At 31.0% G+C, this 144,179-nt stretch overlaps 2 protein-coding genes and 1 long non-coding RNA gene across 3 annotated transcripts; all 3 read left to right on the top strand.

The window, feature by feature from the left end:
• Positions 1 to 3,601: 3,601 nt before the first annotated feature.
• Positions 3,602 to 4,898, top strand: LOC142321088 (uncharacterized). Its single transcript, XR_012755575.1, has 2 exons — positions 3,602 to 3,737; positions 4,817 to 4,898. It is a non-coding gene; the product is annotated as an uncharacterized LOC142321088 (long non-coding RNA).
• Positions 4,899 to 48,043: 43,145 nt separating this feature from the next.
• Positions 48,044 to 72,397, top strand: LOC142322421 (uncharacterized). The gene is made up of 6 exons (XM_075361483.1): positions 48,044 to 48,114; positions 48,776 to 48,923; positions 63,944 to 64,093; positions 64,878 to 65,027; positions 68,632 to 68,781; positions 71,923 to 72,397. The coding sequence occupies exons 3-6, from the start codon at positions 64,013 to 64,015 to the stop codon at positions 72,268 to 72,270; spliced, it is 729 nt and encodes a 242-aa protein (XP_075217598.1). The 5' UTR covers positions 48,044 to 48,114; positions 48,776 to 48,923; positions 63,944 to 64,012; the 3' UTR covers positions 72,271 to 72,397.
• A 10,305-nt stretch (positions 72,398 to 82,702) lies between these two features.
• LOC142322420 (uncharacterized) lies at positions 82,703 to 106,705 on the top strand. Its single transcript, XM_075361482.1, has 5 exons — positions 82,703 to 82,846; positions 88,235 to 88,375; positions 93,365 to 93,514; positions 100,993 to 101,142; positions 105,293 to 106,705. The coding sequence occupies exons 1-5, from the start codon at positions 82,703 to 82,705 to the stop codon at positions 106,280 to 106,282; spliced, it is 1,575 nt and encodes a 524-aa protein (XP_075217597.1). The 3' UTR covers positions 106,283 to 106,705.
• Positions 106,706 to 144,179: the final 37,474 nt, after the last annotated feature.

Raw genomic sequence — 144,179 nt, 5'->3', positions numbered from 1 at the left:
CCAGCATGTCTTTTACATGAACGACTGTTCTGCGGTCCCCTCTTGTTCTTATATCCACCTGGAGATCCTCTGCTCTGTTCTTCAGCAGGGAGGAAAACTCCCCCGCCTTCTGCGCCTCACTAATTCGGACCTCTAGTTGTTGATCCCTTCCCTGTTTAATTGACAGTATTTCGCCGGCCTCCTCAACCTTAACCTTTTCTTTCATGGTTTTCAACAGATCGGCATAAGATTTACCGGGGGCCCTTACTACGACCATTTTACTTTCAACGACCAGGGGGGTTCCCCTTCTTGTTGATACCGACCTCAACCTTGCCCTCCCTTGTTCGCTCAGGCTGGGGAGTAACATCCTCGGCAAGGTCTTACCCTTCCTCATCATGTATATTACTATTTTTCTCACTATGATGACCGTTGGACCACTGGGAACCACAAAGACAGCTGACTCCGGCTTACCTACAGCTCTTCGTAAGGCCTTTATAATATGAGAGGCCATTATCTTATCTCCTTCTCTAGAGTCATAGATTACCGTGTACCTAGTTCCGGTATTTGTGATCTTTCCATCTTCGAGGATGGTGGAGTCTTGTAAGATCATTGCCCCAGGTGCCGTCCCAGCATACCGGCTGGATGGCTTTAATCCATTCAAATCGATGAAAAAACAGCTGCCATCTCCTGGTCTTAGATCTTTCTCCTGGGTCAGCCTGTTCATTACCCAGGTTGACCATCGTGTGGGTAATCTGTCTATCAGTTGTTCATCTGTCAGCTCTACATCTAGAATATCTGACATCTCGTTCCTGCCATGACTTTCGGTTTGCGTACTTTGGTCAACTGTGTCTGGAGTCTCATCATTTATTTGTTGTAAATCTTTATAAATTTCTGTCAGCTCCCTCTCATGAGCCTTGATTGCCGTTACACTAGCCTTGCCAGTTAGTTGCCTAAGCTGTAATAGTGCATTACCCAGCCTGTACGTAACCTCCTTCAAATTAAGGGGGGCCTCCTCTTCTTCTCATGAGCCTGCTCTCGGTCGCTTGGCGGTTCTCCCCTCTACTGTCTTCCACTTTGCTTTTCCTTGATTTAATCCTGTAATGTCCATGTCTTCTGAGACTTCAGAAACACTATCCCTCCTTCCGGCAGTTCCCCTCGAGGGCCCAGCCTCTGGAGAGGCCTTATCTTCTTTTGGAGGCGAACTTCGTCTTCTCATGACTCGGATTCGAAATCAGGGGTTGATTCCGAGTCCTATGATACCCCACACGGACGGGTGCCCCGCAAAAACTTTGGGGGGGGGGAAGTAAAATGTATGTGTCTAAATCGGGGGTCAAAAATTTTGGGGGGGTCAAAATATGAGGGGGGTCAGAAGGTCAGACATTTTTGGTTTCGGATAGATATTTGGGAATTTTGGGTCTATGGTAAAAACTACAGGAGATATGGAGGATAGGAGTTTGCCCGTGTAAAGTATCGCAAACACTTAGAAAAATTTCTGCTAGTACAGAGTAAAACATCTGAAAATTTTACAAGTCCTTGTTAACTTGTATTTCAATGATGTCACGAACAAGCCAGAGCTTGTCGCTTGACTTGCAAAATTTGTCTCTATATAAGTTAAATGTATATACTTAACCACTTGAAAAAAAAACCTTATTCAAAGTACGTTTTAACTCACTCTATCCGTGTAGTTGTATTTACTTACAATCCCACACCCCTTCGGTTCTTAACCGTTGTCCAAAAGGGCTGTAGCACTAAAAGTTCTCTACACTTTCCTCAAAATTTAGTATTTTCAAAAAACACCAAACCGAAACTCAAAAAACTTTGCACTTGTGTCCATTAACCATTTTTTTTTTTTTTTTTTTTGTCTTCAGTCATTTGACTGGTTTGATGCAGCTCTCCAAGATTCCCTATCTAGTGCTAGTCGTTTCATTTCAGTATACCCTCTACATCCTACATCCCTAACAATTTGTTTTACATATTCCAAACGTGGCCTGCCTACACAATTTTTCCCTTCTACCTGTCCTTCCAAAATTAAAGCGACTATTCCAGGATGCCTTAGTATGTGGCCTATAAGTCTGTCTCTTCTTTTAACTATATTTTTCCAAATGCTTCTTTCTTCATCTATTTGCCGCAATACCTCCTCATTTGTCACTTTATCCACCCATCTGATTTTTAACATTCTCCTATAGCACCACATTTCAAAAGCTTCTAACCTTTTCTTCTCAGATACTCCGATTGTCCAAGTTTCACTTCCATATAAAGCGACACTCCAAACATACACTTTCAAAAATCTTTTCCTGACATTTAAATTAATTTTTGATGTAAACAACTTATATTTCTTACTGAAGGCTCGTTTAGCTTGTGCTATGCGGCATTTTATATCGCTCCTGCTTCGTCCATCTTTAGTAATTCTACTTCCCAAATAACAAAATTCTTCTACCTCCATAATCTTTTCTCCTCCTATTTTCACATTCAGCGGTCCATCTTTGTTATTTCTACTACATTTCATTACTTTTGTTTTGTTCTTGTTTATTTTCATGCGATAGTTCTTGCGTAGGACTTCATCTATGCCGTTCATTGTTTCTTCTAAGTCCTTTTTATTCTCGGCTAGAATTACTATATCATCAGCAAATCGTAGCATCTTTATCTTTTCACCTTGTACTGTTACTCCGAATCTAAATTGTTCTTTAACATCATTAACTGCTAGTTCCATGTAAAGATTAAAAAGTAACGGAGATAGAGAACATCCTTGTCGGACTCCCTTTCTTATTATGGCTTCTTTCTTATGTTCTTCAATTGCTACTGTTGCTGTTTGGTTCCTGTACATGTTAGCAATTGTTCTTCTATCTCTGTATTTGAACCCTAATTTTTTCAAAATGCTGAACATTTTATTCCAGTCTACGTTATCGAATGCCTTTTCTAGGTCTATAAACGCCAAGTATGTTGGTTTGTTTTTCTTTAATCTTCCTTCTACTATTAATCTGAGGCCTAAAATTGCTTCCCTTGTCCCTATACTTTTCCTGAAACCAAATTGGTCTTCTCCTAACACTTCCTCCACTCTCCTCTCAATTCTTCTGTATAGAATTCTAGTTAAGATTTTTGATGCATGACTAGTTAAACTAATTGTTCTGTATTCTTCACATTTATCTGCCCCTGATTTCTTTGGTATCATTACTATAACACTTTTTTTGAAGTCTGACGGAAATTCCCCTTTTTCATAAATATTACACACCAGTTTGTATAATCTATCAATCGCCTCCTCCCCTGCATTGCGGAGTAATTCTACAGGTATTCCGTCTATTCCAGAAGTCAACAGTCATTGAATTTTTGTTTGCAGAAATTTCAGTCAGTCATATTTATGTCTTTTGAAGTTAGATTTGTTAGTCTAACTCTCCAAAAAAGCAATTTCTTTCATGAAGTATACTTATAATTTGTTATACTATTATACGTATAATACTTATAATTTCTTACAATAAACCGTTAATCACAACAAATCTTAGGAAAGAAATATAATTAAATTGTAAAATAAAAAATACAATTAAATTCTTTGAGAGAAAGAAATATTATATAATGAAAAAGTGATCTTAATCAAAGGTTAATGATAGTTTTGCCTTTTGGAATTTCAGTTGGTATTAATTACCATGTACTCGGCGGTGCGTTGTTTATGGTCGAGTAAGCTATTGTTTATTTTGATTAAAGTGTTTGAATTTTAATTTTTTTGTAGTGCAAGTCATTTTTAAAACAGTGAAAGGAAAAATTAGGTATGAAAAATGTTAAAATTATCTCTATCTCTGTTTCTTTTTTTGCGTACAATTCAAATCAAAGTTAGGTTATAAACCGTTTTTGAAATACTTCTGTTCGATACTATCTGGTTAAAAATGTTCATGCTGTTAAATAAATGACTAAATTATTTATCCACAGCAAATATATTTATGTGGTAATGATTAATGAATTTACTAGTGAAAAGGTTGCGTTAAGGTCACAGAGTGTTCACTAGGAACGTAAATAACTTGAAATATTATCTGAATAGGTACAGGTAGGATTGAGTTTTTACTGTCTGTTTAATTATTAGCAACATAATAATTCTACAGTAATATATGTGTTGTCAGTAGTACCGTTCACTTAAAAAACATTTTCTGTTTTGAATTGTATGGTCTCTATTGGTATGGGTTTTATATAGTAAATGTTAGAGTGCCTGTGACACTGTTGTAAATAGCTTCCTGAAAGATACATAAGGACAGTGTAAACGAAGTAATTTAAACATTGATTATGCATAATTGTGTACTTATTAAATGTTTAATTTTTTTAATACAAAATCATTCGGAGTTTAGAGTTTAAAAATTTATTTAATTTTGAAGTATTACCTTTGCAATTTTAGTAAGCTTAAGAAACCTATGCTATAAATTGTTTTACTTTTTATTTGTTGTTTAAATTATTTAATTCTAAAATCAGTAACTGCACATTATAATTCACTATTGTCCATAAAGGTTGTGGTAGTATTCATTTTTTGTGACTAACTTATCTTTTAAGTTTACAGCTTATCTTGTATGAGAATATGATATAGAGTTCTTTACAAATTGAAAGTTCTGAAACCCGACTGCTTTGTAATTATGATAAATTTATTTACTTGAATCAGATGTTTTTTTCTTAGTTTAATGATAATTATATAATTAAGAAATTTAAGGTGAAAGATTTTTTTAAACCTGAACTCTCCAGGCTACAAAATGATATTTTCATTAAATCATTTTGGGATAACTTTTTGTGATTTGTTTTTGTCATGTGTAATAAAAGCCTTCCTGCTGTTAGCAATTTGTCTTAAATAGTTTCAGTTCTGTTACAGATTTAAAAACATGAACCCTATAGAACAGGATTTGCTAGCATTCTGTCAGAATGTTTTTGAGCTAAAAATCACAGAAAGAAAAGGTGTGCACACCTATTTTTGTGATTGTAAGGGTTTACGGAAAAAATTGTTACTAAAAAAAAATTATAACTGAAAACCTATTAGTCCTGGAAGGATGTAATTTCACTTTTGGTAATTCTTTTCAAGAGCCAGGGATGACATACACAGTTTGAATTATTTTTTTATATGTAGGTATCTGTTAGTAGTTTTACCATAAATAATATTAATAGTGATGTACTTACATCACCCCTAAAGTTTTATGAATTTTTGAAAACTAATTTTTTTTTTAAATTCAAATTTTGGCTTCAAATAGCTCTGATGGGGGCTGGCGATAAAAGTCTTAAATTTGCACAACTTACAATGTTTTTGTACATGTTTATGGCAAATAAAAAAGTTTCTTGTGTATTCTACTTATAAAAAAGTTATAACCTCTCAAAAATCATGAAAACCTGTTAACCTGATACCATTTTGACTTACTAAATAAGTGCTCCAAGGGGGTTTCTTGTCTTCCTGGCACTTTAATATTTTTATACTTATTGCTATAGTTGAAATAGACTTGTTTGAACCATTGAACTGCAGTATTCATTTTATAACAGGCGCTTGAAGTCATTTCCAGTCGTCAGGAAAATTCACACTCATTTATGCTTTTGCATCATTTAGCTTTGCAGTTACAGACTGGTCAGTCTGATATTAATCAGTAACCTGTTCACATCTTTACAGAGTGTCTCAAATTTCATCCTATTTGGAAGTGTTTATTAAATAAATAAGTTTTACTAATAATATTATAATAATTTTAAAATCAGTTAAATTTTTACAAAATTTTCAAGTAATTTCACATAAAACAATGGAAGATCAATGTTCCACAGGAATTTATGTGAATGAAGAGTGCCAAAAAACAGTGTATAGTACAGTGCCAAAAGAACTCATTAAAATTTGTGAATTTAGTGATGAAAAACCAACTTATTTTTTAACGATTATTAATCATTATCAATTTTAATGATTTTTGTGTTTTTTTTATGTTCAGTTTCATAATATAGTATTTGCTGGACAGTTAGTAACAGGGCATATACATTTTAAAAGTATAATGAAGACTATTGTAGCTGTCTTCCATCTTTAGTCTTTACCTTTAGTATGGGGGAAGAAAAAATTGAAGGAAGTACAAAATGTTTATCTTTGAGCACTCTTAAATAAAGAATCTTAATACTCCAACTGATGTATTTGGTTTGACAGATCACTACTCATTCATTAATCCTATAATAATTTTTATTAAAGAAAGTATGTTCTATAATGAGGAAATTACTTTCAATATTAGATTGTGGTAAATTCTTTTTTAGGAAAGTCTAGTCTCAGAAATATTTTACTCAAGTTGAGATGGAATTTAGATGGATAAAGTGAAGTAACAGATCATCAAGGTCAATGTAGCCCAGTAGTTTTTATATACGAGATCTATCTGAAAAGTATCTGATCTTATGCTGTAGTTGGTGTAAGAGTTAAGTATGGTCAATAGTGATTTTGAATATGTTTGATCAACGTACTCTCTCAAAATATCTCTCTTTTTCTTCAAAGTACTCCCCTTTGGAAGCCACAACCTATTGCAGTGATGTTCCCACTTTTGAAAGCACTCCTTGTATTCTTTCTGAATAGCTAACAGTTACTTCATTGAACTCTTGTTAAATTCCTCTAGGTCATCAAATCTTGTTTCTTTTAGAGAATCTTTCTCTAAGTTTGTTGTAATCACAAGGAGATAAAGACTGTATTGGAGCTGATGATGTTGCAAAAATTCTGTGTTTCATTAGAAATTGCTGAATAAGTTGCAATAAATATGCAGATGCATTGTTGTGATGAAGCAACTTTTGTGATTTGTGCCACTTTTCCACAAATCAGGCTCTTTCTTTCTCACTGTGTCAAGGAATCACTTCAGAAATTGAAAGTGTTACTTTTTGTTCAGAAGCTGACCTTTTCTCCCTTCCTTGTCAAAATAAAAAGTAATTGTTGCTTTTTGTGCATTTTTGGCTTATGGCTCTTCTTTTACAAAGATTGGATTTTCGACTCAAGATCAAACTGTAAACCTATGACTCATGCCCAGTAATGACCTTTTTGAACATTTCTGGCTTGTTTCTACTGCTTCCAAATTGTCTTGAGTGACTTCGTTTGATAATTCTTCTGAACTTCTGTCAGTAACAATGGAACAAATTTTACAGCCACGTGGTTTGTCCTTATTTCATGGTTCACAATTTCTGAGATTAGTTTTTGGAATTCAGTCTCTCTTAAACACTACTGAACAATTATTTTCATTAATTAAAATTTCAACTCTTCCACATTTTCAGGATTTTTTGTTTGTTTTTGCAGGCTTCCAAAACATGGGTTAATTTTATTTAACTAAAGTTCAATAACTTTTAAACCTCCTAAATTGCTCTTTAATTTGTGTATTACTCATAAATCCATTGGCATAAATTTTATGTATATTAGCCATGGTTTCTGAACAAAAATCTCCAATTTTTATGGAAAAATTTAATAAAGACTGTACTTCATGCATTCTGATATTATGAAATACAGTGAACACAATTGCTAGTAGCGGTAACACTACAGGATACTACTGCTGACTGAATAATTCAATTGGATACACTGTTTGGTTAGATATTTGTGAGGGTGCAGAAAACATTGAGCATTAGTGTACACATATGGCACTATGATAAAATTACAGCACAAAGTTGGATATTTTCCAAATAGGTCTTGTATGCCTTATATTCATGGTTTAAAGCTCAGAGTAAGAGATGAGTGCATATAATAGAAGATAAGATTTATATTCTGATTTCTGAAAGTTCGTGATTGATTATTATACATGTAAGTTATGAAGTGGGCTTTATTTTGAGCATGCTGATAATGTTGAAGTGTAATGATTAAGTTAAGGTTATTATAATGAAATGACTTTTAATAATTACTTGTGGTTTCTTGAAAAATGTAAAAACCTCTTTTTAAATCTGCATTGTTGGCGTGAAAGGTTATTGTAGACAATTTTTGATTGTGCACCCTACCACAATGTTCAAATTTTAAAATTCCCCAATTTTAATATATCCATTTAAGCAGAAAAATATTCCATTTAGTAAGTTGACATTAAAAAATTGAGTTTTATTATTTAAATTAGTCAGTAAAGAGCAATATAAAATGTTATAGTAGATAAAATTTTAAGTGAATATGCTCATTCCATTTTGATGGTTCCTCCACACCATCCTAGGCTTGTTCATTTAGAAGTTATATGGGCTGAAGTAAAAACCTGGTTTACGAGAAATATTACACTTGTAATTTTTCGACATGAAATAATTATTTAATTAAACACTATATAGAAAGCTGGAAGAAAACGTGCAAAGAGATGTATGTAGGAAAGCTTTAATGTCCTGTTCGATTGAAGTTAATCAGAATAAATCCAATAGCAAAGCTCTTATAAAAAAAAAATGAATTGGAATTTTTAGTTAAATTACTGAAGATATCATCAAATTAGATGAATAAACAGCAAATAAAATATCTATTCTAAATTGAATTGTTTTTATAGTTAATTTATTTTAACAAAATTTGCATGAAGATAATTTTTAACAGATTTCAAAAATGGTCCCATATAAACTTTAATGAAATCCAATGATAATATTAGGAAAAATACCAAAACCCCTGATTTTTTTTAGTGTATGTTATGCATTATCTGTCTGCGATGTTAGTAAACCAGTTTTGAAAGTTTTTTTTTTTTTAATTGAAAGAATATACTTTCAGAATGGTCCCATATAAATTTTAACCAAATCCGATGATAATCTTAGGAAATACTAAAAAACTGAACCTCTTGACACCCTTAGCTGCTGACTGCTTGCAGCAGCAGCTAAGGTGTTTCTCTGTTTCCTGTATGACCAGGATATTAATAACTATCCATATTGTCACTGTTTAGTCTCTTATTTATTTATAAAAAATAAAACTAAAAACCAACTTCAACAAATAATAGTACTATAAAATACAATTCAATTATATTTTTCTTTATTATTAAATAAAGTATTTACAACAAATAAATATTTTTGAAGTCTGTGCCAGCGAACACCAGTTAAACAAAATAAAAACCTATGATCTATATAATACAAATCCTACTTCAAACAATGCAAAATTGGTAGTAGAAGTTTTACTACAATAAAATGAGATGTACAAAAATATACAACGATAAAATGTGACATACAAAAATATAAGAAAACTTTATAAATGCATAGGTACATATATTATTACAAAGTATATATGCCTTAGTGAAATGTCAGGTGTGATCATGAGATGCTCTTTCTTTTATGCTCTTGAGATCCCAATTTACATGTGGAATCCTGTTTAGTTGCCTAGTGGTTGGTTGAGATACTAACTTCACATAACTTAGCCAATACACAAATTAAATATATAGTTTGTGTGTTGGCTGGCGCCAGCTTCAAAAATAGTTATTTGTTGTAAATCATTTTAATTTAGTTAATAAATAAAAGATATAATAATTATTTATATTTTTTTAATACTATTATTTGTTGAGGTCGGTTTTTATTTTTATTTTTTATAAACTATTTTATAATAATATAATACTACGATGATTTATTATTACACAGAATTATTGCTATAGTACAGCTGTATAATTTAATGCAGCAATAAAGTACAAACATTCTTTTGGAAAATATTTTGATGCGTTTATATAATATTGACATTGTTATGGTTAGATATGCATTGTATTTATTTTGTAATAATTAAAGTGAAAATAGTAAAATGATATGTCATGCTTTATGCAGTTACAAAATACAAAACCTTTTCTAAAAACTAAACCAAAGTTGTATTTAAAAGTAGTTCTCTAGTTACATCACTATAAAACTTTACTAGTTTATAGCCTGCCTAGTAGACTAATTCACTATTCACTAACTAGGGTGAACATTCATACAATCATAAAATATACAAGCAAGTATGCTAATACTAAATATAATATGCTCCTATACTATTTAGATTAAATAATGAATTTTAATTGTACACTTTTATACTTTTTTCTAATGCCTTATCACCATCATGAATAGAGAGTTTTCCATATCATTTAGTGTTAATTAAACACATTTTCCACATGTGAAATTGTCACCCACCAATAAATTATATTTATGCAATTAAATGTTAAGGAAGAAATATCAGATGGCAGAGGATATTTTAACATGCATCTGAAACCTGAACCAAAACTTCTTTTATGATAGATTGGATTACCATATATATTTTTCTACTTGATGCTTTTTTATTCACAAGAAATATTTGTTTACTTTATTCTATTAATTTAACCATAGGATTGCCTAAAACATGTTTGTAACTATCGAATATCAATAACAATCAGTTGTTGAAAATGCATTTTTTCTAGTTAACTTCAGTTTTCTTGATCTTGCACATAATTACTTCAAAACAGGTAATATATAGAAAATAGTATTGATGTCTCCATTATTGCACAATTCTTTGCAAGCAAGTCCAAAATCAGAATGTACACTCACCTCTTAAAACGTCCAATAATGAGGCTTTTTATTCTAGAATAATAAACAAACATTCAATAATGGTATTTTTTTGGGCTGGACTAATAGTCCCTGGAACATGGTGAAGTATTAATAACACACTTCATTGTTAAATTGCCTTCTCATTTTTCCATGCAAAGAAGTAAGATGTATCTAATAAAAATAGATGCTAAATAAATCCATGTGAAATCACAAACAGATCAAAGTACAAGGTTTGATAAAAAAAATATGTGGAATTTTAGTTTTTCTCAAAAAATCTTTTGTTCATCAATTTTGATTTTATCACCATCAAAATACTCCTTTTAAGGTATAATACATTTTTGCTAGTGCTTTTTGCAATTTTTGAGCATCTTTGCAATGGAATTTCTGGTATGGGGTTTAGTTCCTTCAGATGATTCTTTCTTTATCTATTCAGTGTTGTCAAAACATCATCTCATGGTTCTTTTCAGCTTGGAAAATAGAAAGAAGTCACAGGGGGCCATGTCTGGCAAATACAGAGGCTGAGGCATCATAACAGTGTTATTTTGTTCAATTCAAAAACAAGCAATGAAGTGTGAGCAGGTGCATTATCATGACACTTGGCAAAGCACCCTGTTGTCTCATCGCCCTCTCCTCTGCCATGAGACTCTGGGGCAGTATCCTGGTGATGACAAACACAGCCTCGCTGGAAACCGTCCTATAGGCATGTGCGATCTGCAAAGCCAGCATCCGCTGCAAGCCGTCCAGGAGCTCCCTGGCCTGCCTAGTACTAAGACCCCCTAGCCCAAACCAGTATCCCGTACAGACAGACCAAGCATGCCACTGAAGCAAGAAGTCTCCTTCTTCTGGTGGATGGACCACCCCAATTCTGCATCAGCTTGGCTAGGGCATTAGCTTCTCCTAGCCTTGTTTACTGCTTCTCGGACATGCTCCTGGAACAACCTTCGATGGTCAAGCCACACTCCAAGGTATTTTACCTTACATGAGGTCAGGATTTCGGTTGCACCGGCACGTAATGTGATGGGGTCAAGTTTACATTTCCCACCCATGACCACTGCCTCAGTCTTCTGCTCTGCAAGCTTCAGTCCCCTCATAGCGAGCTGGTTGTTCACCATACAGATCGCTGTAGTGCCCTGCTCTGTGACTTCCAACCAGTTCTTTCTACAGAACAGTTCTTTCAACCAGTGACTTTCAACAGTTCTGTTTTGCCGACAACAACCAGTGCCAGATCACCTTCCAGGTACTTGATCTTCAGCACACTTTATTCACATTAGCTCATTAGCTTCTCCTAGCCTTGTTTACTGCTTCTCGGACATGCTCCTGGAACAACCTTCGATGGTCAAGCCACACTCCAAGGTATTTTACCTTACATGAGGTCAGGATTTCGGTTGCACCGGCACGTAATGTGATGGGGTCAAGTTTACATTTCCCACCCATGACCACTGCCTCAGTCTTCTGCTCTGCAAGCTTCAGTCCCCTCATAGCGAGCTGGTTGTTCACCATACAGATCGCTGTAGTGCCCTGCTCTGTGACTTCCAACCAGTTCTTTCTACAGAACAGTTCTTTCAACCAGTGACTTTCAACAGTTCTGTTTTGCCGACAACAACCAGTGCCAGATCACCTTCCAGGTACTTGATCTTCAGCACACTATCATAAGCAATATTCCAGAGCAAAGGACCGAGTACCGACCCCTGTGTGACATCACATACCACCTCATATGTAACTGACAGCCCCTCCATGCTGGCAACCACAAACTTGTTACTCAAGTAGTGGCCAACCAATCCCCTGAGGTACGCATTCACGCCACGCATCTCAAGCTCATCCATAACAACATGCCAGGGCAGGCTATTAAAGGCATTTTCAACGTCTAGGAGGATAACAACTGGTATGCTCCTAGTCTGCCAACTGCCTGCAGCAGCCTCATTGACCAGCTACATCACTCAGTCGATAGCATCCACCATGGACCTGCCTATTTGGAACCCGAACTGGTTCGCACTTAATCCTACCCAAGCTTCCAACTCAGTTGTCAATCTACCTACAAGGAGGGGCTTGAAAAGTTTGTTGAGCATGCTTAACAAACACAGTGATATCCAGTAGCATTACCAGACTTGCCCCTTCTCAATCAGAGCCAGCCAAGCAACCTTTCATGCTCCTGGCACAAACCTGTTTATCAAGCAGTAATTAAATACATCAATAAGCTTCTCTGGAGCCACCTGAGCCAAAACCTGCACTGCTTCGCTGCTGATGCCAACAAGACCTCTTACGTCTGTTGTCATGCTTAGCTGCTGCAACCACTTCATCCTGCTTGAACAGTAGGCAGAGATAAAGTAAATTACATGTCACTAATTTCTGCGATAGTCAGTAAAGCAAATGCAGGTTTGTTTTTATAGTTTGTCTTTTAAACAGTTGAATATTTCATTTTATGGGAATGATTTACCTACTTAATAGCCAGATTTGTTATATGAGAGTCGTCCAAAATCTAATCAGCACAATGTTGAAAAGGCAGGAATATTGTGAAAAAATACAGGATGTTTCTTATACTATTCACTTATTTATTTCCCAAAGCCTTCATTTCTGTGTTTACATTCTTCACATTATTTAGGATATTTGAAAAGCTCTTTATAATAGAAATTCATGCTAGTTTCATGAAGAATCTTATAGAGAGCTATTTGGATTACTATTACATTCTCATGGTATTTTATTTTCATTTAGTCTCACAAAACGGTAAAGATGGTTAATCATGGGTCATTACAGTATAATATATATAAGGAGTAAAACAAAGAGAATGAAATGCAATTAAAAATAGGATTTTGAGGCATTAAATGTTAAGATTGGGGAACATAATATGTATCTGAAGTGGAAGCATTTTGTTATTTAGGTTATAAAAAATAACAAGATTCAGTGTGTCATTTTGTAAATGACTACATGCAATTCAACAGTGAGCTTCTGATTCCCTATCACACAGGAATTTCAGGCAATGAGAGCAAAAGAGCCATGTTTTCAGCCTCCTTTTACCAGTTGCATTGCTTCTAATGATCTTGATTGTTTCCTGATAAGGGTAGTTCATGAGGAGTGGTAAAGTGAGTGGGATGCTACCATGAACAATAAACTTCGCCACTTAAGAACAGTGTTTCATCGTGGAGCTCCTCATGCAGAAATAACTGTTGGGAGGAGGTTATTATCTGCCATTTGCGAATGAGGTACACTAGGCTCACCCATGGATATCTGATGACACAAACAGATGCACCAGTTTGTGCTCGCTGTGACTACACCCTAACAGTGCACCACATCCTTGTGAATTGTGTCTGTTATGAGGCATTGCATTAGATTCAAACTAGGGGCTAAAATGTGAACTCTTTAGGGATAATGAAACGAAGTTATGTTATGGTTTATGATTCCTTAGGGCCGTATGTTTATATTCAAATATTTGAATTACTGTGTTTCAGCTCTTTATGTCCTTTGCTGTAAAGCAGATGGTAATTTTATTATCCTAGTCTGATATATAGCGTGATAAATTGTGTTTTTTTATTTTGATCTTAGCATACGCTACAGGTTTTTTTGGTTTGTCTTCAATTGAGAAAATTCTAAGCAAACATCTACCAATTTTAGCTATACAATAGCAGTAGATGCTATGATATTGAAAAGATTAAGCTGTTCTAGAGTGTTCAGTTTTCAGTTATATCTCCTTACTTAATTAAAGGATTTGCTGAATTGATTTCTGAATAATTACTTTCCTTATAAATGTTTTCTTTATATGGGGATTCTTCTGGGTTTATTAAGATGTAGTATTGTGAATCTGTTTTATAAAAAAAGGGTTACCGCAGATGATTACAGTAAATATAATGGTCAGTTTTTGAGACTACAAAAGAAGTGACTGTATTATGCAATATTTTTCATGCTAGATCAGAATATGTATTCCAAAATACAATTCCCATGTCATATTTTCAAGTTTTCACTGCCTAAAGTTATGTGTTTTATATGTATTATTATAATCTTTATATACAAATTTGTTAGTCTTGTATTAGTAAATACATGCTATGATTGGAAAGTTTTAAAACAATGCCCCCACTGCTCAATTCGATGGGCTAGGTTTGTTTACCCTGGCTGTGGAAGTGGAAGCTTGTTTTGTGCTTGAAACTCCATAAAAATATCACAGCAATATTTCTGTTCAGTAGAGAGTGGCATCCTGATTAGTGAAGATGTGTTTTCGATTCTCAGTGAATTATTGATTTCACAAAATGGATGAAGAGTTTGTGTCACATTTTGTTTGAAACTGCAAAATCAGCTTCAGAGACTTATGAACTCTTAAAATCATGGATAAATGTCAGTCGATCAAATGTTTTTATCGGGTTCACAACATTCAAAGATGGTTGCGAATCAGTTGAAGATGACCCTGGATCCAGCTGGCTTCCACTTAAAAAACCAACAAAAACATTTTGATATGTGATTTAGTGTAATCTGACGACTGTAGACTTATAATTAGGGAGATGGCTAATTAAATGAATTTAAGTTTAACGCGGTTCAGACAATTTTAACTGAAGATCTGAACATGCGTCAAGTGTCCAGTAATTAATTTTGAAATTTTTGTTAGACCAGCAAAAACAAAACGGACTTGAAGTGTCTCAAAAACTGATTAATTGAGCTGAAACTTACCCAGATTTACAAGTGACAAATCATGGGTTTACTGGTATGACCCAGAAACAAAGGTAAAATCATCACAATGGAAGAGTCCAAGTCGGCCACAAAAAAAAGGGCAACAAAATCGTTCAAATGTGAAGGCAATATTGATGGTTTTCTTTGAATCTATGGATATTGTGAGTAAGGAATTTGCTCCTAGGAAGGGCAGACAGTCAACTGGGAATACTATAAAAGTGTCCTTCAGCATTTGGATGAAAATTTGCAGAAGAAAAGGCCTGCACTCTGGTGAGACCAAAATTGGCTCCTCTCTCACAACAATGCAACAGCTCATCGTATGTCTCGCTCGCGGAATTTTTGGCCAAATTCCAAATTCCTGTGCTTTTGCAACTGATTTAGCCCCTGCCAATTTTTACCTGTTGACTAAATTGAAATTTTTGCTGAAAAGAAACCAATTTAATTCATTTGAAGACATCCAGGAAAAATACGGAGAGAGTTTTTGACATTCTTAAAGATGTCAAAAGACATTCCTGAAGTAAACTTCAGGTATGCTTCCAAAAGTCGAAACTTCATTGGGGTTATACACTCTAACCCCAATGAAGGGAACTACTTTGAAAGAGATTCATCATAATAGCCTGTAAGTAATGCCGTTTTGAAATTACAAGTCCGGTCTTAAAACTTTCCAACCTCGTATATTTATTTATTTTTTATTCCTACATGACTAATGTTGTAGACCTAACTATATAAAATGTAAAAATTTAATCTTACATGCCGTAAAAATATAATTGCAATGCCATAGACAAAACAATGAGTCATTTCACTTTATGAAGTCTTCTTCATTGCTACTTCAGCTTTTAACTGCATAACTTGTAATAGTTTTTTTGTGGTAGGTTTTTTACTGAATACTTTAGTCAAAGAATTATAAATGTTTGTAATTGACTTAATAAATTTTAGTGAACCGAAACTTTTTCATACTGAAAATATTTTTGGGATTGTACATTGATATTTTATCAACTATTCACAGGTGACTTACTACGAATGAGTTTATTTTAGTTCATTAAAAATTTATTTTGGGAATTATAATATGAGTAGAAATCACGCTTGTAAAAATTCTCCAAATATTTTTTTATGTTTTCGATAATTTATTATTAAAGGTCAAGGCAAATAGATTTCAGCCTGTTGCAGATTGCTTATAAACTTTATTTTGATTGTTGTTTGGGAGACCAAGATATAGCTCCTGGCTGAGATATAGCATGCATTAATTAAACTAACCCAATAGTTACAAAGAAAAATGAGATTCTGCCCTTTGGAGTACCAGTGATTTAGTCTATTTAAGACAAATGCTGCTTTTGATTAACAGATATCACTGGATTTATATAAAAAAATAAAAACAATATTGTGTGCCAAATGTTCCATCGGCTATGAGATCAATACTTTATGGTAAAGACCAATTCCAACATTCCAATAGCTTCTTGGCAAGAAGTTTCTGACTCGGATGAAGGTTTTCCTGACCTTCAATGCAGAAGTATCAACTTCAAGGAATAAAACATTCATGTCAGAAGAATCAAATACTTAACCACCCTCATCAAAAATGCAGAAGTCAGTGATTTATTCAGTGTCTTGAATTTGCCTTATAAGTGGAATTCCTAGGTTTGCGTTTGAGGTAGTAGAATTTGCTGTTACTGATAACATTTCTGTTATTTAAAAAAAAAAATTATCTGCATCATAGATTCTTGGAAGAAAAAACAACTTTTAAATCTCTTTTTAAATTGTTAAGTGTAGTGACATTTACTTTTATGAAACTGCACCCTTTGTTGGAAAAATGAATTTAAATGATATCTGTTTTGTCATTTTTTAACTACAGTACCTAATGAACAGAATTTTTTTTATTATATCTGTATGCTGAACCTCATTGCTCCGGTTATGGATATTGATGTAAAGTAATTTAATAATTGTTGTTATAGAACTTAATATATAAAAAAGCTTTTGTTTAAAAGTTAGTTAACACTGTGTCAGCCACAATCCAGCTAACTAATAATATGTTTATACTCTTCATAGGAGTTGTCATAAGATTCTTGCTTAGTGATGTGTGAACACAAGATCCTACTGCCACATAACTCAAAATTCAACTAGTTGCAGATCGTTTTTTTTCCTTGTAAAAGCATTTATAACTGTTTGGGATAGACGCCCGTTTTCAACAAATACCCTTTTAAGAGAGTTAATAAGAGAAGCCACAAATTTTCAGATATTCGTATTACGAGGGCTATTCAGAAAGTAAGGAACGTTTTGGAATTTTAAAAAACCAAGTACAAGAAAAACTTTTTATTATATACATGTGAAAGAGGGACTGAAATACTACTTTTCAACATAATCACCATACAAATTCAGGCACTTATAGCAGTGGACAAGCTTTGAAATTCCTGTGTCATAGAATTCTGCCGCCTGTGATCTTAAGCACTCAGTGACGCACCCATCTTGCAGAAAATTTGTGGTAGCCTAGCTTCTGTGAAACAATTTCTAACAATAAAGTCCGTGAAACTTGTGGGAAACAGAGAAAGCTCAGTTATTGTGAAACGGCAGTTTTCAGTAATCTTTTCGTCAACTTTGGAGACCAGATCGTCAGTCACAATGCTTGGACGTCCACCCTTTTCTTTATCGTGAACGTTTGTTCGGCCATTTTTAAACTGAATGCACCACTTCCTGACAGAACTCTCACTCATTACGTTGTTCCCGTACACTTCACACAGTTCCCGATGAATTTCTATTGGTTTTAAGTTTTTTCCAAAAAAAATGAATCACAGACCACACCTCACAACTGGCGGGATTTTCAATTTCACAAATTTCAAATTTGTATATAAAAAAACAGGCATTGTGGAGATGTTCCCGTTGTCACGGCTGGAAGCTGACCAAGGTGCTGGGCACGAGCACACCAATATATATGCAATTGGTGTGCGCCTGGTGGCGTTAGGTGGAAACGTTCCTTACTTTCTGAATAGCTCTCGTACTTTCAAAAATGAATTTTAACTTTAATTATTAGTTGATCACAAAATGTATAAAAACTATGTAATCGATTCTTATTACAGTTTTACGTATTAGGAGTGGTTTAATGAGGAAATCTTAAATGTGATAGATATTATGGAATGATGAAGTTATCATACGTGCTTTGTTTCAAGCTTCTATAACAACAGCATAGAAGATTTGGAATTAAATAACAAGCTCTTGTTTTACTCCTGCTGTGTTACTGTTTTTCTTCTGTTTAACTCTATTAGAACTGGTTTTAAGGGGAATTCTTTAATGCAGAGTAAACATTAATCTGAATTGTTATTGAAATAAATATCCTGAAAGCAAAATATATGTTTTTCAAAAGTGGTTTAGGAGTAAGTGAAAAAAAGAAATCCCTTCATAACAATAACATACTATCAAAGGGAAACATCCATGCTATCATTTCCAACTATTGGAAATGGAATAGTTGGCAATCAATCATTGCCAACCATTCCATTTTCACATTTTTTATATTTACATTTAAAACAGTACATACATTTCACCATATTTATGATAGCATAATTATAATGATTTTTTTAAAAGTAATTAAAGTTGCACTCGGGAACCATACATGTTTACTAGCTTGTGTTTTAGAATATCTAATAGCACACCAAAAAAAACTACATAATACAAACCAAAGATTATTTCAGTGGTTGCAGTTAAAATTATTTTTATAAAAATTTTTATTTCAGCAAACCTGTTAACCTTTTTTTTAAAATATTTTTTGAAGTAAAACCAATCCTTTTTTTCTTTATTTGAATTATAATAACAAGTTAAACAAAAAAGGCCAACCATATTTCTTTTACAATCATTAACCTCTCTCTTGTGAATAAATTAGAAAACACTTTTTACCACTAAAACATTACATGAAATTCAGTTTGGATTTCTAGACAGGTTAAGTGTTGAAAATAATTTGCCATGTTGTCAGATTATTTTGATAAGCTACACTCATCCCAGTCATTGTTGTAATTGTGATTCAAATTCTAAGGTTTGCGGTTGAAATCCTAGTATAGTTAATTAAATTACTTTTATGTGTATTTGAATACTAGATTGTGGATACTGGTGTTCTTTGGTGGTTGGGTTTCTATTAACCACACATCTCAGTAATGGTCAACCTGATTCATTTACATTTGTACATATCATCCTCATTCATCCTCTGAAGTAATACCTGGTGGTTCTAGAGGCTAAACAGAAAAAGAGAGCGTTTTTATTATAACTGTGATGTACAAATAGCATTTGAGGTATAAGCAGCATTAGTCAGGGTTATTTTCTCTGAGACTAATAATGTTTATTATACAGCCAAAGTGAACAGAAATATTATACTCTGAAGTGAACAGAAAGAGCATGTTAAGAATAGGGTTGATATCCCTCCATTTTGATGTTGATAAGCTGCAGTATAAACGGGTTGGTGAAGAAACAAGGTATCATTAACTTGACTTCCCACTTTCCTGTAAGCTTGAAATGTGATTCTTGATTTTCAAAATAATTGAAGGATTTTCAGGTCCATCCTCTTCCTAAAATACCAATTCAAGAGGCCTTTAATAATGGGTAGATTGGATTTTATTGTTTCTGTTGTATTTCTCTTGACTCAAAAAATCCATTTTTTTATATGTGGTCAGAAGATCAGGCTAGAAGAAGTTCTCTTTACTTTGGGTCAGCTTTAATTCATCATCTACGTTCTTTGAATATAAAGAAAAATATCAGTAAAACCATTTTGTTCTGCGACAGATGTGCAGAACAAAATAAAAATTTGTATATTGTCCATATATAATGCCACTGGCTTAAGACAGAATCTTCAAACATCACTTCTATTTAGTTGACCTTTCCTATTCGCGGCCACAGTTTTTTTCTGGCAGATTGAACATTTGGTAGGGCAGAAAAAATTCTAAAAAAACACGTTCAAATTAATCTTCTTGTTAAAACACAAGAAGAGTATGCAACATATTACAGAGAAGTAGGGACAGTAAAAGAGGCGAAGACTGGGTTGTGTACAATATAAAAACACTGGAAATTGTTAACACAAAAATTAAAGGTATTTGTGATGTCACACGTCTTGTAACGAAACATTAATCAAGAAATTGCGATATTTTCACCAAAGTACAATACTTCACCTACAAAAATTTTCTTTGTCAGTTGAATTAGCAAATGCTAGGAGTATCAAAAAAAAAAAAAAAACAGAAGGTTCTGTATTATTAAAAGAGCAGCTACTCATTATCATTATCAATTAGCTAGCTACTCATTACATAATATCAAGAGCAGACACTCATTATCATTGGAGAAAAAAGTGAAATGAAACTGCTGGAGAAATATTTTGGGAGTCAATGGGAAAGTATTCTGCAGTTCGCATATTACAAAAATATTTTTGGTAAATGTTGGGCAAGATGCAAGAAAACGATCCTGGGACAAGTGATATTTGCAATTGTCTTGTGGAAGACTGTGCTTGTATTTAATTAGCGGCTTTTTTATTGTTCTGAACTATATAATATGATTATCAATCTTAATACTTTGAAGAAACTTTTTATGAAAAAAATGTGTGACAATCTTACAATCTTTAATAATTTAATAGTATCCACAAAAACTGTCAGTGTTGATTTTATTATACAAGAATATTATGAAGTTATGCTAATTCTTTATTCTTTTAACTAATAAAATAAATAGCATATACAAAATTAATACTCTTTTGTTTGTCTTTTTTTTTGTTTTGAAAAGTGAACGTATCCAACTTTTCTCATCAAAGCTGAACAAATCCATATGTTTTTTATAAAAATATTTGAAACTAATTAATACTTTTTAAAATGAAATCAGGGTCTAAAACAGTTGCCAAAAACTTATGTCTTAAGATAAATATAAATTAAAAATACCCAAACAGCTCTGAGGTGCAAGTTTTTTGCATTTCCTGAAAAATTATGTTCAGTGGATATGTTCACTTTTGAAAGCAAGCTCACATGCATGTATTGCATGCATGCTCACATGTATTGGGTAGGTTAAGAAAAGGATTAAAAACATTCAATTCAGTAATATATTTTGGAACAAGTGTTAGTATTTTTGGACTGAATTGAATTAAACTCTTAAATCAACCTATTCTCAATTTTGGGTTACCAGATAAATGTGTTAAATAGTAAAATCACTAATTACTGACAGAAATGTACTAATTTTAAAGATTAACCCCATTAATTTGACAGTGAGTGCAAACAATAATTTTCAATAAAAATGTATGGTTTGTAATCCAAATAATTTGGCCAAATTTTTGTCTAAAATATTTTGATGTTGTTTGTCATAGAACAAAATTCACAGTTTAATCTAGTTTTATTGGTGAAGTAAATCTTTGAGAGCACTTTTTAACACTAATGGGTAGATAACCTACTGTGTACTTTAGATTAAAACTCCAAGAATCCCGTTTGCTTGGAAAAAGATTATTACACATCATCAGCATATCAAAAAAGTATTTATTTTTATTATAAAAACATACAAATTCCAAAATTTTAAGTAATGTTAAAATACAAAAGCTCAATTGCAAATAAGAATATTATTATTATTTGAAATGTACCACTTAATCAAATTAAAAAATAATATTCACATGAATAATATTTTATTCTCATTCCTTTAGTGGTATACTCTTTGGCTTCGGTCCATTTACCCAATCAACAAGTCTCATATCAAACCATACAAACTTTCCTTTTATATCTGTATGATGTGGCAATAATGCTAGCTTTATTGGAGCGTCTGCACCTGTAAAAAACAATCATAATTTATTTAATCACTAACAGAAAAAAAATCACTTAAGTTTAAAGCACAGCAATAAAAAAAAAAAATCAAATAACAGCTCAAGTAACTGATATTTCTCAAGTAACTACTGATAGAGTGGTGAATTGCCTCACACAAAATATTAATTTATGAGTACATTGTAAGCTTCTGTCTTAAATCCTTTACAAGTCATATTTTCAAAAATAAAAACAAAAATAAAACTATTTTGCCTATGTCTTGTTAAAGATGTATGCATTAGGACTTCACACATGCATGTGCATGCACGTACACAAGATTAGTTTCAAACCGGAAGTGGAAGATTCCACTTCCTCTAAACACACGTTTTGCCAGTTCCCTTTTCTTTTGTGTACTTATCATGTAAGTTCTCTTTTTTCTTTAATCCTGTTCATTAATTCTTCATTCCTTATTTTATCTGTATATTTTACTTTCTCCAACCTTTTCCATATCCACATCTCAAAAGCCTTAATAAAATCCTTCTCCCTCTTCTTCATTATCCATACTTCACTTCCTTAAAAGGTACTCCGTATGCAGCATTTGGCTAACCACTCCTTAAATTTTAGTCTAGAATTATATTTATTTCCTCTTCTCAATAAAGGCTTCCTTTGCCATCGCTATCCTTCCTTTTATTTCTGTTGCATTCTTTCAGTCCTCTGTCATCATGGCCCCCAAATATCTACAATTTTTTTTAGATTTCCTGTTCTTCCTTCACTTGTCCTTACCGTTAAATCTTCTTTGTTGTTTACGTATATTACTTTAGTTTTCCCATTCTACATTTTTTCATTCCTTCCTTCAGGGCTCTTAACTAGGTCTGTCATCAATACACTCCATAAATTTTCAATTGAGTTTAAATCTAGAGAACTACCAGACCAATCAAGGTTATTTATAAAATTTCCTTTATACATTTTTTTATTACTTTTGAAAAAAGACATGATTAGAAAGGTATTGCAGCTGTCAGCAAATATGTGCATGAAAAATACAATTTTCTTTTTCAATTTTCTTAACTCTTGGACTAAAAAGTGTGATTCATCACTGAATATTACTTTTATTCAGTCATCACAACTCCAAGATTTATAATTTCAGCAAAGCCAAACATTTTTTCTTCATTTCATGTGTTAGTAACAGTTTTTCTGTCTTTTTGTACTGTTTCAGTATACTTACATCATATTATTGATGAATCAATACTGATACTAGTAGCCGACAAATCTCAAAAAGGATCCTTTACTTGACTAATAAGGATGAATTTTACTAATCTGCATATCCATCCTAGGAGTTATTTTACATTTTAATCCACACTTTCTTTTTCATTCGAGAAAAATAAATGTCTTTTTTTTTTGACAAAAAAATTATTCTGGAGACAGATTTTTCAGTACTAACTGCAGCGATGCCTCTCACAGTTATGGACATATGCTCACTAAGAGCAACAATTTTTGACTTTTAATAGAAAGTAATATCCATTAGTTTAAACACAAACATTAACTAAATGATTAATGAACACATACACCTTGTACAAAATTTACCAATTGAACTGAAACAAAGCAGTTGTAGTTGAAGTAATTGAACTAGTTACTAAGTCAAGGTCAATCTTCCATACAGCCTGAGGTATTTAAAATTAGTTTAAAACAACCCATAAAATAAACATTTAATACCCAATAAATAAAAATTTAATAAAAAAATTTATGTCCCAATTAATTGGGACATATATACACTACTGTATATATAACTTTGTGAAAATTCAAATAATTCATCAACATATGGACCACTGTACCAATTAACCTCAAATAATAACAAAATAACCACCAAACGCAGTAACAGAAAACCTAAAAAACAGTAAAATATTTGTACCAACTGATGATGCAGGATCCTGTAAATGTTGACTTTGGTATTAGTTTTTCAGGTTTTCTATTACTGTATTTGGTAGTTATTTTGTTGTTATTGTATATATATATATATATATATATATATATATGATTTTTATTTATTTTTTGTCATATATCGTAGTATATGACAATATCAATGTGTATGCTATAAAAAAAAATAACAGAAGGAAGAAACAAAATTAAGAAACTGCAGAAAAAAATATCTATTCTTATAAATTAACCAACATGCCTTTTTGCAGAACAAAAATCAGGTAATATAACAATAAAAAATACAGATTATATGAATAAATGTAAAAAAAAATTATAATACTTTAACAAATAAAAAACAGATAAAATACATATAAACACACACACACACACACACACACACACACACACACACACACACACACATGAACAAGATATATTGTTTGTAAATTAATATTATTAACAAACAAACCATCAAAATAATATTTATATAAAGAAGTTAGTAACTTAAGCATTTTTTAACAGAGAAGTACTTATTGAAGATAGTGTATGCTCAAGAAGGCTGTGTATATATTATTAAGAAATTATTGGGTATAATGATACCCACTGATTTTTCTAATTTAACTGCATAAATCATAGCTTTTGACTGTATTGTTTGTTGCATGCATTTACTTAATAAAACAATAATTTCTTAATAAAAACAATCTCAACTTATAAAGATAACAATTATTAAATATTGTGAAATTAGAATTATATACTTTAATTGATATAAGGTAATATAATAATTTTGTATTTTTTTATTTTTATTAAAAAATATTGTGAAAATATATCCAGTGGAATTAATCTTTTTCAAATTGTATTTATCTGAAAAGAATAAGACTCATGATAGAAACATCTTATGTCTTTAATAAGACATAAGAACTTCAAGATTTTTCTACCATAAGTCTTATTCTGCTTTTTTTCATTTTCATCTCTACATTTATACACAATTATTGTACAAAGTTGTATAACAACTTTGCCAAGATAATCATTTCATCTTGATAAATTGATATCTTTTGAAAATAATTAAATTTTTTCGTCTAGTTAGAAAAATAGGAAACTAGATAATTTAATTAATCTGTAATAAATAATACTATAAAAGAATGGAAAAATAAGGTTATGGTTGGCACATGTCCTTACAAAAGGAGAAATATCAAACATGAAAGAAATTGGACTACACCATCAAATAAAATTAGGGTCTGATATTGAAATTAACTACATATCCTTTGGTGAAAATACTACAGTTTTCTCGGAGAATCTCAAAACCGTAGCAGAATAAGAAAGAAATTCCAGAAAAAATAGAATTTAAAATTTCCTTCAAAAAGACGAAGTTCATATCAACATCAAGAATTCCTCCCACAAGTCCCTAAATACTCATACAAAATATGGCAAAATTATCAGAATCAATAAATCTTAACATCTGGGAGAAATAATCTAAATTAATGGTTTAGATTAAGAAGCCAATCAAACAAGAAATATGCAATTGGCTTACTGACTAACAAAAAATATCCCAATTAAGACCAAAATCAGACATTACAATTTGGTAATTAAACCAGAAGGCCTGCACGCATCAGAATCATCTTCAATTTGAAATCAGGTGAAATAAATTTAATAGAAAAGAGAAAGGAAAACCTTGAGAAAAATCCTAGAACCAATAAAATAGCTGAAAACAAATACAAATTCAAAAGTAATAAAGATCTTCTTTATTATGCAATAAAACTGAGAAAACGTCACATTCTATCAGAAAAAGAATAGCTAAATTCTTCTACTACCTGATAAGAATGACTGATAACAGTCACAAAACAAATATTCAACCACATTTACAACAAAAAGAACAGAAATCACTGGATCTCAGGAGTTCGAAAATAAATAAAAGAAATGAAAATATTTGAAGAAATAGTACAAGAAGATTTAAGGGTTTCCAAGAAAAGAAGAAAAAATAAACTCTTGGTCAGACCAAGAGAAGTCAAAAAAGAGCAAAAGTATGAAGAACCATTACCAAAAAATCAGAAAATAAGACGCCCAGAAGGAAGAGAAATGAATGCAAAATGTTGCTATGTAGTCCTCAGTTAGCCAAACTATAAAATAAGCTAAGTATTTAGAAAATAGATTAGAAGATTGCACCCTTTCTTTTTCTGTTTAGCCTCCAGAACCACTGTAAGGTATTACTTCAGAGGATGAATGAGTATGAATGTAAATGAAGTGAGTCTTGTACAGCTTCAGGTCGACTATCCCTGAGATGTGTGGTTAATTGAAACCCAACCAACAAAGAACACCAGTATCCACAATCTAGTATTCAAATCTACATAACTGCCTTTACTAGGATTTGAACCTTAGAACTCTTGACTTCGAAAACAGCTGATTTGCGATATGAGTTCACCAACCAGGTGGGTTAGCAAATTGCACCCTATTAGCAAAACATTTATAAAGTTAATTATTTCCACTTCATACTTTTATTTTTGGTCTTATTTAATACTTCCACAAAAAAAGTATTGTTCTTTGAATTTTTTAACTAAAACATTATAATTTTAGAGATTTAAATTATGATTTTATTTAAATTTTATAAAAATATGTTCTGATTGAATGGAGATCTCTACAAATGCATAAAAATGGTTCAAGTATTTATTAGAAATAATTAAATTTTATAAATAATTTAGTAGTAGATTTGAATTGAATTGGTAATTTAATTAGATTAACCAAATCAGTGATGATATGATGGATTCATTACAAAAGACCTGGAGTGCATCGGTAGGCTTATCATATTTTTTGGATCCAACCCAGGACATATTTTTGAAATTACTTAAAAATCTTAACAGTTTACTGAAATATTAAACTTTATTTATTCAATTTTATTTTTCACTAAACATGATCTTTTTTTCATAAATGGTTTGTTTGTTTGTTTTAATTACATAATAAAATTTATAACAAGAAAGTTGTGAATTAATTATCATTTAGCAGATGTTTAACAGTATACACTAAAAATCTAGTCCTTCCTGCAGACCAAATGTTCCCCATAACTGAAAGAACTCTCTCAACTAGAGCAGATGTCCCAGACAAAAACATTACAAACTCAACCATTTTAGAAATATTGCAACATGAAATACCAGTCTTTTGAAACACCTTAAAAATTGCTTTTCACTTCTCTTCAATAGTATCTGGTACTTTTTCAGATACTATAACCTACTCTTTGGTTTTGAATTACCTGGTTCAACAATGAACGTTCATCAAATAGGTCATCAATATTTATGGAATCTTTTATAATTTCATTAACAACTTGTGCACTATCTTCTAAATCAGACCAGGCAATTTCACTTCTTAAATTTATCCATTGAAACTTACTAACTTTATCAAAACTGGTTCTCCCAACTATTGGATACTAGAATTATAAAAATTGTCTATGCTTGTTCCTGGACATCATTTTCTTTTAGAGTGCACAAATTCTTTGGCAGAAGATTTGTAAATTTGTGGGTTTTTCTTGTGCTGCTATGAGATAATACATTTTTTAATCTGTTTCCACAGATTTCTTTCATTACTCTTACTGTTTTGTTACTCTTACTGTACATATGAGAAAATATTTATAAATTTTTATAACAGTAACTTCTATGTCCAGGTGTAGAAAATTACATGCTGTTTGTACTGAATTGTGTACAATGTGGGCTAAACAACCAATTCCTAAAATAGGTCTATCTAAATCACTTTGAACTTTTCTGAACACATTTTCATTCCCCTTTGTTTTCACACCATCAAAATTACTGTTAGTGTTATAACTTTATAATAAACCAACTTTTCTTCAAGTTTGTATTTTTTCACACATTGCAAAATGTACTGAGTCAAAATTTGGGCAGTTACAACAGTTCACCTGTGGTAAAGATACAGAGTCAAAATTTGAGCACTCACATGACGCTTCATTGAAATTTTAAAGTTTAACTTGAATTCCCTCCTTCAGATTGAAATATTTTACAATGGGAACAAGTTTTATTTCACTTCTGTTTGAGCTAGCCATCGTTACTATTATATAATTAATGTTTTCCAAAGAACGCAACAAATTATCAAATATAAATGGCGAAATAATGTTAACAATAACTGCCTCGGTTTTGGTTCTAGCAGATGAAAATGTTGGGTCATATAACTTTTAACCAGTTTAGATGTGCAGTCTGATGTTTTGAAACTGAATTCGTGTCTAGCAATGTGGTATGAAAATGTAGCTTCTTTAGCAGCACACTCCAGATCACTGTTATTGTTATTCCCATCTCTGGCTTTAAAAAAGTCTCTTATGTTTGCTGAAGCAGTAGCATTAATAGTACTCCTATGTTTAGCTGTTTTCACTTGGTCTTCAATATCACCCTTTCCTTTATGTACAACAGAAAATTCTCCAATACATAGTGTGCAATAAACACTTTCATTGTTACTGTCATAATACAATTTCAAAAATTTGTATTCCTGTTACAGGTTAACATTAAACACATTTTCTTTTGCCCATTGCTAAACGATGCCACGCTTCTGTCAAAATCGATGTCAGCACTTGCTCCAAGGTCGGCTGAGAGATGCACAGCTGTAAGATAATGTTATAAAAACACGATATCGAACATATAGGTCTAAAATTAAAAAAAATCCTCCCCAGTCATAAAATTCATATTTGCAACCCCAGACATTATCCTAGACAGCACTAAAAAGCCAGAACTGTCCAGGCTAATCCTGAACGTATGGTATGCATTGGTAGCTCAAAGAGATAGCTGAGAAGTAAGTGATTAATACATGAGGTGAAGAACTGTCTACATATCTTTTAGCAATGAAAAAATAATAATAAGCAGAAACAAAACTGTTTTTTATTCCAGTTTTTGTGATAGATATTATAGATTTAATTCAGTAGCATCACTTAACATTCACATTTGATGGGTTTATAATACAAACATCTAAAAATATACTGGATAGGTAACCAATCAGAAAGTATAAAAAAAGAAATGGAAAATTATTTAACCCCCTCACTTTCTTTTATATGCTTGTGATGGATTACTTGTTTTTTTCTTCTGAGAATAGCTATGTTGTTTTTCAGATTGGCTTATAATTCGTTTCAGATAACCATTACGCTGATGGTGCTAAAAAAATTAGTAAAGTATAAGAAGAAATATATTACAACTTAATTTAATTTTAGTTTTTATATATTAGGCTAGTTTTTTGTTGTTGTGGTTGTGTATTTATGATTACTAGAACTTCTTTCAAGGACAGAGTTATTGAAAATAAAATATTTTTATTAATCATAAACCACAAAGTTGCACAGTGTTATAAAATTTTAAACATTAATAATATCCTTTTACATTACTTTTTTTTTATTTTATCAGCGTCAGACAAATTGTGGTAATAACACTTCCCTCTCATTATCATGATTTTCAGTTATCAAAGGTTATTATATAAGTTTTAAATTTAGGTTTCATTTCTCTGCTTGGTAATTACATTATTGTCATTAGTAGTTAACATTGTAGTTACACATCCTTCCGTAAAATATAAAACCTGCTCAAGTTAAATTATCACTTCTTGTATTATCATAAATTGCAGTTTAGGCATAATTACTTCCTTCCTTATGCACTTAAGTCTTCTACTTACACTGACAAAAAAAAAAAACAATATCATGATTACTCATTTTCATTACACTTTTAAAACATTATTAGTTATATATCCATTGTTGCTCGGGATCATAATTTCTTCATAGGTCCATCGTTCCTTTTTTAACAAAAATTCCCACTAGCTTTTCACAACAAACATAGATCTCCTTTGCATTTCTTCATGTTGAATTTAACCTTTCAAATCCAGCCTGTTTATTATCCTACAATAGTATGGTTTGATTGAAAAAGAGAATGAAGAAAGAACATGTATTTTAAACTTTCAACTATATGCAATACAATAGCTAATGCAGCTAAACAAATATGTACAATTTATTTATTTATTTTTTTTTTAATTAATTAATCAGTTAATCCTCCATTATAATCAAATCTAGCCTGTCATGAAGATATAGAAGTATGGAAACATTTTAGAAAGTATGTATAAAAATAACCAAGCAAAGATATTTTCAAAATATAAATATGTTAAATATATATTTATATATATTTAACATATATATTAAATATATATATGTTAAATATATTTATATATTTAACATATAAATATAAATATGTTTTATTTTAAGATTCTCACTCATCATTCCTCTCACAGCAGTTGAAGTAGGAATGTCTAACATCCACAGAATTTTTGGACAGTTAGTAATAATTATCTCAAGTTTGATTGAAATCAGTTCTGTGGTTTAGGAGAATATGTGAAACATATATGCACATATCACACACATACTGAAAAGTATTACAATATTTCCTTTTAGAAAAGAAATCTTACTCTGTTTTGTGAATAATTTGATAAATCTCAATTATCTGCATACTCATTTAATTTTTGTTAAACAGGAATTAAAATTCTCATTAATTAATTTTGAAATTGTTTATTTTATATTGAGCTAAATTTATTTACTATCTGTAAAAAGTTATAAAACTATTATTATTTCATATACTTTTTAATCATACATTAATTCATATTGCAAAATTTTTTCTCTTTTTTAATTTATTAATTCTGTACTTTGTAATGCTGTTCTGATCAAGGTTTTTTCATATTTTCCCTTGGTCCTTCCAGGAAAATGCTGAAATAGTTCCTTTTTATCATCTATTAAATAACACACTCACCATTCCTGCCAGCCGTAATAGTTGTAGGTGACCTACTGTTAAAAAATGACATAACCATTTTCAAGAATATTAAGCATCCTATACCATATCTACAAGAGAAAATTAAGAATGAAATTGTTCTTTATTGCTTTTTTCACCAAGCCAAATATATGATAGCAAATCAGCATGATAAGCCACCAAAATGCAAGTGATACTAAGCATTAAGTAATATGTTTAGTCATATGTCCGCTTAAATTCTATCTTTACAAGCTGGTACAGCTTGACAGCCATTTCTAATGGTACAATTACTAAACGCTCCTATCCATGAGATCCTGCTCATGAAATTCTCAACTTTATTTCTCTACATTAATCTTGTTCTTGTTGTGATATCTTCTTGTTCTATTCAATGGAAAGAATCAAATTTCACAAATTTAACTGGAAGTCTCTCCTCACTTAAATATCTCATATGTCCAGACTGCTTAAATTTTCTGCTTTCTACCAAACCAATAACATGCTTGGTGATATCTATCTTTTTCATGACAATCCCCATTCTGAATTTTTTCCATTCTTATCACCTCGCATTCTTTTTTCCACTTTTAATTAATCTTTTTTAAGTATAAAATTAGGACCATTAAAGTGAGTCATATATCACTAAAAAAATTACGTAATTTAAAGAATAATAAGCATCCAATACTAGGTTATAAAGAAAATGAAGGACTGAAATAGTTCTCTAATTCACTTTCTTTATTAAGTTAAATATATGCAAAACAAATATATGTATAAGCATAGCAAAACACAGACGATATTTTACTTACTATAAAGACAAAATAAATTACTATAAAGTAGAGTCATTAATTTATTTTGGTAGCCATTATAAAATAAATCTTAATAGTGTATTTAATTAACAAACCAATTGAAGAAACTGATAAATTAATTTTTAATTAGCTTTTTCTAATTTTATATTTTATTTTTCTAAAATATTTAATCCTTTAATTTTTTAATATTGAAAATTTTGTTTTGTTTAACAACTAATTAAAATCTGCCACATTTTGTTTGATCTGTTTTGTTTTTATTAAATTTTGAAATTCTTACAGTTGTATTTAGTCTAAGTGGACTTTATTCATATAATTTTTCTCAGAATCAAATTCTTTACGAGTTTTGTTTAAAATTGAATAAATTAACTTAAATTAATTTTTTTTTGTCTTCAGTCATTTGACTGGTTTGATGCAGCTGTCCCTATGGTGCCAGCCGTTTCAGTTCAGTGTACCCCCTACATCCTACATCCCTAAAAATTTGTTTTACATATTCCAAACGTTACTTGCCTGCACAATTTTTTCCTTCTGTTCCTCCAATATTAAAACGACTATTCCAGGATGCCTTAATATGTGGCCTATAAAGTCTGTCTCTTCTTTTAACTATATTTTTCCAAATGCTTCTTTCTTCATCAATTTGCCCTTTCAACTCTTCATTTGTCACTTTATCTACCCATCTGATTTTTAACATTCTTCTATAGCAATATATTTCAGAAGCTTTTAATCTTCTCCTCAGGTGCTTCGATCATCCAAGTTTCACTTCCATATAAAGCTACTCCAAACATATATTTTCAAAAATGTTTTCCTGATCTTCTAACATTCCATGCTCTGACTCATAGAATGCTATTTTTTAATTTTCTGGTGACCCCTTCCTTAGTAGTCCCCATCCAGAGATCCAAACAGGGGACTAGTTTATCTCCTGAATATTTTATCAAGGAAGGTGCCTGCATCTTTGTTACATGAAAATGCAGAGAGCTACATTTTCTTACTTATTTTAAGTAATATTATTTATAGTATTAATATTAATATAATATTATTTTATATTAATATCATTAAATAGGATATAATAAAACAGGATTCATTAGAGTCCTACCACTTTATTCAAAATACATGTTATATGTTATATAGAATTCAACAAACACATGATACGCAACCACCAAAGAACGCCAGTATCCACGATCTAGTATTCAAATCCGTGTAAAAATAACTGATTTTTTACTAGTAATTGAACGCTGGAACTCTCGACTTCCAAATCAGCTGGGAAGACGCATTCACCACTAGACCAACCCGGTGGGTTGCAATGTAATTTACTGAAACAATTAATCACAGTGCTAGTCGTTTCATTTCAGTATACCCTCTACATCCTACATCCCTAACAATTTGTTTTTTGTTTTTTTTTTGGGGCTTTTGATAAAATTATTAATTTAATTAAATAATTATTTAACATTAAATAAAATTAAGTGTGATTTTATACTTTACTATTTAGGATCATTGATATTTAATTTAGGTCTATTCTGCTATACCCCCAGTCCTGCCAAATCAGTCAGTGACTGTCATGCACTATTAATGGCTTATCTTACTTAATTTCTACACGTTTATAAGTCATTGTACAAGTAGCATCTTTTTATCAATTACTTACAACTTTTGCTACTGAGGTTGCAATGTCATTTAATATTGTGACAAATGAATTCACTCCTTTCATTCGCGTTTTACACCACATCAACTTGCATAAATCATTGTCAACAGTGGTAAACTTTGATGATAGGTGGTTCCTGAAATATTGTTTAACAGTTGACCACAGACCTTACATTTGCCAGGTGAGAACACAAGTCCAAGGAACAATGAAATTTTACAGTTCGGTCACAGTCTCATGCATATAGTTTCTAATCTCATTGTTTGCATGCCATTACTCTGTTACAGGGAGGAATTTCCTTATTTAATGATTAGGTTATAGCTGTTGACATAATTTTTTTTTTTCATTTTTGGTCCTTTACGTTTTTTTATTAATTTAGCAGGTAATGACTTACACATCGACTGTAATTCTATAATAAGTACAGTATTAAGCATGTTTATTAATTATTGGCATTAAAATTTCAAACAATCATTTTTTCCACTGCCATAAAAAATTTCCTTTGTCTCCCTATATACACACCAAACACCCACTCACTGTCACGTGGTAGATGTCCAACCATATAATTTTGAAAAGTAAATTGGGACTTTCGATTTCCACCATCAGATGAGACTACGAATGACAACACTACTTCAATAATATAAACACACACACCACTCTCTAGTAATTATGATAGTTCACTGTAATTTTGTGATCAATTCCCAGATTTTGTTAAAAAAGATAAAAAATAAACAGTGGACATTAATTCCACCAACCGGCAGTAAATGAATAGCATTCTAGAAGACTAATGAAGGTTTTTGTCATGCACACTGCCACTTTACACATCTCAGCTAAGTTTACAATCTGAGAATATTAGTATATTATGGCCACTGTGGAGAGACTCTCATGTGATGTAATGGCAATCATTTGAAATAGCAGCAAATCATATTTTCATTTTTAGAGAATTCATATATACATCAATGAAGTTGTTACAAGTTCTGCCTTGCTCAGTTAAAATGCATTAAACTTTCAAGAAAAACAAATAACAACAAATAAATAAAACCACGCCCATTCCATATGCATAATGAAATAGAAATAACCAATCATATATAAAAATATCTTTTAATACTAAATGACTCTTGGCATAAGTGAAATGAAGTGTTATCATCTTTAAGTGTGTACTGAAAAGAAACATATAGAAAGCTAAGCAGTTTTAAATATGCAACAAATACGTAGTATTTATTATTAAATACAAGCCAATAAAACAACAAAAACATTAATTTGAGAATGTTGGGATGTAATGAAATAAAACCTTTAACTTTTATATATATATATATATATATATATATATATATATATATATATTTATTTACATCTATTTTTATAAATATATTTTTAATAAAAAAATAACAAATTTCTTTGATATTTTGTTCAAAATATTAACACTTATGATATTTGTTTGCATATGTTGCTTATTCATGTCAAAAGCTTGTACCCTAAAATTTAGGACTAACTTGAAGTTTTTTTTTAAAGTCGCAAACAATTTTTGTTAATTCAGTTTTTTGTTTACCATAAAAATTGAATTATTTTGAAATAATATGTTTATAGTAAATCCAATATGAAGAAAATTATGGTGTTATTCTGCTATTTAGTGTATTACATCTAATAAGACTGTAAAAAAAGGATTGTAATAAAATGAAGGGAGTTCTCAGTTTCAGCTCTGTGTTCTTTGTTCTTTTTTTTTGTTCAAACCTAGTAATTCACATAACTTATTTCAATTTTACTTTTCTGTTTTGTGAAATTTTTTTTGGTAGGCCCTTGTAAATTTACAGTAAGATCTTCTACCTGAAAAGTTTATTGTCTATATTGACAATTTGAAGATTATATTATCTTATTATTGTATTTTATTATTATAATATTTATCATATTATAATTGATTTTACCAAAGCTTTTGACAAGATACCCCATCATTTGTTGTTAACAAAGACCAAGGGCTTCGGCTTCAGCGATCGTTTTAATGATTGGCTATCCTCTTATCTTCGAGACAGGCGTTTTTCGGTTCGTTTTGGTGGACAGATGTCTGAGGAATCCTTCTTGGCTAAGTCTGGAGTGCCGCAAGGCTCTGTTTTGGGTCCCCTTCTTTTTATTATTTTTATAAATGATATCGGGCATCTTTTGACGTGCAATTTTCAGATGTTTGCGGATGACATCAAAATATATTGTCCGATCAGAAATAGTATGGATCGCCTGTTGCTACAATTGAATATTAACAAGGTTGTTGAGTGGGCTGACCGCAATTGTATGCCCTTGAATTTTCGGAAGACCAAACATTTGACTTTGTCTCGTAAGACGTCGAGCTCTGTTTTCAGCTATAGGATTGGTACACACGTTATTGTCGCTGAGACATTGGTCGAGGACCTCGGGGTTTTATTTGACGCAAAGTTGTATTTTCACGAATATGTTGCTCGGATTGTCAGTAAAGCACGCCGGGACCTTGGTCTTGTCCTTTGGATTTGTGGACGGTTTAGCAATATTTCCACTTGTAACCTGCTGTACAAGTCTTTGGTGAGGAGTCGCTTGGAGTACTCGACCGTGGTATGGAATAGTACACAACGTTTTGCCTCTGATCTGGTTGAGGGTGTTCAGGATAGGTTCTTGAACTGGATGCGTTTTAAGTTTGAAGATTGTTTTGTTGGTGCTAATAGAGAGGATATGTTGAGGCAATTAGGCCTTTCCAGGTTATCTGATAGAAGAACGTACTTTGACTTGGTTTTCTTTTATAAAGCTCTGCACAACAGACTTCCGACGCGTTATCATGTTGTCTTGCGGAACCAGGCCAGGTCAGTGAGGTCTTTTAGGCAATTTGTGACGCCGGTTGGTTCCACCGTGTCTCCGATTGAGCGGTGTACCAGTGTTGCAGTGGAGTTCCAGGATAAGCTAAGCTTTTGGGAAGATGAGGCAACCTTCGTTAAAAATTTGAGAGGGTTACGTGGCGATGGATCATTGTTCTTGGTGTGATGCTCACTTTCATGATTTTAAAATCATGTTTTTTTAAGGATTATTGCTTATAACTTGTTTTATTTGGAATGTATTAGTAATGTTGTCTTTTTGTTTTTGGATGTTTTCATCTATGTGTTTTTATTATCACTCCGTAGCTACCGTTTTTAAAGTTCTAATTATTTTTTGTATTTGACTGCATAATTGTTATTATTATTATTATTATTGTGTTTTGAATATTGTATTTTTAATTTATTCTTTTGTGACTTTATGTGATATTGTGTGGCATACAAAGGTTTTGTAACTGTTCTGTTGCACAATTATAAAATAAAAATAAAATAAAAAAATAAAAAATATTTATGAGTATGAGAGAAAGAGAGGGAAAGATGAATTCACATGTTTAAATATTTTCATTTGTAAAATGAAAAAAATTAGTTAAGAAAATGTGTAAAAAAAATTATAGATGTACTTGTGTTCCAAAGTCAGGCTAGCAGCAGTCTTTTTACGTCATTGCTGTGAATTCCTATTCTTATTTTTATCAAGATACAGCTGCCTGCCTCCCCATTTCTAGTGAGAGGCTTATTTTTAGCAGGCAACAGATTTAAAGAACTATCTAAATTTAGAATAAAATAAAATTTTAAAAAACATAAAACTAAGATAAACTTTCCAAAATCATAAAACTGGCTTTTTAAAATAACTGCTTTATAATTAAAATATTTTTTACATTTTTATAGTTCTACTATTTGAAATGAGCTCCAAATTAACAGTATTATATAATTGGTGGTAATTTTTTTTAGATTTGGTGATGACTTCTAAAATATGACACAATTTAAAGAATTGGAGTATTAAAGTTTACTTTATAATTGCTTATGTTGGGAATTATTTCAAGCAGTTTGTATTTTGTCCCATGTAAACCACACAGTTAAGGGAGAAAAATTTTTATAGCTGCATTATTAGCTTATAACAATAAGTACTTTTATCTGTATTTGAACATTTGATTATTTTGGCATCTTGTCTTGTCCTGTGTTAAAAGGTTCTCTATTGAAGTACCTGTATGCTTCAATCACTATTATTTTATTTGAGAAAATTTGCTGCTTTACCTCAATACGGCAAGGGTGTGTATAAATGAACAAGAAATTCAATTTTGAGAGAAATCCAGTTTGATGAGAAATGCAATTGAATACCCATCGTTGGGTTAAATGCGATCAGAGGATTTTTGTTTGAAAATAAGCCCTTAATTTCAGCTATTGTACTGATTTGTCTACTTATTTTTTTCCTCTTCATTTTCTTGAAATAGAATATTTGCATATTAAGATCACATGAAAAAGATTCATGAGCCAATATGTAAATGAATTAAACTAGTGTGGTAAAATATATAGTTGAATTTATTACCAAATTTCTGACATGCATTCCTCCTTTTAACTGATACAAATGTTTGTAACACTTCAAAATGTCATCAGTGTAATTGAATGTCATTAAGCAATTATTACAACAAAAACATTCAGGAAAAAAACGTTTGTGCTTTCTGTAAAACTGGACAGCACCTTCCTTGTTTTGTGGCAAATCCCAGATTTTCATCTTCCACAATTCAATCCTGATCTATGTATAATTTAGCATCTATTTTATAAACCATCTTTTAACTAGCAAATTACATTCCATTTCATTTGCTGTTACTTTTGTTTTTTTTTTTTTTTGTTTTTCATTGTTTGCATTCTAGTAAACCTACTTGCTCATATGTATCAGTTTCATCATTTAAGTGTTCTCATCTTAATTCATTGAATTTTTCTTTTTTTATGCAGTAAAACCCATTCAGGCATTTCTTGGGAGACCTTTCTTACTAACCAAGTGTATATTAAAACACAATAATAATTCTCAGTGACATAATTAAGTTACTGGTTATGTGTTTCCCCTTTCACTTCCGATTCTAATTATTTTTTTTATCACTTCCGATTCTAATTATTTTTTTAAAATTACTTTAACTCAAAACTTTTGTTAGGTAATAAAAGTAACTTTTTAAGTCTATCGCTACCACAGGTTTTTTTTTTTTTTAGAGAGAATCAAGAATAGTGATTTGCACCATTTAGTTTATGAAGTTGGACAAGAGATTTTAAATAAATCGTATTCATTATGAGAAAATTTTTTTCATACATATTTTGAGAAACTCTAGACCAGTAGATTATTGAAACATGATCAGTTTTGATAAATAGATATGCTTGAGTGGGTCAGTGGTGGTTCTTGATTTAAAAAAGAGTAACTTTTATTAAAAATTTTTAACAATCTTTTTTACAATCTCTGTTTTGATTACACCACTGAACTGATTCAACTACATAAATTTATATTCAGGATATCAAACTGAACTTTTCCTTTTTTTTATGGATGAAAATATTATGGTTGAAAACATTCAACTATGTGTCAGAGATAAATTGAATTGAAAACATAGATATTTAAAAAAGACTTGTACCTGAATCATAAAATGGCATGAAAATACAGGAGACTTGAAATGATTTGTTTGACTTAGAAAGAGAAGTAATGAAAGAAAGCTGCTGCACATCGCTGACCTTGTTGAAGGTGTAATAGAGAAAAGAAATCACTCTAGGAGGAAAGAGACTAAACTTATAAAATGACATAGTTTTTCTTTTAAAAATGGAACCACAGGATATTAAAAATTAAAAGAAATGGTGGGATATTAAATTAAAATGAATGTTACGAAAACTAAAGTAAAGTGAACAGGAAACAATTAATTAGGCTATGAATACCTATATAAAAGAAGTGAGAATTGACTAGTAAAACAACAGATTCCTAGGTATGACTTTAAACAGAAGATTGGAAAGTGAAAATGAAATAATAACTACGGCAAAGGAGTTATAAAACAAAGAATTATTCAAAAGATGCAGTTAAAGAAGCATCTTGAAAATTTGTTACATTGGAATGTACTTCCATATGGGTATGAAACATCCATGTATTAAGAAACGGAAGGCATGGGGGGTTTAGAAGGTATCAAATAAGATTAAAAGAACTAAGTGAAAAGAGGTAGAGAATAGAAGCTTGGTCAGAAGAATTCAGAGCAGGAAAATTAACTGGCTCATATCATGAGAGGAGGAAAAGAGTAAAAAATATAGATAATCTAAAAGGAATTGGCAGCTATCATATCTTAAAAAGTTAGGCTGGGAATAGAAAAAATGGAGATGGTCATGTGCAAGGAATAGCTTCAGCAAATAAACTATATGTTGACATTTAACTAGATCTCAGTAGTAGTATTACACAAGAAGAATCTTATATAATGACTGATGTTCAAATCAATCATAGATGTTTGCTGGTTTCTTTTTATACCTGTATGAATGCAAATTAGCTCAACAAAGGTAGCATAAAATTTGTTTATTTGCTATATGGCTTTTACAGTTTAATGTTAGTTTTTTTTACATTATTGTATACACTACTCAAAAGTTATTGATTTAAAAATAAGATCATTTATATATGTATATGTAAATGGTATTACTAAACGATGTTAGTAGTAGACAAGAGAGAAGAGGCTTCCTGCATCAGTGCCAGAGGGAGTAATTTATTTAATACTGGTACAATATTGAATACAGTAATCTATTCCTCATTTTAATGTTAACCGTTGTAAGTTTCTACCTCAATTAATAAAATAGTAATAATTTATATCATTACCTGTATTTTAATCGGATTCAGTTTTGGATGAAAGGTGTATGGTAATCTTAAAACTGAGTGATTTTTAAACTTAAAACTTTGGCTAATTTAGAGTCTGTTTTTGTTTCTTAACAATAGTCTTGTGCTGCTATCTCTGACAATTAAGACATGTTAAAAAATACAATCTCATAAAAATACCAATTGTTACAATATTAAAAGTGTGAGGTAAATACACATTTTTTAAGGTAGACATAAATTTACCTTACTGTAAACACATTTATGTTTACTGGTAAATGCTGTATTAGCAATGATACATAGTGAATTAAAAATGTTTTATGAGAAAAGTAGAAATGATTTTCTGTTGTAAAATGAAAATTTTTTTCTTTCAATTACCATTTGTATGTTTAATTGCAACCACATATTCATAACCCTTTCCACCCTGAAAAGATTTTTAGTAATTTCATCACATCTTTTTAATGTTCTTTACCTGTTGTCTACCTCTGAATAACAGAAAAATAATAGAAAAATATTTTCTATCTATTTCCCATGAAAAGCAACCAGCACAATCATGCTGGTTAGGGTTTATTTATAAAATAAGGAAAAATTCTAACCAGCATGACCGTGCTGGTTAGGATTATACTGAGTAAAATGAGCATGTGTTAAAAAATAAATAAAAATAAATTATACCTTACTTTAATTTATAAAACAGTCACATGCTGAAATAAAAAATACTTAATCGTTCAAAAATAATTATAGTAGTAATGCATTACTGGATATATAATAATATATTACTTATAAAAATTAATATTGATAAAAAATAGTCTAACAAAAATTACCTTTCAGATCAAAACATAATTCAAAAATTAAAATTCATTTCACACAGAATACAAATTTATAAAAAAATTATTAAAAGGTCAACTATGTATTAAAAAGCCAATTAATAATAATGAAAATTAACATAATTCCCATTTATTAACAAAAAAAAAGTTATTTAAAAAAAAAAAATTGTAAATGATAGCCTAGTAAAGTAGATTATATAACACAAATAAAACACATTTTCACTTTTGATAGAAAGGCTTTAAAACAGTTTTGGTTTTTAAGAAGACAGAAATATACATTGTACTTCTCACAAAAATCAGAGGTTAATAATTATTAATAAATCAATACATTTAAATTTTTAAAAAAAGTTGGAAATGAAGTTGGATTTTAATCAATGTGCCTTCTAAGATCCAAATATTTAATTAATTAAAATTTTATTTGGCAACTCTGGAACCAATTAAAATAAGTACCACTTTTCATAAATCGTTGAGAAGCTCTCAATGAGGGCTTATTACTGCAATTAAGAAAAAGTCCAAAATCCACTTTTTTGGGATTTTGAGCTTTTTTGGACACTTTTTGTTGTTGATTGCAATTCAAGGGTTTGGTGCACAACTAGATATTACAACAGTCCTAAATCCAAAATTTCAGCATCCTATGGCTAATCGTTTTTGAGTTATGCGAGATACACACATATGTCACACTGAAAATAATCAAAATGGATTCAGGGTTGGTCCAAATGGATATTTCTGTTGAAATCTGAAAACCGAAATTTTTCACAAAATATTTCCTTTACTTTACTTTACTTTGTACAAGAAAGTAAAAAGAAACCTCTGCAATTTAAAGATGTGCTTCCAAAGGAATGGCTTCAAAGTACCCAAGTATCCAACACACCATAAGCAAAAATGTATAGTCTTAAAGTCTAAATGGCAGTTTAAACAAAAATTATTAAAAAAATCATATACGAATGTTAGTAACAAGGCTGATGTCTTTATATTCAAGAATATTTGTGGAAGGACCGCCGTGTCTGAGCATCTCAGAGACATCTGCACAGAGGATCCTACCTCATAGGGTGTAAGGCTTTACGATGTCCTTGATGAACCACCATGATTGACACAAGATGAGAAATCTTGTAATACCAAAGGTGTTCTGCCCCTTTTTTTGGGGGTAGCCCGAGCATGACACCAGAAGAATACAGTAGTCAGAAGGTGAAATTCTTACATCCTTTCTATTTGAGGTGGTGTATGAGATTACCATGCCAGGAGCCGCATTATAGCGGTTAGGTAATGCATGGATGTGACACCAAATGAAACCATTAGAAGACTCCAACAGTCAGAACATAAGGTTTTTAAATCCTTTACATGTTAGATGGTGTACAGAAATACCATCGAGTATCTCTAAAGAAGGGATTACAATGAATCCTTCAATGACTAGCGGCCCATTTTCAATTATATGTCACTAAAAACGGTTTCTATGTTGAAATACTTTGGAATGAGATGTTCTTTTACTGCAAGGCATTACAAAATTGTCTATTTGATATAATAATTTCAATACTTACCACTGAAAAATTTTTCAGGAGTCTAATTAAAATTTAATCATTATCTGTTCTAGATTTATTATGAAACCAACAAAGAAATTGTTTTAACAGATTAGAAGAAGGCGCCAGAGTGATACATGTGATTGTTATTAATAATGTTTGATGTGTATTATTTTGAAAATTTTTATATAGATCCACTTAGTAAAATATTGAATTAAAAAATAAATTTTAAAATTTTTTTCTAATTTTACACTAATACTTCAAACATGGTTTCATTTAGTATCATCTATAATTTATTCGTTCCAAGTGCGGTTTTGCCATTGAATTACAAGGTAAATTCAATGAATGGGCTATTACTGACAAAATAGGAGCATGGGCTATTACTGACAAAATAGGAGCGGTTGTTAGTGACAATGCAGCAAATTTAAAAGCTGCTATTCACAATTGTCAGCTACGCCATATTCCTTAGCGCATACAATAAATTTAATTCTCCAAGCAATGTCTGAAGTAAAAACATTTGTGGTAAAATCGAAAGCAATTGTCGAATTCTTTAAACGAAGTTCTCATGCTGCCTCCAAACTGCAAAACATGCAGCGACAAATGAATTTTAAAGAATTAAAATTAAAACAGGAAGTGCCTACCGGATGGAACTCACTCCTGCACATGTTTAATAGGTTATTAGAAACAAAAGAACCACTAATTTCGACTATTGCTTTGGTGAATCCTATTCTAAATAATATTTCATTAGATGAGTAGACAGTCATAGCTGAAATGTGCAAATTATTGAAAATTTTTGAAGAGATAACTGTTAAAATAAGTTCTCAAAAAATTGCCACTATTTCAAATATCTTTTTATTGGCGCGAGCAATGACAAGACATGTACTTAAGATTAAATCTACTCAAACTTCTGAAATCGTTAAAGTATGTAACAAGGTGTTAGACCAACTGCAACATAGATTTAAGGATGCTGAAAATAATATTTTGCTTGAAAGCGTGCTATTGGATCCTCGCTTTAAAAAACAAGGCTTTAAAGATGAGGCATCTTACCAAAATGCTTACACAAAACTTTTACAGAAAGTTCTTAGTATTCAGAACGAACAAGGCGATAGGTTTAAAACCGAACAAGAAATTATTGAACCGTCCATTTCAACTGCATGGGAAGATTTTGATAAAAAAGTAACGCCAATTTTAACTAATTCAAACCCAACAGTAGCAGAAATTTTAGAGCTAGATAAATATACAACCTCCTCTACGAATCTCTCATACCTCCTCTATGAATCATGAGACCTTGCCGTTGGTGAGGGGGCTTGAGTGCTCAGGGATACAGAGTAGCTGGACCGAAGGTGCAACCATATCGGAGAGGTATCTGTTTGAGAGCCAGACTAAGGAATGATTCCTGAAAGAGGGCAGCAGCTCTTTCAGTAGTTGTTAGGGGCGTGAGTCACAATGACTTAAACGGCTGTATCAACATCACTCAGTCCTCTGAGTACTGCGCAGCTGAAAGCAATGGAAAACTACAGCTGCTTTTTTTGCAAGAAAATGTGGCTCTCTGCATTTTCACATAGCAATAATGGAGGCACCTTACTTGGTAAAATATTCTGGAGGTAAAATAGTCCCCCGTTCGGATCTCCGGGTGGGGACTACTAAGGAAGGGGTCACCAGAAAATTAAAAAATAACATTCTACCAGTCGGAGCGTGGAATGTTAGAAGCTTAAAAAAGGTTGGTAGGCTAGAAAATTTTAAAAGGGAAATGGGTAGGACAAATGTGGATATAGTAGGAATTAGTGAGGTTCGGTGGGAAGAGGAAGGCGACTCTTGGTCAGGTGATTTTAGAGTAATTAACTCAGCGTCAAATAATGGGCAGGCAGGAGTAGGTTTCGTGAGGAACAAGAAGATAGGGAGGAGAGTCGAGTATTTCAAAACGCATAGCGATAGAATCATTGTAATAAGGATAAAATCAAAACCTAAACCGACAACGATTTTTAACGTCTATATGCCTACAAGCGCCCATGATGATGATGAGGTAGAGTGTGTATACGAAGAGATTGATGAAGCAATTAAACACGTAAAAGGAGATGAAAATTTAATAATAGTTGGAGATTGGAATGCAAGCATTGGAAAAGGCAAGGAAGGAAATATAGTGGGTGAATACGGGCTGGGCAAAAGGAATGAAAGAGGGGACCGACTTAGAATTTTGCACAGTATAATTTAGTAATTGCCATGACCCAATTTAAAAATCATAATAGAAGAATATACACTTGGAAAAAGCCAGGCGATACTGCAAGGTATCAGATAGATTATATCATGGTTAAGCAAAGATTTAGAAATCAACTCGTTGACTGCAAAACTTACCCTGGAGCAGACATTGATAGCGACCATAATTTGGTGATTATGAAATGTAGATTGGGGGTTTAAAAACCTGAAGAAAAGTTGTCAGATGAATCGGTGGAATTTAGAGAAGCTTGAGGAAGAGGAGGTAAAGAAGATTTTTGAGGAGGACATCGCAAGGGGTCTGAGTAAAAAAGATAAGGTAGAAAATGTAGAAGAAGAATGGGAGAATGTTAAAAAGGAAATTCTTAAATCAGCAGAAGCAAACTTAGGCGGAATAAAGAGAACTGGTAGAAAACCTTGGGTTTCAGACGATATATTGCAGCTGATGAACGTAGAAAATATAAGAATGCTAGTGATGAGGAAAGTAAAAGGAACTATCGGCAATTAAGAAATGCTATAAACAGGAAGTGCAAACTGGCGAAAGAAGAGTGGTTTAAAGAAAAGTGTTCAGAAGTGGAAAGAGAAATGAACATCGGTAAAATAGACGGAGCATACAGGAAAGTTAAGGAAAATTTTGGGGTACATAAATTAAAATCTAATAATGTGTACACCAATATATAATACGAAAGGTAAAGTAGATAGATGGGTGAAATATATTGAAGAGTTATACGGAGGAAATTAATTAGAAAATGGTGTTATAGAGGAAGAAGAGGAAGTTGAGGAGGATGAAATGGGAGAAACAATACTGAGATCTGAATTTAAGAGAGCATTAAAAGATTTAAATGGCAGAAAGGCTCCTAGAATAGATGGAATACCTGCAGAATTACTGCGCAGTGCAGGTGAGGAAGCAATTGATAGATTATACAAACTGGTGTGTAATATTTATGAAAAAGGGGAATTTTCGTCAGACTTCAAAAAAAGTGTTATAGTTATGATACCAAAGAAAGCAGGGGCAGATAAATGTGAAGAATATAGAACAATTAGTTTAACTAGTCATGCATCAAAAATCTTAACTAGAATTTTGTACAGAAGAATTGAGAGGAGAGTGGAAGAAGTGTTAGGAGAAGACCAATTTGGTTTCAGGAAAAGTATAGGGACAAGGGAAGCAATTTTAGGCCTCAGATTAATAGTAGAAGGAAGATTAAAGAAAAACAAACCAACATACTTGGCGTTTATAGCCCTAGAAAAGGCTTTCGATAACGTAGACTGGAATAAAATGTTCAGCATTTAAAAAAAATTAGGGTTCAAATACAGAGATAGAAGAACAATTGCTAACATGTACAGGAACCAAACAGCAACAATAACAATTGAAGAACATAAGAAAAAAGCCCTAATAAGAAAGGGAGTCCGACAAGGATGTTCCCTATCTCCGTTACTTTTTAATCTTTACATGGAACTAGCAGTTAATGATGTTAAAGAACAATTTAGATTCAGAGTAACAGTACAAGGTGAAAAGATAAAGATGCTACGATTTGCTGATGATATAGTAATTCTAGCCGAGAGTAAAAAGGATTTAGAAGAAACAATGAACGGCATAGATGAAGTCCTACGCAAGAACTATCGCATGAATGGTTATTTGTTCTTGTTTATTTAAACAAGAACAAAACAAAAGTAATGAAATGTAGTAGAAATAACAAAGATGGACCACTGAATGTGAAAATAGGAGGAGAAAAGATTATGGAGGTAGAAGAATTTTGTTATTTGGGAAGTAAAATTACTAAAGATGGACGAAGCAGGAGCGATATAAAATGCCGAATAGCACAAGCTAAACGAGCCTTCAGTAAGAAATATAATTTGTTTACATCAAAAATTAATTTAAATGTCAGGAAAAGATTTTTGAAAGTGTATGTTTGGAGTGTCGCTTTATATGGAATTGAAACTTGGACGATCGGAGTATCTGAGAAGAAAAGATTAGAAGCTTTTGACATGTGGTGCTATAGGAGAATGTTAAAAATCAGATGGGTGGATAAAGTGACAAATGAAGAGGTATTGCGGCAAATAGATGAAGAAAGAAGCATTTGGAAAAATATAGTTAAAAGAAGAGACAGACTTATAGGCCACATACTAAGGTATCCTGGAATAGTCGCTTTAATATTGGAAGGACAGGTAGAAGGGAAAAATTGTGTAGGCAGGTCACGTTTGGAGTATGTAAAACAAATTGTTGGGGATGTAGGATGTAGAGAGTATACTGAAATTAAACGACTAGCACTAGATAGGGAATCTTGGAGAACTGCATCAAACCAGTCAAATGACTGAAGACAAAAAAAATCATATGGTTTGGCAGCAGGTACAAGCAAATATTATGCTTGCTCTTTTTCATGCTTCATTTCTTTTTTAATACTGGAAGATAATGGATCTTCTTCCAAAAATGAATTAATAGTTTGTGCATCCACACTCTGAAATAAAATATAAAGTAATAATAATATTCTATTGTAATAGTGGGACTTAAAATAACCTAAGTTACTGAAATATTACTGTAAAATAACAACTGATGAATTCTAGAGCTTGCAGCTAACTATAATGTCAAAGATAACACTGCGGAACAATGATTGTGTTTCCTAAGAAACTACAAGTGAAATAATTAAAACATAACTGCTAAACACCAAAAATCCATAAATTTTATTTCAATCACCCTTAGTTTATAACTGAAGACTCAAGTAACTCAATAACTCAAGTTTATACTGAAGACAAAAAAAAATATATATATATATATATATATATATATATATATATATATATATATAAATGAACCGCTCATCTCAAGAACACAAAATCCTCTTGGTGGAAAGGTAAGCGGTTAATTTATCCAATATTATTTAAAGTAATGCAAACTAGACTTTTCGTTCCTGCAACCTCTGTTCCCTATGAACGATTTTTTTCAAAAGCGGGACAGTTAACAGAAAGGCGAAATAGAAATCAAAGTATTTCGAAAAAAAAATATTTCTATAAGTAAAATACTATGAAGTTTGTGTGCCTGTGTAAGTAACTGTGCGCGTATTAGTAATAACACCAAAGTAAATATAAAATAACATCGATATGATAAAAAAAAATCCAAGACGGAATCAATGGCTCGCTCAAAAATAAGGTACGGTACAAGTTATATTATTTTGTCATTTATAGCTTTCGAGAAATTAGTTTAAGATAAATTTTGTACTTATTTATACTTTTATCCCCCCACCCCCTGGGTTGATCTAGTGGTGAACGCGTTTACGCAAATCAGCTGATTTCGAAGTCGAGAATTCTAAGGTTCAATTCCTAGTAAAGGCTTTGAATAGTAAAGATTAGGCTTTCCTAGTAAAGACTTTTACACAGAATTGAATACTAGATCGTGGATACCGGTGATCTTTGGTGGTCGGGTTTCAATTAACCACACATTTCAGAGCTGGTCGACGTGAGACTGTAATGACTACACTTCATTTACACTCATACATATCACCTTCTGAAGTAATTCCTGAAGGTGCTTCCGAAGATTAACAGAAAAAAAGATAAATACTTTTAATGAGTTGAAAAAAAAAAATTATTTGGCTCTCATTTCGCTGTAGTTGATAAACAAATTATGTTTTATGGGGCTTTCAGATGAAATTTAATTGCTTAAAATTGACTCAGTTAAATAGCTCACACAGTTAAAGAAAATATTTTATAATCGGAAGTAATAAATTTGTCGAATGTTCAATAAACATTAGTGACGGTGATTTAATAAGTGTGGAAAACAATAAATAAATAAAATAAACGCAAGCTAGAATTTGGTATGGTAGGAGGATCCCCCACTACAACCTGTGCATAAGAAAGATTGCTATGAATCTAATCGTAATTGAGAAAGATTTGGTTTCCCGTCGCCAATTAATTTCACTGTTAAGAATCGGTTTCTCCTGCAAACCGATACTCGATTCTTTCGTTCAGTATAAAGGAACGACTCGTTCACGGACCTTCCCGTAACTGCTTCTCATAGCTATTAAGAATGTTTACAGTATTCAAAGCGTGTGAAAGAAGTGTGTAATATTTACGTATCGTAAGTATATTAATATACCTAAAAATAATAATATAGTTATTTCTATAATAACCCATTCCAAAAGTATTCATATTTGAATAGTTACGACGTAAGAAAACCTTATGAATTTTTTGTGAAATAAAGGAACCTCATGTGGTTTCAAGTTAGACTCGCCTTGTTAACAAACTGGAAAATTGTCATGAACAACTGAGATATTCAGTATCTTTCTGAAGGCGAATTACTGTGATGGATTGTTTTTCAAGTATGATAAAAACATTAAACATATTCCTATATATCCAGTAAAAAAAATTTTTGTCAAAAATTGTATCATTTAGGTAAAAAAACAATGACCTCTGTTTTTATTGCCTACTCTTGTATGTTTTTTCGATATTTAGAAATTCAGTGATCATTCAGTTATTCCATAAAACACTGTTTTTCATGTGGTGTTTGTTATAAACTTAGATTATTTTTATAGTCAGTTATTTCTATATATAACTGACACAGGTTGGTGTTTTGGAATGCATTCTCATCCATAATATGCCTTAAATTATCTTTAATATTTAGTTAGTTCCAAGCTCTTGACTTCATCTGATGTTACATTTCAGTAATATTTCATTAACCACCCTTATTTTAAATTGCAGTATTGTAATAAGATATTATTATTACTTTATATTTTTTACAGAGTATGAATGCACGAAGTGGTAATTCATTTTTGGAAGAAGATCCTTTATCCTTGCCTATTAAAAAAGAAAACATGCATGAAACAGAGCAAACAGAATATTTGTTTGTAACTCTTCTTAAAACATGATGAACAGACAATATTTAAAAAAGTAAGCTGTTTTCTATTTTATCTTGGTTTAAGTTAAAAATATAAAACCTAGTTATTGTAAGAATTCTCAGTTTTTCTTTTCATCAATATATTTTTATTTGCTGTTTATCGCCCACATATCGTTTAGCCTTAAGGTCTGAGGTGATATATTTTTATTTATAGTGTAAAAAAAACAGTTATTAATGGAGTATAAGGAGGTAAATAGATTTGATGAACAGTTGCCCTAACATTTTATGATATATAAACATTTGTTACAATGATACATAACAAAGAAAATACAGTGAGCTGATGCCTCATGCTATAAACAAAGCTGCCTAAACATTATTCATTGTTTACAGTAGTAGTAAACAGTTCAAAGCTATTCTTGCCTTTATGAAGCAAGTTCAGTTATGAGAAGCTTTATTATAGTTTTTGATATTTCCCATTCTAGATCACTGCATTTTTGTTTTCAAACAAGATTTTTATGTTTCTACCAGTGACCTGTGTCTTTTACAAACCGATTAGATTGTGCTTATGTGCATACATTCTTCTATTGATAGATTAATTAATCCAATGCCTACAATATGTTTGTATTTTTTCGCTATCAAGCCTGATTATATACTGAAAGATGCCACTTTCATATTATTATGGAAACACTCACACAGTTGAGTTATTTCTGTGAAAATCAATTTATTTTATAATCGTAAGAAAAATTCATGTTATTTGAGCCTTTAGTATCTGTATATAATTGCAATAAATGAATGGAGGCCCTCTTTAACTTAAGAGGCTTTTTCCCTCCTTTCAGTCTGAAAATTTTATGAAATTTGTTCTCTTGAATACTGATATAAACGTTAATAGGTGATTAGTATGTAAACGTAGAACAATAGTAGAAAAAAATTCTTATATACAGTTTAGTGTTAAGTGTAGATAGACCAGATGAATACAGTTCAGTGCTATTCATTTCTTAATTGACATGAAAATTGTTGAACTAATTTTTTACATGCAATAAAGGATGTGTTATATTTATTTTCTGTATGTTTTATATGAATTTTCAAATGAATTATTAGTAACTTAACTTAAAACCTTTATAAAAGTATTCACTTGTGTTTTTACATTGTTCAAATAGAATGTACAGAAAATTTCATGCAATATTTTGGATTTGTCTTTTTTAAAGTATTCTCTAACCAGTATAATAAAATAACTAACACAGCTGCCACAAGGAACTTAGTGGTTCCTTACACAACTGTTCAGTGCAGGCCGTGAGGATCCATTGTGGTTGCTAACTCACAGCCTTATTTCAATGTTTTTATTTATATTGTGGACTGTGATGTATGATTGCAAGGACCCCAATAGCACAGTAGGAATACTATGGAATGGAATGCAAAATTGGCGGGAGTTTATAGATTCTCCCTACGGATCGCAGAACCTGGACAGAGTCCCTTGCTGCTGGATGATTCAATCGGGCGTGTTTTTAAAAGGTTTATTTTAAGTGACGGGTCTAATTTTTCAAGTTTTGTCTTATTTAATATTTAGTTTTTTTTTTGGATGGATTTAATTGCATTCCAATCCGTTGTTAAACCAGCGTTATCAAACCCATTTTATGGGCCGACCGCGGAAGGCTAGGCTTATGAAACCTGTTCTCCCGACGTAATTCCCCTTCAGACTGTCCACTGAAGTCCTTTCGGTGCTAACGCTTCATAGGCTAGCAGGAATACGTCACAATGGGGCACTAACTATATGGAGGGAGCAATGCGCCCCCTTCTCCGGAGGAGTCACAATTGCTGATTTAAGTTAATTTATATGTAAGTTTTAAAGGAAGGGTTTAGGAATACTAATTCACATTACCTTCATGTGCTGTCATCTGTCGATAGTGTTTGTTAGTGATTAAGATTATTTTTACCGTTTTTACAGAGAGAAAGAAGTGTGTATTATTTATGTGTTGTAAATATATTAATATATGTAAAAATATATTAATTTCTATAATAACCCATTTAATAATTAATTATATTTGAGTAGCCAAGAGCTAAGTAAACCTTATGTATTTTTTGTGAAATAATGGAACCATATCTGGTACCAAGTCATTCATGCTGTTAGCAAACAGGAAATTAGTCATGAACAACAGCAGACAGATATTCAGAATGATTCTGAAGGCGAAATAGTTCGAAGTATTCTGAAATAAGTGTAATTAAAACATTAAAAATATTTATGGAAATAGGCAGGTTTCCATGTGCATGTGTTTTTCTATTGAAATTATATCCTTTGTATAAATTTATTTATTTTATCAGTTAATATACATCAGTTAATACACATTAGTACACCTGCAGAGTTAATAGTGATTACCTGTTCGCTAATGCACATTAATATACCTGTAGAGTTAATAGTGATTATGTGTTTGCAGGACTGGAACTTACATACTAAAACAAAATGAACTTAATAATTAAAACACCAGAGATATACATCTTATAAATATTTCCAACAATAATAACCATACATCATCCAGTTAAGCATAGAATTCAAAAAATTCTACTAGGGCACCTTAACAAGTAAACAAAACATAAAACTTATATACTCATTTCCTTCCATTCCTTATTAGTTTTCTGTTTGTGATACATTTATTTCCTACTAATCTTTTGAGATCATTTGGCACTAGATTAAATATTTTTATAGCTTTGATATAACTGCTTTTGAAACTAATAGTCTTATTTATTCTCAGTATTGAAATGTATTTATTTCTTGTTGTACTATTGGAGTTGATGAATTTATTTTGTAATTCAATGTAGTTTTAATTTAATGATTGATAAGAAAACATCTGTTTAATATTCATGGGTATTTCCTTACTAACAGTAGTTTTACTTATTCTCAGTATTCTTTTCTAGAGGGACTGAATTAAGTTTGTGCCCATTTTGTATGCACCACTCCATGCAATAATTCTGTAATTAATTAAGCTGTGGAAAAAGTTGTAATAAATCATTCTTAACATTTTTATGTTCATGATTCTTGATTGCTTATAAAATATAATTAGACTCAATATAAATATAAAAAGACTAAATACCTAGTTTGTCTTTTTGTTTATGTTATCAATGTGTTTATCCCGTTTCAAGTTAAAATCAGTAATCACATTCCTTAAGATTTACTATATTCAGACTTCAATGTCCACCGTATTTCCTAGGGCTCAACTTTCTGCGCCTCTCAAGAAAATATGATAAACAGTGTGAGGCAAGACTTAGACCTTTGTCTACTGAATGATGGATCACACAATGTGCAATTTGTGGGTCACCAAAACAATCTATTTTTGAGTTTAATCATGAAGGAGAGCTCCTTTCATCACCTTCTGCACTGGCAACGACCTTAGCAAATACTATTCACTCTGTATCTCTCATTTCAACACGTAGTAATAAATTTCAGAGGTACAAGATACAGATGGAAGTATAATCGTTGAAGATTGGTGATTCTGTCGGTGGATTAAATGCTCCATTCGCATTTAATGAGTTGTCACATGCACTTAAAACCTCAGGTGACACATCCTGTGGACCTGACAACATTCGTCTTTGTATGCAGTCATACCTTCCTCATTCGGCATTACAACATCTATTGAACGTTTATAATGATTATTCTCTGCACAAATCTTCCCATTTGTCTGTTCAGAAGCTGTTGTCATGCCAAATACCAGTATGATTTCTGACAAGGCGAACCTTCATTGACCATTTAGTGTCATTTGAAGCGGCTATTCAAAATTCTTTCCTGTAACACCAGTGCCTCATCACTATCTGCTTTGATATGAGAAAGGTGTTCAACATGGCCTGGCGATGTGGTATTCTAAACACCCTCAAAGAATGGGGAGTCAAGGACGATATGCCTGCTTTTATTAGGGGTTTCTTAAATGACCAAACTCCCCTTGTTCATGTTGGAGATTCTCTCTGGGGTAGCATCATCATGGAAAATGGAGTATCTCAACAAAGTGTATTAAGTGCTGCCACCTTATTTTCTATAGCCATCAGCAATATTACTGAATGTGTGCAGATGCCTGTTTCATGTTCTTTACATGTTGATGATTATCCTTTATATATTGTGTTCTGTTCAACAGCCACAGCAGAGAGACTACAACAGAATACTGCATCTTGAAGGTTGTTCCTTCACATTTTCATCTGAGAAAGCAAAATGTGAGACTTTTCTTGCCTGCAGTACCCCTTTATTCTGCAATTCTTTCTCAGTAGAGAGGTAATTGCTATCTCTACTGATGTCAGATTTTTAGGTTTATTTTTTTATAGCCGCCTTACGTGGGTGAAACACATCAAAGAATTAAAAATGAGATTCTTCAAATTTTTAGATATGTTATGAGTCCTTTGCAATACCAATTGGGGTGCCCGCTGGAGATGTTTGTTGTGTTTTTACTATTTCTTAGTTTGTTCCTGTTTGGATTATGGTTATGTCGCCTACTCTTCAGCTCATAATACCGTGCTTAAAATGCTGGATTCTGTACATGATTCTTTCTTTCGACTACCTACAGTTGTTTTTAGGTCAACCCTGGTCATAAGCAGCCTTGTTTACTGCAGTGAGCTGTCACTTTGGGATAGATAGAACTGGGTTTGCATCGTATTTTACCCATCTACAGGGACACCCAAATCACGTGGCTTTTGACGCAGTTCTTGGAAATCCTTGTTTTCAAAGATATGAAAACCGTCCACCATTATACTGCACCTATAGGTATTTGTATCCAGTGTTTACTGCACTTACAAATGTTGACACATCTATTTTTCCAATATATCTGTGTTTTATCCTCCATGGAGAATCAACCTTATAAATTTTGTGATTGACCTCACGATATACAGTAAAGAATCAACACCACCTATTTTCTTTCAGCAAATGTTTCACCATATTCTCCAAGACAAACCCAGATGCAGTAGTATACATGGATGGATTGAAACAGAATGATACCATTGGATGCACATTTATTGTTAATGACCAAACCTATATGTTTAGTCTACCTTGTGTTACGAGTGTTTTTATTGCTGAATTATGTGCTATAAATAAGGCTTTGAAAATCATTAACCCTTAGTACCATCATATCCTTATTTGTAGCAATAAGTGTAGTGCTCTCCAAGCCTTAGAAAACATTTATTCCAGATCCTATTGTCACCAAAATCTACAATGCAATCGCCGAGTTGGACCGTGCAACATACAAGTGAGTTTCTGATCGATCCCTTGCCATGTGGGGATACCGGGTAATGAACCTGGAGATTCCACTGCTAAAGACACATGTAGTCAACCATCCTTCACCACCTGTGTTACTGCATTCTACTTTATTAACTATGGAAAACTTAACTCTTCGCGCAAAGTGGCAAGATGATTGGGTGGCTGCAGTAGATAACAAACTCCGGCACATTGAAAGTTCTGTGTTGCCGGTAGGACACATGATAGCTACTCATGGGTATCTGATAACAGCAGTATATGCACCAGTATGCATATGATTCGACTACCCCGTGACTGTGCACCACATCCTTGTGGATTGCATGCATTATGCGGCCTTGTGTTGCAGCTTCAAATAGCCCAGGAACATTTGTCGAATCGTGGGCAATAACAAAGAACTTTTGTGTTAGGTGTTTTTATTTCTTTGAAGTGTTAGTATTTTAGATACTTTTTAGTAGTGTTGTTTAATTTCTTATTTTTGTTTTATATATATATGTAAATAAAGTTGTTAATTGTGACAGTAGATAACCTTTAATCTGTGATATTGGTTATAATTAAATTTTGATTATGTTAGCTATGATAGTAGTTGTATGTTTTGTGTTTAAGGTTTTAATTTAAGTTTATTATTTTGCTTTTGTAATTTATATTTTGATTTAATTTTTAATTTTGTTTTTAAATTTCTAGTTTATGTTTTTTTCTTTTAATTTTTGTTGTTTTATTAGATTTTATATTGTATATTTTTGTTTTCCAGGCAACATCGTAAAAACGTTTTACTTCCCCCCCCCCAAAAAAAACTGTAGGTTTCAAACATAAATACTGTTTTGTCTACATTCACAGATAACTTATTCAGGGCTAGCGAATTTGAAATATTGTTTAGTATTCATTCATTTTACTTTCAATTTCAATCCAATTTTTGCTAGTCGCAATTGTAGCTGTATCATCTGCATATGACAAAACTGCACTTTCAGACATATCCACAAGAACATTATTGTTTTACAGTACAAGTAATAAGGCTCCTATGATTGCACCTTGCAGAACTCCTATTGATATCTTCCTATAATCACACTTGTCAACTCCAACTCTAACATTCTGTTGCCTGTTATTTAAATAAGTTTCTATATGTTTCAAAGTTTTTCCCTTGATACCATATCTATAAAGCTTATCCAACAAAATTTGTTGGAGTCAAATGCTTTAGCTCGGTCCAAAAATGTAACTGTAATTGGATTATTTTTATCTAATTTATTATATAGTTTATTAGTTATATAGCGGAGGGCATAAATATTGTTTTTTTCACTCAGGTGGTAGTTTTATATTCATATTCAACAGTTGTAAATTTTTTTGCTTAAAATATCTCCTATTCCACAGAAATATATATTCATAATATTCGCTTTTTCTTCAGGCTTTTCAGTTTTGTTCTTGCTATGATTATAAATGTAATTTATACCATTAATTTTATTTACCTTATTTCCATTTTTTGAGTTAATAAATTTCCATAAATTCTTAATATTATCACAATTTTTTTTGACTAATTTACTATGAAAATTAATTTTAGCCATTTCTATAACTTTCCTTAAGTTTTTATCATAGTTTTTTATTCGGTTTTCAATTTTTCATTCTTGGACTCTTATTTCCATTTCTTATATAGTAACTCTTTTCTAATACAGGAGTGTTGTATTCCTGTGGTAATCCACTCCTTTGTAGGTATTATATTTCTGTTTTTTTTTAACTTGCGTAATATATTGGGTATCATCAATACATTTCCTTATTGCCATTATGAGACAATCGGTTGCTTCATTTGGATCCTACATCAAGTTTATGCTATTCCGTTTAACTCTTTCAGCATAATTTTTGATTTAGCCATAATTTAAATTGTATTTTATACCAGTTGTTTTTATTGTTTGCAATTTATTCTAAGTTCCAAATAACAGGTAATGGTCGGTCATCAAGCTTTCAAGTTTAATGTCGTCAAGATTAATTATCTGGTTTTTACGAACATATTATCAATGCAGGATCCATTGTTTTCATTATTGGATGGGGTTGTTACCCCGTGAAAATTTAGTATATATCTATTCCCAAGAAAATTGTTTAAAAGTTCCTGATTTATATCCCCATATTCTAGCAAATCAATATTACAGTCTCCAATGATTTTTGAGATTTTTCTTCTGAATTAATAATTTCTTTATATTATTGATAAATTCAAGTTTAGGCATATCATGGGATATATATATATATGTCCGATACCTCAAAGATGCTCAACTCATCAATTTTCACTCTTGTATTTAGAACTTTAAGTCTGTCTATTTCTATTGTTTCAGTATTATCCATTAAATTTCCTTTCACATATATAACAACACCATCTGATTTATTAATCCTACTATTATTGTAATATATTCTATATCCTGCCAAACAAAAATATCCAAGATTTTCAAGATTACAAGTTTAAGTACAAACAATAATATAAGGATATTTTTCTTAAACTCTCAATAAAAAACAAGGTTTTCATAATTGGCATTTAAATTTATGTTTAGGTATGTATAGTATTAATCTATCATGATGCATATTTCTGTTGAGAGTTTCAAGATCACAATATGTTTTTTCTCTCACAAGATTGTCGTGTTGTATACCTTCAATAACATCTATCCTATTCTCCATTGTCACGTAAATCAGTTGTATCCTCTTTTCCGCTGACCACTGCATATTTATGCAGATGGACAATAATGTTGCTTGTATAAAGTCACAAAGTAGACTATTTGTGGATATAGTAGTAGGTATCATCTGTTCAGGTACCTTTGGTCAATGTGCCTGTATATTTATTGTTCCATAATGGTAATTCAGGTGTCGCAGAATAACCAGTCATCTCAATTAACCTTTTTACTGTGTTCTTATAAATTTGACATGAGTTCAAGTACATGACAGAATGATTAATATTGTAGTTAGATTTGTATTTATTATTGTTATAGATACGGTTTGGACACCTTACTTATTGACACGAGTACATATTAGTTTCATTTTTATGAGAACACTTAAGCCATATAACTTCGTTTCTCCATTTCTTTTCAGTATGTCCAAATCTACCACACTTAGAGCAAGCATGGCCTAACATTTATCATATCATAAATTCTCCAATTTTGATATCTTTCAAAAATTTGATTGTTGCTTTCTCTTAGATGTATATAAATTTCAGGTGAAACTTCCGTAATAACTGTATCTATTCCAGTGTTTTTATTATTGCACATGTGTAAAACTTTGTCTTTGGGGATAAAATTGCTTAAATTCCTATCATTTATATCTTGTTCAATTTTTTATTGTTTGTTTTTTCATCATTATCTATTCCAACTATTTTTATTTGTGTTTTAGTAATTGTTTCACTTGATGTTTAAAAGCACTAAATAATTTATTTTGTAGAATTTTTTTGGTTTTAAATCTACTGTTTTTATTCATACAACTTATAACCATTTCATTATCATTCCTCATGTAAATTTAATTAGTTTGAATAGATTCATCTTTTATCATGTATTGTGTTGCTTTACCTTTTATGTCAGTATGATCATCCTTGTTTATTCTCTTTATTATTATTCTCGGTACTCTTCCTGTCTGAGGTTTAATGTTGTTAGTTATTTGTACAAAAATTGATTTACTTATTTGTTCGTTTTTTTGTATCTTATAAGTGTGAATTTTTATAGATTAATCCCTTGTTTAGTTGTTTTAGTAATAGTTCTTCTTTTTTCATGATTTCATATTCTGCATCTTCATTTATTATTGTAGTATTAGGTGTGTCTCGAGATTCTTTTTGTAGTTCTTTAGCTTTTGTGCCTTGATATCAACTTGCTTTTGACTTTTAATGTCGGCTATTACTGTTCTTGCAATCACTTAGTGACTCATCATCATACTCTGAGGTTATATTATGCTCCGAACAAATTACTCATGTATAACATATATATTTGGTTCCTCTTATTTTCAAAATATCACTTTGATGTAATATTCGTCCACATAAAAAATACACTATTACTGCAACTTTTTGTTCAGGATGTAATTAAAAAAATTGATCACACTGCTTGTCAGGAGGTTGAATCCCCCCGATGCCATCTCAAATTTTCAAATGTAAATACAATAAAAAATTAATGGCCAGATTAAAACAAACATTACATCTATGCATTCCACTTATTTAGTACTAAAAGTTAAACAAAATATTTCACAAAAATGCACTTTATACCACTTAAATTGGCCAATATCACAGAGCATTAAACAAACGTGGCTGACATACCTTACCTTAATTTTCTTCTAAAATTAACGTTTTTGATTAAAATTTGTTGTACTGGTTCTGGTTGTTCAGGTCTCTATAAGATAGTTTTGGAAGGTTCTTGTAAACTTTCTATAAGAAAAGATAATCTGATATATTTCTGTTAAATTTTTAACCTTTTCACAATGGCTTCTGTGTACCACGCAAAATGTTTGGACTCTGGCATTACCGGAAACAGTGTAATAAATTTTCATGTTTGATTAATTGCTTGCTTCTCTTGAAATTTTCATCCAAAAAATCTGTAACGTGTTTATTAATGGCTGATAATGGCATATGAAAGGGTTGCAGTTTTACAAGTTTTTACATCATATGTTACTATAGCAGATTAATGAGTAGAGAAAGAAGCTTGTCGGTAAAATGAGGCATACTGAGTAGTTTTCTTGTGTTAAAAACACAGTATAACATTGAAATGTCATTCACGTTATACTGCTTGAAAAACACTGTATTTATCAGTTTCAAGATGGTTGTTTTTTCAGGAAGTTGTAACTAGGGTCATGTTAGACCCCCTTTTGACTTGCATACTTCTAATAGATCATGGAAGACTCCTTTATTTTATGTTGCTAGAATGTTACACTTGATGAACAGACAATATTTAAACAAGTAAGCTATTTTCTATTTTAACTTGGTTGAAGTTAAAAATGTTAAACTTACTTATCGTAAGAATTCTCAATTTTTCTCTTCATCAAGATACTTTTATTTCCTGTAAAAATCCTGTAGAAAACATTGATGGTGGAACAGCAAATGTGACGAAACAGTGGAGAAAAGACATCAAGCACGGCTATTTCATCAATCCCAAAAATCAGAAACATCGTTCCAGAATCTAGTAAAAGAAAAAAAAGAAACCAGCTGAACCCTAAGGAAAAAAAAATCCCATAAAGACTTATTGAAATCAGTAGGAGAAAAATTCAATAAAACACAGTCAAGAGACTACTTCAAAAATACGATTCCCCAACCCTAGTAATAAATAATGAAAACTGTAATCTGGCCCATAACAATAAAGGCAGCGTAGAAATCCTAGTAAATATTTCAACATTTCAGTACTAAATTGTGAAGAAACGACAGAACTCCTAAACTTCAATACCAACATCATTAGAAAACATCAACCCTTGCATAGTGAAAGAACTCTACCAAGCATTGGGTGAGATGAAGAATTAGAAAACAGCCAGAGAAGATCAGACTTTTGTAGAGATCCCTACGCTCATTAGCCAAGATATCTATTGGTTTGACTTCGGCTATAACACAGACTGCCTCCCACGAGACTGTTCTATAACAGCCAGCAAGAAGAGTCTGGGCCGGCAACAAAATATCCGTGTAATACCTAAAAGTCTTGTGGCAAGCCCAGACAGGCGCAGCATACAACATAATATCTTCACTGACACCTTTCTAAAGGATACACATGGTACGGTAATTCAACCCCCAATTGGGATGAATGACTGTACAGATTCCATAAAAAGCATCAGCGACCTTTTTGCCACATACTGTAGATGTTCCTTGAACTGAAAATTTACATCAAGGATAGCACCCAGGTATTTTTGAACAGTAATGTGTTGTATGGGGAGACCAGCCATCAAAACCTGGATTCATTGGGAAGCAGCTAATCAGCCCTTTAGCAAGATCACCCTTCACCTCAGATTGGCATCACACTTTCGTTGGCAGCCCTTCTGAGTCGATTTACAGACTGCTTCATTGCTGTCAGGAGACCACCAACCAGATATACGTTCTGGGCCAGTGCCTCTAAGAATGGCAGCTTCAGCCACTTCCGCCACCGCAGAAGTGAAATTTTCTGCCAGGACATCTAATGGCAGGCCGTCAAGGTCTCAAGAAAAAATCTCCAGTCTGAACTCCAGCAAAGAGTAGAATTTTGGCCAATCCGCCTTCCTATGCAGGAAGTGTCCCTGGTAAACAGGAAAGGGTCCCTCATGGCCATCACGCACCTCATCTGCTATTTCAGAAATTATCAACCAATGATCGCTACAACAGTCGTGGCCACAGGCCAGTCAAAGATCCTGCCAGGATGACCCTACCGATGATGATGTCAATATTTGTACCTGAAAAGGCCCTTCGTCCGTTAACCATACCAATGTAAATGGCCAGCTGGTGTGCAACATTAAAGACCTCAAATTTATGCTGCACAATGTGGAACTATCAATCCTAGACGCAACATACAAATTTCTTTCAGGAATCATCCTGAACAGGATCAGTTCACAACTCGACAAAGAACTAGGAGAATACTGGAGAGGTTTAAGATGCTGGTGGTTTATCCAGACCAGTTGAGTCTCAAGCTAATAATGGATTACTACAAAAAAAAGCAACAGACATTGTGATAACATTTGTAGATTTCAAGAAAGCTTATGATTGCATCCACAGAGAATTCCTATTAAAATTGTAAGATACCATTGATAAAACATTACAAAACTGACCCTCTCAAACATTCAAAGGTAAAATTCAGAGGTGAGCTCTCGGAACCATTTGAGATCAAAACATGACTGTGCCAAGTTGATGGTCTCTCACCACTATTATTCAGTTGAGCTATAGAAATGCTAATAAGAGAATGGCTATAAAAATGCCCCCAAAAGTAAAAATAGGCCAAAAAATCAAAACCAGACAATATTTAAACAAGTAAGCTATTTTCTATTTTAACTTGATTAAAGTTAAAAATGTTAAACCTACTTATTGTAAGAAGTCTCAATTTTTCTCTTATCAAGATAATTTATTTACTGTTATGGCCCATATAATTTTAGCATTCATATTTAACTTGAGATATCCTGATATATAGCATAAAACAAAAGTAATTGTTTGAGTATGGGGAGCTAATTTTACAATACTGTTTTACAGTATATAAACATCTTCTACTGCAATATGGAACAAAGAAAATACAATGAGCTGGTGCATCATCCTATACACAAAGCTCACAAAACATTATTTGATTTATACTAAGAATCAACGTTGTTTACAAAGGTTAAATAAAGGATATGTTAAATTTATTTTCTCTATATCATTGAATTTATACATATTGTGGACTGTGATGAATAATTACAAACATTGCAGCAGCACGGTAGGAATACTAATACATATCCCTTTCACATGCTGTCATCTGTCGACACTCTGTAACCTGTATATGAACTCTATTCAGGTAGATAGTGTTTGCTAGTGATTAAGATTTTTTTTTACACTTTGTAGGGAGTGAAAGTGATTTTTATTTATATGTCGTGGTATATTTATGAGGGATATCTGTAAAGGAAAGACCACTAGGAAATTTCTTTCCTTAAGGTTGGTGAACCTGTCATTCATTGTCACACTAGTAATGCACAAATTGCATTGTTGTCTTTAAGTTGTCACGTTGCAGTATCTTTGATTACATGTGAGTTATTACGTTATAAAATGAATAAGAAAATCGATGTTGTTACCGACTGAAATACGTGGAGTCATATATTTTTTAAACCATCAAAACGTTAAGCCGGCTGAAATTCATAAGCCGTTTGTTGCTTTGTACAGTGATAATGTAATGAATGAAAAAAACGTCTGAAATTGGTGTGAAAGTTTTAGAGGCAACAGAATTAGTTTGCATGATAAAGAATGTTCATGGAGGCCCTTGTTCAATTGTCTATAAGATAGTTGTACAAGGTTCTTTCTTGTAAACTGGAATTATTAATTCTACATGCCTCACTGAATTTTTTTGCGTATGTCTTCCTCGTGTGTGTGTGTATACAGAATCTCTTTTTCAGCTGCCAACAGTATTCTGCAAGTATTGTTGATGTTGATTTTCCTTAGTAAAGGCGTTCCATGTTTGAGATTTCCAGATGAAATCTCCCAACATGTTCATCGCAAACATCTACAAGGTTTCTTGGAAACGTCTACATGGCTGTGTTGAAATACAAATATGGGATGTAATATGTCTTTTAGAAATATTACATTCCATATTTGTATATGCATCATTCATACTGTCAATTATAGCCTTGTAATTACGTCCTTTGTGTTTTCTTAGAAAGCAACATATTAAGATGTACATTTTCCATTAGATCTCTTATCTGGGGCCCAATGAAGAAGATACCTTCCTTGATTTTTGCATCACTAATTTTAGGAAAATTCTCCTGTAGGTAATTGGAGTCCTCATTTATTTTACAAATTAGTTATTAATTCAAAGTTTTTAACTTTAGTTGAAATCCGTAAGTTAGTCATGAATTAGACTAATCAAATGAATATTAGAAAAACAATTCAATATTTAACTGGACAGTGGGAAAGCTTAATAAAAAATATTGATACCTTACAACACAAGTGACGTATGGTCACATTAGTGAACAACCACGCTTATTCCACTCACGCTTTTAGGTTAGCTCTAGGAGCTAGTTATGACACTGGTCGCTAAACTGTTTTGTGGCTCAGTAGCCATTTGTCACACAGACATTCGGTCTTATGCGTTACGGCGACCGGTGGTGGCAGGAATGCCAATCAAACTGTTGTCATTTTAAAGTATTTTGTCTTTTCCGTATTAATTTCCAGACCCACTGTGTTTTTTCTCATCCTATAATATTTTAGATATTTCTATTATGGTGTGAACATTTCTTGAGATGAGAACCGCATCAACATAAACACACGCCTGTTTCATTTTATGGAAAACATTTCCATTTGCTTGCAGAGGTTTTAAAACTTTATCAATGGCCAAATTGAAAATTACTGCAGCCACCAAAATCCTGAATCCAGGGTTTTCTTTTTATCCAGGGTCATCACTCACCCTCTCCATAGTTTTCTTTATTTTCTATCTTTACACAAGGTCAGTTTGTTAGATAGCACAACAGCCCAGTGTCAAACGCCGGCAGAGGCTTGAAAATCATGTAAACCACTTTGCAATTAATTTTTCGATAACAGCAGGGACGTCCGACAGTTGAGACGTGCCGATGTACTCGACTTAGGGTCTGTGTAACAGTTTGGAATCTAACACCATCAAGTTTACTGGTGTCGTATGTAATTTCTTAGTAACTTCTCTCTCTTTTTATTCTTGTTTTTTTTTTCTTTTTATTCTTTGTTATTGTTTGTTCTTGTGGACTATATGTTGTTGAACTTAATGTTTTGTGATTTATGACTGAACTAGAAATTTCATGTTAAACTTTAAGTTTACTTGCAACTACTTATTATGTGTTACTTATTTTGGAGGTTTCTTAAGGACTCCCTTATTATGTGCTTTTGACAGGGACTTACTTATGGCTTTACAGAGGCGTAGATTGTAATTGTACGTGTTATTAAGAGAAAAAAAAATTAAAACATTTTGTAAAGCGTAATCTTGCATCTCAGATATGATTTAAAAACAGTTTAAAATACATTTCTTGTAAACTAAGGGTGATTGAAATAATTTAAGGATTTTTGACATTTAACAGTTGTTTTAATTATTTCACTTGTAGTTTCTCAGGAAACACAATCATTGTTCCACAGTGTTATCTTTGACAGTATATTTAGCTCCAAGCTCTAGACTTCTTCAGTCATTATTTTTCATTAACTTAGGTTATCTTAAGACCTACTATTATAATAAAATATTATTATTACTTTATATTTTGTTTCAGAGTGTGGATGCACAAACTATTAATTCATTTTTGGAAGAAGATCCATTATCTTCCAGTATTAAAAAAGAAATGAAGCATGAAAAAGAGCAAACAGAATATTTGTTTGTACCTGCTGACAAACCATATGATAAACAGACAATATTTAAACAAGTAAGCTTTTTTTCTATTTTAACTTTGTTGAAGTTAAAAATGTTAAACCTACTTATTGTAAGAATTTCTCAATTTTTCTATTCAGCAAGATATTTTTATTTACTGTTTATAGCCCTCATATTGTTTAGCATTCATGTGTTAACATGATATATTTTGATTAATAGTGCAAGAAAAAAAAATTTGTTAATAGTGCAAGTAGTTACCTTTGATAAAACAGATTGTCATACCATTTTAGAAAAGAAAAACATTTTTTACAATACATAACAAAGAAAATACAGTGAGCTGATGTCTCATCCTATATACAAAGCTGGATAAACCTTATTCATTCTATATCCAGATTCAACGTTGTTTACAAATGTAGTATAATAAAACAATACAATTCTGTCCTTGCTTTTTGAAGTATATTCAGTTATGAGAACCATTATTATAGTTTTCGATAATCCTAATTCTAGATCACTGCATTTTTGTTTTCAAACAGGATTGATGTGTTTCTTTATGTTTCCACCGATTAACTGTGTCTTTTACCAAACGATTTAGATGGTGTTTAGATGCAGAAAATTTTCTATTAATCTATGAATTTAATGCCAATGTCTTCAATATTTCTATGTTTTGGCGTTGTAAAGTATGATTATATACAGAAAGAGGCATCTTTCTGTATATTACGGAAGCACTCACACAGGTGAGTTATTGCTGTGAAAATCAATTTATTTTACGATCGTAAGAAGAATAAATATTTTTTACCTCTATAAAGCTAATTAATTATTATTAGTTTATTTTGTTGCAGAGTATGAATGCACAAACTGGTAGTTCATTTTTGAATGAAGATACATTATCGTCCAGTATTAAAGAAGAAATCAAGCATGAAATAGAGCAAACAGGATGTTTGTTTGCACCTGTTGCCATGAAAGATGATAAACTGGCAACATCTAGACAAGTAAGAGATATTCATCAATCTTGCATCTCAGTATGTGTAATCTTGCAACTCAGATATGAATTTAAATAAAACCACTTTAAAATGTATTCCATATAAACTAAGGGTGATTGAAATAAAATTTATGGATTTTTGGTGTTTAGCAGTTATGTTTTAATTATTTCACTTGTAGTTTCTTAGGAAACACAATCATTGTTCCGCAGTGTTATCTTTGACATTATAGTTAGCTGCAAGCTCTAGAATTCATCAGTTGTTATTTTACAGTAATATTTCAGTAACTTAGGTTATTTTAAGTTCCACTATTACAATAGAATATTATTATTACTTTATATTTTGTTTCAGAGTGTGGATGCACAAACTATTAATTCATTTTTGGAAGAAGATCCATTATCTTCCAGTATTAAAAAAGAAATGAAGCATGAAAAAGAGCAAGCATAATATTTGCTTGTACCTGCTGCCAAACCATATGATTTTTTTTTTTTCTCAGTCATTTGACTGGTTTGATGCAGCTCTCCAAGATTCCCTATCTAGTGCTAGTCGTTTCATTTCAGTATACCCTCTACATCCTACATCCCTAACAATTTGTTTTACATATTCCAAACGTGGCCTGCCTAACAATTTTTTCCTTCTACCTGTCCTTCCAATATTAAAGCGACTATTCCAGGATGCCTTAGTATGTGGCCTATAAGTCTGTCTCTTCTTTTAACTATATTTTTCCAAACGCTTCTTTCTTCATCTATTTGCCGCAATACCTCTTCATTTGTCACTTTATCCACCCATCTGATTTTTAACATTCTCCTATAGCACCGCATTTCAAAAGCTTCTAATCTTTTATTTTCAGATACTCCGATCGTCCAAGTTTCACTTCCATATAAAGCGACACTCCAAACATACACTTTCAAAAATCTTTTCCTGACATTTAAATTAATTTTTGATGTAAACAAATTATATTTCTGACTGAAGGCTCGTTTCGCTTGTGCTATTCAGGATTTTATATCGCTCCTGCTTCGTCCATCTTTAGTAATTCTACTTCCCAAATTACAAAATTCTTCTACCTCCATAATCTTTTCTCCTCGTATTTTCACATTCAGTGGTCCATCTTTGTTATTTCTAATACATTTCATTATTTTTGTTTTGTTCCTGTTTATTTTCATGCAATAGTTCTTGCGTAGGACTTCACCTATGCCATTCATTGTTTCTTCTAAATCCTTTTTACTCTCGGCTAGAATTACTATATCATCAGCAAATCGTAGCATCTTTATTTTTTCACCTTGTACTGTTACTCCGAACCTAAATTGTTCTTTAATATCATTAACTGCTTGTTCTATGTAAAGATTAAAAAGTAACGGGGATAGGGAACATCCTTGTCGGACTCCCTTTCTTATTATGGCTTCTTTCTTATGTTCTTCAATTATTACCATTGCTGTTTGGTTCCTGTAAATGTTAGCAATTGTTCTTCTATCTCTGTATTTGAACCCTATTTTTTTTAAAATGCTGAACATTTTATTGCTGTCTACGTTGTCGAATGCCTTTTCTAGATCTATAAATGCTAAGTATGTTGGTTTGTTTTTCTTTAATCTTCCTTCTACTATTAATCTGAGGCCTAAATTTGCTTCCCTTGTCCCTATACTTTAACTGAAATCAAATTAGTCTTCTCCTAACACTTCTTCCACTGTCCTCTCAATTATTCTGTATAGAATTCCAGTTAAGATTTTTGATGCATGCCTAGTTAAACTAATTGTTCTGTATTCTTCACATTTATCTGCCCCTGCTTTCTTTGGTATCATGACTATAACACTTTTTTTTAAGTCTGACGGAACATCCCCTTTTTCATAAATATTACACACCAGTTTGTATAATCTATCAATCGCTTCCTCACCTGCACTGCGCAGTAATTCTACAGGTATTCTGTCTATTCCAGGAGCTTTTCTGCCATTTAAATCATTTAATGCTCTCTTAAATTCAGATCTCAGTATTGTTTCTCCCATTTCATTCTCCTCAACTTCCTCTTCTTCCTCTATAACACCATTTTCTAATTAATTTCCTCCGTATAATTCTTCAACATATTCCACCCATCTATCAACTTTACCTTTCGTATTATATATTGGTGTACCATCGTTGTTTAACACATTATTAGATTTTAATTTTGTGCCCCAAAAATTTCCTTAACTTTCCTGTATGCTCCGTCTATTTTATCAATGTTCATTTCTCTTTCCACTTCTGAACACTTTTCTTTAATCCACTCTTCTTTCGCTAGTTTGCACTTCCTGTTTATAGCATTTCTTAATTGTCGATAGTTCCTTTTACTTTCTTCATCACTAGCATTCTTATATATTCTACGTTCATCCATCAGCTGCAATATATTGTCTGAAACCCAAGGTTTTCTACCAGTTCTCTTTATTCCGCCTAAGTTTGCTTTTGCTGATTTAAGAATTTCCTTTTTAACATTCTCCCATTCTTCTTCTACATTTTCTACCTTATCTTTTTTACTCAGACCTCTTGCGATGTTCTCCTCAAATATCTTCTTTACCTCCTTTTCCTCAAGCTTCTCTAAATTCCACCGATTCATCTGGCACCTTTTCTTCAGGTTTTTAAACCCCAATCTACATTTCATTATCACCAAATTATGGTCGCTATCAATGTCTGCTCCAGGGTAAGTTTTGCAGTCAACGAGTTGATTTCTAAATCTTTGTTTAACCATGATATAATCTATCTGATACCTTGCAGTATCGCCTGGCTTTTTCCAAGTGTATATTCTTCTATTATGATTTTTAAATTGGGTGTTGGCAATTACTAAATTATACTTCGTGCAAAACTCTATAAGTCGGTCCCTTCTTTCTCTTGTTGAAGTTAAAAATGTTAAACTTACTTATTGTAAGAATTCTCAATTTTTCTATTCAGCAAGATATTTTTATTTACTGTTTATATCTCGCATATTGTTTAGCATTCTTATGTTAACATGATAAATTTTGATTAATAGTTTAAAAAAATTTGTTAATAGTGGAAGTAGTTATCTTTGATAAAACAGATTGTCATACCATTTTAGAGAAGATAAACATTTTTTACAATACATAACAAAGAAAATACAGTGAGCTGATGGCTCATCCTATACATAAAGCTGGATGAACATTATTCATTCTTTATCCAGATTCAACGTTGTTTACAAAGGTAGTAATAAAACAATACAATTCTGTCCTTGCTTTTTTGAAGTATATTCGGTTATGAGAACCTTTATTATAGTTTTTGATAATCCCCATTCTAGATCACTTGTTTTTTGTTTTCAAACAGCATTGATGTGTTTCTTTATGTTTCCATTAACTTTGTCTTTTACCAAACAATTTAGATGGTGATTAGGTGCAGACATTTTTCTATTAATCTATGAATTTAATGCCAATGTCTTTAATTTAATGTCAATGTCTAATATTTCTATGTCTGGCATTGTAAAGTGTGATTATATACTGAAAGATGCCAGTTTCACACTATTGCAGAAGCACTCACACAGGTGAGTTATTGCTGTGAAAATCAATTTATTTTACGATCGTAAGAAGAATAAATATTTTTCACTTCTATAAAGATAATTAATTATTATTAGTTTATTTTGTTGCAGAGAATGAATGCACAAACTGGTAGTTCATTTTTGAATGAAGATCCATTACCCTCCAGTATTGAAGTAGAAATCAAGCGTGAAACGGAGCAAACAGCAAATTTGTTTGCTCCTGTTGCCATGATAGATGATAAACTGGCAACATCTAGACAAGTAAGATATTTTCATTTACTGTTTAATGGCTTACTTTATATTTAGCATTCTTGTTTAATACTAGACACATTGATTAAAAACGTAAAAGAAATGATGAAAAAGAACAGTATGTGGTGGGGGATTGTAGCTGACCAGACACGAGTCGCAAGTCGCTCCTGAAAAGTCATGGCTTTTGAAAAAGGTTAATCATTTCATGTCAGGTTTTATAAAATTTTTCTGGTTTCTTTTCATAGTGTCAAAAATCCTGTGCTCATCACACAACATACCTACTGAAATGCATTGGTAGATTCTTGCAAGTAAATTTATAATCTATTCACAGAAACCAGCTTTGTAATGAACAGTGTTTCCGTCAGAAAACTACTTTGACGGCTCTCTTATAGTGCTGTACATGTGCCACAGCCATAACAAATTGTTTATCTCCTGACAGGCAACGTGTTATACTATTGCTGTTGAAACATAAATAAAACACAGATATGAATAAATGTAAGAAATATTATACTTCTTAAAACCATTCCTAAATGTCTATGAGGCTACCTTTTTAAGGATCTGTACTGCATGTGTAGTTTTTAGAGTGATATTTGAGGTTTATGAGGATTCCTATGATTTTTAGTGTAGGATTAAGCCATTTCTCTAGGGTTTTTCAGTACTCATTGATAGAACCTTTTTTTTCTTGTATATTGAATTATAATCGGTAATTATATTATAATAAAATGATTATACAATAGTAATATGAGTATTGCATAATATAAATCTGAAATTTAGTGGAATACATTAAAATGTTACTATCTTTTTAGCAAAACAAAACTTGTCTTTTTGTAACCATGGAGCGCATCAGCTTTCTCAAAACAAGGGAAACTTCTTCGAGTTTCCTTTCACATAGAATTTAATTTGTATTAAATAACAGCTTAAATTAAATTTGAGCTTTAATTGTTGGCAGTCCATAAACATCCACTAGAAACTGTTAAAACTATTGACTGCATGTAATTCACTTTCCACAGTTTCTGGCCAGTAACTTTTGAATCGCTTTATATGGGATGAGACTGAGCTTCTTAAAAATTACCTTATTGCAGTTGTTTTTTCTGCCTAGCTAACTTTTGTACAGATTTGCTGAGGCTACATCACATAGCAGTAGGTACGTCTTAGCTTTTTCTTCAAGTACTGATGGTCTATCACTGTATTCATATTTCTTTACTGAGTCAATCTGCCCAAAGTCTTCAGTTTGTGCTCTTATACTATATCGATTAGGAACCAGTGTACCTGGAAATCTAATAAAATAATAGTCTTTCACTGATTGTATATACTCTCCATGCTTATAAAGATGTATTAAATGACAAATATTCACTGTTCTGTGAGCACATGGAAAGACAGCCTGAGTCGTTCAAAGACAATGAACAAAGAGTGAAAATAAAGAATCACATCTTCTTTGTTCAGACATCCTGATTGACTCATGCAAGCTAACTGCACACAAGAGGATTACCAACCTTTGTAGGAAACATTATTCATAATGCACGGAATAAAATCCTTCAACCTGTAATCATTTTTATATAGGTGTCTTTTAAATGCACTGGATTATGAACATCATGTTAGAGTTGGTGCTTTAGAATGATAAATTTTCATGTTAGTAGCAATGATTTTACATTGACAGAATGTGATATTGCTGAATATTTTGTCTACAAAGATGCTAATCATGTTACTCAAAATATTATGTCACCAAAATAGCTGTGAAAGAAATGTCTGTGGCTTTGTGTGAGCTATGAAGGGTGAGAAAAATTCTCCCTCCTTCTTTAATAAATTACCATAAAACACAATCATCAGTTCAGCGATTGGTTTGTCCTATTAACCAATTTTAGTGATCTTAACAATGAGATTTAAAAAATCTATGTATAAAGAGATGGTTTCATCATTACTGCAAATCTGGTCAATATCCACTAATGAAAAAATAAGTAACTTCATAATCGACTAATTTTTTCTTAAGGTATCTTTTATCTAAGTTGGATATCAGGTATTAATTACATGCTAACATGCTATTGTACAGTTTTATCACATTGTTTGGCCAAAATTGTGCAGGAGTTTTTTTACCAAGTCTTGACACAATGAACTGTGGTGGCATTGATGCTTCAACAAATCTACAATAGACCCAAAATAATGTTCACTAAGTAACACCAAATGTGTATTGTTAATGCTGCAGGTTAATTAATTTTGTTGTGTCTGAAAAGATGTAAATTTTTTTACTTTTATTATTTGTACTAAACAGTCTGGAATTATCAGAATTCTTTTCTATTCTCTCACAAAATTGAGTTACATCCTAAGACCAAAATTTGTCAAAAAATAAATAGTTATGTATAACTTATTCCTCAGCAGGTTATAAATTACGTTACAAACTTCTGGTGTGAATCTGAATATACGTGATTTAGAAATTGAACATTTCTCAAGAAATATGTAGCTCATTCCTGCAGATAAAATAGTTTACAATATTTCAAGTTTTATTGCAGCAGACATTGCTTTTCTCATGGCACTCTGATTTTTGTGTATCAGAATGGATTAAATTTTTTTTTCATTTTAATGGTAAATTATATTTTTCTGGATCTTCAGTAAATAATTTTTCACTGTTAACTTGAATCACACATCCAATACTTAACCTGTTTTCCTATTTTTCATTTCATTCAGTTCTTCCAGTGGATTAAAATCTAATAATAAATTTAAACTGATCGTATTACTCTTCTCTCTGTTTGATTTAATTAGAAGAATTGTAATGACAAATATCTTAATCTAGGGATGAGTTTCGAAAATATGTACACTTATTGCCAGATTTCTATTTTAAGTTATGTTAAGAGAACAAACTTCAGTAATTTTTATTTTTTTATTTGCCATTATAAAATTTTCTGTTGTCAGACTAGTTTTAGTTTGTATACAATGTAGCAGATAGTTTGGGGATTGTTACATTTTGTTCCTTATATTTTAACTGCTTATACTAATGAAATTTTTACTTTTGCTACTTACAAACAAACATATTGTAGTTGCTTAAATATGAAGATGAGATATTTAATATTAAAGTATAGTTGTCAATTTATAGTTGGCATTATTAAAATTAATAAAGTTTTGTGATAGATTTTTAACTTTTCAGTTTTATTATTTTTTTAGAATCTTAGTGAAGAAGCTATCGATGATGTGGATGAAAGAAGTACTGAAAGTAGTTTACAGACATCAAAATGTGTGGTTTGCAATAAATTAAAAAATAACTGTATATGTGATAATGACATCGGTAAAGAATATCATGGTTTAAACAGTTTTTCTTTTAAAGAAAACTGCATGCAAATTACAGAAAAAAAAGTTAAAGAAGGGAACATCATATCTTCTATTCTTCCTATTAACACATCTGTTTTTTGTGAGGAGTCTTTCGCTCAGAAATCTACTTTAGAGTCACAATTATCTACTCATGTTGTAAAAAAAAAAATTTACATGTCATTTTTGTCAAAAATCTTTTACTAAACCATCTGCTTTAAAAACTCATCTCGCTGTTCATATTGGTGAGAAGAATTTCACTTGTAATTTTTGTAAGAAAACATTTAATCAAAAATGTAATTTAAATGCACATCTCTCTGTTCATACAGGTGAGAAGAAATTCATTTGTAATTTTTGTAAGAAAGCATTTAGTCAAAAGAGTAGTTTAAATACACATCTCTCTATTCATACAGGTGAGAAGAAATTCACTTGTAATTTTTGTAAGAAAGCATTTAGTCAAAAGAGTAGTTTAAATACACATCTCTCTATTCATACAGGTGAGAAGAAATTCACTTGTAATTTTTGTAAGAAAGCATTTAGTCAAAAGAGTAGTTTAAATACACATCTCTCTATTCATACAGGCGAGAAGAAATTCACTTGTAATTTTTGTAAGAAAGCATTTAGTCAAAAATGTAATTTAAATGCACATCTCTCTGTTCATACAGGTGAGAAGAAATTCACTTGTAATTTTTGTAAGAAAGCATTTAGTCAAAAGAGTAGTTTAAATACACATCTCTCTATTCATACAGGTGAGAAGAAATTCACTTGTAATTTTTGTAAGAAAGCATTTAGTCAAAAGAGTAGTTTAAATACACATCTCTCTATTCATACAGGTGAGAAGAAATTCACTTGTAATTTTTGTAAGAAAGCATTTAGTCAAAAGAGTAGTTTAAATACACATCTCTCTATTCATACAGGCGAGAAGAAATTCACTTGTAATTTTTGTAAGAAATCATTTAGTCAAAGTTGTCATTTCAATACGCATCTGTATATTCATAGTGAGAAGAAATTCAGTTGTAATTTTTGTAAAAAAACGTTTAATCGGAGAGGTAGTTTAAAAACACATCTTTTTATTCATACTGTTGAGAAGAAATTCACTTGTAATTTTTGTAAGAAAACTTTTAATTATAACTGTGTTTTTAAAAAGCATTTCTCTGTTCATATTGGCTGAAAAAATTGGCTTCTGAAACATTTAGTGAAAGAGGTTATTTTAAGACACAGCTCTATTGATTCTGGTGTGAAGAAATTCATATGTAATTTTTGTAAAAAAAATTTAGTCAAAACTGTCATTTAAAAACTTATTGCTCTATTCCTGCTGCTTTTTTTACATTATTGAATACACTATTCAAAACTAATTAGCTTATAAATAAGATCATTTGGAATCATTTATATAATGTATGTCCAATTCTATTAATAAAACTTTTTAATAACTTACAAAACTACATCATTCATATTTCCTTTATATCAGTTTGTCTAAAAGTTTATGATCCTTTGGAGGCAAAAATTAAGAATATGTATATTGTTATTGAAAAATAACATTTTGAGACCATGTGCTGGGTCCCAACTATATGGTGGATGCATTTTAAACCTCCCGGTCAAGTTCTCTAGAACACAAGAACAAAAAACATATATATTTCAATTTTAAGAGTTAGGGGTTGATTTGTTGAAAAATATTTATTTATACAAGGTGTCCCATATAAAACGCAATCCAACCTTATATTGGTAGGTATTGAAATAATATAATGCATGTGTAAATGTAAATGTTATTTTTATTATTACCATCCATTACCTTACATTTAGAGTAAATGTTGGAAGTGGCCGCCATCTTCTTGAATACAAGCTTCAATACTTTTTACAGCGTTTCTTGCAACTTTTTTCAGTTTGTGGCTGGATATTTAATACAGCTTGTCCAATATTCACTTTCAAGTGTTCAGGGTTTGTTCCTGTAGGCTTTTTCTTTGAGGAAATTTCTGTTCCAAAAAATCTTTGTGTTTATTAAAGCTTGATAAAGAGGTTTGAGAGGCTGTAGTTTTAGAAGTTTTCACACGACACGTTACTTTTTCAGATTTAAATAAAATATCCTGATATCGTTCTGCATTAATGGTGTACTCGAAAAAAATAGAACCGATTATTTTCTTCCGCGACATCGCGCACCACATGCCCAACTTCTGCGGGTGTAAGTGTTTTTTGTGATAAACGTGGGGATTTTCAGCACTCCAAATTCTACTGTTTTAGCTGTTTACGTAGCCATCCAAATGAAACCGTGCTTCATCTGAGAAAAATAACGAATCTATAACATTAATTCCCTCACGTAGAAATCGACGGAACCATTGACAATATTGTAGCCGTTTTTCTTTGACGGGCTCAAGAAGTTGATGAACCGTTTGAATGCGATAAGGTCGTAATTGTAATTGTTTTTGTTATTGTAAATGTGTTTTCAAATTGTAATTGTTATGGTGAAACAAATCATGCACTGCAACCACTGATTTCGTACTGAAGTACGACTCGACAATGAAAACACGTTCATCTAGCGAAAACACTATCTTGTGTCTAGCAATACACTGAACGTTATGATTGCATTGTTGTTACTATCGGCAGTGTTCTACTGCGTCGCCGTGATGTTCAGATTTGGATGAGTCCATTTCAGTAACGAGATATTAAATTAGCGTTAATAAAATTGTCTCTAAAATGCCATTGAAGAAAATTGAAATTGTTTTTCTGTGAGATCCCCCATTTCCTGAACAAATTTACATGTATAGAAATACTTGAACCAAATTTGAAGAAAATCGGTTCAGTCAGTTCTGAGATATAAGGAGAAAAGCAGTGCGACATTTATACATACATCATGTTTTTTGGTCTAAATGAACTAGTCAGACCTTAAACGTAAAGATTTAAAAAAAAACCCAATAACCTATCTTTCACATGAACTTTCCCTTTTAATATAGATATTCTAGGCATATTCGCAAGAAAAGTATTAGTTATTTAGAAAATAATGATAAGTTAGAAGCATATAATAATAATAATAATATCATTGTGAAAACTTGGTAACTACATTTCTTCACATAATTTAATTCAACTTTGATAACTAAAATACTTTTTAATGTGGTGTTTGATCTTGATCAAACCTCTGTAAAGAGATGGGGGATAAACTTTTATTTTTTGTTCTTTCTGGGTTCAAATTCTCAACCTTGAATTTATTACATTAATATATTAATTTTATTATATGCACATATTCTAAAATACTGGCAGGGCAGTTGGTACCATATGTTTTATCAAAACAAATTTATGTTTGGATGTAGTTCATAATACACAAACTATTATTTATTTCTATCTATAATTTTAACTATTAAAATACATAGAAATTTTTTTTTTAATTTTTGTGTTAAATGAATTTTTAAAAAGTTTATATTACATCCAAAAAAAAAAATTATTTATATATAAAAGTCAATGTGATATCTGATATTGCATTTTATTGGCCAAATCCCTCATGATTAGTTCAGTATGATGATATTCCGTTTGTAAACAATTAACAGGATGCTCATCAGCAAGTCGAGGTCTACATTTTGATATAATAATATCAGTACAAAAGTTCTCATCTGATACGCACGATTTTAGCATAATATCGTTATGAAGATTCATACTTTCTAGTCCCAATTCTTACTTGAACAAGCCCTACAATGTATGCACTCACTTCTGTTATATTCTACGAGTAAAAGAATTGATTAAACAAAACAGTCTTTTAAAATATTTTTTCAAACTGTTCAAGTATTTGAAGAACTTTATGACCAATTAAATTCACTGTCGCCTACCAATTTCTTTATATTTGGGAAACACATAAAATATCCCATCCTCGATTGTGATATTCATAAAACCCAGTTTTACTTTTAATGTTTTTACAGAGCCTATCGATTTAGCGATATGGTTTTGAATGCAAACCCTTGTTTTATGCAGTGAAATTTTGTACTTTCACAAGAACTGAATCGTCGCTGAGTATTACCTTATCGACAAGATGATTTAATCTAAATTAAATTAAATCTTTAACGTTACTAATTATATTTTTAATGATATTTGTCATTTTTTTTATTAGTAATATGGGTACTATTATTTCATATCACTAATTGTTAGGTTTAATTGGTATGGTACACTGCACTTTTTCAGTTAAATGTAAATGATGAGCTGCGAGATAGAAAATGTCAATGCAGTGTAATTATTGACTTAATTTAGTAGTGTCTTGTTAGCAGACTACTATTTATTATTAATAAACTGAAAGTCCTACTGTCACAATCAACTGGTAACAAATAGGGTGCTCCTTGGGTGCTGTTTTGAAAGGTGCAATGGTGGTGTTATAATATCTGCACAATCGTCCGATTTTCAAAATTCAAAGGGGGTATTTGTTAGTAGGTTGAAGGCTAATGTTTGCATGCATCAGGTACACACTCAATCTACCAGGTCACAGTTATTTGAAAATATATATTTATGTATATATAAACGTTTGTCTGTCTGTTTGTTTGTTATTGCATATTTGAGATTCAACCAATCAATTATTACCAAATTTTCAGGATATACTCATGTAATCCCAGGGAAAGTTTTAAGCCATTGATTGAGGCCCTACTTCCCTTAAGGATTAAGATATTATAAATATTCATTATTTCTTTGCCCACAAGTAGGGTAAGGTTGTGAATTAAAGATAACCATAAAGGAAAAAACAGATTAATTCTTTTACTTCATTATATTTCTGCCACCAAGGCAAAGAAATATGTTATGAATTTTTTGTCATCAAAGGTGTATCTTTTACAAAACCATTTAGATTGTGCTTAGGTGCAATCATTTTTCTATTGATCGATTTAATTAATGCCATTCCAAAAATATATCTGTGTTCTGGCGCTATCAAGTCTGATTATGGACGGAAAGATTCCAGTTGCATACTGTTATGGAAGCACTCGCATAGATGAGTGATTTCTGTGAAAATCAATTTATTTCATGGCGGTAAAAAAATTGATGTTTTTTTGAGCTTTTGGATTCTGTATAGCATTGCAAAAAATGAATGGAGACCCTCTTAAACTTAAGCAGCTTTTTCCCAACTTTCAGTCTGAAACATTATGGAATTTCTTCCCTTGAATAGTGATATAAAAGTTAATAGGTTGATTGGTATGTAAACATAGAACAAAAGTCAATGTAAATTGTATTGTGCAGTTACCTGTTAAGTGCAGATAGATGACATGGGATTACAATCAGCATCTGTTCTAATGGTTTTGGTTTTTTAGTTGCACCCCACATTGTATTAGGACTACTTGCAATAATGAACATGTCGAGCATTACGTTTTGAATCAGACTTTGTAACTTTTTTTCTAAAATAATTACTTTATTAAAAGTCGATTGAGCCTCCTTGAGGTGGCCATGAATATCCAAAACAAATAGGAGAAATTTGTAAATAAACGTTACAACTTCACTTGCAGAGTTGTAACTCAGAACCTAGCTTCACCATAAGTGACCCCCTGCACAGTCAATCGTGAAAGGTCATTTAAGGAATTCTCCATCTGAACCAAGCAACACTAGAGTTCAGAGAAGACGTCATTCGGATACAGTGGGCTGCCACTTAGATGATAACATGCAATTGGAGGCATGGAATACCCCGACAGTACATACACGAACAAGAGAAATACAAAATCCTAAATCTAACCAAAGGAAATAACCTACATTTCCACACACAATGTAAATTCACTCATGCAGACTGGTAAACCAAAAATAACTGGCACAAATTTTCATCACGAGTCTACAGGAAATAAGAAACACAGATCAGGACACCATGGATACTGAAGGATATAGTCGCTGTACAAAGGTATCCCTGGGAAGAGAGTGATGATGAAAAATATCCCACATTTTTAGTCAATGTCCAAATACACCTCCATATAAACACTCCCTACAATTTCTGGGATCTAGTCAACCTGACTATAAATAACATCCTCAGTAACCATGTTAAACAATTAATCAGAGACTTCAACACTCAATTATGCAGAGAAAGAAGATACGGCAACATCATCGGAAAATGGCCTGCCCAAAAGAAAACAAACAAAAATTGACGGAGACTTGTTGATCTCTGCAGAAACAACAATCTAAAGTCGAAATCATATTTCAACAGGAACTTCAAAACCTGGAAACACCTCGACTACAACTAAAAGAGAATGGAAACTAGATACATGGACAAACACCACCACAAGGAGATCCTTGTGGTGGTCCTCCACCCAGATCCCACTTAGAGAAGTTCTCCAAGCCTAGACCTCTAGGCTTGGAGAATCCAAGCCTAGACCTCTAGGCTTGGAGAATATACAAGCCTAGACCTCTAGGCTTGGAGAATATACAAGCCTAGACCACTATATAGTCAAAATTAAAATTAAATTTACTCCCCAAAGAATGCAATAAATCAAAGCCCCAAAACTAAAAGAAAAATGGAACCTACCCAACGGATCAGGAATGAAAATTTTCATAAAGCAACCGAAAAAATAATAATCACTGATTAACTCAAAGATCTAGTAAGCAACCTTAAACAAATCGCAGGAGAATTAGCACCAATAAAATCCTGTAGAAATCATCAATGGTGGAACAGCAAATGTGACGAAAATGGAGAAAAAACATCAAGTATGGTTATTTCATTCATCCCAAAAATCTGGAACATCCTTCCAAAATATAATAATAGAAAAAAAGAAACCATATGGAGAATGCCATAATGCCATACCGAAATCAAAAGGAAAAAAATTCAATAAAACATAGGCAAGAAACTACTTAAAAAAATCAGGTCCAAAAATACAATTCCCCAATCCTATTAATAAAGAATGAAAACTGTAATCTGGCCGATAACAATAAAGGCAACATAGAAATCCTTGCTAAATATTTCAACAAACTTCAAAATTGTGAAGAATCGACAAAACTCCTAAACTTCAATACCATCAGAAAACATTAACCCTCCCATAGTGAAAGAAGTCTACCAAGCACTGGGCAAGATGAAGAACTAGAAAACAGCCAGATAAGATCAGACTTTTTAGAGATCTGGAAACATCCAGAACATTTGCAAAAATTACCCTTCATACACAGCTTGTCAACACCTGGATCACAGAACACTGGCTGACAGCCCTCATCCATCCACTACACAATAAAAGGGGATAAAACACATCCTAATAATTACAGGAGAATCTCACTCCTAGATACAACATATAAAATTCTGTCAAGAATCATCCTCAACAGGATCGGTTCATAACTCAAGAAAGAACTAGGTGAATACTGGAGAGGTTTCAGACCCTGGTGGTTTGTCCAGGCCAGTTTATGAGTGTCGAGCTAATTATGGATTACAACAAAAAAAGAAACAAACATGGTGATAACATTTGTAGATTTCAAGAAACATTATGACTGCATCCACAGAGAATTCCTATTAAAAATTGTAAGACACCTTGGATAAAAAATGACAAAACTGACCCTCTCAAATCCTTAAAAATTCAGAGGCATGCTCTCAGAACCATTTGAGATCAAAACATGGCTGTGCCAAGGTGATAGGCTCTCACCACTATTATTCAACTGGGCTATAGAAATGAGGGAATGGCTATAAAAATGCCCCCAAAAGTAAAAATAGGCCAAAATATCAAAACAATTCAACTTGGTTTCGCCGATGACTTTGCAGTGCAAGCAAATGAAATCTAAAAAGCTATATCACAGATATTAGAACTTCAAAACATTGGAGATAAAATTGACCTCAAAATATCATTCGTGAAGAGAGAAATTATGTCCCAAAGACCAACAACTTAAAAGAAGTAAACATAAACAACGGTAATAAAGTGAAAATAGTAACCCAATTTAAATACATCTGAGAAATAATAAAGATAACCTAAATAAAACAAACTTGACCCAAATAATATGAAACGAACCAGCTGAAGATCAAAAATTAACTTGGTACAATAAAAAGTACCTGTCAATTAATGTAATAAAACACTACAACATAGTTATAAAGCCAGAAGCCACTTTTGCAGCAGAAACACTCTTCCACGTGAATAAACGATCAGACATACACTCCAGAAAATTGAAAGAACCTGCATCAATAAAACGTACCAGAAAGACGGTTAGTGGTGGATTTTTCTCAACAAAGTCGTGTACAAAGAATTAGAACCAATCATTGATACTTTCTAGAGATATATTAATTTAATCCCAATACCTTCAATATTTCTGTTCTGGCGCTGTAAAGTGTGATTATATATTGAAAGATGCCAGTTGAGTACTATTATAGAAGCATTCACACTCATAATGGTCTCTTAAGATCAGAGAACAGTTAAAACTTTTTTTAAATAATACATTCAACCGTAATGTACATTCAACTCATAATGGTCTCTTAAGATCAGAGAACAGTTAAAACTTTTTTTAAATAATACATTCAACCGTTAACATTTTTTTTTTTTTTTTAATTATTTTTACTAAACAGTGTAATTATGAGAAGTATACTTTTCTATTCCTTCACAAAATTCAGTTATATCCTAAGACCAAAATTTGTCAAAAAAGAAACAGTTATGTATAACTTATTCCTAAACAGATTATAAATTGCATTACAAACTTCTGGTATTAATCTGAATATATGTGATTTAGAAACTCAAGATATTTCTCAAGAAATGTGTAGCTGACTCCTGCAGATAAAATAATTTACAATTATTTCATGTTTTATTGCAGTAGACATAGCTTTTCTAATGGCGCTCATTTTTGTGTATTAAAATGAATTGAAAAGAAATTAAGAGCCCTTTGTTTGACATTTTCATGGTAAATTATATATTTTTGGATCTTCAGTATATAATTCTTTCATTATTAACTTGAATCATACATCCAATACTTAACCTGTTTTCTTATTTTCATTCATTCAATTCTTCCAGTGGATTAAAATCTAATAAAAAATTTAAAGTGACCGTATTACTTTTCTCTGTGTTTGATTTAATAAGAAGAAATTTAATGACCAATATCTTAATATAGGGATTAGTTTTAGAGAATATCTATACTTATTGCCAGATTTCTATTTTCAGTTAATATTAACAGAACTAAACTTCCGTAAATTCTTTTTTATAACGAGTAATTTTCAAAATCAGTCTATTAATATTTATATTAAGTTAGTCGATTCATTTTAACAATCGACTAATTTTCGTCGAACTCTTCCCGTAATTGTTTGTCAGTGATTTAGGGTAAGTAGTAGGATAAATGATTCTTCTTCAGAAACCGATGTGATTCTAAGAAAGAATCATTTCTCGTTCAACAATTCTTTTCCTTTCCAAAAAAGAAAGTAGTCCTCGAAACCAAGAGTACTGTAAATACGCATGCTCTTTTCTCTTTTTCACCGATGTTTAGCGGTTCATCACTGTTCACACTTCTGTTCGACTTCTAAGATAGACGAATCGAATGGTATTGGAGAAAGATTTGATTTCATCATATAACCAATCCAATTCATTATTGAGATTCGAAAACAGAAGAGGTTTCTCCCGCAAACCGATTCTCGATATTTTTGTGCAGTACAAAGAGTCGAATCGAAGGAACGACTAGTACACAAGTCTTTCCGTTACTGCTAAGAATATGTTTCCAGTTTTCACAGAGTGAAAGAAGTGTGTATGATTTACGTGTTGTAAGTATATTAATGTGCCTAAAAATAATAATATAGTAATTTCTATTATAACCCATTCGATAAGTAATCATGTTTGAGTAGCTACGAGGTATTTAAACCATATGTATATTTTGTGAAATAAAGGAACCTCATCTGGTTAGCTAACTGGAAATTTGTCATTAACAACAGAGATATTCAATGTGATCCTGAAGGCGAAATATTTGAAGTATTGTCATACAAGTATAATAAAAACATTAAACATATTTATAGAAATAGGCTTCAAATCATATCATATATGAAATCATACCCTACAGATAAAATACCCTATAGATTAAAATTTAGTGTACTGATTCTGATTGTTCAATTCTCTATACGATAGTTGTAGAAGGTTCATGTAAACTTTCTGTAAGAACACAATCTCATTTTTCTGTTAAATTTAAAAAAAATGGCTTCTGTGTATCACGCAAATTGTATCCTGCCTGCCATTACTAGAAAAAGTATAATAAATTTTGATGTTTAGTTAATTGCTTGTTTCTCCTGAAATTTTCATCCGAAAAATATGTGATGTATTTATTTACGCTGGCATTTATCAATCCAAAGTTGTGTAAGGAAGTTATAACTAGAGTCAGGTTAGGACACCTCTGCATTCGGGCCCTTCTAATACATTCATTGAAGATTCTTGCCTATATGTAAATTTTTTGAATATGTAAAAATTAAGTTTTTTCTTTTTACAACTAAATTGCTTTCCATTACTTACAAATCGTATAATAATACTATTTTATTTAAGCATGAAAGCTGATATACCAAGTGAAAATTTTCTTTTGCTAAAAATCATATCATTTTAGTTAATAAAAAATAATGACCTCTATTGTTATTGCTAACTCATGTATATTTTTTGAGATTTAGAAATATAGTGATAATTCAGTAATGCCACTAAATACTGTTTTTCATGTGGTGTTTGTTATAAACATAGATTATTTTTATTATAAGCAATTTCTGTACATAACCGACTTTTTGCAGAGTATGGATGCACAAAGTGGTAATTCATTTTTGGAAGATCCTTTATCCTTGCCTATTAAAAAAGAAAACCTGCAAGAAATAGAGCAAACAGAATATTTGTTTGTGCCTCTTGCCAAGGCAGATGATGAACAGACAGTACTTAAACAAGTAAGCTATTTTCTATTTTATCTTTTTTTAAGTTAAAAATGTAATACCTGGTTATTATAAGAATTCTCAGTTTTTCTATTTATCAGTATATTTTTATTTGCTGTTTATGGCCCACATATCATTTAGCATTGATGTCTGACATGAGATGTTTCGATGTATAGTGTAAAAAATAGTTATTAATGGAGTATAGGTAGGTGAGTAGCTTTGATGAACAGATTACCCCTAACACTTTACTGTAGATAAACATTTGTTACAATACATAACAAAGATAATACAGTGAGCTGATGCCACATGCTATGAATAAGCTGCCTTAAACATTCATTTTGTACCCAGATTCAACAAAGATAGTAGTAAAACAGTACAAAGCTATTCTTACTTTTATGAAGCAAGTTCAGTTATGAAAAGCTTTATTATAGATTTTGATATTCTGATAATCTTATAGATTATGATATTTCCCATTCTAGGTCACTGCATTTTTGTTTTCAAGCGAGACTGATGTGTTTTTTATGTTTTCACCAGAAACCTGTGTATTTACCAAACCATTTAGATTGTGCTTAGATGCAGATATTCTTCTATTGTTCAATTAATTAATTCCAATGCCTACATTATTTATCTTCTTATCCTATCAAGTCTGATTATGTACTGAAAGATGACAGTTGCATATTATTAGGGAAGCACTCAAATATTATTATGGAAGTACCCATTGGATGTGTTATTTATGTGAAAATCAATTTATTTTATGACTGTAAGAAAACTATGTTATTTGAGCTTCTGGATTCTGTATAGCATTGCAGTAAATGAATGGAGGCCCTCTTAGACTTAAAAGGCTTTTTCCTTCCTTTCAGTCTGAAAAATTCATGGAATTTCTTCTCTTGAGTACTGAAATAAAAGTTGATAGGTTGATTGGTATGTAAATGTAGAACAAGAATAGCAGAAAATTCAGTAGAAAGAAATTCTTATCTACATTTTAGTGTTAAGTGAAAACAGTGACTAAATGACCAGATAGTAAATACAATTCAGTGGTATTCGTTTCTTAATTGACATCTACATTGTTCAACTCTTTTTTACATGCAATAAAGGATGTGTTATTTCTATTTTCTGTATGATTTATATGGATTTTCAATTTAATTATTAGTAACTTATTAACTTAAAATCTGCACAAAAGTATTCACTTGCATTGGTTCCTCAGACAACTGTTCAGTACAGGTCATTAGGATCCATGGTAGTTGCTAACTCACAGCCTTATTTAAATGTTTTTATATATATTGTGGACTGTGTTGTATGATTACAAAGACTCCAATAGCCCAGTAGGAATACTAATACACATTACCTTCATGTGCTGTCATCTGTTGATACCCTTGGTAACCTATATATGAAATCTGTTCTATCAGATAATCTTTGTTGCTGATTAAGATTATCTTTACAATTTTTACAGAGTAAAGGAAGTGTGTATTATATTAATGTACTTAAAAATATAGTAATTTCTATCATTTATCATAGAATAATTAATCATATTTGTGTAGCCAGAAGATAAGAAAACCTTAAATATTTTTTGTGAAATAATGGAACCTCATCAGATACTGAGTCAAACTCGCCTATTTAGCAAACGAGAAATTAGTCATGATCAACAACAGATTATTTATAATGATTCTGAAGGTGAAATACTTTGAAGTATTCTCAAACAAGTGTAATAAAAACATTAAACATATTTATGGAAATAGGCATGTTTCCTTGTGCTGTGCTTTTTCGGTTGAAATCATATCCTATGTATAAATTTATTTATTTATTTTATCAGTTAATACACATCAGTACACCTGCAGAGGTAATAGTGATTACCTGTTCGCAGGACTGGAACTTACATACTAAAACAAAATGAACTTAATAATTAAAAAACCAGAGATATACATCTTATAAATATTTCCAACAGTAATTACCATACATCATCCTTTTAAGCATAGAATTCAAAAAATCCAACTAGGGCACCTAACAAGTTAAATCGTTAAAATTTAAGCAAAACATAAAACTTGAATACTCATTATAATCCATTTCTTAAGGTTTCTGTTATGGTACTTTTATTTCCTACCAATCTTTTGAGATCATTTGGCAGTAGATTAAATATTTTTATAGCTTTGATATAACTGCTTCTGAAGGTCATATTTATTCTCGGCATTGGAATACATTTATTTCTTGTTGTACTATTGAAATCGATGAATTAATTTTGTAATTTAATGATAAGAAAATATCTGTTCAATGTTCATCGGTAATTTCTCACTAAAATTATTTTTAGTTATTCTCAATATTCTTTTCTGGAGGGAGTGTATTAAGTATGTGCATGTTTTGTATGCGCCACTCTATGCAATAATTCTGTAATTTATTAAGCTGTGGAAAAAGTTGTAATGTATTATACTTAACGTTTTTTTGTTCATGATTCTCGATAGTTTATAAAATATAAATATTAGGTACTTTTTGATTATATACTCAATGTGTTTATCCCATTTCAAGTTTAAATCAATAATCATTCCTAAATATTTACTATATTCAACCTTTTTCACCTTAACATGGAATCTCGTTTCACCGGAATCAGGTGTCAGGTACAAGGATACCACTAGCTACGGTTACACCTGCTGTTGCTGTGAACGTCTCTGTCCCCTTCAAATTGCATATCTGCAATTAGTATCTCTCACCAAACTCTGAGTTTAGTAGTCTAAAAATGTCAAATATCCTCATGCAAATCCCATCACCATCATTAATAGTAGGAGGCTTCAATATCTACCATATTTCCTGGGGCTCATATTTCTTCTCCTATCAACAATATATGATAAACAGTGTGAGACTTGGACCTTTGTGTACTGAATGATGGATTATCATCTGTTACATCGACCACTCATATGCTTGCCGAGTTTACTCCCTTATCTTAATTGGTCTGTTTATGATGACTTGCGTGGTAGTGATCACAGACCAGTTAATATTGCATATTACATTTTATTTACCGCATTTATAAATGTTGACGCACCTTCTGTTTTTCCAATATATCTGTGTTAATATCCTGCATGGAGAATCGACCATATAAATTTTATTTTTGACCTCATGATATACAATAACAAATCAACACCACCTATTTTCTTTTAGGAATGTTTCGCTATATTCTCTCCAAGACAAACCCTGATGCAGTAGTACACACGGAAGGATCGAAACAGAATGATACCATTGGATGCATATTTATTGTTAATGATCAAACCTATATGTTTAGTCTACCTGGTATTACGAGTGTCTTTATTGCTGAATTATATGCTATAAATAAGGCTTTCAAATTATTAACCCTAAGTACCGTCATATCCTTTTTTGTAGCGACTCGTGTAGTGCTCTCCAAGCCTTAGAGAAGTTTTATTCCAGACATCCTATCGTCATGGAAATGTACAATACAATCGCTGAGTTGAATCATCGCAACATACAGGTGAGTTTCTGATCGGTCCCTTGCCACATGGGGATACTGGGTAATGAACATGCAGATTTCATTGCTAAAGGCACAGCCTTCACTACCCATGTTATTGCATCCACCTTTATTAGCTACGTAAAACTTACTCTTCACGCAAAGTGGCAAGATGACTGAACAGCTGCAGTAGATAACAAACTCTGGCACATTAAAAGTTCTGTGTTGCCGTAGCATTTCTCATAAGAATAATTCGCCATGAGGAAGTGGTCCCCTGCTGATTGCAGGTAGGACATGCAAGAGCTACTCACAGGTATCTGATGTCAGCAGTAAATGCACCAGTATGCATATGATGCGACTGTCCCTTGACTGTGCGTCACATCCTTGTAAATAGCATGCATTATGCGGCCTTGCGTTGCAAATTTAAATTGCCCGGGAACATTTGTCGAATCCTGGGCAATAACAAAGAAGTTTTGGGTCGGGTGTTTTTATTTCTTTGAAGTGTTAGTATTTTAAATACTTTTTAGTAGTGTTGTTTAATTTCTTATTTTTGTTTTATATATATATATGTATATGTATATGTAAATAAAGTTGTTAATTGTGACAGTAGATAAGTTTTAATCTGTGATATTGGTTATAATTAAATTTTTACTATGTCAGCTGTGATAGTAGTTATATGTGTTGTGTTTATTGTTTTAATTTAAGTTTATATTTTTGCTTTTGTATTTAAATTTTTTAAATTTCAAGTTTATGTTTTATTTTTTTTAATTTTTATGGTTGTCTTATTAGATTTCATATTTTATATTCTTGTTTTCCATGCAATAACGTAAAAACGTTTTTCACCCCCTCCCCAAAAAAAAAACTGATTTTTACGTTCATTTCCATGGGTACACTATTACTGTAGGTTCCGAACATAAATACTGTTTTGTCTACATTCAGTGATAACTTATTCAGGGCCAGCAAATTTGAAATATTGTGTAATTATTCATTCATTTTACTTTTAACTTCAATATAATTTTTGCTTGTCACAATTATAGCTGCATCATCTGCGTATGACAAAACCACACTTTCAGGCATATCCATAAGAACATCATTGTTATACTAGTAATAGGGGTTCTGTGATTGTACCTAGCGGAACTGTTATTGATATTTTCCGATGTTCACTTATGGCTACTCCAACTTTAACATTCTGTTGCCTGTTATTTAAATAAGTTTGCATATGTTTCAAAATTTTTCTTTTCCTACAAAATTTGTTGGTCTACAGAGTCAAATGTTTTAGCTAGGTACAAAAATGTAATGAGCATTGGATTATTTTATCTAATCCATTATGTAATTTATTATATAGCGCAGAACCTAAATATAGTTTTTTCATTTGTAGGTGATAGTGTTACACTCATATTCAACAGTTGTAAAATTTTTTTGCTTAAAATATCTCCTATTCCACAGAAATATATATCCATAATATTCGCTTTTTCTTTAGGGTTTTCAGTTTTGTTCTTGCTATGATTATAAATGTAATTTATACCATTAATTTTATTTACCTTATTTCCATTTTTTGAGTTAATAAATTTCCATAAATTCTTACTATTATCACAATTTTTTTTGACTAATTTACTATGAAAATTAATTTTAACCATTTCTATAACTCTCCTTAAGTTTTTATCATAGTTTTTTATTCAGTTTTCAATTTTTCATTGTTGGACTCTTATTTCCATTTCTTATATAGTAACTCTTTTCTCATACAGGAGTGTTTTATTCCTGTAGTAATCCACTCCTTTCTAGGTATTTTATTTCTGCTTTTTTAACTTGGCTAATATATTTGATATCATCAATACATTTCCTTATTGCTATTATGAGACATTATCAGATGTTATATTTCAGTAATATTTCATTAACCACCTTTCTTTTAAGGCCCAATATTATAATAAAATATTATTATTAATTTTTATTTTTTACAGACTATGGACCCACAAAGTGGTAATTCATTTTTGGAAGAAGATCCTTTATCCTTGCCTATTAAAAAAGAAAACATGCATGAAATAGAATATTTGTTTGTACCTCTTGCTAAGACTGATGATGAACAGACAGTATTTAAACAAGTAAGCTATTTTCTATTTTATCTTTGATTAAATTAAAAATATAAAACCGGCTTATTGTATGAATTCTGAGTTTTTCTATTTATCAATATATTTTTATTTGCTGTTTATGTCTCACTTGTCATTTAGCATTGATGTCTAACATGAGATAATTTGATTTATATTGTAAAAAACAGTTATTAATGCAGTATAGGTAAGTATATATCTTTGATGAGCAGATTGCCCCTAACATGTTACAGTAGATAAATATTTGTTACCATATGTAACAAAGAAAATACAGTGAGATAATGCCGCATGCTATAAAAAAAAGCTGCCTAAACATTACTCATTTTATACTCAAATTCAACATTGTTTACAATAATAGTATTAAAACAGTACAAATTTATCCTTTCTTTTATGAAGCATGCTCAGTTACAAGAAGCGTTATAGTTTTTGATAATCCCCATTCTAGGTCACTGCATTTTTATTTTCAAACAAGATTGATATGTTTTTAGATGTCTCCACCACAAGTGTATCTTTTACCAAACATTTAGAGTGCTTAGATGAAACATTTTTCTATTGATTGATTTAGTTAATACCATTCCTACAATAAATCTGTGTTCTGGCGCTATGAAATCTGATTATATACTGAAAGATGCAAGTTGCATACTGTTATGGAAGTACCCATTGGATGAGTTATTTCTGTGAATATCAATTTATTTTATGACTGTAAGAAAAATTGATGTTTTTTGAGCTTTTGGATTCTGTGTAGCATTGCAATAAATGTATGGAGGCCCTCTTAAACTTAAAAGGCTTTTTCCTTTCTTTCAGTGTAAAAACTTTATGGAAGTTCTTCCCTTGAATACTGATATAAAAGTTAATAGGTTGATTAGTATGTTAACGTAGAACAAAAGTAAAAGAAAATTTAGTAAATGTAAATTGTATTTTGCAGTTAGTTGTTAAGTGTAGATAGTCTACATGGGATTACAATCAGCATCTGTTCTAATAGTTTTGGTTTTTTAGTTTCTCCCCACATTGTGGGACTATTTGCAATAAAGAAGGTGTTGAGCATAATGTTTTGGATTAGAATTTTTAAATTTTTTCTAAAGTAACAACTTGAAGGTCAAATTGACCCTCCACGAAGTGCGCCTAAATATATCCGGAACAAATGGGAGAATTTTGTAAATAAACTCTACAGCTTTATTTGTAATCAAATTGTACCTCACTAGATCACATGTAGAGTTGTAACTCAAAACCTAGTCCCACCATAAGTGACCCCCACCGCAGTCAGCCATGAAAGGTCTTTTAAGGAATTCTTCTCCATCTGGACCAAGCAACACCAGAGTTCAGAAAAGGCAGCATTCGCATATTGCGGGCTGCCACTTAGATGATAACATGCAATTGGAGGCATTGGAATGCCCCAACACTACACACACGAACAAGAAAAATATAGTCCTAAATATAACCAAAGCAAATAACCTACATTTCCAGACACAATGTAAATTTGCTCATGCAGACTGGTAAACTAAAAATAATAACTATCATATAACTGGCACAAAATCCTCATCATGGGTCTGCAGGAAATAAGAAATACAGACCAGGACACCATGGATTCCTAAGGATGTAGTCTCTCTACAAAGGTGTTAGGAAGAGAGTGATGATGAAAAATGTCCCACAGTTTGGAACATTCTTTTTAGCCAAAATTAACTCCATGCAAGAATTAAAGTCAGAATCCCCAACAATATAAACACTCCCTAAAAGCATTTGCTGAAATTTATACTATAATAAATGCCAATGCACCTATTAATGATAAAAATAACTTTCCAAAAGACCATAAAGAAACAGAAGATTTCTGGGATCTAGTTGACCTGACGATAAATAACATCCCCAAAAACCATGTTAAACAATTAATCAGAGACTTCAACACAACTAGGCAGAGAAAGAAGATATGGCGACATCATCATAAAATGACCTGCCCAAATAAATCAAAAATGAACAGAGACTCATTGATCTCTGCAGAAACCACAATCTGTTGTATCTCTCAGATACAACATACAAAATTCTTTCAAGAATCATCCTAAACAGGATCAGTTCACAACTTGAGAAAGAACTAGGAGAATACTAGAGAGGTTTCAGACTATGGTGGTTTGTCCAGACCAGTTCATGAGTGTTGAGCTCATAATGGATTACAACAAAAAAGAAACTCCAGACATGATGAATTTGTAGATTTCAAGAAATTATGACTGCAAACACAGAGAATTCATATTAAAAGTTCTATGTCGCCTTGGATAAAACATGACAAAACTGACCCTCTCAAACACTCGAAGGTAAAATTCAGAGGCGAGCTCTCAGAATAGTTTGATAACATAACACGACTGTGCCAAGGTGATGGGCTCTCACCACTATTATTCAACTGGGTTATAGAAATGGTAATGAGGGAGTAGCTGTAAAAATTGGCCAAAAAATCAGAACAATTCAAATTGTTTTCGACAATGACTTGGCAGTGCTAGAAAATGATATCGACAAAGCTAAATCACAGATATTAGAATTTCAAAACATTCCAAATAAAATTGACCTCAAAATATCAGTCGTAAAGACAAAAATATGTCCCAAAAACCAACAACTTAAAAGAAATAACATAAACGGTAATAAAACCAAATAGTTACCCGATTTAAATACTGATGAGAAATAATAAAGATAACCTAAATTAAAAAAACTTGACCCAAATAATATGAAACAAACCAGCTGAAGCTAAAAAATTAACCCGATACAATAAAAAGTACCTGTCAATTAACTACAACTACACTACAACATAGTTATAAAGCCAGAAGCCACTTTTGCAGCAGAAACACTCTTCCACGTGAATAAATGATCAAAGACACAGACTCCAGAAAATTGAAAGAAGAATTGGAAGAACCTGATCAATAAAAAGTACTAGAAAGACGGGCAGTGGTGGATTGTTCTCAACAAAGTCATGCACAAAGAATTAGAACCAGTCATTGATACTTTGCGTAAGAAGAGACAAGGTTTCTTTGGAATATCATGAGGATGTAAGATTCAAGACTGAAATAGCTAATACAGTACAATCTTCACTTGAAAATCACCAAGACAGGATGCAGGTGGATGAGAGAAATAAGAGAGGATCTGAAGGAAATTGGCCTTACACCACAGATAAAATAAAATTAAACAAGAAAATCAAGAACAAAAACACTCGTTTCACACTCACATGAAAAAACTCACAACACAAACATTTTTAATACCAGAAAGGGCACAAAGATGGGAACATATGAAAAAGTACTGGTAGGGCCACAAGGCCCAACTAGTTCCAATGATGAGACTTGAATAATGGAGTAACTAAAGCGATCCTTTGCGGTCATAAATGGTAATGATAATAAAGGATGTTATATCTAATTTCTCTTTAAATGTTTTGATGTTACAAGTCAGTTATTACCAACTAGTATACATAAATAAAATCCTAAGTATTCTCTTGCATTTGTAAATTGTTCAAATGTAATTTAGAGAAAATGTTATGCAATATTTGTCTTTCAAAATGTTATGTCATCTGTCTTTTTTGACGTATTTTCAAACCAGTATAATAAATAACTTAACACTTTGGCTGCTACAAGGAACTCACACGACAGTTCAGTATAGGCCTTGAGGATCCATGGGGGTTTCAAAATCACAATCTTTTTTCTTTGTTTTTGCATATATTGTGGCCTACAATGTACGATTACAAACACTACAATGGCACAGCAGGAATACTAATGCAAGTTCCTTTCTTGACAGATATTCAGAATGATGTTGAAAGTGAAATACTCTGAAGTATTCTCAAACAAGTGTAATAAAAACATTAAATATATTTATGGAAATTAGGCAGGTTTCCATCTGCTTGTGTTTTTGCAATTGAAATCATATCCTACATATAAATTTCACTTCTAATTAAAAGTTGGTGTTCTGGTTCTGATTGGTCAATTCTCTGTAAGATGGTTGTAGAAGGTTCTTGTAAACTTTCTATAAGAAAAGGTAAACGCATATTTTTCTACTAAATTTTTAACCTTTTCACAATGGCTTCTGTGTACCACACAAGATATATGCAGTTTGGCATTACCAGAAACTTTAATAAATTTAGATTTTTAGTTAATTGCTTGCTTCCCTGAAATTTTCTTCCAAAAAATCTTTGTGTTTATTAAAGCTTGATAAAGGGGTTTGAGAGGCTGTTGTTTTGAGAAGTTTTCACACGACACGTTACTTTTTCAGATTTAATGAACATGGAAAGAGGGAAAGTAGCTGGTCAATGAAACAAGGCAGGCTGAGTTTATGCATGTGTTAGAAACATGGTATAACATTGAAATATTCTGTCATATTATGCTAAGCGATAAATAAATACCTTGGCATTTGACAATCCAGGATGGTTGTGCGAGGAAGTTTTAATACTTCAGGTCAGGTTATATGACACCTCAGTTGACTCACAAACTTCTAATAGTTCATGGAATACTACTTGATATTATGTTTCTGGCAACTCTTTTGGTATTGTTTCTCCAAATTTTTTTATTCTGTAAGAACTAACTTTTCTTCTATTTTATAAATATTAATTGCCTAGGCGTGATACTTACATAATGTTTAATTGTGTTTGTTTATTTAAAACATCTGCATTTATGCAAAATATTTTTAGATAATAAATTAAATTGACCTTTTATTCTTGTTACCTGTATTTAATTTCTTAATTTAGAAATTCTATGGTCTTTCAGTTATTCCATAAAACTGGTTTTCTTGTGGTATTTATTAAAACATACATTATTTTTTTAATAAATCGTTTGCTTATATAACCGACATAGGTTGGTGCTTTGGAACACCTGTTGATCCGTAACATATCTTAAAATATCTTTGATAATACAGGTAGCTCCAAGGTCTAGACTTTATCAGATGTTATGTTTCAGTAATATTTCATTAATCATGCTTATTTTAAGTTCCACTATTATAATAAAATATTATTATTACATTATATTTTTGCAGAGTATGGATGCACAAACTGATAATTCATTTTTGGAAGAAGATCCATTATCCTTGCCTATTAAAAAAGAAAGCATGCATGTAGTAGAGCAAACAGAATTCTTGTTTGTACCTCTTGCCAAGACAGATGATGAACAGATAATATTTAAACAAGTAAGCTATTTTTAATTTAACTTGGTTGAAGTTAAAAATATAAAACCTATGTATTGTAAGAATTCTCAGTTTTTCTATGCATCAACATTCTTTTATTTACTGTTATGGCCCATGTAAGTTTAGCATTCGTGTTTAACATGAGATATTCTGATTTGTAGCGTAAAAAAAAAAGTTATTAATAGAGTGTGTGGTGGTTTGCCAATTTTACAATATACAAATGTTTTCTACTGCAATATGGTACAAATAAAATGTAGTGAGTTGAGTTGAAAATGTAGTGAGATTAAACAAAGGATGTTTATTTTCTCTATAATTTATTTGACGCTTTCAAATTAATTATTACTACTAATTAAATATAAATCACTAAATAAGAGTGTTCACTTTAATTTGTACATTGTTCAAATAGAATGTATAGAAAATTTCAAGCAATATTTAGGATCTGACAATTTTAAAGTATTCCCAAACAAGAATAATAAAATAATTAACACATTGGTTGTCACAAGGTACTCATTTGTTCCTCACACCACTTTAAAGTACAAGCTATGAGGATCTGTGGTGGTTCCTAAGTCACAACCTTATTTCATTGTTTTTATACATATTGTGGCCTGTAATGAATGTTTATGAATACTGCAGCAGCATAGTAGGAATACTAATACACATTCCTTTCATGTGCTGTCATCTGTTGACACTCAGTAACCTATACATGAAATATATTTAGGCAGATGTGTTTGTTAGTGATTAAGACTATGTTTACACAGTTTTTAGGGAGTGAAAGAGTGTGTTTTATTTACATGTCTTAAGTATATTTATGAGGGATATCTCTAAAGTAATAACCGCTGGAAAATTTCTCTCCTTAAGGTTGGTAAACATTTTTCATTCATGACGACACTAGTAATGTACACACTGCATTGTTGTCGTTGTTGGGTAAAGTTAACAAAAAACACACACCTCGTATTTGCCAAAAGAAATTGGACTTTAATTATGTAAAACAACTGAACTTATGTTAAAGCATAACCTTAAATTAAATGAAATTATGAAATAAACATAACTTAATTTCACATAAGAAATATCAACTGAAATCAGCATATCAGTAATAATAATATTAAAATGAGATTTACAATTATATAATTAGAAAAACAAAAACATCAATAAACATAGTCTGACTGGAAAACTATTACATTACTGACATATGCTGTAATATTGAAAAATTAGCAATGAACAGATGTCATTAACTTAGAAAAATAAATTACAGTAAATCTTAATTATTGGCACTGGTCTTTCCTGATTTATGAACAACAAACTTATCATTAAATAACTAAAACATGTAATTCTAGTTTAGTGTAGAAAAAAGGCCACAATGATATTCTAGTACAAAAAGAATTAATTACAATAATCAAATTGAAATAAGTAAACATATAAATAGAGTTCACTTTGGTAAATAAGCATTCTTGAAAATATAAAATTACAAAGAAGTCCTAAAACATAACTGCACATTAGGATTAATTTGCTTTAGGTTAATTTAAGAGAAGTATTATGAATACAGTTCATGAATAGAAAAGAATTAATCTCAGCGATTAACAAGTTACAAGAATAAATGATAGAGTTAATTACAATAACAACAAATTGAAATTAATTAAGCGCTGAACGATGACACAGCCTTATATAAATCACCTGTCGTGACTGTACTTAAGTGAATAAATGGTTTTTAAACTAAACTTGAAATTGAAAATGCATAAGGTATGATGAATTGAATGTTCCACAAATTTTTAATGATAAAATAACTGTTTAACGTAATAAATAATGAAAATTTAACTTGCCTGTAGCACACAAATATTAGTAAGAGACGAACTCGTGAATGAATGCATACAGTAATCCTGGACGTAGTCCGCAGTGGTGTATCAGGAATACGGGGGGTGAGAACGTGGTTTAGAGGTTGAGCAGGACGTGGCGTCTCAAAAATGTAGCAACGAGTTTAGAGAGATTGTGCATCGATGAGAATGTAATCAGCAGCTAGAGAAGATTCGGCGTCGAGAGCAGTTTGTAGTAATTGAAGCACTTTCGGCATAGAAGTAATGTACAGAATGTGAAGATTACACTTGACAAAGAAACGAGGCAAAAACAAAACATAAAGATCGGTGAAATAACGAACCACTGACGGGTATAACTAGAGATAATTTTGACAGAGAAATACCGCAACTTGTATGCGAGTATGAATGCGATGAAAATATTAGCACAAAGTTGGAGAGCGAAAAGTCATAGGCGTCTTTACATGGTGAAGTCTGGTCTACTCTGACGAAAAGATAGCATGAGTGAAAGGAGGGGGAAACCACAGCTAGGCAGTGGACAGGAGAGAGTGTGTGTAAAAAACAAGAGAAGTGTCTTAGTGTTAGTATGAGAACGATTAGAGAAAACGTGTTTGAATTCGAGAACGAAGACATAACAAAAATAATTTACAAGCAAGCACTAAATAATTACGTAAGACAGATAAGAAATAATTCTGAATACGCAAGTTGAAGAAATGACATCAGGGCCGACAAAGAGAAATAGACTTCTAGGAACTATGACAATATTGAAATTAGTTGAGAATAAAAAACACTAAGCCAAATATATACATTAAGATTAAACAGCATGGAAATAATGCGTGATAGAACACCATAACCTTGAATTCATTGGAATAAAACAACTTTACGCAAACGGCGTAAACAGTCGTGTTATAGTATCTTTGATTATGTGTGAGTTATTATGTTATAAAATGAATAGGAAATTTGATGTTGCCGTTGACTGTGAAGTATGTGGAGTCATACGTTTTTTAAATTATCAAAACATTAAGCCAGCTGAAATTCATAGGCAGTGGGTTGCTGTGTACGGTGATAATGTAATGAATGAAAGAAACGTCTGAAAATGGTGTGAAAGTTTTAGAAATAACAGAATTAGTTTTTATGATGAACGTTCAGGAAGACCCTCTATAATCACCGAAGGTATATTGAAACACATCAGTGGTGAAATCAGAAAAGATCGTCGCTCAGTGATTTCCAACACAACCCTTCTTTTTCCTGATACTTCAAGAGCTGTTATTGATCGCATTGTTCATGACCATTTAGGCTTTAGACAGGACTGTGCACATTGAGTGCTGCACATCTTGACGGAACATAAAAAAGTCTGAAGGGGATCTGCTTTGGATTTTTGGCGTACTACACAGTAAAAATTAAGTTCCTTAATTCAGTTGTTACTGATGATGAAACATGATTTTGTATAACACACCAGAGAGAAAACGGCAGTCAAATGAATGCCATCATCCTCAATCACCAATCAAAACAACAAAGGTCAAGCCACAGTCTTTTGTATGCTAACTGATGGCCACAGTGTTTTGGGATTGGTTTGGCATACTGCTGATCAATTTCATGCCATGAGGAATGACTATAAATGCAGAAGCTACTACAAAACTATGTAAGTTACGGCACATCATTCAAAATCAATGACTTGGGCTACTTACTGACGACTTCATCCTAGCACACAACAATGCACGTCCACATGTTGCGGGTCCGACACATGACTTACTGAGAACATTTGGATAGAAAATTTACCATTACCCATCATACAGTCTGGACTTAGTTCCTTCTGATTACCATTTGTTTGGAAAATTGAAAGAATTTTTGAGTGGTAAGCAATTTGCGGCTGACAATGAACTTAAAAATGTTGTTACTCACAGGCTAAATGGACTGCCGGCAGAAGAATATGATGAGGGTATATTGAAGCTGGTGGATCGCCACAATAAATATCTTAATTCATGTGGCCATTATTTAGAGAAATAGTATAAGGTATGTAGTTTAAGAGAAATATAATATATTCAGTTCAAATATTCAAAGTTTTCAGAATAAATTTTTTTACAATGAAACAGCCTTTACTTAAGAGATAATCTCTCTTATATAACTAAATATAATAGTAATTACTGTAATAATGTATTAAATAATAATCACATATGAGTAACAAGAGGTAAGTAAACCTTACTTATTTTTTTTTAAATAAAGAAGCCTCGTCTGGGACCAAATCAAATTCACCCTGTTACCAAAGGGGAAATTGTTCATTAACGAGACAGATATTCAGAATGATTCTGAAGGCGACTTTTGAAGTATTCTCAAACAAGTATAATAAAAAAAAAACTAAACATATTTATGTAAATAGGCTGTTTTCCTTTCATCTGCTTATAAAGACGGTAAAGACATTTTATGTTTCACTCTGAAGATCATCTTTTGTTGGCCTTTTCAGAATAGGCAATTAAGGTTTCATCATGCGTTACACATCTCTAAGCTGATAGTATATCGGGGTATGTGATCAAATGTTTTTTTTTGGATGTATGACTCTCAACCACTGTGAGACAAAAGTAACAATCTGAATTGTGATCATGGGGTTCCCTTCAGATGACAGGCACAGCAGAAGGCATTGAACATCTTTTTAGCTATGCTCGAAGGTCAGTTGCACAAGTTGAACAACACATATGTGGGGTGCATGGTTTGTTCTGGTCTCCGACCAGGGAACCAAAATTAGCTTTCTTAACTAATGAAAGATTGTCCTCCTATTGGATTTCATCATAAATTGTCCAGAATATAACATAAAATATTGTTGTTATTCCCAAACTTTCAAGAAGACATGTTAAAATTTAGTAATAATAATCACAGCTGATGAAGTTGTTATTTTTATCTATCGCTGCAAAAGATTCTTATTCTCTAAAACTGACAATACAAAGAATAATATTACCAATATTGCTTTTTATTATTTATTTATAACATTTGTGGGTTTTTAAAAATTTTTAATTTTATAACTTGTCCATATTTATCTTTAAATCTGGTTTTCCAGCTGTATGCTAAAATCCTGGAAACATGTAGTGGCGAACTGGACAAGAATGATGTTAAATTCATGCTGTTTTGAAATTACTGTTATTGAATACTTGTGTACAACTAATTACTAATCAATGACCATATTGCATGCTCTATCTAAACTCTATACTATAATTGATTAATGGCAAAAATAGAACATTCAAATAGTGTAAGTTGGATATTATCAACTTAAAAAATAAAATCTCCTTATGCTGTGATTTATTTCATTCTTTAATAAGAATGAACTAAATCTTATAAATATTCTTATCTTTAATAAGAATGAATTAACATGGAGAAAATATTTCTATGTTAATTGACAGTCTAATATTATTTAAAGATAATCTACATTACCAGCTATTTTAACTTTCTGACAGGCAGAGTTAGCTTTCTTCAGGCAAACAGTGGTGGTATTTTTAATTGTTCTACTCATTGATTTCAACAGAATTAATTTTTGATACATTTAACAAAATTCTATTTTCAGCAAGCAATCGCCTTATTTGAATAAAGTTGGATTCAATCTGCTACCACCTCATAACTTTTTCCGATGTAATAATGTGATGTGTCAATGGAAAATTAAAAACTAAATTCCTCAGAGGTTTCTGTTAAGCAGGTAATCCATTTGTATAATAAAAATAAAATTAGGGTTAATGTTGATCCCTGCAGGAGTCCATGTTTAACTGATCCTACAGCACTTCAAACTTTATCATTAATTCTTATACTCAAATTCTAAATTCAAAGTCTGATTTACACCAGTCACATAAGATTCCTCTTATCCCCATTATTTCCACTTTAAATAATAATTTATAATGTTCTATCATGTTGAATGCCTTTTGCAGATCTAGATACAGATTTGCAACTTTGGCATTTTTATGACGAAAGTAAACTTATCAGAGCTAACACAGATTTTACTTGCAATTGAACATTACTTTATACACTTAATTTTTACCACAGGGATAAAAATATACAATTCATATAGTATGGTATGTGAAAGTTATTAAAAATCGTTACCGTAACCAAGTCCATATAAATATTACATACAAGTAATAACGCATTATTTTTCCATTGTAACTAGAAAGTATCAAATACTTTTAGCAGTATCTACTTCAGCCTCATGTATTTTAAGTTACTATGATTCTATTTATTTTGTTCATACTAACATAAGAACAAATGAGGGACTTAACTAGTTTCCACTGACAATGACAATTTTTTTATTTGTATAAAAAAATTATACTTGTTTCACCATTTAACCTATTTTTATACCTTTGGTAATAACTCCTTTATTTCTCATTATAAAGCTTTCTACATAGCATTTTATTTAATTTTTTTATTCATGTATTTTACCTATTTGTTATTAATTCAAAGTTTTAACTTGAATTAAAATCTTTAAGTTAGTCATGAATTAGACTAATCAAATTAATATTAAAAAAGTAGTTCAATATTTAACTGGCAGTGGGAAAGCTTAATAAAAAAATATCAAGGCCTTACAACACAAATCACATATGGTCGCAATAGTGGACAAACCACCACACCTGAAATGTAATTTCAGTCAATTTTGAGAAAATCTGCAAGTCACACTACCTGTAAGGAAAAAACAAAACTTACTTTTCTTTCACCGGCACTACAGTACAATGTGAACCTTGGCCTGTTGGAACCATGTCTTTTGCTTTTATCCACCACTACCTGATGCCCAGGACTCTTAAATCACTCTTTACATCCTCTATCCACCTTCTTCTAGGCCTTCATGTGTTCTTGTTCTAAACATTTCCCCTCTGACCGCGTTAGGCATTCTACGATTCTCCCCATCCTTGTCACATATGCCAACCATCTTATCCTGCATGGCTTGATGTCTCGCACTCTCATCACGATATAGCCTGTTATCGCTTCATGCCACCCATCCTCAGTTCTTACAGATCCCACAATTCTTCTCATAATCTTTCTTTTAAAAACCCATAGCAATGTCTCATCATGACCAGGCCCCTGACCTGTAAGTTTCTACAGGCTTTAATTTTGTAATGTATGTGTTACTAACTTGACCTCAGGCTGAGAAAATATGCTTTATTTCCAGCTGCTATCCAGCTTATTTTTTTTTTAATATTTAAACTCCTTTACTGCTTCAAGTGTCACATCATTAAATGACAGTTCTCAAACCAGTCTTCCACCTTCCTCCTGTTGCCATTTTAAAGTATTTTATCTTTTCCATATTAATTTCCAGACCCACTGCCTTAATTATTTAAAACTTAATTATGGCTCCACAGGAGAATCGATTGTAATTATAATTGTTAGTAAGAAAACAAATTTATAAAGTTTTGTGAATCTTGCATCAGACAGAATTAAAAAAAAAAGCTATAGATGTATTTCTTGAAAACTAAGTGTGACTGGAATAAAATTTAAGGATTTTTGGTATTTAGCAGTTATGTTTTAATCATTTCACTTGTAGTTTCTCAGGAAACTAAATCATTGTTCCACAGTGTTATCTTTGACATTTTAGTTAGCTCCAAGCTCTAGACTTAATCAGTTGTTATGTTTCAATGTTATTTCATTAACCTAGGTTATTTTAAGTCCCACTATTATAATAAAATATTATTATTACTTTATATTTTGTTTCAGAGTATGGATGCACAAACTATTAATTCATTTTTGGAAGAAGATCCATTATCTTTCAGTATCAAAAACGAAATGAAGCATGAAAAAGAGCAAACAGAATATTTGTTTGTACCTGTTCCCAAAACATATGATAAACAGACAATATTTAAACAAGTAAGTTTTTTTCTATTTTAACTTTGTTGAAGTTAAAAATGTTAAACCTACTTATTGTAAGAATTCTCAACTTTTCTATTCAGCAAGATATTTTTATTTACTGTGTATTACCCATATATTGTTCAGCATTCATGTGTTAACATGATATATTTTGACTAATAGTGTAAAAAAAAATTTGTTAATAGTGCAAGTAATTACCTTTGATGAAACAGATTGCCATACCATTTTAGAGTAGATAAATATTTTTTTACAATACATAACAAAGAAAGTACAGTGAGCTGATGTCTCATCCTGTACACAAAGCTGCCTATAGATCATTCATTCTATACCCAGATTCAACGCTGTTTACAAAGGTAATAGTAAAACAATACAATTCTATCCTTGCTTTTTTGAAGTATATTCAGTTACGAGAACCTTTATTATAGTTTTTGATAATCCCCATTCTAGATCACTCCTTTTTTTGTTTTCAAACAGGATTGATGTGTTTCTTTATGTTTCCACTAATTAGCTGTGTCTTACCAAACCATTTAGGTGGTGCTTAGGCGCACACATTTTTCTATTAATCTATTAGTTTAATGCCATTGCCTTCAATATTTATATGCTCTGGCGCTGTAAAGTGTGATTATATACTGAAAGATGACAGTTGAATACTATTATAGAACCACTCACACAGATGAGTTACTGCTGTGAAAATCAGTTTATTTTAGGATTGTAAGAAGAATAAATGTTTTTCAGCTCCATAAAGCTAATAAATTATTATTATTTTATATTTTGTTGCACAGTTTGAATGCACAAACTGATAATTTATTTTTGGATGAAAATGCATTATCCTTCAATATTAAAAAAGAAATCAAGTATGAAATTGAGCAAACAGAATGTTTGTTTGCACCTGTTGCTGAGATAGATGATAAACTGACAACATCTAGACAAGTAAGATATTTTCATTTACTGTTTAATGACCTACTTAATATTTAGCATCCTTGTTTAACACTAGATACATTGATTAAAAGCGTAAAAGAAATGATGAAAACAGTATGTGGAGGATTGTAGCTGAGCTGACATGAGTCACAAGTCACTCCTGAAAAGTCATTGCTTTTGAAAAAGAATAAACATGTCATGCCAGGTTTTATAAAAGGTTTCTGGTTTCTTTTCATGGTGTCAAAATATACTGTTGCTCATCACACAACATACCTACTGAAGTGCAGTTGATAGATTTTTGCAAGTAAATTTATAATCTATTCATAGAAACCAGCTTTGTAATGAACATTGTTGTCCTCAGAAAACTACTTCGATGGATCTCTTACGGTGCTGTACATGTTTCACAGCCATAAATTCTGTAACATAACAAATTGTTTATCTCCCGACAGACAACGTATGTTGTATTATTGCTGTTGAAACATACATCAAACACATATATGAATAAACATAGGAAATATTATACTTCCTAAATCCATTCCTATTGGTCTTTGAGGTTACTTTTCAAGATCTATATTTCATATAAAGGTTTTGGTGTGGTATTTGAGGGTTCCTAGGGATTTTTAATGTGGTTTTATGTCATTTTTCTAGGGTTTTTCAGTGCTCATTGATAGAATCATTTTTTTCATGTATATTAAATTATAATCAATAATTATATTATAATAAAATGATTATACAATAGTAATATGAGTATTGCATAATATAAATCTGAAAATTAGTGGAATGGATTGAAATGTTAGTATCTTTTTAACAAAACAAAACTTGCCTTTTTGAAGCCATAGAACACATCAGCTTTCTCAAAACAAGGAAAACTTCTTAAAGTTTCCTTTCACAGAGAATTTAATTTGTATTAGATGGCAGCTTAAAGTAAATTTGTGCTTAAATTGTAGGCAGTTCATAAACATAAACTAGAAACTGTTGAAAACATTCCCAGTATTGAGTTCACTTTTAACAGTTTCTGGCCAATAACTTTTGAATCGCTATATTTGGGACGAGACTGACCATTTAACAAATTGCCTTTTTACAGTTGTTTTTTCTGCTGAACTAACTTTGCACAGATTTGCTGAGACTATGTCGCATACTTGTAGGTATGTCTTAGCTTTTTCTTCATCAAGTACTGGTGGTCTATCACTTTACTTGTATTTCTTTACTGAACCAATCTCCCCAAAGTCTTCAGTTTGTGTTCTTATACTATATCGATTAGGAACCAGTGTACCTGGAAATCTACTAAAATACTAGTCTTTCACTGTCTGTATATACTCTCCATGCTTATGAAGATGTATTAAATGACAAATATTCTCTGTTCGCTGTAAACATGGAAAGACAGCCTCAGTCGTTCAAAGAAGTGAGCAAACGGTGACAAACAGATGTCAATAGTGACATCTTCTTGTGTTCAGACATCCTGATTGGCTCATGCAAGCTTACTGCACACAATAGAGAATTACCAAACTTTGTAGGAAACATTACTCATAGTACACAGAATAAAATCCTTCAACCTGTAATCATTTTTATATAGGTGTGTAGTTACATTTCATGCACTGGATTATGAACTTCCTGTTAGAGTTCGTGCTTTAGAATGATAAATTTTCATGTTAAATGGTAGCAATGAATTTACATTGACAGAATGTGATATTGCTGGACATTTTGTCAAAAAGATGCTAATCATGTTACTCAAAATATTATATCACCAAAATAGCTGTGAATGAAATGTCTGTGACTTTGTGTGAGCTATGAAGGCTGTGAAAAATTCCCCCTCCTTCTTTAACAATTTACCATAAAACACAAACATCAATTCAGTGTTTGGTTCGCCCTATTAACCAATTTTAGAGATCTTAGCAATGAAATTTAATAAATCTGTGTATAAAGAGATGTTTTCACCATTACTGCAAATTTGGTAATATTGACTAATGAAGAAAAATAAGTAACTTCATAATCAACTAATTTTTTCTAAGTGATGTCTTATCAGATTTGGATATCAGGTATTCATACACGCTAAGATGCTAATGTACAGTTTTATCACATTGTTTGGCCAAAATTGTGCAGGAGTTTTTTACCAAATCTTGATACAATGAACTGTGGCGTTGATGCTACAACAAATTCAGAATTGATGCAAAATGATGTTCACTCAGTAACACCAAATGTGTATTGTTAATGCTACATGTCAATTTTCCCTCATAATGTTCTCTTAAAATCAGAAAACTGTTAAAAAAATTTTAAATAAGACAGTTAAGTTTTTGTTACTTTTATTATTTTTACTAAACAGTCTGGAATTATCAGAATTCTTTTCTATTCTCTCACAAAATTGAGTTGCATCCTAAGACCAAAATTTGTCAAAAAAGAAATAGTTATGTATAACTTATTCCTCAGCAGGTTATAAATTGTATTACAAACTTCTGGTATGAATCTAAATATACGTGATTTAAAAACTGCATTTCTCAAGAAATGTGTAGCTCACTCTTGCAGATAAAATAATTTACAATTATTTTAAGTTTTATTGCAGCAGACATTGCTTTTCTCATGGTATTCTGATTTTTGTGTATCAGAATGGATTAAAAAAACTTTTTTCATTTTCATGGCAAATTATATATTTTTGGGTCTTCAGTATATAATTTTTTCACTGTTAACTTGAATCACACATCGAATACTTAACCTGTTTTCTTATTTTTCATTTCATTCAATTCTTCCAGTGGATTAAAATCTAATAATAAATTTAAACTGATCATATTACTCTTCTCTGTGCTTGATGTTATACGAAGAAATTTAATGACCAATATCTTAATCCAGGATGAGTTTGGAAAATATGTACACTTATTGCCAGATTTCTATTTTCAGTTAATACAAGTATTAACAGAACTAAACTTAAGTAAATTTTTTTTATATATTTTTTTTTATTTTATTTGCCATTATAAAATTGTCTACTGTCAGACCAGTTTTAGTTTGTATGCTATGTAGCAGATAGTTTAGGGATTGTTAAATTTTGTTCCTTATGTTTTAAGTGTTTGTACTAATGAAATTTTTATTTTTACTACTTAAAAACAAATATATTGTGCTTGCTTAAATATGAAGATAAGCTATTTTATATTAGAGTATAAGTTGTCAATTTGTAGTTGGCATTATAAAAATTAATAAATTTGTCCGATAGATTTTTAACTTAACAGTTATGTTAATTTTTTAGGATGTTAATGAAGAAGCTATCGGTGATGTGGAGGAAAGAAGTACTGAAAGTAGTTTACAGACTTCAAAATGTGCAGTTTGCAATAAATTACAAAATAAGTGTATATGTGATAATGTTGTCGGTAAAGAATATGATGATTTCAACACTTTTTCTTTTGAAGAAAACTGCTTGCAAATTACAGAAAGAACAGTTAAAGAAATGAACATCATATCTTCTAATCTTCCTAATAACACATCTGTTTTTTGTCAGGAGTCTTTCGCTCAGAAATCTACTTTAGAGTCACACTTATCTAATCATGTTGTAAAAAAAAAATTTACATGTCATTTTTGTCAAAAATGTTTTAGTAAACCATCTGCTTTAAAAACTCATCTTACTGTTCATACTGGTGAGAAGAATTTCTCTTGTAATTTTTGTAAGAAAGCTTTTAGTCGAAACGGTCATTTAAAAACGCATCTCTTTATTCATACTGGTGAGAAGAAATTCATTTGTAATTTTTGTAAGAAGGCTTTTAATACTAATGGTCATTTAAAAAGACATCTCTCTATTCATACCGGTGAGAAGAAGAAATTCACATGCAATGTTTGTCAAAAATCCTTTGGTTGGAAAAGTAGTTTAAAGACTCACCTCTCTATTCACACTGGTGAAAAGAAATTCATATGTAACTTTTGTAAAAAAGCTTTTAATCAAAGTGGTAGTTTAAAAACACATCTTTCTATTCATACTGGTGAGAAGAAATTCATTTGTAATTTTTGTAAAAAAACTTTTAATCAGAGCGGTAGTTTAAAAACACATCTTTCTATTCATACTGGTGACAAGAAATTTGCTTGTAAGTTTTGTATGAAAACTTTTAGTAGTAAGAGTTATTTAAAAACACATCTCTCTATTCATATTGGTGAGAAGAAGAAATTCACATGTAATTTTTGTCAAAAATCCTTTAATTGGAAAAGTAGTTTAAAGACTCACCTCTGTATTTACACTGTTGAAAAGTAATTCACATGCAATTTTTTTAAAAAAACTTTTATCAGTGTGGTATTTTAAAAACACATCTTTCTATTCATACTGGTGAGAAAAACTTCATTTGTAATTTTTGTAAGAAAACATTTAGGCTTAGGTGTAATTTAAAATCGCATTTCTCTGTTCATACTGGTGTGAAATAATTCACTTGTGAAAGCATTTAGTCAAACGAGTAATTTAAAATTGCATCTCTGTGTTCATACTGGTGAGAAAAAATTCATTTGTAATTTTTATAAGAAAACATTTAGTCAAACGGGTTATTTCAAAACACATCTCTATTCATATTGGTGAGATGAAATTCATGTTTAAATTTAAAAAAAAAACCATTTTTTCAAAACCGTCATTAAAAAATGTATTTCTCGATTTGTTTTTTATATATTATTGAATACACTATTCAGAACTAATCAGTTTATAAATAAAATCATTTGGAATCATGTATGAACAATTCTATTAATAAAGTTTTTTAATAACTTTTGTATTACGATTCATTTCCTCTACATCAGTTTGTCTAAAAAGTATCGATCCTTTGGAGGCCAAAATTGAGAATACATTTATTGATACTAAAAAATAACATTTTGAGACCACATGCATCTTTTTTTGATACTCTTCTACCATTTTTCTGTCAACATCATGTACCTTATGCTATAGAACCTCTATGGTTTCTATTCATTAAAATTGCGACACATTGTTTTCGCTGATGTTTTTTGAAACTAATTTAACACCTTTCAGAGAGTTGTTGCAGAGACTGAAACAAATGATGTGCTGATGGTGGTAGGTCCCGACTATATGGTGGATGCATCAAAACCTCCAGTAAAGTTCTCTCGATTGCTGGCAGGTCATTAAAGATGTACGCAGTCTAGCAGTTATAAGGGTGGTGTATGACATCCTTTCTGTTCACTGATTCAGGCCATTTCTTCTGAATTGCTGCTAGTTGCAATCACACTAATTGTCAACAATACAGTTATGAGTTTATGGTACTGCTTGGTGGCAGCAGCTTGTGACTCAATGCTCTTCTAATCTCACGAAACAAACAGCATAATCTTCTTGGCTTTCAGTGGGAACTTTGCCACAGACTCTGGAGTTTCTCCTCGCTTCAGTCACAATCTTTTTTGCACATTTTTTTCTTAGGTTATCCACGTTTCATCACTGATGCCAGCTTTCTCCGAATTGTTTAACATTGTGTGGTGATGGGTATTAGGTCATTGGGAATTTCAGATGGTTTACATGTGTAGACTTTTGCCAAAATATCATTCACTTTTTCTGTGGTTGGTCATCCACTCCAAGGAGCATCTTGGACATCAAAATTTCCAGAACAAAAGCCAGAACAATCTTCTGGCTGTTGCTTTTGATAACATACCTTGCCCAAGAACAGCAGAAGTTCTTCATGGGCCTGTGCACCATTTGCGTTTTTAACGAAATAAAATTGTAAAATGTTCATCAGTTTTGCAGAAAGTCCACTCATCTTCACAGCGCAATACCTTATGTCCAAGTATAAGAACTCCCAACATTTTTTTGTATATCTATTAGCTTCAAACTGCCGGCTCTCAAATGACATTCGACCTGACCCAGTAAAACTCATATACCGTGAGATTTTGGACAATAAACTATCTAGTGCACAAAATGGTCAGTAGTTTTTAGAATACCTATTATTAATCCATAACAAACTAACACTATAAGTTTAAGACATTGTTACAAAGATCTTCATTAAATTAAGTGTATGTTAGAACTAATTGAGAAAGAATATTAAAAATTGTATGCACATATATCTATAAATATAAAATAACATGTTGTGAGTCATTAAATAATAAACATCCATGAATCGCTAACGAAGATTAATTGATGGAAATAAATAATTTAAAATAAAAAATGTACGCATATATATTGAAGTGTAATTCTTCAAAAAATGTTGAATAATATTTAAACCAAAGGAGATAGAACATAAGAACAAAAAAATATATTTCAATCTTAAGAGGTAGGAATTGATTTTTTTGAAAAGAAAAAGATAAATTTTCTCTAAAATGCCACTGAAGAAAATTGAAATCTATTTTTCTGTGATATCCCCCACCTTCTGAATAAATTTTCATTTATAGAAATATTTGAGCCAAATTTGAAGAAAATCAGTTCAGTCAATCCTGAATATAAGGCAAAAAGCAGTGCGACACACACACACACACACACACACATACATACATACATACATCATGTTTTTTGGTCTAAATGAACTAAGTGGACCTTGAAATGTAAAGATTTACAATAAAAAACCCAATACCCTATCTTTGACATTACCTTTTAATATACCTATTTTAGCCACATTCAGTTATTTATAAAATAACGATAAGCTAGAAACATATAATAATAATAATATCATTGTTGAAAACTTGGTAAGTACATTTCTTCAAATAATTTAGTTCAATTTTGATAACACCAGATCAAAAAGTATCTTTACTTTTTGATCTGGTATTTGATCTTGATCAAACTTCTGTAAAGAGATGGGGGATAAACTTTTATTTTTTGTTCTTTCTGGGTTCAAATTCTCAACCTTGAATTTTATTACAATATATTAATTTTATTATATCAACATATTCTAAAATACTGGCAGGGTAGTTGGTACCATATATTTTATCAAAACATATTTATGTTTGGATGTAGTTAACTATTAACATAACCATTAAATTACAGAAATTATTATTTAAATTTTTGTGGTAAATGAATGTTTGCAATGTTTATATTACATAAAAAAAAAAATACATAAAAAATATCGATCTATTAAGTCTGTAATATACAATATTGCATTTCATTGGCCCATAATTAGTTTAGTATGATTCGTTAGTAAACAATTAATAGGATGCTCATCAGCGAGTTGAGATCTACATTTTGATATAATAATATCAGTACAAAAGTTCTCATCTGATATATACGATTTTAGCATAATGTCAATATGAAGATCCATACTTTCTAGCCCCAGTTCTTACTTGAACAAGCTCTGAAATGTACGCACATTTCTATTACACTCTACAAGTAAAAGTATAGATACAACATCTCATATTAAGTTACTTACAACCGCGATAAATTATATTGATAATTTATATAAAGAGATTTATAATTAAAAAACATCTGATGTGGATCCACATAACTTCCTTGTATGCCTATTAAATTACATATGCATATTTTTTGCTGCACTTCATTTAAACTTATTTCATTTGAAAGTGAGATACGATCCTCCAATTCTTTAATAAAGTGGATAGTTACACAATTTCTGAAATGTTAGTTTTTATTAACATCAAATATTTATATAATTAATTCAGCACTCTTATATAATATTAGGATAAACTAAAAGTCCTTTATTATTTGTATTAATAAATCAGTATTATTCATATCTTGTGAGTTTCTAATTAACAAAGGTTTGAGATTTCTGGTATGTTGTGTAAATAAATGTTAGTAATAATTAAACTATTTTGTTTACTGAGCTGTATACGGGTTACAAAAATTAATTTCGACCTTAATTTTTTATTTACGATGTAAAATATTCGGTTTTTTATTGGATTTTTTGGTGAACAATCAAAATTCATATGTTATCAAAACATCAAATTTTTAATTTGAAGCTATGACTTTTACATAATTTTACATATCGCCATCAAAGCTTGTTGTCAAATCCATTCTGAGATACCATCCTAAAATTATTAACAAACATGTATTAAATGATAAAAATCACTGTTGTGTGTGTACATAGAAAGACAGCCTCAGTCATTCAAAGACAATGACAAACAGTGACAACAAAGAATTACATCTTATGTTCAGACATCCTGTTTGACTCAGGCAAGCTAACTGCACACAATTACCAACCTTTGTAGAAAACATTACTTATAGTGCACTGGATAAAATCCCTCAACCTATAATCATGTTTATGTAGGTGTGTAGTTACTTTTCAAATGCACTGGATTATGAACTTGCTGTTATAGCTTGTACTTTAGAATGATAAATTTTCAGGTTGGATGGTAACAATGAATTTACATTGATAGAATATGATATTGCTGAATATTTTGTCTACAAAGATGCCAATCATGTTACTCAAAATATTCTGACATCAAAATAGCTGTGAAAAAAATGTCTGTATCTTTGTGTGAGCTGTAAAGGGTTTGATCATTACTGTAAATTTTGTCAATATTGACTGATGAAGAAAAATAAATAACTTCATAATTAACTAATTTTTTTCTAAATGAGTCTTACCAAATTTATCAAGTGTTAATTACATGCTAAGATGCTATTCTACTGTTTTATAACAGTGTTTGGTCAAAATTTTGCAGGAGTTCTATCCCTTTTTTGCCAAACTTCGACAATGAACTGTAGAGTTGGATGCTACAACGAATTCACAATTGACCCGACATGATGTTCATTAGATAACACCAATGTCCATTTTTAATGCTGCAGATTAATTAATTTTATAATTTTTGAAAAGATCTAAATTTTGTTGCTCGTATTCAAAAGAATGATAGGAAAAATATTATTTCTGAGATAATAAATATGATTATTCCTATTTTTATTAATGATTTTACTTTAATTGTGTGATTTTGCATTTTTATTTGTGTGATTTCTTAAAATCAGAAAACAATTAAAAAATTTTTTAATTAAGACATCTAAAAAGTTATGTTTTTTAATTTTATTATTTTTATTAAATACTATGGAATTACAGAAGTATACTTTTATATTCTGTCACAAAATTGAGTTATATCCTTAGACCAAAATTTGTCAAAAAAGAAATAGTTATGTACAACTTATTCCTCAGCAGGTTGTATATTGCATTCATTACAAACTTCTGGTATGAATGTGAATATACGTTATTTAGAAACATAACATTTCTCAAGAAATGTGTAGCTCACTCTTGCAGATAAAGTAATTTACAATTATTTCAACTTTTATTGCTGCAGACATTGCTTTTCTCATGGCATTCTCATTTTTGTTTATCAGAATGGATTAAAAAGAAATTAAGATCCCTTTGTTTGACATTTTCACGGTAAATTTAATATTTTTGGATCTTTAGTATATAATTCTTTCACTATTAACTTGAATCACACTTTCAATACTTAACCTAGTTTCTTACGTTTCATTCATTCAATTCTTCCAGTGGATTAAAATTAATAAAATTTATAAACTGATCTTATTACTCTTCTCTGTTTGATTTATTAAGAAGAAATGTAATGACCAATATCTTAATCTAGGATGAGTTTGGAAAATATGTACACTTATATCCCAGATTTCTATTTTCAGTTAATATTAACAGAACTAAACCACAGTAATTTTTTTTTATATTTGTTTTTTTTGCCTTTATAAAATTATCTGCTGTTGACCAGGTTTAGTTTCTATACTATGTAGCACATAGTTTGGGGATTGTTACATTTTGTTCCTTGTATTTTAACTGCTTATACTAATGAAATTTTTACTTTTGATACTTACAAACAAACATATTGTAGTTGCTTAAATATGAAGGTGAAATATTAATATTAAAGTATAGTTGTCAATTTATAGTTGGCATTATTAAAATTAATAAAGTTTTCTGATAGATTTTTAACTTAACAGTTTTGTTAATTTTTTTAGGATCTTAATGAAGATGCTGTCGATGATGTGGAGGAAAGAAGTACTGAAAGTAGTTTACATACTTCAAAATGTGTGTTTTGCAATAAATTAAAAAATAACTGATGTGATAATGTCGTCTGTAAAGAATATGATGATTTCAACAGATTTTCTTTTAAAGAAAACTGCTTGCAAATTACGGAAAAAACCGTTAAAGAAAAGAATATCATATCTTCTCATCTTCCTATTCACACATATGTTTTTTGTCAGGAGTCTTTCGCTCAGAGATCTACTTTAGAGTCACACTTATCTACTCGTGGTGTAAAAAAAAATTAACATGTGATTTTTGTCAAAAATCTTTTAGTCAAGCATCTACTTTAAAAACTCACCGCACTATTCATACTGGTGAGAAGAAATTCACTTGTAATTTTTGTAAGAAAGCATTTAGTCAAAATGGTCATTTAAAAAGACATCTCTCTATTCATACCAGTGAGAAGAAATTCACTTGTAATTTTTGTAAAAAAACTTTTAGTCAAAGCTGCCATTTAAAAAGACATTTATCTATTCATACTGCTGAGAAGAAGAAATTCATATGTAATTTTTGTCAAAAATCTTTTAGTTGGAAAGGTAGTTTAAAGACTCACCTCTCTATTCACACTGGTGAAAACAAATTCACATGTAATGTTTGTCAAAAAACTTTTACACAAAGCAATACTTTAAACTTTTATTTTTTGTTCTTTCTGGGTTCAAATTCTCAACCTTGAATTTTATTACAATATATTAATTTTATTATATCAACATATTCTAAAATACTGGCAGGGTAGTTGGTACCATATATTTTATCAAAACATATTTATGTTTGGATGTAGTTAACTATTAACATAACCATTAAATTACAGAAATTATTATTTAAATTTTTGTGGTAAATGAATGTTTGCAATGCTTATATTACATTAAAAAAAAAATACATAAAAAATATCGATCTATTAAGTCTGTGATATACAATATTGCATTTCATTGGCCCATAATTAGTTTAGTATGATGATATTTCGTTAGTAAACAATTAATAGGATGCTCATCAGCGAGTTGAGATCTACATTTTGATATAATAATATCAGTACAAAAGTTGTACTGATGTATTTACAAAATGTATTTACATTTTTCTTTGTGAATTAAAACTATCAGTCTATGAAGTGCTTTTACGGTAAAAGTGTATAATTATCTGTTTAGCCTGTGTTTTTTTTTTAAATTTGTGTTCTTTTTTCATTTTATTAACTGAAGTAAAATGATGGAAGTTACTCGTTGTATCATTCTAATTTATTTCATTTAGGAAACACCATTGCTACGAATAAGATCTACTACTATGTCTGATACATTAGCTACAGTTAAAGTTGAGTTACGTAGTTGTAGAGACGCATTAGAAAGAGTATTAGCTGATCGTGATAAACTTCAGAGGCAAGCTGCAGATCATATTTTAGAGATTGATCGACTGAGACAGGTTTGTGACTGTTTTCATCCGATTCAGAAATTTTATTTTTGTTTGAAAATGTGTGAATTTATTTATTTCTTAAAAAAAATAAAAAAGTTGTTTATGTCAAATCTTAATCATCATAATTTAAATGTTCATTTGTGGTTTTTAGAGCGGTTTTAGATTTATAAGAAGAAAAATGCATATTGTTTTTTTTTATATTGATGCATGCATACATTGATAATATTTTATGTTAAATTAAAAACTTTTGATCGCTCAGGTTTTTTTTATTGTAGCTGCTGGTTGTACAGTTTCCCATCTAAAGGGAAGCGAATTTATTCAGTTTTTATTATTTAAAAGAACCTGTTATTTATCAGATTATTAATGTAGATCCATCGGGTTAGTCTTGTCATCGTAAATCAGCTGATTCCGAAGTCAAGAGTTCTAATGTTCAAATCCCAGGTCGTGGATACTGGGTCGTATTCTTTGATGGTTGGGTTTCAGTTAACCATACATCCCAGGAATGGTCGACCTGAGACTGTACAAGACTACACTTCATTTACAATCAGATTCATAGAATCTGTAACATTAATCTTTATTAATGTTACAAAAAAGTATACCTTGTAAATATTTCTAAAATCTATATTGTTATAATTTAGAAATATTAGTATTCTTTATTCAGGTGAAACAGTATATTTTCTAATTATTGAGTTGGTTTGTCGTATAGGAAAAGGAGACATTAGAAATACAGCAGCGTGCTGCTGAAAGAGAGTTACAGGAATTAAGGGATAAATTAACAGCATTAAATCGTAGTTTGGTTCAGCAACTGGAAATATTGCTGCTCAAGAAGCTACAATATCCACACTGAGAGGTATGCTTTACATTATTTAACTGGTTTTTTTTTAATAATATATATTTAAAGATTAAATCAGATTAATTTTTGAATTGCTGATTTATTAAATAGGTTTACAGTACAGGTCTGTGCTGCCAAAGCAGGTGTGTTTTATTCACATGCTAATATTTGATAAGTTGTATAAAATTACATTTTGCTTTTGTTTTTTTAATTAGATGATTTGAAGCAGAGAGAGGAAAAAGGGAACAGGTTACAAAATGAATTGTGTCATATTCTTGAATCGTTAGCAGTAATGCTCAGTACACCAATAAGATTTGTTGAATCACAGGAACCAAGTGTTAAAGATAGAATAAGGGAAATCTTTAATGAAAACAAGGATATGTATCATTTATGTATGGAATTTATCAAGTGCCAAGAAAAAAATGTTGCTTCTCACAAAATATAAAGTGTGATATTAATCAAAAGTAAAGTAGAATAAAAATTTAATGATTACTGTAGGTTTAGGAGACTGTTCATTGTGTGATGGTTGTAGTAGTTAGTCTAGTTTCGCCTGTTATTATTACGTGATTGTAGTAAGCAGTAAATATATTTATATACAATCTTTGCAATAACCAAAATTTGATGTATGCAGTTGATCTCTCATTAATCATTCAAAAGCCCCCGTCAAAACTTCCAAGTTACAATGGTCATTTGGAAAGTTCTCGGCCTGTCATGGAGGTGGCTCATGTGTGACCAAATTACTAAATTTTTAACTTAAACTTATCAATATTATTTTTATTTTACCTACATGAGGCAGAAATTAAAGTAGCTTTTAACAATCCATGTTCTTTTTTATTATATTTTTTAATTTTTCATTCACTATTATAAACAGTTTTGATGTTTTTATTTCTATTGGTGATTTATATATATACTTATACCCGCTGTTTGATCTTCCTGTACCACAAAACTGCAAAATTGCAGTTTCTTGTTTCATAATTCACACTTTCTTGTTTCATAATCTTCTCTACCTGTTCACTACCCTAGTCACATTATCTTTATGTTTATTAGTTTCCTTATGCATTTGCATTAAAAGCAAATCTTTTCAGTTCATTCTTAGCCTGTCAGCAGTTGATCCTGTGGATAAAAATGATCTTTTCTGTAACTTCAGCGATAATTTTTTATTTAGAATGATTGAATACCCAGTTACCCAGTCTTCCCTTCTTCCTTTTGTTTATTAATCGGTATAAATTAAAATAATCACTTGTTAATCTTAGATTTTTGTTTTCATTTCACTTCACTTGATCCAATTATGTGCATTCTGTTAATTTTATGAATTAGATCATTGCATGTTTACAAAGAGAATTCAATTTAGATTTAGTATAAATTGTTAAAGAATAAAATTCAGATGTTAATAAATAATTTATTTTTGAAAATTTTTGTTTAAGATAATCGGTGACTGATGTTTCTTAGCGTATAGAGTCATTGAAAGATAAAATAGCTGCACTAAACTCACAGTTAAATAGACAGTTGGAATTAACAGATTCAGCCAATAGTAGAATAAGAACTCTGGAAGATAATAAGGCTGTATTGAATCAAAGTTACATAAATTGGAGGTTGATTTGAGTTCATGTGAAATTACAAAAGAAAATTTGAGACGAGATTAATCAATTGTGAGTAAATAATAATTAATTTTTTGTTTAACTCTGTTAAAAGAAATAAATAAAAAACTTTTTGTGGATTTGTTGTATGTATTTGATTTATGGCTAAAAGAATTTTAGTAATTATACTCAGTAATTTTTCTTTTGGTGAAAACATTTGTGTTTAAACAATTTTGTTCAGCTTTTATATATAAATATATATATATATATATATATATATATATATATATATATATACACACTAGCATTTCTCCACCGTGGCTTTGCCCGTGATATCAGTGTGCTTTTTTTAATAGCAAACCTATTTATCTCACATATGAGTGCTAGCATCTGTCATGGCTTTGCCTAGGCTGTATGATTACTTGTGTTTCCTGTCACATTCAGGGGATATTTAGCCATCATGGCTTTCTTCACTTGCCCTTCCTATCTAGCTAGAGGGCTCTAACCATTGGACCCCGCTTTGTTCATTAAACTCATGCTTATGTGAATAATAATGATAAATAAAAATTAAAGCCTATTCAAATTATCAAATTATCATTGTATTGTAATTTCTTCAGAACAACAGTTTGGTCAGTATGGACCTGAAATTTTGAGTAATCTAAGATTGTGGGTTTCAAAACAGTTAGCCTCCATCTTAAAAATATTACTTATTGCTGGTTACCTGTAATTCATACAGGTAATACAGGTACAGGTATTTTGCTTGCTCGGTTCTTAGCATTACCTGACAAACACACTAGGAAATGACTATACTTTGTTTTTCAATTTAATCTTTTAATTACTTTTTAATGTTTTAATTATTTTTATTTTATGTTTTTTATTCAACTAACTGAAGGCAGGTACAACTAGTCGCTATGCATGTACAGAAACAGCGGATGTGTTGGTTGAGCCACCATGCTGTACACTATCACACCCCTTAAAAAATTGAAAATAAAAAAACCCAAAAATGGTATTTAAATATTTATCTGATGAGTATTTGCAAGCCCATTATTTTCACAAGATGTCATGAAAATAATGTAAGTAATTCATATAGAAACATATGTAAGAAACAGAATTTTTAGGCCGTAAATTAATAGAGCAGAATTAGCGGTTCATTTTGGTTTTTGATCTGAAAAATCTAATAAAATAGGTCCCAGAACCATATGTGCAGTAGTTTTTGAGAAATATAGGGTGAAAACCAATAAATTGGGGGTAAAAAAACCTGGTTTTTTATGTTTGTTGTGTAATAATTTTGTTAGTGTTAGTTAAGGGGTAATTGAAATTCATGCAAAATCTTTCTCTAGCTGTAATTTCCCAGCAAAAGATTTTAAGACATAGGTTTTTATAAACTATTTTCTTGAGTAAATAGGTTCTGAAAGTCCTGGGAAAACTTTGTGATACACTTGCATATATAACATATGTTAATTACTGTGTCTTTGTGTGTTATATTTCATTTAATATTAAATATATATATGTATACATCTTAACAGTAGAAAATTTTTCAGTAAATTAATTATTAATTATTGCAACTATAAAAATAAACATGTTAGTGTCCTGGCATGGTTCATAAAATTAATTGTTCAAGTATACTATTTTACTCTTCCATAACTGTAGTTACCATATACCCTTCTACTGCAGAGCTTACTTATTTATTTATTTTTTTTAATTTTACAGTAACGGATGATTTACAATTTTTTAATTTACAACCTATATGAAGTACCGGTGAAGAATGAGCTTCAGTTAAAATTCTCCAGTAAACTGTCCAGTAAATTATAAAGAAAGAACTTAACCCTAGATAGTTCAAGGTGTTTCTGTAATGTGCAGGTCAAAGGGGAAGTCAAAAAATATTTACACTTATTCATATACTTTTTACCACATGTTTATTTTAATTAAGAAGTTTAATATTTACAGATCTGTTATAAAGTATGATTTTTTTTTTGTAAAACAAAACAGTTTTCTAGATTACATCTTGAATACTAAATTTTCTTAAAAAATAAATGTTCTTTTATCATCAGTAGATTTCAAAATTTTTTACTAAACTACTCGCACTCTTCTGATTCATTTTTACATTCAAAACAAGTGTTTGATTTTTCAGAATGTTTTTATGTATGTGTATATACTGCACTTTCCACAAGTAATAGTTATTTTACTCGTTTTTCTTTCTTTGAAGAAGCTTCACTGCAGCAGGTATAGCATTGATCTTTCCATGACTCGGTTATTTGCTTTCTTGAAGAGTTTGTTGTTATCTTATAACTTAAAATGTTTTCTACTGCTGTGATTATTGGTTTTTGTACTTTATAAGCTAAAGTTCTTATTAGGTTTTATAAGCTGTAATCCATGTTTCTGTTAAAAGATTCTTCTTTTATTTTTGTTACTTTTATTCCATTCTGGATAGTTTTGAATGTATATTGAAAAAACATTTATACATATAATGTTAATTAGAGTATAAAAACATAAAGTGGCCACCTTCTAGTACTCCTTTTTGTCATGTACTCATTTGATCATTTGATCGATTGAATCCATAGCGCCTTTTGTAGATTGTAAAATATCAGACGATTGTTTATATCAGACGTAATTTTTCCTTTGCAGATTAATATCATTATTTTAGTAGACAAGAAGATTAGGCTGTTTTTAGGCTTTTCGTTGGTTATGTACGATAGTGAGATCACAGGAGCCTATTAGATTCTAGATCTGTGAATGCAGAAATATTTAATTGCAGCGGTTGGTTTCCGGTTTCTTTTAATTCCTTTGGATTGAATTTCCCGTTTGACTACATGGTTCCTACCATTGCTTGATCATGTTCTTTGTAAAGCTGTTAACTTAAAAGAACAGATGTATAAAACCAATCAGTAGTTGCTTTCCTCCTTGACTTTGTGATACAAGTAACCAGACGTTTTACTACTGATATTGAATCTGCAGGTATACTCAGCCTCTTTCCACAAGTTATATCCATGTTCAGTACAAAGCTGTTCATAATCTGTTAATAGTCTATTTGATTTAAATACTGTTATTTCTATGTTTTTCTTTTAAAAATACTTTAAACAGACATCGACCTCCGAACAGGGACAAGATTTCATTGATAGCTGTATTTACTGATTGATGGTGTATAATGTTTGGGAAGCTTATTATTGATTAGTTCAAAGAGTTTCCTTATTGGAGCAAATTTGTCACTCTGTCGTTTTCATTTGTTTATCGTCAAATTATATGATTGCGAGCAAACTATGAAATCTACAACGACTAATAGGAGCAATATATTATGCTGTTCAAAATCATTTGACCACAAGTAATGATAGTCTAAATTATTATTATTATTATTATTATTTGCATCGACTAATATAAGTATTCCTAAAAATTCAATTATTTTCATTTCACTGGTCTTGTCTAAATTTTGTAAAACTGCCTCTTCATTCGAATGTTTCACAAAGAGTTACGATGCATTTTCTGAAAAGAAATTTCTAAGACCTATAAATACTTGTTGCTCTTCCGGTATCCTTCAAACCCGGATTTTCATGAAATACATTTGCTATCGTTCTACGAGTAGCCTTAATCTCATGAGTTGAATATTTCGAATTTATACTTGATTTCACCGTATATTTTACTTAGTTATTTTTCAAGAACCAAATCTAATTCTTGTTCATCTTGAATGCTAGGTTCTCCTAAACCATCACCGTGAACGTTGTTGTAAGCAAAGTCTTCTGTTTCACTTGAATTGCACAACTCATCTTCATCAATATGTCATCTTAATGTAATATAATTTCTATATCACGGGTAGAAATATATTCATTCAATTTCAAAAAGATAAAACAACCATTTCACAAAAACTCAAATAAAACTAGCCTAGTGTAGAAAGCATTATCAACTACAAACACACTGACCTACTACTGATTGAATATAAGCAGGCATGCCAACTTACCGTAACAAAATAATCTCATTTAGAAAAACTGAAACATTTCAAGGAAAATACTTTCTGTTTAAAAAAATATTTTTTTTTAATAATATAAGAAGGGTCATTTGTTGGTCCAGGGGGGGTTAAAAAGTAATCCGTTATCTAATTTCTGTTATGAAAATAAAATGCTGTTACAAATCTGAACGTGAGTTTTCAGAAAAAAATGTTACCTTTAAGGACACAAATTAATTTTTTCAGATTTTTTTACTGTATGGCATTTTTTAGCACAATATTTTTCTAAACTGTGACCATTTTTTGCCCTCCCTTGGTCCATGTAGGGTTAATGTACTTGAAATTCATGTTTTGTGCGGGATCACAAAAAGAGTGTTAGAAACTTTATTTGTTCAATGGAAATATAAAAGGGGATTCATCTCTTCAGATGTTATGAGATTTTGTTATTGCCGAGCTATTGAACAACTCCGTGTTAAGTATTACCTATTCGTATGTTAGGCAGCAAAATCAGGCATGTACTTAGAGACTATTGCAGTTAAAATTTTCCCAAACGAATAAGATGTTGATGAAAATTGAATGATCATGTCATTAATGCGGTGGTTTGATGCCTTATGATTTTTTTGTTATGGAGAATAATCAGAGATGTGGTACTTTCCTTAAATGCAAATGTCCTGAATTACCTGAAGCTTTTTTAGTTAAAAATTGAGTAGATTTTATAAATTGAGATAAAACTTTGTTGTAAAAATATGTAATTTACCAGTTAAAAATGCTGACACGAATAATAGCGCATTAGCATAGAAGGAGATTTTGAACAGTTCCTCTGATATGTATTAAAATTTACTGCAAAGTGTATTTTATTACTAATAATAGGAGAAACCAATTTTTAGTCCACCCACTACTTAGTAACAAGTATTAAAAATGTATAAATTTTATCTTACAGTAATTGTTTTTAAATGGATTTTATAATATTTTGACACAAAATTTAACTGTAGGTTTTTTCTTATAGTTTGTAACATTTTTGGAACGCTTAGCAAATGTGATAAGTGTGGATGAAATTACAAAAGATATTGGGGATGATCTTCATACAGAATCACTTTTATTAAGAGTTAAACTACCAAGATTAGAATGTGATAAACTTGCTGATAAGGTATTTAAAAATTTTCTTTTTTTTTACACAAGTATTATATGTCATAATTTTTTTGCATAAAGGAAATTGTCAAATTGATTCAGTTTCATAAATAATGTTTCTTAAAATATTTTGGTTCATAAAGTGTTTAATGTATTTAAAATTCTTTAAATTACATTAAACATTGTTTGTTTACAGAAAAGAAAGATTATGTAATTAAAGGGGTAAAATGTTTTTTATTGTACTCTTTTATCTTTACTTTCACTTGCTTTGTATATTGGCTATCTCCAAAAGAAATAGAGATGGATGTGAACTGATAAAACTTTGAGCTAAAAAAAATATTTAGCATTTCTTATTTTAATATTATATTAAAATACCTTATTGTGTAAAAATTATACAAATGAAAAAAAAAGTCAATTGAAATTAAAAAAATTGTAGAAATATGTTATGTGTATTGCAACAATAAAGTTAAGAAATAATGAATAAAGAATTTGCAAATTCAGTTAGTTGTAAGCTGTTGTTTAAATGTTAATTTTTGGAACTTGTAAATAAATCCAACATGCAATAGTGTAACTTAATGTACAGTTCTTAGAAAATATTGATATCATTTTTAAGTGTTGTCATAAATTTTGGGTAGTCTTTTGTTTTTAATTGTGTTTAAACCCTTAGTAGTTATGTTTTTAAGCAGTAATGAGTGTTTCTTTTTTTTTAAATGAGCAAAAAGGGTAAAAACCCACTTTTTATTTAGATTTTTAACATATTTATCCAATAATGTTTCTGAAGACATTGAATCTTTTTGTTTCTTCCTACAGACTTGAATATTTTATTTTTGATGTCATGTTTGCAACCATATTCTGTTGCTACAATTAATTTAAATAGTAAATTTTTCAGTATTATTAATGTTTGTTTTTGAAGGTCGTTAAGAAAGAAATGATGTAAAGGATTTTTTTTAAACCAAGAATTAGGAACTGCTTTCAATCGGCTTATTTTAAAGTTGGTCATTGAATGTGTAGCATTAAAAAAAATAAAAAAACATTGTAGACATTGTATCAAATAATACACTACTCTCTTTTCTCTGTATGTGTTTGGTTTTGTTAAAATTTGGGTATATTTAAGCAGTATTGAATATTCCATGTATATTGGAAGAGTACTGAAAAAGGATGTGTTATTTGATTATAATTTATTTATTTGCCCTTTTTAGGAAGATAATAATTATACATGATCCATCATACTATGACTATACAAATACTATACTTCCACAGTTGTAAATCTTTCGCTGCTGCACATGGTGTCACTCACTGACAGCTGCTAACCTGCACTATCAGTTAATACTCGCCTAGTACTTAGTGTGAATCAGTATACTCACTATATGCACTATCAGTATACTCGCCTAGTACTTAGTGTGAATTGCCATCGTGATCCTTGTTCTTCTGTGCGTGATTTACTTATTGTTTTAATTCTCATTTTAGTGAGTGTATTGTTTGTACGCATATAAAATCTGTGAATGTGTGTATCTAAAAACTGTGTATGTCTGTTTTGGGCTTGAAAATGGGTGGATAATTTTACAAATTCAAAATGGTGTGTGCTGTTTTGGGTGGAATAACAATAATAATATTAATTATAAAAAACTCAAATATAATATTATAAACTTGATAAGAAGGATATGTTTCACTCATTCCCAAAAGATAGCGCACAAAGTAAAATCTAGGTAAAGAAATGTAGCTGACAAGACAGTTTTAATATTGTCAACACAACAATTTGAATCCTACATTTTAGACCTGATCGCTATGAGCCAGCCTTACTAAGTCAACTTTTAAGTTATGAACCGTATAGAAAAAAAAATTAAAAAAGATGCTCCTCCTACTGAGCACTTACCTAAAACAGGAACTGACAGTAGTGACTGGTTCAAAGAACATACATAGTGAAATTAGAGAAAGAAACAAGTAAATGAGGTGCTATCAAGTAAAAAAGTATTCCTTCATCACCAGAAAATTCATCAGTGAATGAAGAAGAGGAAAATCTCTCCGTGACAGGATCTCAGAGAGCCTGAAAACATTGTAGTAAGTACATTTACAGAAGGTGAAAAACTCAAGCTGCTTAGTGAACTGTATTATATCAAGTTAGAAAGCAAACATTTACAGGAGGAATTGTCAAAATTAAATTCAAAAAATTATTCACTGAAGCGGCAAGATAAATACGTGAAAAAAATATTCACTCCAGGCCAAATTCAAAAAATAAGAAAGAGCGTTGAATTCAATCAAACTAAACGCATAAAGTGGTCTTTAAAGGTATTTCTAAAGCATTTTCTTTACACTCGGCTGAGCCACATGCTTATAGATACCATTTGAAACAGAAATATTCACTACCGGCAGTTTTGACTTTAAAAAAATGAGTGAGCAAAGTTACAATCATTCCGGGTGTGCTAAGTGTTGTCATAAATATTTTGAAGAACTGCTATTTGTATCTATTTGAAAAGGTTTGTGCCTCATGGCTTATGAAATGAAGGCGAAAGAACAATACGAATTCGATGAAAAAACCATACGCTTCTACAACTTGCTAAATATAAGTGGTCAAAATTCATGGTTATTAAAAAAATTTGAAGCAGCCTGTTTTTTATGATTATGACTGCAAACTTACAAAACCCACATAATTTTTAACATAATAACTCAGAGACTATTGGATTCAACTTTGTGGTCATGACTTATGACTCAGGAGGTGGGAATGTAAATTAGCATTTTATTTATATATTTTTTAACATTTCAGTTATGCTGCTGAACTCTTGAAAGAAATTGTGATTAGTGACAATGAAAACATAATCGCAGCAGATAGTGGAAAGATATTACTTAGAAAATAGCAGACGTATTATAGGCCTAATCATAACTTGAACATGAGGTGGCATTTTATTTGTTTTCCCATGGATATTTTTGATAATAGTCATTCATCATCATTTTTGTAAGTAGTCAACTTCACATAATATAAATAATCCAACGCTACTAAACGTCATTTGTATGTGTGCATCCCCCTTAGCTTAGCACTAGAATGTACTGATCACTAGTGGAAAATCCTGGTGTATACTAGTTACACATCGGTGTATACTTGTAACATTAAATATTGATATACCATATATATATATATATATATGTCAAATATAAACAGGATTTTATTTTTAAAAAAATTTGTTTATTGAAAAATAAAAGGAAAATTAATTTATTTTTCTACATAGTTTCCTGATTAAGAAATACATTTTTCCCAGCAAGAAGGAAGGTTTTTTATCGCAGCATTGTAGAATGAAGCTGGTTGCGTCAGGAGCCAATTGCACACGGATCCCTCCTTGCCCTCATTGTCTTCAAATTGTTGCCCTCTTAGAGCTTCTTTAAGTGGCCCAAATAAATGAAAATCGCAGGGTGGTAGGATTAGGCTGTAGGGAGGATAATCAAGTTGAGTCCAGTGCATTTCTTCTAGCTTTGAGACTGTTAGAGCTGCCTTGAGCAGCTTGAGCCAGTCGAGTCTTGGCTTTCACTGGGGCTGTCTCCCCTTTCCTCGGCCACTCCATACTGGCTTGTTTCAACTAGGGAATGTAGCAGTTGACAATCCGACTCAAAAATGCATCACCTTCTTTCACAAACCTTGCTGTAAGACTCTGAGAGACCTCCAAACTTTTCAACTTCTGATCTGCAGTCAAACGGTGAAGGACCTATCCGGCACACACTTTACGAAACTGTAGGTCATTTGTGATGATCGCTTTACAGCTTCCATAAATTGTTCCCACTTCTTCTGCAATTTCGGATACTCTCACCTGTCGATCGTCTTCAAGATTGTCTCGAACCGTGCAAATGTTTTCCTTTGTAATGCTGGTTTGAGGATGGCGATCGTGTTCCTGATTTTCCACTCATTATCGCCTTATTTGAACTTTTTATGCCAGGCTATCACACAAGCCCTCGACAATGTTTGGTCCCTGAACTGTGGAGTCAATCTCCGGAAAATTTTCATCGCTTGAACTCCTTCAAGAGTAAGAAATTTTATAATTATGTTTTGCGCAGTGGAGGGTGCACCTGTTGCTCCAACATCGTGAGTATTATTGATGAATTGGTTGGGAGTGTGGAACGGCTGACTCTCCACACTCCTAAGCATACTAGAAGCGCGGGCCCAGTCCTACCAACCGTAGATGCTTGTGAACAGAAATCCTGTTTATATTTGATTTACCTTCGTATTACAGTTGTTGCTGTTATTATTAATCAGATTTTTTCATAACTAAAAAAACAATTTATCTACATGGCCTTCAAAAGGACTAATCTGCATGAGAGTTAACATTATCGTACTAAATTTGTAATTTTGATTACATAATAATTACAAAGTACATGCGGTAGGTAATCTTGAAAAGCGCTAATAATATTGTGTATATAGTTTAAGTGCTCTGTAAATAATGTAATCATCAGCGCTTGTGTGATTTACCTTAAGATAAATTAATTATTTTTTAAATAGTTCTCTTATTTTTCTGTGCATTTACATTAACAATTTGCTTAAATTAGTGATGGTAACGGGGAAATTTTCAGAAAATTAATAAAAATTAGTTTAACTGTTTTTTTTTTTTTTCATTTTACGGTATTGAAAATGCAGTAATAAGTTCAGCTGTTTTGCTTAGTAATATCAGAGAAGATGTTAAAAAAGAATCTAGTGGATTTAAGATAATGGGAAATATAAATTCAAGGGAAAAGATAAATTCAAGTAGACACAAGACTTTTATAAAGTTTGTAAATAAACTTTTGAGAAAATTAGGAGCCTTAGAGAAGTAATTAGTTAAAAATTTACTAGTTTAGTTTTTAAATAAATTAAGGCCTCTCCAACTTTGTTACTGTTGAGATCAAACTAGATTGAGATCAAACGATTGCTTCTTTCACATATATCACCTTCTTTAAAAGCGTCTTCTTTTATTGTTATCTCCTGTTTATGAATTATTTTCCTTTTTTCTTTCGCACTAACAAACGTGATTAAAAATAAATTTTATCAGACATGGCACATTGGTGTAAATAATTAATAATTAAAGAACCCGCTTACCAACAATTACTTCATATCCTGTCATTATGAATGTCTCCATCGTTATGTTTTATAGTATATTAATGACAGGTAAAGTTACATAAACAAATTTACATAAAGAAGAAGTTTTCGTTTTATTAAGATTATAACTTAAATTTTTAAGTTTCTGATGATGGAATTTTATTCTGAATGTGCTTGAACATGTATGTAAAAGAATTGTTGGTAAGAGGGTTCTTTAATTATTAATTATGATTAAAAATATTTAATAATCTTGAAAATAAAAAAAAATTAACATTTTCAAATATATGTCCCAAATCAAATCATGATAGTCTTATTACATTCTCAAATATATTCTGTTCACAGTATAAAAAGTGTTTAGAACAGATAAGAACTGCAAACCTAAACAATAGAGGGTAGAGATTTGATGTCAGGTCACTTGCTGTGCTCTGAAATTCTATCTGCATTTCTACTAATTTAAGTTATAACTTTGCAAATATGAATTAATGCTTGAAAATAGAAATATTTTTGAAAGTATATACTGTCAGAAAATGTAAAAAAATATGTTTTATTTTTTTACAAAACCTCCCTAAAAAAATTAGAAATTAAAAAAAAAATTCTTTGTTACATTTCTTTAAGAAATTTTTTATTGTATATTTATGAGATTTATATTTCAGAATTTTCTTTTTTTGACTGATGAATTAATTCATTTAATTCTATTATGATAGTTTTTAGAGATTTTGGTTTATTTTTAATACTTGTGAAATATTTGTTTTTCATAGGAAATACACAATCCTGTTTTTTCTGCGATAAGTTTTAACATTTCTATTTGAATTTTTGCTACTTAAAAATTGTTTTCAATTACCGCCTGATTTTCAATAAAAACAATACAATCTATTCCTAGATTGTCCTCTTTGTAACCTAAACTTTTTGTTTCTACTGCATTAAGTTTCAATGTTTTCCTCCATTCTTTTACGACTACCTTGAACACAATTAAAAGCGATCAGAGTCAACAGTCTCGTTATCTTGTTACCCCCTTTTATGATTTTAATTGTTCCGACAATTCCGAATAAATTTAACTTTAGAAAAGGCATTGGAAATTGTTTATTTTTCCCAGCAGAATAATATATCTTTTTAAAATGTAAAAAAGTAATTGTATAATTATTATACACCATCATTCTAACTAAGATTAATAATTTTACACAAGCTACAAATAAACAATTCTCCAAATTGTTTATTGATGTCTTCTTCTCTTCTATTCTATTTTCTACCGCTTTTATAAGATTTAAAAGGTTACTGAAAGCAGAGAACTTTCTCTACAATTATTAACTTCTATTTTGTCTTCGTTTTTATGTAAAGTATGAATTTTTTTTTTTGTCTTCAGTCATTTGACTGGTTTGATGCAGCTCTCCAATATTCCCTATCTAGTGCTAGTCGTTTCATTTCAGTATACCCTCTACATCCTACATCCCTAACAATTTGTTTTACATATTCCAAACGTGGCCTGCCTACACAATTTTTCCCTTCTACCTTTCCTTCCAATATTAAAGCGACTATTCCAGGATGCCTTAGTATGTGGCCTATTAGTCTGTCTCTTCTTTTAACTATATTTTTCTAAACGCTTCTTTCTTCATCTATTTGCCGCAATACCTCTTCATTTGTCGCTTTATCCACCTGTCTGATTTTTAACATTCTCCTATAGTACTGCATTTCAAAAGCTTCTAATCTTTTCTTCTCAGATACTCCGATCGTCCAAGCAAGTTTCACTTCCATATAAAGCGGCTCTCCAACCATACACTTTCAAAAATCTTTTCCTGACATTTAAATTAATTTTTGATGTAAACAAATTATATTTCTTACTGAAGGCTCGTTTAGCTTGTGCTATTCGGCATTTTATATCGCTCCTGCTTCGTCCATCTTTAGTAATTCTACTTCCCAAATAACAAAATTCTTCTACCTCCATAATCTTTTCTCTTCCTATTTTCACATTCAGTGGTCCATCTTTGTTATTTCTACTACATTTCATTACTTTTGTTTTGTTCTTGTTTATTTTCATGCGATAGTTCTTGCGTAGGACTTCATCTATGCCGTTCATTGTTTCTTCTAAATCCTTTTTATTCTCGGCTAGAATTACTATATCATCAGCAAATCGTAGCATCGTTATCTTTTCACCTTGTACTGTTACTTCGAATCTAAATTGTTCTTTAACATCATTAACTGCTAGTTCCATGTAAAGATTAAAAAGTAACGGAGACAGGGAACACCCTTGTCGGACTCCCTTTCTTATTACGGCTTCTTTCTTATGTTCTTCAAAACAATTTAATTTATGTTCACTAAATTATACTTCGTGCAAAACTCTATAAGTCGGTCCCCTCTTTCATTCCTTTTGCCCAGCCCGTATTCACCCACTATATTTCCTTCCTTGCCTTTTCCAATGCTTGCATTCCAATCTCCAACTATTATTAAATTTTCATCTCCTTTTACGTGTTTAATTGCTTCATCAATCTCTTCGTATACACATTCTACCTCATCATCATCATGGGCGCTTGTAGGCATATAGACGTTAACAATCGTTGTCGGTTTAGGTTTTGATTTTATCCTTATTACAATGACTCTATCGCTATGCGTCTTGAAATACTCCACTCTCCTCCCTATCTTCTTGTTCATCACGAAACCTACTCCTGCCTGCCCATTATTTGACGCTGAGTTAATTACTCTAAAGTCACCCGACCAAAAGTCACCTTCCTCTTCCCACCGAACCGTATGAATAGCCACAGGAATGGCAAGTAGACTGCCATTCCTGTGGGATTCTTTCGAAAAGAACAAACAAGAAAGGTTCTAACAGTACAGCTTTTCTTTGGGTGTTTGCAATTTTAATAGTTCTCAAAAAATAATTTGCTAAAACTTTACTATCGCAAGTTTATATAATTGTTATATTTAAAAATATTTTTTCTTAATTTTTTAGAAAATAATTTTCTTTGTGGAATAGAATATGTTATTGTAATAATAAAAAGTGCAATCGATTCAGTTTTAGAAATATGTTTATAATATTATAAATTGTGTTTATAATATTTCAGAATGATGTAGTTTAATTTTATAATGTGTTTGTTAAAATTCATTTATTTTCTTTATCCTCTTACTTAATGTAAGCAAACTACTGTTATGTTCTTATTATATACTGATCCAGCTGATATTAAATATTGTTAGACTTTATTTGTAATTTAACGTATTATAATTCAGTGTAGCGATTAAATTATTGTAAATTAAAGGTGAATAAAAGAAGTGTTCAATAAATATTTGTGTATTGGCAATTACTTAATGTATACAGTTACATAACCAAAGTATTACACAGAGGCTGGAATTGTTGTATGGTGTCTGTAAAGTCAAAACTTTAATATCCACTTAAAAATTAATATTGTCAATTAATTTTCAGGTATACATTGTAAATTATTTATTTTGTAATGTAATAAACAATGTTCCACGGAAAACAGGTTGATTTTGATTTAAAACATACACTATTCTTTTGTGTAAAAACTAATGCGATCAGATGCAAGTAACCTACATTGTGACAAGTGGTTCAGTCCATTTATTTCCACAACCATCTTGTTTTTCTATTTCCCTCAAGTCATAATTGAAAATTAATTTTCTAAATACAACGTGAAGTCAAGGAATCTTTTCCTAAGGAAAAGTCAAGAATATTTAGAAAAAATCAGGAAGACTTGCAAAAAACTTCAGACTTGCATTTTTGTTACCAAATAAAGATGTTAGTATTTTTTAAGTAGTGGTGACCCATTGCTCACCGCATTGCAAACTACATGTGCTTTAAGCAGCCTTTAATATGTCCTTTTCTTATTTATATTTCCCAATTATTTTTTTGTATTAAAGGAGGAATATTCCAAATTGGAGTTAATTTTTCCACTGGAGAAATTTTAACAAAAAGTTTCCATTGAAAAATGTAAAGGTTAACTGTTATTGGAATTTATTTCAAACCACCACAACTTTTTTTTTTTTTTTTGGTTTATTTTTAGGTAATTGCTTTTAAATGGCATCTAAAAAGACTGTTTACTGGTGAGTGGTTAGATTAATCCCAGAATTCAGTCGGTTGAGAACAGGTAGAGATGTTTTCTGTGATGTGTGTAAGAAACATTTGGATGAACCATACTTTATTAACATTTATTTTGAATAATAAATTATGGATTTTTACTTACTACATATTACTCAGAAATTTACAAACTAGTACCATACTAATAATTGTTATACTTAATATAATTAATTATTATGTTTGTTTGTAATGATAATTTTTTAAAACTCAAGAAATTCTGAGTCACTCTAAATGATTTCTTTGTCACTGTTGAGTGAACTTTGAGAAATGTTTTAGGTGTAAATTAACAGTAACAACATTAGCGGGTGAGCAATAAGACTTAATTGATAGCATGTAATTTTTCATGCAATAATGTTTTGAATTTCTTATCGAGTCATGTTCTGTAAGAGATAGCTGTGTGGTAAATGCAGAAGGAATATACAAGACATGCTTTTAAACAAGTACTGTTTTGAAATTTAAAAAAAAAAACAAGTACACTATTCTTAACAATTTTACAATTTTTACATGAAGCATGTACTTTAATCTGCTTTTCTACATAATTGCCACCAATATTAAGGCACTTGTCATATCGTGCAACCAGCTTTTGAACACCGTCATTGTAGAAGTCTGCCGCCTGACTTAATAACCACTACAACACGTCGCTTTGACACCATCATCATCGATAATTTAAGCATTCTGTCACAATTTCATAGACAACAACACTTCTTGAAACTTGAGGAAACTCTTCAGATAGCGAAGAAATCGTAAAGTGTCTGTTCTCTCTCACTTTTTCGTCAACTTTTTGCACCAAATCTTCAGTAATGACAGGTCATCCATTCTGTTCCTCATCATGAATATTCTGGCAGCCATCTTTAAAAGCTCTAACCCATTTTCATACCATGAATGCTCATATTGTTCTGTCCATACATTTCACTGATCTGATGATGAATTTCAGCCGCTTTCATATTTTTAACACTAAGAAAATGAATCTCACCATGTATTTCACAGTCGGCGGGATTCTCGATCATCGGAGGCATTTTAAATACTTGCAAACAAATGTAAACACAGTTGAATATTTCCATAATGGCATCTGTGGCTTGCCAACAGATGCAGCTATACAGTGCGCATATGTGGAATGCCGACCGCAGCATAGCAGCGATGGAATTTCAAAACGGTACTTACTTTAAAAACATGTCTCATATAATTGTGAATTTCCTTCTTGTTTTTCATTGTTTCAACTTCTTATAGATAGACAAGTGAAATAATTTCTGTAGTCACTGCTGCCTCCATATTGGAGTAAAGTTTGTCTGTATATTGCTAAGAATTAATTTGGGTAAGTCAGTGAATTATATCGGTTAATCCAATCAGAAATAGTCCCTCTATGGGTTTTCTTCCTTCTCCTTATCTTATCCTTCTTAGTGAACCCTTTCCTATTCCTAGGACAAGCGCCATAGGAGTTGGTAGTTGGCTCAGTCAACCCGGTTCTATTTCTGACATAGTGCTAGCATCTTCTGGCAACTGGCAGGGAAGTTCTTTACTGGGCTTTAGTAGGTATCGACACATTTTCCTGTGAAATTATCCAGGGCTGGAAAAAACTTACTTGTGACAGGTTTAGCCAGGTTTCTCATTCATATCCCTAATTATCTATTTAAATTGCTAATAATGCATTTAATACAAAACTGATGCAAAAGCCCATTATTCCAATTTATATCTATTGTTATTTCAGCTAATATCCCAAATTGTGTCTGCATGGGATTATGTATGAATGAAACTTAATGAATTAGTATATTTCACTAAAACGCAATTTATAATTTTGAATTATAAAATTTTATCTAAATCTGCTGTGTTCACTTGAAATCTTATTACAGGGCAATCTCCTATTAATGAAAATTATATCTTTCGCTTTTGCTTATTGAAAGATAGTTTTTATTTATTTGTTATCAAACACCTCCTAGCACTACATTGCTTTAGCGTAATGTCATCTCACTTAGCTCACACTTTGTAACAGTCTCTAGATTGGACTTAGTGCTGACTGTAGTGTTCCTTTTTACTTCCTTGTACAAAGTATTGGTTTTCAGGTTTCAACAGAAGTATCCATTTTGACCATCCCTGAATCCATTTTGACTAGTTTCAGCATGATCTCTGTACATACATACATGTGTATGTATCTCACATAACTCAAAAATGATTAGTCATAGGATGTTAAAATTGGATATTGAAAATTAAGAACTGTTGTAACATCTAATTATGCACTTCCCCTTTTGATTGCAATTGACTGGACCAAAAGTGTTCAAGAAAGCCCAAAATCCAAAAAAATTGTATTTTGGACTTTTCTTATCTGCAGTAGTGCTCTATGAGAGCTTTTCAACGATTATCATAAGTGTTACTTATTTTTGATTGGTTCCAGAGTTATAGCCAAATAAAACTTTAATAAATGAAATATTTGAATCTTACAAGGGGGGAAGGCATATCGGTTCAAATCAACTTCATCTCCTTCTTTTTAACTTTTTTTTTTTAATTTAATTGTATTGATTTATTAATAATTGTTAATCTCTGATTGTAAAAAAACATATTTTATAATAAATAATTCAATAATAACAATAAAAATTTAAAAAAATATCTGAAGTTTTTAATGAAATAAAATTTTATATACTTTTCATTTAAAGAAAATGTGTATATGTAATTTAATAGGCGTACAAGTAAATCATATGCCGTCCACATCAGATTTTTTTTACTTTTATGAAGCGGAAATGTTTTTTACCATATGTTTTCTTCTGAATATGTTTTATTTTCAGTGACTTCAGATAGCTGAAATTTAAAAATAATGGGAAATATAATTTTAGCGATTCTAATGTTTTATATTTTGTAAAGTTGATTTTATTGTATTTTAATTTTGTTTCATAAAATGTACACATTACTTAAACCTACCTCCAGAATTCCACAAATTGTTAACATCTCTTCAGTTGAAAAATCATCTTGAAGATTATAAAACCTGTGTAAAAAATCAGCAACAGATTTTTTGTCGGCAATGAGTGTTATTAATTTATTCCATAACTGAGGATTTGCATTTCTCTGGTAGCAGATACGCAATGGTGTAATGGACTCGTAGCTTGGATGTGGTGAAATAAATTGTGTTATTCTTACCTAAAAGAAAAAGAAAAATGCAGTTACACTTATAGTTTAAAAAAATGGTGTTAGGTTATTGCTTAATATCTTAACATTCATGAAGGTAGACAATAATTTTAGTAAGATTAATTTAATATGAAAAACAATTTAATATAGCATTTCAAAATAAATAATATATAGTAAAATTTGATTATACTATTGACTAGTATTAATACTATTTGACATTACTTGCAGGTCCACTCAACCAAACAAAAAACTTAGCATAAGCTGCTGCTATAGTTGCTTATTAACTCCCCATTGGAATAGTAATATCTATTTCTCAAAAATTACAATAAAATGTTTTTAAAATTATAAATATTTTTAATGCGAATAGGAAGCTTGTATAAAAAGTATATAATTCTGTAACAAGGTAATTTCTGAAAAGTAGAAGTTTCATGTACTGTGAATAATACTTACTTTCTGTCATAAGTGTGTTATAATTGTGAATTTTTAAAATAGGGCTGAATTTGGATGGGGTTTTTCCATAAAATAAAAAAAAAGGCAATTGTCAGGTACAAATACATACAAGGGAGGGTTAAAATATTTACATCTTCAACACTTGAGGTTTTGTCCACATGTCTCTAATCTGTAATTGATTGATTACACAACCATCAACACTGAAGGTCTATGCAGCGCTATTATTGTACTGTTGTATTTTTATTGATAATGCTGCAACAATAAAATGAACTCGATATTGAATTTATCAAAAGTTTTTAATTCCTTCACCAGCAATATTGAATTCTCAACATTATTTCTTACTTTGCAAGAATAGTTAGCAACCAGCCCTTTACTTTGTGCAGTATAAATAAACTTTCTTATTTAATCTAGTATCTGTAATTCAAATTATACTAAACAGTTTAACCGAGTTAGTAAAGAAGACATTAGATACATCAGTTCTGTCAGCCTTACTCAGACCCTGAACATTGAAATTTATGATTTTCAAACCAATATCATCCTATAAAAGTATAGGATTGCTGCCAGGGTAGGAAATTTTACTTATTAAATGCTGTAGCGACAGAACAAATCAGGTTTAAAAAAGTCAGTACCATTCAGCTGTTGTTCAGCTGAAATTTTTATAATTTTTTATTTATAAAATTATTTCTGTATTTATCTAATACAGTAAAACTTAGGAAAGAAGACTCAGCAGTAATTAAAGCCTACAATGGGTAATTCCAGAGTGGGGCATGAAATGATCCAACATTTGTTTTGGCAATAATTGTTTAGGTTAATGATTAATTATGAATGTGTTTTGTGTTGGCAGAAGTGACAGCAGTTCATGAATATTAATTTCTTTTTCCAAGTAGTGTTCTGTATTGTTCCAAGATGGCTGACAAAGGAAGACCGACTGTTGAACAGCACGTAAAGACTATTGTTTTTTAATGAAATGAAAAGTGTGGTGCTTTTACATAGACAGTTTTGTGCACATTTTCAAACTCGGTGGTCACCCTCAATTAAAACAATATATAGACTTTATGAAAAATTTAGTAGTGTCGGTTCAGTATTTGAGAGTAAGCGCAAACAGCATGCCGATGTTCATTCTCCACAGAATGTCGAATTTGTCAGAGCAGCATTGCTGAGGAGCCTGGGGAAATCAACAAGAAAAGCAGCAGCACAACGTAGGATTTCTAGACGATCTGTGCAGCAAATTTTAAAAACCAATTTGCATATGTATCCATATAAAATAACAGTGTTGCCTAAATTAATGGTTGACAACAAACATCAAAGAATGGCATTTGGTTTTCAGGTGGGGCACATTTTCACCTAGATAGGGTTGTAGGTAAACAAAATATGCATTTTTGGGTTTCTGAAAATCCACATGCTTAATGAAAAAGTGCATCACGCTCCAAGAATTACGGTATGGACCGCTATCTCAAGTAACGGGGTAATACGGCCATTCTTTTTTGAAGACAGTGAACGTTATCTAAACATGCTGTGTATTACGCTTTGTTCCTCTGCTTCTTGAAAAAGGGTTTCAATTAGAAAACAAGTGGTTCATGCAGGATGGAACCAGACCGCACACAACTAATGTTGTTTTTAGACTTTCTGCATGAAACTTTTAATGCAAATATCATTTCAAACCGATTTCCTAATCGTTTTGCATGTGGACAGAACTGGCCCCCAAACAGTCCTGATATGAATCCATGTGATTTATTTTCTTTGGGAATTTCTAAAGGGATTTTCTCTAAACATCCTTGTACAATGGTGGAACTGCAGGTGCCGATCATTGAGGTGTGCAACAAGATAACAGAGGATATGTGTCGTCACGTTATTAATAACATAGGAGTTCGTGTTGAACAAGTTGTTAGACATGATGTGGTCATAAACAGAACATAATCTCAGGTTAAACACATTGTATTTTACTTTTCTGTATTGCAATTCAAATAAATATTTTTTAACAAAACCAAATTTTGGATAATTTCTTGTGCCATTCTGTATAACCGGCAGGATGGAGAAGAATCACAGTAAGACAGTAAGAATAGAAAATCTCATTGACAATAATACAAAAATAATCAATGAACAACCAACCATTGATAAGTTCTGCCATCTGAGTTAACAGTTTCAGCTATTCTCTCCTTTTCAAAAAAGATCTATCTTACATATATTTTGCTAGTAAAAGGCCACACATCAACAAATTTCAAGTTGCATTCAGAACACAATTTATGGATTATATATCATGGTTTAAATGAATCATTTTATTAACAATAGACACTTGAGGTCATGTCAATGCTACACGCTTGGTGCATTTACATTTTACAATTATATACTGCCAGTTTCATGTGAAACCTTTCACTCATTTCAGCTTATAAAAAATGTTCTTTTTATTTGAAAGTTTTTATCATTACTGAGATTTTTCTGAAAATTTGTTACTACCTCCTCAAATTATAATAGCTATATTCACTTGCATTGATATTGCTAAGTACAAAAATATTTTCTCTTGATTTAAAAAAAAGGAGCCCAAGAATAAATATAACTATGTGGAAAATAATTTTGTGATAGCCTATACTGTTGAAGTTTTTGCATGTTTCTTGTTTAGCTATCGCTTATGAAAGAAACCCTACTGTGGTTCTCTGATGAAAGGCTTACCAGATTCATGAAAAAAGATGCTGAAATAGTAAACTATCATTACTTTTTGATTTATGGAAATTAAATTCACATGATATCTGTCTCCTTTGTGTGAGGTACTGCAAAACTGTTAAAATTTGGTGAGAAAGGACAGACCTTATTCCTAGTACATGTAAACTAAGAAAGGGAAAAATTAGAATTCTCAGGAGGAACTTTATTTTATAGATTTTATTTTTAATTAATGACCTAATTTTTCCCTCAATTAATCCCATTTCGCAAAACAAGATTTATATCATTCAGACATGTTACAAATCTTTCAGATTTAATGCATCTTGCTCGTATTTCAATATTTTCTCTTTTTCATTGAATAATGTATTTTTTAAGAGATTGTTTTCATCTTCTAATAAGGATGTATCAGAATATTGATATTTAGCAGCAGAGAATAAATTGTCCAAAGTTATAATACACCAGTGAGTTTACTACATTTATAAAATTTCCAGACTCAAATTTGTCTACCGGTAATGGTAGTTCAGCATAGTCCAGGTTTTCATGGTAAGGTCAGCTAGCTCCCTTGTTAACATTATTCTCCCAAAATTTATTTGTTTTAAAATTTCAACTTTTTTTTTTTGTATGAACAACAGTTCAATAAAAGGCGTAGAATTTTATAATTGCACGATTGAAATAAATCATTTAAAAATAAAATAAGTTAAAATAAATTTATGAATGTACGACTAGACTTTTAGGAGACTCATAAATAAATAAAATAATAAAATTAATGTTATGAAAAAATCATAACATTACTGATATTTAAATAATAATGGTACTATTCAATTAAAATTTAGAAAGCTCAATTGAGGCACAGAGTATTGATGAATGGCTTCTTGTTCTGTCATGGTACACTAACCCCTCTACTGCGTTATTAGCCAATACTACTTTAGACACCCTCGTAGAACTACAGAGCATCTATGCATTAACACTTTGTAAACTTTGATGAATAATATCAATAATTAAGAAATAAATTATTAAATGCAGTAAAACTAATTAAAACAGAGAATTGTCTGATAAGAATGTAAGCAAGTTAGATTTGAAAATGACAGCTCTGAAGTTATTAAGTAGATAATTAGGTAATGAAAATCTTAAAATTAGTTTGTATCAAATTAAGCAGTTATAAGTGGAGATTGATTTTCGTAAAAGATAAATACTTTATTCATATCACAGTACAGTTGTTGGTGGTTGGCGAGTTATTCCGTGGATAATAAAAAGAAACTGCTATAGCATTTGACTAGAAGGATAAGGGAAACCATGGGAAAACCTTGATTAGAGAATATAAGAAAATACAAAATTATACCTTGCCTTCAAAATTTATCAAGTAAGATGCTGAAAAACCTTCTCTATGAATCATGAGACCTTGCCGTTGGTGAGGGGGCTTGAGTGCTCAGGGATACAGAGTAGCTGGACCGAAGGTGCAACCATATCGGAGAGGTATCTGTTGAGAGCCAGACTTAGGAATGATTCCTGAAAGAGGGCAGCAGCTCTTTCAGCAGTTGTTAGGGGCGTGAGTCACAATGACTTAAACGGCCATATAAACATCACTCAGTCCTCTGATTACTGTGCAGTTGAAAGCAATGGAAAACTACAGCTGTTTTTCTTTTCCAAGAAAATGTGGCTCTCTGCATTTTCAAAAGCAATAATGGAGGCGCCTTCCTTGGTAAAATATTCCGGCGGTAAAATAGTCCCCCGTTCGGATCTCCAGGTGGGAACTACTAAGGAAGGGGTCACCAGAAAAGTAAAAAATAACATTCTACAAGTCGGAGCGTGGAATGTTAGAAGCTTAAAAAAGGTTGGTAGGCTAGAAAATTTAAAAAGGGAAATCGATAGGGTAAACGTGGATATAGTAGGAATTAGTGAGGTTCGATGGGAAGAGGAAGGCGACTTTTGGTCGGGTGACTTTAGAGTAATTAACTCAGCGTCAAATAATGGGCAGGCAGGAGTAGGTTTCGTGATGGACAAGAAGATAGGGAGGAGAGTGGAGTATTTCAAGACACATAGCGATAGAGTCATTGTAATAAGGATAAAATCAAAACCTAAACCGACAACGATTGTTAACGTCTATATGCCTACAAGCGCCCATGATGATGATGAGGTAGAATGTGTATACGAAGAGATTGATGAAGCAATTAAACACGTAAAAGGAGATGAAAATTTAATAATAGTTGGAGATTGGAATGCAAGCATTGGCAAAGGCAAGGAAGGAAATATAGTGGGTGAATACGGGCTGGGCAAAAGGAATGAAAGAGGGGACTGACTTATAGAGTTTTGCACAAAGTATAATTTAGTAATTGCCAACACCCAATTTAAAAATCATAATAGAAGAATATACACTTGGAAAAAGCCAGGCGATACTGCAAGGTATCAGATAGATTATATCATGAAGAAAAGGTGTCAGATGAATCGGTGGAATTTAGAGAAGCTTGAGGAAGCGGAGGTAAAGAATATTTTTGAGGAGGACATCGCAAGAGGTATAAGTAAAAAATATTAATTATATAAAAAATTAATAAATTATAATTTAATAGCTCATATAGAACAAACTGAAGCCCAAGTATGTAAACATATCAAAAGAGCACAGATGTTCATGCTCACTGCTATTGTGATTTCAGTATTCTTCAGGGTGATAATAATATTAAAAATAATCTTTCCAATAATATTAAAAATCATTATCAATGATACAGGAAAAACAGTACAAAATTTAATCTATAAATACTATCACATTTGTGAATCTACTATAATAATTCCTATTGTATTGCATTTGCTACCTTTTGCCACTCAATGCAGCACAAAAGATCATTAAAAACTGCTTGACCCATGATCCCCAAATATTAAAACCAAACATATTTAATGAGTACATTTATTAATATTTAGACATTACAAATAAATATTTTAAATTATAAAATATACAATAGAAGTCTTATTTTAAGAATAAAAAAATGAAAATTGTAAAAATGAAGTAAAAAGTCAGTCTAGTAATTCTATTTGCTCTGATTAATTAAAAAATTAGTTTAAAATAAAAATATTTTTTTAAAATGCCATTAATTTAAACTATACAAATTATATAATTAAATACAGAAGTAAACCTTATTTTACTAATAATAATAATAAAAAATATCTACAAATAATGTTCAAACTATAATCCTCAGGAAATTGAAATTTCATGGAACATTTTCAAAATTGAACTGAAACTTCTTTTATGTTGTTGGTTACCTGAAATACAGAAAGAAAAAATAATAAATTCAGTATTGAAGGATAATACTTCATAATTGGTAATATTCCTTATACTCAATCCAAGTTTGACTCCTGCAACCAATTGGAAGCTGGACTGCCATGATAGCAGATTTAAAAAATGTTAGTTTAGACTAATTCACAGCACTAATTTTCCCAGCTTACTGCAATATTTTTTAGACTGTCGTACACTGAACCCCTATGACAAAAGTAAATGTTAACAGTGTACAAATCTGGTAAAAAAAAATATACGAAACATTACAGAAAAGTTGGTAAACAATGTACACTTGTCTCACAGACAGGTTAAATTTTATGATAAAAAGGACTTCTTTTTCATTAAAAACCATATTGCGCATTCTTATTATGGTAAACACTGTTTTGTATCAATACATAACTTCAAAAATAATTTTGTTTTTTTAATACAAAATTATGTACAAGGTTTGATAAAAAAATATGCGAATTTTTTAATTTCCCAGGCAGTACAAGTGTAATTGTCACAATTGTTTTTTTGTGTTTTTACACTTGTCCCTAACATATATTTATATTGGTAGCAATAATGGATGCTTAGTTTATTGTTGGTCATCAGAAATGTTACATGTCTTTTGGTATTGTTGGCGAGTTTTTAATGTGAAAAAATGGGACAAAGAATTTAGATTAAAAATGCAATAAAGTGCAGCACTATATTAGAAGTGTTGAATGTTACTATTGGTGATTCTTGTATGAAAAAAAACAAACGTTTCCAAGAGGGCTGTGAAGACGTTGAGAATGAAGAGTACCCTGGACATCCCAGCACAATAACAATCGATGACATGTCAAAAAAGTGAAGAAAATGATTATGGACAATCACTGAATCACTATCAGAGAGACTGCTGATATCGTCACATCACTTGGCTAATTTGTGCCATTTTTTTTTTTTTGCTCATTTGTTCAAGCAATTTTTTCAGATGTTTTGGGCTTGAAACATGTGGCAGCAAAATCTGTTCCAAAATTATTGAATTTCGACCAAAAGCAGTGCCAAATGAACAGTATTCAGAAGCTGCTGAATGAAGTGAACAACATTCCAAAACTGCTCAAACAGGTCATAACTGGAGATGAAATCTGGGTGTATGGGTATGATCTCAAAACTAAGGCCCAATCATCCCAATGAAAGCTTCCTGAAAAGCCAAGACTGAAAAAAGCTTATCAAGTTCGATCAAAGTGAAGTTCTGATCACTGTGTTGTTTAATTTCAGTGGCTTAGTGTATCATGAGTTCTTGCCAGCAGGTTGAACAGTCAATAAGGAGTACTACCTGTTAGTTCTACTCTGTTTACACAGAACAATCCAAAGAAAACGCTTCGATTTTAGCGAAATAATTCATGGCAATTGCACCACAATTATGTACCTTCTCATATTTCACTGCTTGTTTGTTAAGTTTTGACCAAAAACAACACCGTTATGATGCTTCAGCCTCCGTATTCACCAGACATGGTCCTCTGTTACTTCTTCCTATTCCCAAATCTGAAAGAACCATGGAAGGATGACGTTTTGCAAACATTGAAGAGATAAAGACAGAATCGCTGAAAGAGCTAAATGCCATACAGAATTGTATTCAAGGGTTGGTTCAAAGATTGGAAAATGCACTGGACAATATTTGAAGGAGAGTACATTGAAGATGACAAAAACAATATTGATGATTTTTTGAGAAAAACTAAAATTCTGCTTATTTTTTTACCAAACTTCATTTCATGATATGAATAAATTATTATTCATACATAACACTAATAATTATATAACATAGATAATCATATTTAAACTATTAAAATAAACCACCTAGTACAGAATATTGAGATAATTCCATTATTGGAATTATTCAAATCATGACTGAGAATTTGGGATCCTGCCAAAGTACTTTCATGGAAAATATATATCTCATCTCAATATTCTGTGCTATTTAGTTTATTTTAATAAAATTTAAATATAACTTAACACTACAGAAGTGTAATATGGTGTAATATACAATTAATCTTAATTATTACTCATACAGTACTTGAATACATTATGTATTCATAATTATATAGCATAATTTATACTACTTATATACAAAAACTGTACAGTATAGATGGTGCTACTTTAGTGGCTTCACTGTTTCTATTTCATTTCAACTGTCAAATTATTTTAATTTTAACATTATAATTCACAGTTTACTGATCAGAGTTATTCACTACATATTTAATTTCCACTATTAACTTACGTATTTCATTTATTCATTGCCAACTGACTTTTTCTAAGATTAATATAGTATTTTATTTACTCCACTTTAAACTGAAATTAAAGAAAAACTTTCTCTTCAATTAAGAATTTGTTCACGTTGGTCCAACAAAAAGTCCTTCAGTAAACACTAATTTGAGCTAATTAGTTTAAAAACTTCAGTGTACAAATAAGAAAAACTAACACCAGCTTTGTGGTATATATTTAATCAAATTATTCATAAGAACAAGTTCCTGAAAAATTCTTAACAGCCCTTTTAGTGCAGAAAAATCTGTTGTGTATAGCAGTACTTAAAGTGTACTTTGACCACTTCTTTAAACAATACTTTTTCTTTAGTACAGATCAAGATATGTCACTAAGAATACCATGATTTATACCATCCATATAAATGTTTTAATTTATATTCAAATAAATAAAACTAAATGTCATCAAATGATACAGAATCACATTTCCAATATTATTAATAAAAGTAAGGCTAGCTTTAAATAGCATCACAGCTATTGTATAAGTAGAAATAACTATTTTTATATACATCTGTTACTAAAACAGCATTTTAAGCTCATGAAAGAAATTTCAACTCATCATATAAAGTCCAAAACCCTTACCGTAAATTTAAAAAAACCCTGTGATTTATCACTAACATTAATGATATACACCAAAAAGATTCAACAGTAACGTACACTGAACATTCTAAATGATATGCAGTGTTAAAATTTTATTTCTTTCAAGCACATTATAAACTTAATCTATTCTTTATGCAAACTGACAGTAATGAAAATGGCTCTACTTTAGTTTAAAAAATAGTTATATTTTCTTAAAACAAACATTAATTTTTACTGTTTTATTAAAATTATTTATGTAAAACTCAAGCATAACAAATAATTACTGACCAATGTGTTTAAAATATTTCATATTTATGCAAAGTACTGTTGTATGAAATAAGAAAAATTATTCTGGCTTCAAATAACATCATAAAATTATTATGCTGAAATTTTAGAAAATACCATTTGTGATTCTTCAAAAATCTGCAACACATATATATTTTTTATCAATTTTCTGACATACATAAGCAATTAGAATAAAACAAATTTTTAAACAGATTATTAAAATAAAAATAGACGAGTACATTTAAAAATAATCTAAACACAGCATTCACTTCATGTTATTGATTATTAATATTAATAAATGAACCACCTAATAAAACAAATTTTACAAATAATTTTGATCCTATTCAATTTCCACAAATAGTAAATTATGTTTAAATCATAACTTTCATGTTTTAGAAAATATTTGTGAGCAAGTTTATTTTTTCATATTATTTTTAGTTATATGTATTAACAAATTGAGAACTGAATATAATAAGTAAATTATTTCAAAATATATATTTTTTATCACTTTCATTAGAAAAAAATTCTAAATATGTGTTTTATTCCTCTATATTAATTAGTATTAAGAAAAACTTTGAAAAAGGAAAAAACACAGACTGTATATCATAAACATAGAAATGTAATACGTCACCAAATAATGAAATTCAAATTACGGTTCACAAACATTATATATAGAACATCAATGTTGTAAATGTACAAGAACTGAGATGACTGTTTGCATCAATGGTCAGGATAACATGAAAATTACTATGTTCATTAATAGCAATGGCAAATGACAACTTATTCATTCACAGTTAAGAGCAGATAATACCTTGATGATAAATAAAATCTTTCAAACTATATAAACAGACTAAATATTTATTTTGTCTATCTATTTACAGATTCTAATTTAAGTTATCTGAAAGAAACTTACTAATGGACCACTAAAGGAACATCAACTACAAAAGAAAATTGAGAATCTTTTACTTTGCGAGCATATGGAAGGACTATTTTCATATCTGAGGGTTCAACAATAAACTGATTTAGTATCTGTAGTGAAAATATATTACACCACTTTAAATTAAATAAAACTAGAATTTGTTTAACTGGGCATTAACGTAAGAGATCATGAAAAGTAATAATTAGTTTAAGCTGAGTTTACAAAAAGTTAGAGCATTAAAAAATTTCCTCCCTGAATAAAATCAATGTACCTAGCAAAATTAACACCAGTATCTTTGAAAAGTAAATTATTCTAGATTTGTGGTTCAGGGGTTATTAGTATTTAACCCCCCCCCTACAAAAAAATATGTGAGCTATCTAAATACTGAATAACAGAATTTGCATATTCATCCATAATAAATTTCAAAATTTTCAAAAAACAGTTTCCACAAATCATAAATAAATGTTTTAATTATAGAATTCAAGAACTGAAGATGTAGGATCCTATGAAAATTGATTCTTGGAATTAATATAGTAAGTTTAACTTTATTTATTGTATTTTGGTGATTTATATTTTATTTAATATTAAATTTTATTAGCACAGTGTGGTAAATACACACGTGAGCGTGCGCGTGCATGCACACACAGATCTCCATACATAGAATACATAAAAATAAA

The sequence above is a fragment of the Lycorma delicatula genome, chromosome 3, assembly GCF_047948215.1.
Source record: "Lycorma delicatula isolate Av1 chromosome 3, ASM4794821v1, whole genome shotgun sequence".
Classification (NCBI taxonomy): domain Eukaryota; kingdom Metazoa; phylum Arthropoda; class Insecta; order Hemiptera; family Fulgoridae; genus Lycorma; species Lycorma delicatula.
This window is presented reverse-complemented; position numbering and strand designations above follow the sequence as displayed.

What these genes read in the sequence shown, in the direction of transcription:
- LOC142322421 (XM_075361483.1), top strand. Translation starts at nt 64,013, where the DNA reads ATGAAGCATGAAAAAGAGCAAACAGAATATTTGTTTGTACCTGCTGAC. An exon ending in AACAGACAATATTTAAACAA is followed by an intron (nt 64,094 to 64,877) that starts GTAAGCTTTTTT and finishes ATTTTGTTGCAG; the next exon opens with AGTATGAATGCACAAACTGG. An exon ending in AACTGGCAACATCTAGACAA is followed by an intron (nt 65,028 to 68,631) that starts GTAAGAGATATT and finishes ATTTTGTTGCAG; the next exon opens with AGAATGAATGCACAAACTGG.
- LOC142322420 (XM_075361482.1), top strand. Translation starts at nt 82,703, where the DNA reads ATGGATGCACAAAGTGGTAATTCATTTTTGGAAGATCCTTTATCCTTG. An exon ending in AACAGACAGTATTTAAACAA is followed by an intron (nt 88,376 to 93,364) that starts GTAAGCTATTTT and finishes ATATTTTTGCAG; the next exon opens with AGTATGGATGCACAAACTGA. An exon ending in AACAGATAATATTTAAACAA is followed by an intron (nt 93,515 to 100,992) that starts GTAAGCTATTTT and finishes ATTTTGTTTCAG; the next exon opens with AGTATGGATGCACAAACTAT.